The following is a 120359-nucleotide window of genomic DNA, read 5'->3' as shown; positions in this document are numbered from 1 at the left end:
ATGAGGAAGTGGGGATCTTCCTTACATTATTAATGCGAGCGCAGAGCGCGAGCAGAAATTTTTTATATACGTTTTGAGCTGATCGAAAACGTACCTGTTATGGACTGCTTGAACTTAGCCATGAAAGACGTTACATATTTCAACATTCAAATATTGCGAGCGCGAAGCGCGAGCTGAAAATTTTTGAAATTTCTACCTGAATAATGGAAATTTTAAGCACTTTTTGTAATCGTGGAAAGGATAAGACAAAAACTTAACATTACTGATGCAAGAGCGAAGCGCGAGCGGAAAAATTCTGGACACTCTATTCATATTTTGTAAATCATGAAAAGGTTAAGTTATTGGAAATTTTCATACATTAATAATGCGAGCAAAAAGCGCGAGCAGACAATTTTTTTATATTGTGATCTAAAGCTGGATAATTATTTTATTGGAGAACAAGCTGCGTATCTGAATAAACGTGTGCTTCAGATTTCGACCTAGACTTTTATCATGAAAATCAATAAAGCGAGCGCAAAGCGCGAGCTAAAAATATATGATATTCCGATCTGAAAAGGGGTCACGTTAAGCTCTGTATTGCAAGCACTTTGTGGAAAAATTGTGAGGTGAAAAAGGATCACAGTTAAAACAGAGCTGATATTTTTCATTATTGTTACTTTGAGTTTATGACATGTATAGGACCGGGATATTCTATAAGGACATTATGTCATCATAAGAAAATGATGAATATCTTCCTATTTCTCTTCCTAAGCATGACAGCGCGAAATCTATCAGTATTATGGCCTGAAAACTGGACATTTAAAACACTTTTGCAATATGCATAAGATGCATGAGTTTAATATCTATCAATGCGAGCGCAAATCGCGAGCAGAAATTTATGATTAATTGTCGTCAAATGGTGATTTTAAGTAGTTTGCTTTAGAATTAATATTGAGATATACATAACTCACTAATCAAAATGCGAGCGTGCAGCGCTAGCTGATTTTTGAGAACTTTATGAAATACAGGAAAATAATAGGTACCTGACAAATCAAATTTTGCGAGCGCGCAGCGCAAGCAGAAATTGTTAATAATATTCAGACAATAAAACAGAAATTTTTACACTTTTAAAAATCAATTTGTAAATAAAACAGAATAATGAAAGTTCAATTTCCCAGCTGTAATATGTTTTGTATATTGATTTAAAAATTTGATAGTTTAAGGTCCATATTGAGCAAGATATCACCTAAAAGGCAATGCGAGCGCGAAGCGCGAGCGAAAAATTTATATCCCAACATGAAAGATTTTGTTAAAAATTATTTTCAAAGTCTTCCCCTCATCGTATTTTATTCACTCATCTTCCTCCTCTTATGCTTGTCTTCCTTCTTTTCTCCTCTCATTTCCCCGGGCTTTTCCCTTCTTTTCTTTTTTCCTTTCTTTTCCCCTTTTTAATTTTTTTTTTGCTCCGCCAATAGTCTACTCTGGATCCGCCTATAGTCTACTCTATATTGCTAAGCTACATTGTAGCTAGAGCTGTGCTGCTGCGCGCGTGGAATCGCCAGGCCAGCGCCAGCGCCAGCGCGCGCGTCATTTACCGGCGCGGCCCGTACGTTTACTATTTACACAAGATCGCCGAGACCGAGCGAGGGGTTATTTGTTTATATTTAATTGGATGTTTACTCTCAATTTGGAATCATTTACATAAAATTGCAATTTTTTGAAGGAGCAACGATCTTGTGAAGATGAGAGATAAAAAGAAAACCGTCGTTGTCACCGGTATGTATTATTAATGACGTTTTATTTGAGTTACCTTTGTCGTGATTTGCATTGTCATTCATTCAATCATTGATTGTTTTGAGCACATCCCTCACAGAGCGTCCCGCTACGCCTTGGCTCCGGCTAACTCCTCTGACAGCTGCCCGATCCAGGCACTGCCCTAGCCCTGGGGCCGATTGCACGAAAGGGTCTTTGCAAGGACCGTCTTTCGTGTCGCCCATCTTTATGATGCGCCATGTGAAACGCATTTTAAATAAATCATCTGCAAACATATTTCATTCGTCCATTAAAATAAACAAAATATTTGTTTATAAAATGATGTGATATATCATGAAATTGTATAAAAATTTGATTTAAAATAAAAGCAAGCTTACGAATCTTATTCTTTGTCATAAATTTCAGAAACACCCCGCCTATATATAGCGTATCATAAAAGATGGGCGACACGAAAGACGGTCCTTGGAAAGACCGTTTCGTGCAATCGGCCCCTGGCTTCCTAGCCCGGGGCCGATTGCACGAAAGGGTCTTTCCAAGCCAAGGAAAAAGGACCGTCTTTCGTGTCGCCCATCTTGATGCGCTTTATGCGGGATATTTCTTAAATGTATGATAAACAAATATCTGTTAACTAGCATTTAAACCAATTTATTTCATAATTCATGATATATCAGAACATCCTGTGCAAGTTTCAGGTCACATGATCAAGGTCAAAGGTCATTTAGGGTCAATGAACTTTGGCCGAATTGGGGGTATTTGTTGAATTACCATCATAACTTTGAAAGTATGTTGGTCTAGTTCATAAAACTTGGACATAAGAGTAATCAAGTATCACTGAATATCCTGTGCGCATTTTAGGTCACATGACCAAGGTCAAAGGTCAATGAACTTTGGCCATAATCACTCTAGGCGACACCGCAATACTTACCCGTGTTAAGAAACTGAGACTCCACTCACGCGCATTTGGGCAGCCCTAGCTTAGAACTAAGCTTTCTTTCCGTAAAAAATCTTTATTCTTATGATTCAATAAATGTTAATGAATATGTAATTACTCTTAAATCGGTACTCACCGGTTCTTTTCTTGAATTTTCTGCCAAATTCCCACGCTTCTGGCTTCAATTCTGCGATGGATTCTGTTGCCATAGACAGCTACACATGCAACTCTATTTATAAATGGAGCGCCCCTTACGAGAGTTGTTAATGCCGCGGAAAAATTGTTAGGCATTTTGGCCTGTGGTCAAGGCGTTCTTTTGTTCTATTTTTTTTATAGGTATGAGATCGAAATCACAGCGACTATTCACACTGTTCCATAATGATTCCGAAAGGAGGTGCAGCACCCCCCACCCACATGGGCGCAAATCCCAGGGGGACACTTCCCCCTAACCCAAAATAGTAGGGGCACATTATCAAATGTCCCCCTACTATTTTTGTTCTTTTATATATGATGGAAAGAAATAGGCCTACATCATTTAAATCGAAGTAAAACATGTATTTTGGACGAGACGACCTTCTTTTGGGGGTGATAAACCTTCCTTTTTGTTTTTTTTTTGTTAGTTTGTTTTTGTTTTTTTTGCCTGTTTTCCAGCCCCTGGTCCCCTACCTTAGATTTCCACCCTTGCCTCCCACTACTCTTGATATTGTTTGCGAATCTGTTTTGTAAATTAAAGGGGAATTTCACCCTGATAAAAAGATGATGAAAATATGAGAAAAATCATTTCAAAATATCGATGAAGGTGTTATTTGACAAAAAATGGAGTTGATAGAATTTAGAATGCTTGATTTATTGTGACGTCTATAACGAGCAGTTGCTCTATCCTAAATATAAAATGCCCAAATTTCCCATTTTTAATGGTCCGTAACGACCCACTTTTTTCTTTTTGATAACAAGTATGAATTGATATAGGCCTACTAAAATGTACCATAAAAATCATTATCATGTATTTCTTGACATTTCATTTACTTTTTTACCATAATAATAGCTGCTTGCAAAGGCCTACGCCGTCACAAAAAAACCCGGGGGGCCGGGGGGGGGGGCACTTACATTGACGAGTGGATACCATGCGCGACCAAAAAAAACGTAAAAAGGATGTCCTTTTCACGATAGGGCACGTTACCTACGTAACGTGATAAGGGTGTCAAAAACACAAAAATAACGAAAAAAGGGTATCTATTAATTCGCTAGGAAAACCGTCGTGTTTAGGGTCTAATTTGCGGGGATGATAAAACAAAATCAAAATGTTTTATAAAGGATGTCCTTTTTGCTCCAACACTTCGTGTTTAGAGTCCGATTTGCGCGAGGTGTAGAAGGTGGGGTCATACTAAACCAAATAAGGTAAAGCCGACGACCGAAGGACCCGTAACAATAAAACATTCCTGTACTTGTTTAGGGGTTCATTTCAGGGAATATTTGCCAAGAGTATCGTTTTGTTTCCAATACTTGTTAAGGGTAGGGTTTCACACGCCAATACTTGTTAAGGGGTGCATTTTCAGAATATGGAAATTACGTGTTTAGGGTGCTTTTCGAGACCCCATGGTCGTGCATGGTATCCACTCGTGAATGGAAGTGGCCCCCCCCCCCGGGCAAAAAAAAAAATCTTACCTTTGAAAAAGATTGGTGGGGGATGGATTTTCCTCAAACGCATACCAATTTTTTTTCTGCTATTTTCATAATAAACTTTAAATGAATTCAACTTTGCACTACTTAATTTTTTCAAAGACAAAATAACAAAATTACATCTCGTCATCATCATCATCACCACTATCATTAGCATCACCATCATCATCACCACAACCGTCACCACAACCATCATCATCACCAAGATAATTTTCATCATCGTCATTGCCATCATCATCTTTTTTTTTTCTTTATTTTTTCCCCATCCCTTCTTCTTTTTTTTTTCTTCCAATATTCCTCCTTTTTTTAGAGCGGCACACCGTCATGCTCCCTCACTGATTATCCGCCTCTATATGCTTGGTGTTGTATAAATTGGCGGATACCTGAATGAAATACTGAAGAGAAAATAAGGAAAGGGAAAAAGTAAGAAGAAAAAGAAGATGAGGAGAAGAAAAAAAGAAAGCCAAACAAATGAAACAAAACAATGTCAAAATTTCGTAATAAAGTCTTCTACATGTACGTCAGTTTAATAATGATGTTTTCATTGAAATGAGAACAAAAAAAGAATTGAAACCATAGGCGGCGGAAGCGGGGACGTTCCCCCCTAAATTTGTTGTTGACCTTTTTTTTTTTGCTTGTCAATTTATTTTCCTACGTCCCCCCTAAAATGTTTGGGTTGAGAGCCTTTTTTTTTGCTTGTCAAAATTTTTTAGGTTGTCCCCTCCTAAAATTTGGGGCTTCCGCCGCCACTTTGATTGAAACAGGACTACATTATAATATAGTGTAAAGAAATAGAGGGAAGCTCCGAGACATTAAAAAGGTTGAAAAAGAAAAAAATGTGAAAACACAAAGCTCTCACAACATGAGCATAATAACAAATAATAACAAATAAGCGAGGACAAGTAGCTGAGGGACCCCCCCAACTCTCTCTCTCTAGTTATCTATCTATCTATCCGACTCGATTATATAAGAGAAGAATTTACTAATCAAAATATTATGAGCAAAAAGCACGAGCTGATATTTTTTATGAATATTCAAAACTGATAGCGAGACGCAATCGAATTATTCGATTGCGACAAAATTGATGATCTGAGAATTTATTGTTTTTAGGAATTCATTAAAAGCATAAAGTTGATCAGCATTAAAATATGGCAGGCGCAACGCATGAGCTAAAGCTTTATAGGCATACACCGATAAAAAATTTTAAGTATTTTTGGTAATCATGAAAAAAATTGATATTTCATGAAAGAAAGCTCAAATCCCGAGGAGGAATATTCTTATGAATTGACTTAAAAAAAAACTGTGGTAAGCCCCATTTAATATTTGATTATAAGTCGAATAAAACAGTAAAAGCTGACAAACGTTCGCGTGATATTTGGCAACCTCCCCCCCCCCAAAAAAAATAAATAAATAAATAAAAAATAAAAAAAAGTTTTTAACTATAATAATGATCGAAGGTAATTTTGTCTCGCGTAGAACTGGACAAATGAAAAAAAGATTGTCACTAAAAAAATGAAGGTAATTTTGACCCACGTAAAATTTGGCGAGCCCCCCCCCCCAAAAAAAAGGAAAAAAGGTTTTAACAAGCAAAAAAAGGCTAAAAAGGAGAAAGAAGAGACAAGAATAATTATGAACGAAATATCCCCATTACAAATAATGCTGTGATCATCATAAGGGAGGGGTCGCATAACTAGTATGAACAACGTATTTAATTCCAAAATATTTACTACAAATCTCAATAGGGGGATCGGGCAGAAATGCTCACCCCCACCCCCACCCCCCCCCCCCCCCCCCGATCCGCCACTGATTCCAATCAATAATGACATTTATCTGCAATACTGATACTTTGGAATCAAGATACTGAAGATTGATACGCTTTACATAAATTATGAACGTCTGACAAAAAGATAATCTACCGATCAGCTGACCAGTTCGCGTATCACTTCGGAGTTGATCACTCGTCGCAGCTGTGTGGAACGCTCACCGAAAATCAACAAAAAGGGCCTGAAATGTAAGTTTAATGATAATATATTTTAATTTGAACTACTTAATTAATACTTTTAATGTCTCCCCAACAAATGAAAGTCATATCACGTAACTCCAATTTGTATTAAGGCGTACATTTACCAAAGTCTTGGGTTGGAAATCAGGGGTGGTATTCTAAGATCCATTTTATCTCAGATAAAATAAAATATTTTATCTCCGTTAAAATCAGTGAGATAAAATACCCTTAAAATCTCTCCGAATTGGTATTCTGAGAACCATTTTATCTTCATTTTATCTCTATAAGACACACCTATTTTTTAATCAATATCCAATTAGAAACGCGCTTTTATAGCTCTCTCATATCACTCAACCAATTAAAATCCATTCCGCCAGGAGGTGTGGCAAAGGGGTGAGATTGGGTCAATTTATTGACTTTAAATACGCTTGCACTATACGCTTACGCGTCTTTACCGAGATTTCTTTTAACAAAAAGAACAATACTCTCATCTTTTTCGAAGTCTTTATCGCATCTTTTCAAGCATCATTTCAAAGACAATATTAGTCAAGAAAAGTTTTATGAAATACTCTCTGATTGTACAGGAACAACGTTAAGGTGTTATTCTCAATAAATATATAATTTTTCTTCATTTTCATGTCACCATTTGGGGTTAATTCACGTAGAAATAATGATGAAATCAACGTCGCGGAGATAAAATAGCCCCTACCCTCTTTTAAGTTTATTTTATTTTTTCTTCAAAGTAACATGGGCGCAAGCACATCATCCGCGTTGCAATGGCCAGATACGCGATGAGTATGTCTACGCAGGCATTGTTCTGTTGCGTATCATCTGTAGATACGCAAGATAAAATTTATACGCAAGATAAAATCTAAAATTTTATCTGAGAGATAAAATCTCATCTCAGAATACCAATTTCATTTTAAGAGATAAAATAAAATATTTTAAAGATAAAATGACCTCAGAATACCACCCCAGAACAGCATTGTCTAACCCATATTTTTGGGTAATGTCGCCTATGAGGTCCATACATGTTAATGTTTGGACCTCATTGGTACTAGGAGTGGCCATAATGGGGGTATCTGTTGAATTACCATCAGAACTTTGCAAGTTTATTGATCTGACTTTTGAAACTTGGACATAAGAGTAATCAAGTATCAAAGAATATCTTGTGCAAGTTTCAGGTCACATGATCAAGGTCAAAGGTCATGTGAAGTCAATGAACTTTGGCCACATTGGGGGTATTTGTTGAATTACCATCCTATCTCTGTAAGTGTATTGGTCTAGTTCATAAAACGTGGAAATAAGAGTAACCAAATATCACTGAACATCTTGTGCGAGTTATAGTAGTTTTCAAAGTCAACACTGCTGCTATGTTGAATCGCGTGATGCAGGTGAGACGGCCAGAGGCATAGGCGGCGGAAGCAGGGGGGACGGGTCCCCCCCTAAATTTGAGGAGGGGGGGACGGTCCTCCCCTAAAATTATTGTTGATGACCTTTTTTTTTTTTTTTTGCTTGTCAATTTATTTTCCTACGTGTCCCCCCTAAAATTTTTAGGTTGAGAACTTTTTTTTTTTTTGCTTGTCAAATTTTTTTCTTGGGTTGTCCCCTCCTAAAATTTTTGGCTTCCGCCGCCAATGGCCAGAGGCATTCCACTTGTTGAAAGTTACAAGAGTCGTTTTTCAGATTGTGCAAATACAAAGTTGGGCAAAAGTTGTTGTTAGGTGAATTTTATGGTGTTATGCTGTTTTACTATCCATCATTTAGCCACTCCACACACAATTTTGATATCGTATATTCATGGTGAGCACGATGTATTGCAGGGGCCATGGAAGTGGAGGGGGGGGGTAGGGGAGGGGCTTCAGCCCCCCTCCCACTTTTTTCCAAAAGCATGTACAAAAATGTAAAAATGACCGAACGATTGTGATTTTTTGCATGGTCAGCCCCCCGCCACCCACTTTGAAAACCGTTCCGCAGCCCCTGTATTGTGACGTATCATCGTAGGGGTTTATGGTAGCATCCTCTACAACTTGTTAGATCATGTTATAATTTTTAAATGTTGGTGTCTCCCCTGATTATAGGCCCCTCCCCATTTAAAAATTTTTGAGACCAAATTTGTGACGCCCGGGTACGCGGTTACGACATTACGCAACATGATGTAAGTACATCCCAAAATTGCTCATAAACGTGATTTCATGTACAAATCCAATGCAAATTATGTATTTAGCCAAAATTCATATGTATCATTATTTCTACTTTTACTGATTAAACTTAATTAATTTTGCCTTGTTTATCATCAGAAACAAGTCTGGAATGATTTCCATCGAAAAAACAATAAAAAACAAATAGGAGAAAACAAAGAAATACATAAGAAATTTAAGAAAAACAATAAAATACATAAGACATCAGTCTTGGTACCAGAAACTTTTTCATTGAAAATTGTTAGGAATGCTATAAAGAATATTTCACAAAAAATAGCATTCTAGGAGCTTTATTTAGTGAGCAAAAAGTATGATTTCATGAATAAATTAGCATAATTAATTCATATAAAATAAATAAAAAAAAATTAATTCAGTGAAATTTACCAATGCATCTGCATAGATAACGTCATTCTCTACCATCATGCAAATTTTTGTTGTGATCGCGCAATCCTTAAGCCGAGATCTTAAGGGGGAGAGGCCATAATGGCCCCCCCCCCCCCAGGAATGACAAGAATCAATATACATGTACAGTACCCCGGGAGATTTAGGGTTAACATTCTGTATTACATCATAACATGCCCTCCTATAGAAAGAACACATGATCTACTGATAGATGTGATAAAAGAGGCAGTTTACACATGTATTAAGTGAAATATATTGGGAGAAAAGGTAAGTTGTGAAGAAAGGTACAATACTGAGCATTACACTGTATTTCAGTAAAGTTTTGATGAAAAATATGGCATATTTTGTTACTGTAAATTATCTTCTGTAAATTATATTCCCAAAAGTACGCCTTGCATATACATGGAACAGTAGCCTCCAATAAGCAGGTACGCACATGAATGTAGATTTATGAATTTCTTTATAGCCGCCTTCAGTTCTACAAATGAAATGGACTTATGAGTGGACACTTCCCGAGTTATGGAACCAAGTTGAAGCTACTGTATATTTTTTATTGAGAATTAAATAAAAAACACTTAATCTTATTTTTGTGCGAAAATTTGTTTGTGTACACCCCTCAACATTTCACATTAGTTTGCATTTCAGAAAGTTCTCACTGTCACATTTCATAATTTGTTTTCTTTAAAATCTTGATTTTATGCATAAATTAGCATACATGTACATGTAATTAATTAGCAATGAAATTTTTGCAAAATTTGATCTCATAGTTTTGGAGATTATGCCATGGGTAACGCATGTGCCGATTTTGGTCGCGATGACGCAATCGACGGCCGAGATCATAAGGGGGGGGGCTGAATCAGCCCCTCATTCTTTTTTTATAGGTGTCAAAATAGCCCAGTCTATATTAATTCTGCCTGATCTGGTGAATATTTAGTAAATTTTCCTGTTTTAATTGTCAATATTCACTATTTTCAGTTTACATGTAATTTCAAACTAAGGAATGAATTACAGCTGAAAAATTATAAAGGAGTGAATGATATTCATACATGTACATGTATACTGGTACATTGGTATCTCTACCTTCAAGGGTTGCATTGAAATAGAATGTTTTCTCACCCCCTTCCTCCTCAGGATGTCGGTATGAAATAACCCTCTCCCCAGTCTGGTCAATCCCAATAAAAAGTTGATTGGAATGGAATAGAGAAAATTTAAAAAATCAAACAAACTAAAAAGTGGACATCATTTTAAAAAGTTGCTTAATTTCACAATAAGACAGATGGGATGCAAATGATCTTACAATGCTACCAAATCACCGTATCATAAGAATTTCATTGTTATATAAATGCAATTTTTTGGGGGTTCATTTTTGTCTCACCTGCCTACATGTAGCAGAAGCGAGGCAAATGTCCATGTACAGTGAGTAAGCACCACTTATCAGAATGCAATGTCATGTATTATGTTGCTTTGTAAATCGTATCATTCCAAATTTTCATGTCGATACTGGGTGTATGAAAAGATTTTCTCTTGTGAGTGTGGCAGCACTGCATACAGGATTATCTCTAAAGATGTTTACTCATCTTGCACATAAGTAGGAGGCAAGTGATTAGTGATTCATACAGTGTGGCTGCTCTTTGAGTCTCTCACATCTGAGAGAAGGGTACACTGTACATGTAGCTAATAGCAAGTTAGTATGGAATCAAAAAGTCACATTCAGTGACATCTCACTCATTCATGTGTACAATGCAGTGGTGTCAATCCTGACCAAGCAGTGGAAGGATAATATTGACCTGAATATATTCAAAATTTTGTGGGACACTCCTACATTTTCATCAAGGGCTATAATTGGGGTATTGATTAACATTTACAAATATTTTTTGGGAACAGATTTTCACTTGTCTCTTGTCCATGGACTCTGGACATTGGCTGTATTTACAGTAGTAAAGTCTGGTGCTTTAGCATTTCAATAAATACTCATAAATTGTGATGTACATGTACATGGAGTCCGGAGATGTCCACTAAAATGCTACACCTCTACGTACATGTACATAAAACATTTGTGTATAAAAGGCAAAGCCTATGATGGAACTTGCAATTAAATTTGTTCTGTTTTTATTTTCAGGGTTTGGTCCTTTTGGTGAGCATGAGGTGAATGCAAGTTGGGTAGCGGTCCAAGAACTGAAAGAATTGGGTTTGAATGAGGATATAGAGCTTGTAGTCAAGGAGGTACCAGTTGTGTACGACGTCGTCGACATTACAGTGCCGGCTCTGTGGAAGGAATACAATCCTGTAGTAAGTAATTTTGGAGACAAAATGAAAGAAATGCAGATAATTGGAATTTATTATTCCATTGTACATGTAGTATGAAGGATCAAAGGCCACAATCTATCAAAAGCAAAGCGTGAATTATTGTATCAGTAATAAACATTGCATGTGGTCTCCCAGTCACCAGGGAAAAAACAAATACATGTACCCTGTAATATGCAGGACACAATGTACATGTACCTGCATTTGTTTGACAGTATGGAGATTAAATTTTGTCCTGGCCATTGCATGATATCTGTTCACTGTATGCTGATCATTATTCTGTCACATTTTCTGATACCTGAAACCATAAAAGGTATTAGAGCTTGAAATTTGATGCCCTTTTAGGCTACTTTCCATTCAACAGCACAGGGATAATTAGAATTAAAGTCTATAAATATTGTAAGATTGATTACATGTTATCTGTTTTGTGTCATTCAATTTTCTTTTTCATTTTAGTGTCATTTGAATGAAGAACAAATCAAATTTCTCTCTATTCTGCACAATAATACATATAGGCCTTCATGTAGTATGCATGAGCCAGCAAGGCCGTTTCAATTATGTGCAAATATTCCCACAAATTCACTTCGTGCTATGTAGGCTTTATTTTTTTCAATATTCTAGAAAGTCATGATAGTACAAGAACAATAAACACAATGAAGGTCATTGCACTGTTTCCCATTGTTCAATTAAATGTGCATGTCCATGTATGTTTGATACTAGTAGTTGATAAATTATAATGTATTAAGTTCATCATGTGTATTACATATAAGTTATGACCCTACAAAATCATGAGAGATATTTCATTGTTTCTAGCCTTTATTTTTTTTGTTATACATCCAAGGTTCATGAATGAAACCCCTATCATAGTACTTGATCAGATCAGGTATATAACCTACATGTAATTGCATGTACTTTTCTGTGTCCTTTCATCATCAGAGCTACCAAGTCTCACGCATTATGCGTGAGACTCAAGCATTTTTGACTCTTGTTCATCCCCTCAAATCTCTGTCTCATGCAACCATCACAGCCTATCCCCATATACATTGTACACAATGTCTGTGATCTCGCTCAGATTCACAGAAAATCTCACGCATAGCTGGTCTTTGAACTTGGCATCTCTGCATCATTCATGTAAATTGCAATGCACGCATTATTGCTACTGATGTGTGCTTGTTCTATTATGATCAAAATCAATATTTATGTCAGTGCTAGAGAACCTAAAACATGATGAATAAATCATCAAAGGCTTGTGTAACATATTCAAATTGATATATATTTTTTTACGAAGCATATTTATTATTAACCTATGGTAGACATTACAGGTGTCTGAGTAATATATTTCATTTTTTTCTTGTCATTGTGCAACAGTTAATGGTTCATGTTGGAGTTTCTAGTGTTGCCTCAGAACTAACTTTGGAGCAACAAGGTCACAACAAAGGATACAACAAACCAGATGTGACTAGCAAGTGTCCGGAAGCAAAGGTATGTTTTAATGAATACACAATATACATGTACCATGTACTACATGTATACACCATATGTATACTCAGCTAGTTTGATTTTCACCTTGATCCAATTATTTATAATACACACAGAAATGTTTTGAAATTATAAAAGAAAATTGTTCATACCTACATATAAATATAAAAGTATTTTGATGAATATAACCATAAAACTATGATATTTACTTTTATTGAAATAATTTATTGTCTTGTTATGATTCACTGTATACTGTATGTGGCAGATTTTTTTCTCAATATTTTACCCATTTTTGTGATGTAAATTTGCAGGATTTTAACTGCATCATTGGTGGGCCAGACTGTATCTTGAGTCATATCAACATGGCGTTGGTGAGTGATGAAGTGAACAGGAAGGAGAACTGCCCTGTCAAGGCTGTTGTATCATACAACGCTGGAAGGTAATGTATGGGACTGGGATAGAATGATGCAATCAATTGAAATTTAAAATCAATCTTTATTTTATTTCATTTCATTTTATTTTATCTTATTTTTTTAAAATTTTATTTCAGTTTCAATTACAATTTAATTGTAATTTTCAACTTCAATTCCAAGTCAGTCTTATTTGAGATTTAAATCCAAATTCAAGTGTTTTTCCAATTTGAAATTAACTCTCAATTCTAATTTCCAATTACAGTTAGTACTATGGCAGTTTGAATTTCACAATGCTCATTCCAGTTTGTAATGTTGATTTTCAATTTATGCATCTACTTAATAAACCTCAATTTGTCCTGTAATCTTCTCTGGCTAATATTTATATGTAGCAGCAGTGCTGACTTTGAAAACTACTATAACTCGCACAAGATGTTCAGTGATACTTGGTTACTCTTATGTCCACGTTTTATGAACTAGACCAATACACTTACAGAGATATGATGGTAATTCAACAAAAAAAAAACCAACATGGCCAAAGTTCCTTGACCTTACATGACTTTTGACCTTGATCATGTGACCTGAAACTCTCACAGGATGTTCAGTAATACTTGATTACATGTATCTGCACAAATATCAATTCAGGAAGATTGTAATTTTAATGAAATACTCGTAAGTCTTGCATTGTTAATTACAGTTTGCTAATTTTGAACTGAAAAACAATCTCAGTGTCGGGATCGCTGATTCATCTATAAAGCTGCTAGCCGTATTGTAGGTAGCTTGAATCAAGGACTGGACTAGAAACAATTCCAACTCATTCTTAGAATACTAATTGTATATCTTGTCTTTACTTTCTCATGTGATTTAGATACCTGTGTGGTTATTGCTACTACTTATCTTTACACCAATCTTCAGACAGCTCTGTCTTTATACACGTACCCCCACTAAACCAGCCATACTCTGGTATTGACCTAGCCAAGGGTCTACGCACAGCCCTTCTCTGTATGCTGCAACAGATTGAAGAGAAGAATACCAAGTCATGACGCTATCCAAGGGACGAGCAGTCATCTACGTTTTAGTTAGTTAGTTCATTACCGTAGCAAACTTTATCTTGTGTAGGCCCTCTGAAATATCAGCGATGTGATTTCCATGCACAAATTAGATTTATATTGCTGTAATGTTTAGCGGCATTTTGACCCTTTTTTGGTACACAGTTTATAATAACACCAAAATTTATGTTATGGTAAGGCGTTACCATTTTCATGATTTCTAGAAATATGAAGTTTTTAGAATTTTTAAAATGAAACAGGCCATTATGATTCCTGTTTTTCACTTTTTAATGTAAAAGATTTATCATAAGCTGTGTATTTAGAAATCAATTTTTACCGTACACTTAATAAGAAAAAGCATTTTGAGAATGGCATAAGATATTAATTCCTTAAAATTAAGCTCTATGATTTAAGATTTCATACATCAAATTATTTTTCTGTCATTTTTATCAAAAAGTGAAATCAGCTCTAATTGACTGATAACAAGATTTGTATTGAAATTACAAATGCTAAATGTTCAATACTTGCCAAGATTACGAGTCTTTAAAAACTGAGTGGTAACTGTAAGACTGAACTGAAACTCTTCTATGCTGTTTATAACATTATGTCGTCGTATTAATGGTGTTTTTAATTGGCAGTATTTGTACATGTAGGTATAGTAGTAAAAAATCAACTTGTGCAAAAAATGAATTAACATTAGCTAGCTAGAATACTAGCGTAAAGCTGACAATTATTTTTACTCTTCAAAGAGAAAATACTAGCTGCTATGACAACAGATTAAACTTGCTTTTATGAACTGTATTTAATTCTATATGAAATAATGAACAACGAATGCTTGCTTTTTAAAGAACTTCTTGATGCCCATTTCATTAGTTTAATAGTGGATTAAATATTTATCTCTTCTTTTTGCCCTTTTTTCTCTCTCTCTTTCCTTCTCTCTTGTTTACTTGGCCTCTATCTATTTCATCTTGGAAACCTGACTCTTTATCTCTCGTTCACCGTATGCTCATTATAACTATGTGACTATTATATCAATATGTCTTTCTCCTTTGTTTCTTTTACAGTTATTGGTAGAACTCTCATTTTCAATTTCTAGTTCCTCTTTCTTTGTGAATGTGATATCTGCGGCAGAGTTTAATCTTAACGATAAACCTGTGATGTAAAGGTGGACATACACATTTGTAATCTTGAACTTTTTATAATAATTGTGTGTGTGTGTGTGTGTATGTGTGTGGCGTTGTGTAGGTAAAATTTTAGGAGTAATGTAGATTGGTATCAACAGTTTTCCTATCAGCAGGACAAGGCTCTCAAACCTGTTGACTCCTGTATTATTGGTGATGCTAATGCTCAGCACTTTGAATCCACTTTTAGAAATTGTATGTAAATCTGAAAATTCATTAAAGAAAATGAATGCTGTGAAACCCACCTACTTTTTATATTGAGAAATTTACACATGGTTTATGACTACCGGTTTCATGTGCTTGACAACCGTATGATTTCACATTTGGGATGTAATGATTATTGTAAGTGGTAGAAAACACAGTGTACATGTTTATGTATGTACTGTACATGTAGAATATCAAATGGAACTGTGACAGATACTGAGGAATCAACCAAATTGCTATGCTTTTGATCCTTAAATATTGGATACTGAAGCATTAAAAAAAGCGCAAGATAATGTCAAATGACATGGAATTGTATTTTTGTGATATTGGGTTGCGATTCTAGAAATTGTGGGAGTGGGGGAAAATATCAGTGCAATCAGACTCTTCAGACAAAAGGGATTGTGGTTCTGAAAAGTGAGTTAAGGTTTTAGGGTTAGATGTTGACATCTGCATTTAGTGTTTTGCTTGTCTGTGTGTTTGGCTGGATTTGTGTACAATTACCAATATGAGCAGTTTGACTTTATATTTTTTGCTCTTTTAATGGATTAAGGAATTATGAATTTTGGATAAGGGGATCCAAATAAAATGATACACCCCATAAGAGAACTTTACCTCAAATATCATTTTACTTATGACTGGAGATGGTTTTGAGATGATCTTGATGGATTTATAAAATGAGGACCCATTTCAATGCTTTAGTAAAAAGCCCCCAGCCTACCCCCCACTTTTTTCCAAAACGGTGTACAAAAACGTAAAAATGACCATATGATTGTGATTTTTTGCACAGTCAGCCCCCCCCCCACTTTGAAAACTGTTCTGCGGCCCCTGTACATGAAAATGTGCGTAACTTACAAACAGCGAAATGCCACTCTATGGGTAATCAATGCCATCGTTTTTCTGATTATTGGTATATTTTTCTTTGAAGCTCATATCTCTGTTGCATGTCCCTCTCATCAAATGTACTGTGTCATACTATTGGGTCAATGGTCTTGTATTCATTATCATCCATCCAAGTATTCTGTCCATGCTGTTTGCTGCCCAATTTATTTTGATTATATAATGATTCTGTAAGAATGAAAATGTCATTCTCTCATTACATTGCTATATATCTGTGTATTTCTTTCATAGGGAATATGATTTATCACATAGGTACTAATAAATGTAGTCGTAGGTTAGAGCAGAACTAAAAAAAAAAAGGTAGTTTTTTTTTCTTAGATTGTTGGAGATCATCTTTCTATGAATGTGATCATTACCAGAGAGCTTTACTCAATGGCACTATCATAGTTGATATTGAATTTATGTATGACTATGTTTATCTTGCTTAGAACAGTATTTTTTGTATACATGTATAGTGTAAGTGTTACTTGTAATTAAAGATGCAATTAATTTTTAGCTTAACATAGGTCCTGTTTTGCAGACTTTTCTAATATAAAAAAATCTCCTATAGTGAATGTGTAGGATTTTAAGTGCCTTTTGATGGCTTTCGTTTTTGTGTGTATATTTTTGTTTCTTATTAATTTTTATAGTGATATTGATGTCTCATGCTTTCCATTTTTTAACACATACATAGATATTTGTTTATATTTCATTGTAAATTGGTCCCACTTAACTCATTATGTGGAGGGTTGCTGGAAAAATGGTTGAAAGTCCTTTTGCTTTTTTGAAAATAATTCATATCTCATGTGTTTTGTATGGTTAACTTTCATTGTTTTAAAGTCTTATTGTTTTAATTATGTATAGCACTTTTGAGAGGAATATGGTAGCTGAAATTTTACTAATTGAAAGAGATCTAGACTAGATGGACTAACATTTTATTTGGTTATTGACTATTTTACCAATATTGACAGTTCTGCATGAATACTTTGCTGATTGTGTCCACTGATTTCAGTTGAATGAATAATACACTTATGAATATTTAATAAAATTTAGACAGTCAAACTTGTTCTTTAACTAATTGAAACCTTGAATTTAAGTATGTTTTGTTGAAATTGGTTGGCTGAAAGCTTTGATACAACATCACTAGTGAAATACTTGTAAATTTAGTAAATGTAGATTGACTTCGATTTGTATATGACTTGGATTATGATATATTCTGTTGAAAATTTGTGGATTGGAATTATATTTGCATTGACTCGAGATAAACATGTAGACGATATTAATTGAATCAAAGTTATGCTAAAGTGCAGTTACCGTAACCTGTACACATCTGCTTGTAAACTAAGAACTCTTCTAATGAATTGAAATCTGTATTGCAAATAAATGGATGGCTTATGTAGTATATAGTACATATAATTGCTACAACTGTAGGGATTGCAAAACAACTCATGTACATCATAGTTCATTTTCGATCTTCATATTCCCCAAATTGGTTTCCATTTGCAAGGATGATGTACTTGTGCGTGTATAAAAGTGTGTGCCTCCCTGCCTGCCTCTTTGGTTGTAAGTGTATTCCTATTTTGTGGAGCTGTACTGAACAAGTTCTGTGTGATAAATCAATACAACTCAATCATTTGTGGAATATAATTCATTGCTTTTATCAATATTTCCATTCAAAGAGAGAGAAAAAAGAAGAAGTGATTTGTAACTGTATATAATCATGACAGTGCTTGTGTTTTCTTCAAAACAACTTGATGATATGAAATAATCCAGTTTTTGCAAGGAAAGGTGATTGATGCAATAATTCAGATATTTTATTTTAATGCGTGGAAGTATTTATGGATATATTAAGTTATGAAGATCATCTGTAGAAAATAGAGAGTTTTGTCCCTTTTTGTGTATATATACATTCCCTGGATTGAAAAGTATAGAGGTATGATGAAAAAAATGTGTAGAATTTGTTCATGTGGGATTTCCTGAAATTATTTTGACATATGGGGTAGGGGGTTTATTTGAAAGAAAACATGCAATCGATCCATTGTGATGTCATCAAATAACATTTGGATTTGCACATACACATGTATGTGGATAATGGAAAAGTGAAACATAAACTGGAAATTACTTGTAAAAAAACTGATATAGTTAGCATATTTGAAAATTATCACCCTTGATAACCAAAATATCAAATAGAAATACATAATTATGAGCACCCTAAAATGGGACATGGTTGTTTGAAATATGCATGTTTTGGTTTTACTAACCTGCTTCCTTTTAATGAAAACTTACAAGGTTTAATTGGTCAAAATTTAATATTTGGGGGTAAAAACAGAAATTTTGCTTGAAACCATTTAGAAAGACATGATGTCTTTTTTTTTTTTGGGGGGGGGAGGTACTGGGAGATTTATTGAATAGTTGGTTCTCATTAGGCCAGTTAATCTGTTGACAAACAGTAAAGCCAAATTGAAAATACCTCATTTGAGTTTGATGTGAAAATAATTCTTTGAATATACTTATGGGGAGAGAGGTGTATGTATTTTATTCAATTGTATTCTCATTTATCATAATATAGCTTGCATGGGGGGAGCGTTTCATGAAAGGACTTTCACGTATCAGATGTTTGATCCGACAAGTCTTGTTTTATCCGGCAGGTACATGTACCATATGGACTGTGCTTCTGAGCCGATCATAATCAAGGAAGCTGTCAGATCTGACAACTTGTCAGACTAAAATGTTGATGAAACGCTCCCTAGGACACCATTCAGGTTCTTGTAATTTTCCTTATTCTGTGTGGTGTGCCACCTATTGAATGTCCTGTATAGCTCAAAACCTGCAATGCCTCATGGGAATGTAGTTTATACCAATGAACGTAGAGGGCAGCGACACACATACTGCAAAGTGTTGCTGCCCTCTACGTTCGTTGGTTTATACAATGATGCCACATTTAGATTGTCTAGTACTTCACATCCTATCTGTGGCATCTGTTAGATGGCACTCTGTATTTTGAGTATTGAGAATGAATTCAAGATTTGACTTTGTTATTTTCTTTTGATGTTTTATGTTCATATGCAAGGGATGTCTTTGGCTCAGTTTGAAATCAATTAACATGTTGCTTAATGTAGAATAAATCATACGTGTATCTACCCCACAAAATAATTGTCTGAAATTTGTTTCAATCTCTTGCTGTAATTGCATTTTTGCTATCACAAACATGAATGAGATGTAGACTCATGTAAATAAACCTGTTATAAACAGAGCAACAAGCTTGATGTTAGTACCCTCTGATTGTAAGACATTCATTCATTATGGGATTGGACATTTCACAATTGATGTACCTGATTAAAGGACACGTCCACCCCAACAAAAAGTTGATTTGAATACAAAGAGAAAAATCCAACAAGCATAACACTGAAAATTTCATCAAAATCGGATGTAAAATACGAAAGTTATGACATTTTAAAGTTTCGCTTAATTTCACAAAGCAGTTATATGCACATCCTGGCTGGTATGCAAATGAGGAGACTGACGTCATCCACTCACTATTTCTTTTTGTGTTTTATTATATGAAATATTCTAATTTTCTACTCATTGTCAAGTAATACAACAATTAATTCCTCCCTGAACATGTAGAATTAGCATTGTTTAATACTAAAATGGTTCAGTCAAGTTGGTCCTTATTGTCAAATCTATAAAAAATGAAATATTGTATAATTCAAACACTAAAAAACAAAAGAAATATTGAGTGATGGACATCATCGACTGACTCACTTAGTTGTGCATATCACTGTTTTGTGGAAAATCAGCGAAACTTAAAAATATCAAAACTTTCTTATTTTACATCCGATTTTGATGAAATTTTCAGCACTATGCTAGTTTAATTTTTCTCTATTCGAGTCAGCATTTTCCTGGGGTGGACTTGACCTTTAATGGTTCAGTTCACTTGATGACTATAACACAAAACACAGGCAAAATTGGCTTTCTTTCCCATTTTTTTATTATTAAAATCATCTAAATATTCCATCTATAAAATATGATATAACTCACGAAACCTGAATTTTATGCAATTAATTTACACAGTACATGATACTCATAGTACATAACATAGATGAACTAATGTGAAAATATTTTTTTAACATACATTTATATACTATAATACTAGACTCTATTGAGCTTAATGTAATACACAAAATATTAAGACAGTGTGTGATGTTCTCACATTGCTGAATTCTGTAATTCCAATGGGCTGACAGTAAGTCTAGGCTAAATTGATAAGAATATTTTTAGTACACTTTAAATGGAATGCTTGGTTTTGCCTTTCTTCATTGACTGTTCTTGAATGAGATAATGTTCAAAAAATTTATCGACATTGGCCTGTAATCTGATGCCTGGTCAAAACTTGAGCAATGGTGTATTTAAAGTCTATGCTTAACCTATGAGAAGCTGAAAATAAAATGTTTACAAAGTGATGTTTCTTCCGTTCACTGCACTCTTTCTCCGTGCTTTGATGGTCAAGAAGAGTATTTCAGTTATCGTTCCAAAACTTGCATTAATAGTTCAACAAAATATGGGCAATTCAGTGGCTATATTATTTTCTCATTCATTGCAGAACCATTGTTAATAATTCAAAAATTCAGTGAGCATACATGTACCAATCAATATAACTACATATTTGATACATTGTGTACTGTACCCACTTTCACTAAAATACATGTAACATAAATACATGTACCTGCAATCCCCACTCGAGGATTATAAATCAGCTACATTAATAATGAATTCTACCAATCACCAAAGAGAGATTCTTCTCTTTGTTATAGGTTCCATGTTATAATAGATTCAAAACATGGGGTTCAAATATTAATAATTCCAAAATATTTTGATGTTATCATTTTTCAAGACGGGGAAATTAGTTTCACCTACATGTACAGCGCTATTCTTTATTCCCTTTGTGCTCTGGAACTCGACATAGAATGCATAAAAAGTTATTATGACCAATCAGTTCCTTCCAGCATATATGTTTTCAAGTGGCTTGCACATTTTAAGGTCTATGTACATGAGAGGGCAGTTCAGCAATGTTTGTTTTAAAAAAATAGATATTCTCTTTCCAATCATAGCATTGGATTTGCAAATTATCAGATATATTTTAGAGGTTGTTATTACATGATTTACCACATTTTCATAACATAATGAAGTGAATTTTGTTCACAATCCAATAAAAGACACTAGACAATTCATTCCATCTATGAAATATACAAACTTTGCTTATTTTGTTATAGCTCTCACAATGATACATGACTGACTTCAGCTACACACTACTGTGTATGCGACAACATAATTCAAACATACATAGAACATACCATCACATGAATTACAGTACACTTAATAGACATTTCCATATCATACCCAACAAGTGAATATTTACAAACTACACATGGTAAAAAATATGAGAATGTTCATGTTGTACATTATACATGTATTAGTACTAAGACAATGCATCTGGTTGAATAAATAATACAATTTTTTTCAAGTCAAAGTCATATTTTTTGCCAGCATTTTCATAGTATAAGTGAAAGACAAAGCTCACCTTCCACGCACATAATTCACATGTAATGCTGAGTTCTACCCTTTCTTTTAATGAGTGAACAGGCCAGTCATATAGAATGTTGTGATGGATTCAAATCAGCTATGGAAGGCCAGTTGCACCATAAGTTATAATTGAGAAAAGTACTGCATGCACTCGAGTTAAAAAAACGAAAAGAGCACAGTTAAAGAGGGATGCACATGGGTACATCTTCAAGAGCACTTCATATGCGCCGACATACTCAAACAAAAGACGCACAATGGAAACACTGGCTTTCCATAGTTGACACTGAATTAAATCACAAGTCTGTACAGTGAAAACCCAGTTAAACTGAGAGAACACAATCCTATCATGCTCAGAAAGAACCAACAGTCAATTTCAACTGTAAATATTTGTGAATTTTTTTTTCTTCACATTCCTGAACATAGTTCGTCAACTGATGAATAAACATGTTGAAGATGTTATTAGGAACTCCTAAGTACAGCAAGCCTCAATATATGAGGATTCTTGTTAAAATCTTTCACAATTCACTTACTTTACATGTACTTATTCCATATACATTCTAATGAAGACATAGCTTATTAACAAATAGTATGATACAAAATTAAACATCTTTGTTAAAAAAAATCCATATTCAGCAAAAATCACTACATCACAGCCTCTATTTTAACTTACTGGTAAAACATGTTATACATTTAGGTGTGATTTATATATAGCCTCTAATTAATACTTTTTAAAACAAATAAACTACCAATGACCACAGTGCATGGTGCACCTAAATACCGCATCACCATATGCTCTATAATGTACACATCTATGATTCAAATATATATAAAATTCAGCCTAAAAATCCGCTGATGATCTAATTGTATAAAGAATTATTTTGATCAAGGCATCATTTCCTATTATCATATTCAGCGAGAAATCGTACAAGGTTGAGAAATTCTGTGAAAAAAATCTTTGATCGACTTGGTGCAGGAGAAGAGCCCACGAAGGCACAATGAAAATCATACGAATATATAAACACAACAGAAATTTCTTTGAAAATTATACTGGGGATAGGAAAAAAGTAAAACAAAATTCACTACGATGAGGTACAGAAGCCTTTTAGCAAGACTATATATTGTACCCAAACAAAATTCAAGTTTTCACCTTGTGTACAAAAAGAAAAGATAACTCAGCGTAGAATCTTTGTGAAAGATATGTATGCACATGTATTAGAAAGTTTTCTGCAGGCAGTTATGCAGTTTACTAATTGTAGAATTATCCGAGAAGTACATGTATAACAAAGGTGCTTTCAATATGCATAAAGATTTACAGTAGATATCTTGAATTCCTGGTCATAAGAGAATGACTTTAACCTCAATTTAGTGGACAAAAATGGAGGGATTTAAAAGATTTTAAGATTCTTTACATGCTAATCAATCATGTTAGGGGGTGTAAGATTTGGGCAGCATTATATTAACATTAACTAATTTCTCATCTCTTGGAAATAAAATAGTGCCAAGCAAGATCTTACTTACACTTCAAAATGTGAGCATTCTATATGCATACAAATATAAAAGCTTATATTTCATTGTTTCCATATCGGTTGCCGACTAAATGTACATGTACAACCAAAACAGATTTTATGATGTACCACTCTAGATTTAACTGAATCTATAATATTACATTAAAGTTTGGAATTTGACATGTTCCAAATTGATGATGCTTACATACTCTTAATTGTAAGTCAAGCTTGAAGAAACATCACATAATCTAGGATTGCGAAATAACTGATAACCATGTACAGCAAGTTGAATCATGTCTAATAATAGAAAACAATAAGAATAATAGTTCTCCAACCAAGATTTCACTGTACAAATTAATTTGAATATACAATGAAAAATATACCTTCAATATTCAAGGAAAAATAGCAAATTCTTTGACAGCCTCTACTTGTTATAACATAACAAATATGAAATGATTTACATCTTTAAATTACTCTAGCAATCTAATCTCATGATACAAAATTTTAGAAAGAAGTGCCTTACAGTTTAGTCCTGATCGCTTCCAACTTGACAATTTTATTTCATGGAACAGTAGAATATCAAAATTTGATTTGCCATCATGTTTGAACATTTGCATGTAGTATAGGTATGGAGCTTGTCATACATAGCACGGTGCACCCATTCACATAATGTATTTCCGAAAATACCTTGATGAAAATTATTATATGAATACAAGTATTGATTATACCCAAATTCATTTCAATTGTAAATGTGGAAATAAACAAGATATGATGGGCACAAATCAAAAGTTGAGCCACTTCTAAATTTGATAATTCATGTACAGCCAATACCAGGGGAGGTAGATTTCTTATTCTTATGCATCAAATATATATTAAGTTGTTGTCTTATCCTTGTTACAGCAAATACTCCTGGACTGAATTCTCAATTATCAAAGTTGAGTATATTTCATTTCTGGAATGAAAAAGTAAGTACAGGATCATATTTCACTCGACTTCCATTATGTGTGCAGTACCAGTTAGCAGTCATGCTTTGAAAACATTATATATTTGACAGTTTTTGCAGTGAAAGTCCCATGATTTTCAGCATTATCTAAAATTATCATTCAGCGAATCAAATAAATCTGAGTAGTGAAAGATTGAAAGACACAATTGCAGATCTAAAGAAATTTCACAACACTTCTATGAACATAAACCAATAGAACTCCTGACTTGTTACAAAGTTTTTTGTAATTAAGGCTTTTGCAGAATGGCAAATTTAAGCATTCCTACACCAAGCACAAACCATTGGAAATCGTCTTTCATGATTATTCGAAATGTCCCCACATAAAATGAAAAGCATTATTTACTAACTACTTGCATTGAAGGAGACTATGCGAGGACATTGTCAATTTAATCCTAGGTCTTGCTATGTATGTACATTCTTCACTTGAAAGCTATTTGGAACATGCAAACATGCTATTTCTAGAATATGGTGACCTCATTCGGCAGCACTTTTTATTATCAATAGATCTGCAAAATGAAAGATCAGGCATAAAGAATACATTCATTATTAGGGCAACATGATATTCTACTTGTATCAAAATATTATGACCACGAGGCTCAGCTTCTAAATTAACACTACTGTCAGTACACCATGTAACACCTCTCATGGTAATGTAGAGAAATATTGTGTTTAATGAGGCTATGGTATATGGAATATATTGTTAAATTGTGTTGAAAGGATTAATGCAGACATTGTTTGACAATATTGCATACTCACAACACCTGATCAAAGACACAAATGTGTGACACTGCGCAGCCATAATTCAAGAGATATATTGATACATGCAATTATACTGTTTATATTTATCAAGGGGTGGAAAGTGCATAGGGCATACATAAGCAACATGTAGACAGGTTTGGATTATGACTGTAAATTACATGGAGTCGCCTCATCAAAACAAACTCTTTCAAAATCTGCCAACTGTAATGAATGATGATGTTATTTGGTCATGCTTCAGTACTGTTACACTTTCTAAGTAATAGGGCAAATAATTTTAGGATATTAACTGTATCAACACAAACGTCTTTAAAAACTTAGACTGGGTTTTCAATTGACTTTGCAATTAGATGTGGTTTCATCACAATAAAATAGTATTCATTACATTTTTTAATGAAGGATGAGAATGTAATAAAGATACATACCGTCATATAATCTTTTGATTTCATTTTGCGTTGGCATTATAAAGTTACTTCATATGTTTCATAGACATAATTCATTGTCATTCAATTAAAATGTAATTCCTGGTTCTCCAAAATAATGCAGTTACCAAAAAAAAAAATTACAAATAAGATTCCCCCCTCAAAAAAAAATCCTTGAAAATTATTTGATATTGGTAAAATATTTGTGTAAGGTTATAAGAAAACTAGTAACTAGTATTTTGGTTCTCATTGAAATTCAATTAAAATGCTATATGACCCCCCAAAAAAGAAAAGAAAAAAAAAACAGGCAATGGTTTTAAGACCAACAAAGTTCTTTTTTATAATATCACTGGTATCATAGGTTTGAGTGAAGTACTACGTTTTTCAAGGAAATAATTTAATTTTGGAAATTGCCATTTTATAAAAGTCAATACCAACAGCAGGAAAATGTAATAAATAAAATCAACAATAAGTTTGATAAATATTGAATAGTCCAGTCGCAATTGTCTACATTATCATAGAAGGAAATTGAATACAGCTTTCCATTATATCTATACAGATATTAACTTTTGGTCAGTATAACTTTTCCTTCATTTACAAATGCATCTAACAAAATTGAAGATATGATTAATATTTATAACAATCAATGTGTATTCATTAGATTGATATTGAAAGGAACTTTTTTTTATTTCAAACATTTAAATTAACCACAAGCATTGTATCAGTGAAACTTCTGTTATTCGATGAAATTTGCTCTTTACCAATCAAATTGCATTATTTCATAAACTTATAAAAGTAACTTTACATTTGCCAATAACCTTCTTTATGAAACATGTTCCCTGACGTGTGTATACTGACCATTTCATCAAAGTTGAAAATGAAACTGCTTTCAAATAAGACAGAAATATTAAATCTCATGACATAGACTGAATATTGAAATAATTGATGCACTTTGTATCAGCTGGTAGGATACAGTGTTTCAGCTTAAATTTGTTTGGCACATGATTATATTAGGTTCACACTTTGTTTAAAAAAAAAATCCATTTTCCCTGAAATTCACCCAGTGTTTCATCAAGCACAGGGTGACTAAAAATGGGTGTTGGTGTTTAGGTAAACTAGCAACAGATATAACACTGGATGTGAAATGAAGCTGGTGCAAAGTCAGTGTTAAACTAGGTGTAGAACTACAAATAATGTGATCGGCATAATGTCTATAAACCCAAATTTGGTGTTTGCACTCGAATCAACAGCTCTTAACACCAAAATTCCTGACAACAACACCAAATAAACACTAACCAACATTATATCATTGACTGTATATTCTCGTCTTATGGTAGATTTAAGTATATCATTGTGGAGACAAATGTTTCTGTATACGAAAGAAAGAAGGCCTCTTTTGATCTACATGTACTACATGTATCTCCTTTGACGATGTGCTTCCAGAACAATCTAAGTAATATCTGGATAAATCGGAACACACAATTTTTTTTATCTGTACCAACTGTGAAAACTTAAAATAAAAGAATAATGTACCTGACATTGCAAGTTTGGAGGAAAACTACTGGGTCTCGTTTCATAAGGTCTAGTTATGATAAGAACTGCCCAATTTCTATGACAAATATGTTATCAGCCAATCAAATTGAATGATTTCAGTAGCTTGTAACTGTTATTGGAGATTTGTTATTGTAACAAGTTTTATGAAACAGGATCCTGGTTTTTCTCTTACTTTAATCAGTACATGAAAAAATTATAAACCTTTCTGGTCAGTATGATATTTTGGTATCAAAGCAATAAAAGGCAATTGTATCTTGATACTTCATTCATTTTAAGAGCTGTCAACAAATCAACAGCAGTCGTAGGTTGAATAAGAATGTTTACAGCAATCTATCTGGAATTGCTACACTTTAGAAATGAATTGCAATACAATGCAAGGTTTACGAAAATAAATTACTACCTTGTAATTTTCATTAGAATGATTGGTCTTTGAATATACATCTCCATATAATACTTGAAATTATGAAAATCTTAATGTCAATGATTTTTGTGGCAATGTTAATGAAACTATTCATTCTGAGCACTAAAAAAATCAGATGGTCACTTTTATTAGATAAGTGTTCTATTACGAAATTAATTTTAATCATCAATTCATTAAAAGAAGAAGACTATTACAACTTACTAAAGTCTTCACTTTTTGAGGGCGAGGAGAGGCAATGATATATACACTTACAATGTAAGCATGGGATATAAATATAATTGATATAACTTTTCATTTTCATGATATAGCTCATGATAAATAAGATCAAAAAGAATAAAATTACCCAAGATTTTGTCATTTAGGATTAAATAGAAGACATTACTAGTAATTCTTTACACACCATGAATATAAAAAATGTAATCTGTTACAAGGAAGAGGGACATTACATGTACCTGTGTTATGAAATAATAGTCTTTTGGGTCCAAATGACATGTATGATATAATTTGTAGGTACTATGCTAATATCTCATTAATTTCTTCATCTGTTACCGTAGTAACACCATTCTCCTTCTTCTCTTCCACATTCTCCTTGCTCTTTGTTTTCTTGACACCACCGGTTGTTCCGTTCTTTTCTGGTGGATCCTTGATACGCATACTACGCCCCGAAGTGATCATCTCCCCGAAGCCCTCTTGATGGGCGAAGGCGTAACCGGAGCGTACCGATCCAGGTCGTGACTTTCCGCTCCCCATACGAGATCCTGGTCGGGCAGAGCCGATCCTTGAGGGGATTGCACTCTTGTTTCGGATCTTTGTCAGCTCCACGTCTCCCTTTCCCTTCGCCTTCTTGGCCTCCCGTGCCTCCTTCCTTTGGAGCAGTCTCACGCGGTCTGTCAACGTCGGCGCAACATCCATGCCCAGCGATCGTCTTCCAAGAGCGGGAAAGAGGAGGATGACAGGCAATAGAGCTATGGTGAACCAGAATGTCGGCAGACGACACATAACAAATGTGACTCCAACATAGGTAAATGTCGCCCTCAGTAGTTCATATATGGGCTCCGAGTATAGTAGAAGAGCATACAGCCAGTAGAGGGCAATGCTGCCCCAGATACATAGGTGACTGAAGACAGTCCAATAGGAAGTATCTATCGCAATCTGGAATGGAAACAAAACAAATATCAATTGAAAACTATAAAAAGTCAAGATGACAAATACAAATGTAATATGATAAAAGAATAATGAAGATTCTTTTTTTTTAAAATCATTACATTATTCTACACTTTATGGCCTTTTAAATGTAGCTCTTACAGAAGTGTTTTTTTTTTTTGGGGGGGGGGATTTGTTTGTCACTGAATACCATTTAATCAGAGCCACCACATGAGTAGAAGTGGATGTTTCAAGAAAACTTGGAATTACACTTTACATTAAAACATCTCAATACTAAAGCATGCTTAAAGACCTAATCTTATTTCATCCAGGCAATAAAATGCGGGAAACATCAAAAGTAAAAAGAAGAAAGCGTGAACGAATTGTAGATTCTAAAATGAATAGGAAGGCAGTGAACTATCTTCTTCAGGTCCACATAACTCTGGCAGTTCTTATTTTGTTCATCATACCTATATGAACACTTAATCACTTCTGAAATGGCACAGGAAGAAAGGTGAAACTGACCTTTAAGTTGACAACATGAACAAGCATAGTCGCCACAATAGCGCCAAAGAGGAACTGTGTGTGTATAGGCTGACCATCAGGGGACAGATTCTCAGACAAGGCACCTAAAACAAATGAAAAGGGATGAAGTGTGAATATATTCTTCTTCGAATGAAAGCTCCCCCCCCTCAAAACATTTTTTTTAAAGGATGCTGTAATATTGATTTAACAATATTTAAGCAGTTCCCTTTTTACAGAACAAGTCCACCCCAACAAAAAGTTGATTTGAAGAAAAAGAGAAAAATCCAACAAGAATAACACTGAAAATTTCATCAAAATCGGATGTAAAATAAGAAAGTTATGACACTTTAAAGTTTCATTTAATTTCACAGACAGCTATATGCACTTTCTGGTCTGTATGCAAATGAGGGAACTGATGTCACTACCATTGCCATAACCTTTACCTATGTAACCATCACCACTTGATTTCTCAATATCATCATCATCATAATCACCATCACCACCACAACCACCACCACCACCACCATCATCATCATCATCATCATCATCATCATCATCATCATCATCATCATCATCATCATCATCATCATCATCATCATCATCACCATCACCATCATCAGCATCATCATCATCATCACCATCACCATCATCATCATCATCACCATCATCACCATCATCACCATCATCACCATCATCATCATCATCATCATCTTACCATATGGGATGAAGAACAAGGCGAGTGAAGTAATGACTCCTTGGAAAAGACTTTTCAGGAATACAAACCAGTTGAAGAATTTGTTCTTCTGACCTGGTTTATAGAGCGCTGGGAATCGAATGCTCATTTCATCATTCACATCCTGGATAACACATTGGAAAAAACAGAAAGACATCTAATAACATTACAATAGAAAAGACATCTAACAGGGCATTTCCATGAAATAAGTACGTCTGACCCGATCCCTTAATTGCGGGAACTTAATCATGCTGAAATGATTTGTCCATTTTATAGTTCACATGGAAAAGTTGTGATGCATTCAAATTATCATTATTTGAATATGCATGGAAACAAATGGGGTCAACTATAAAAAAGGGTTGATTTTTTTAAAATAACCAAACAGCAATAACAGTAATCATTATAGCAATAATAGCGAAAGAATAATAATACATGTACATCAATATAAGACATAATGTTATCATTATTTTGATCTATGCTAACAAAAAATCTGATTGAAAGTAAGTTTGAACTTTGATGATACAAATTCATTTAATTTTCTATCACTTAATGTTGCAGATTGGTAAAAAAAGTGAGAGACTGATCAACAAACAGACAGATAAACACAGATCTAAGCAAACACAAAACAGGTGCAAGATTCCAGTAATACAGATAAAATGACAGAAAAAGGATGTCATATGTAAGTTCAATCACTGACCTGGTCAAATATTCCAAGTGATATAACAGGTGTAGACGTGAAGATAGTATTGTAAGCTGTGATGAACCACTGGTCATAGCCCGTCTGTAGGAAACAACAATAAACAATTATACTTTTCATACATTATCCTTGACAATGAAGTATTCTACAACACCACAGCACAGTTATGCAGTTCCATGGAATACTTCTACTTCATCCACATTTGCTCACCTGGGTTGAGTGCAGCATAATGTGAAAATATTGTTTTTCCCTGAAGGAAAATGACATCATGGAGTCAGGTTCAAGCCAACGACCAAGTGATTCAAAATTTATCACAACCACTACAAACCAGTGCTTTCAATTCATACTAATACATTAAAAGGTTCATCTATCAAAAAGACGAATTGAATGAAAAAATTTAGTAAAAAAAATAAGAAAAACATAGCACTGGCAATTTCATAAGTATAAGATGCAAGATCAAAAATCTACATGTGCAATTGCAATTTGATATTTGCTATTTATACAGTTATATGCACATCTCGGTCAGTATGCAATGAAGTAAACGATGGTGTCACATGCTCACTACATCTAATGTATTTCATTATGAAACATAAATAATGTCAACATTCATGGATTTGATAAAGATCGTAATAAATTACAATAATGATAATTTTGCATGGGGCCAAGCAAGCAATGTTGATGAGGATGATACATGTACTTACCATAGCAGAGTAACCACAGAAGAATGCAAACCAGAAATGACAGACAGTGAAGGCAAAGTTTTTGTAGAAGAAGTAGGAGAGGAACTTGCACATTCTATAGTAGGACCATCTACCATGGACGAGGAGAAGACGTTCTAGGTAACGGAACTGAGCAAAGGAGAAATCACTGGACAGTACGGCCTGCATTCCTTCTTGACCACTGATACCAACACCAATGTGAGCAGCTGAACAGAGAGAGAGAGAGAAAACATTGTGCTTTGTTAATCATACACAGATGTAAATTTAAATTGCCAAATACAGCAAGAAGCAATTGCATTATGAATAAGCAGATAAATGTAGCAAATGGCCAATTCCATAAAATATGTTCATCCCACCCCCTATATATGGGACCTTCATGAAATTTTCTGTCTCTGATTTCTTGTTCTTTTTTGACAGTCTGTAATGTTCCCAAAGGACCATGACTTGGTCAGTTTAAGAGGTGAAGTAAAACTTGAGAAAAATGGGGGTTAGACATATAAAAAGGTTGATCATTTTATGGAATTGCCCAAATATGAAATGTACATGATATATCATATTTATTTGATGAAATATCAAAGCAAAAAATAAAAAATACAATAAAAAAACCCCCAGAAGATATTGATATGCCAAGAAAAAAAAAGACCAAAACCTCCTTTTGGATAATAATTCAGTTATTTCATCACTAACTGAAACTGTTAAAAAAAAAAAACATGCTTACACTGCATATTACATGAAAGAACCTCTCTAATAAATTCCATCAAGGTTGTACATTCATCTGCCCAGATCGATCCTCCTCCCAGCAGATATCTAAGTCTCGTTTATACTTTTTAAAGTTCAAGTCCACCCCAGATAATTGTTGATTTGAATAGAGAAAACCTAAAGTACCATAATGCTGAACATTTCATCAAAATCGGATGTGAAATAAGAAAGTTATGACATTTTAAAGTTTCGCTTATTTGTCACAAAACAGATATATGCACAACTCAGTGACAAGCAAAAGAGACAGTCGATGATGTCCATCACTCACTATTTCTTTTGTTTTTTATTGTTTGAACTGTGCAATATTTCATTTTTTACAGATTTGACAATAAGGACCAACTTGACTGAACCATACACTATTAAGCAATGCTAACTCGACATGTTCAGAAAGGAATTGATCCTTGTTTCAGTTGACAATGAGGAGAAAATTAGAATATTTCATATTATAAAATACAAAAGAAATAGTGAGTGGATGACATCATCAGTCTCCTCATTTGCATATCGACCAGGATGTTCATATTTAAACTGTTCTGTGAAATTAAGTGAAACTTTAAAATGCCATAACTTTCTTATTTTACATTTGATTTTGATGAAATTCTCATTGGTATCCTTGTTGGATATTTCTCTTTTTATTCAAATCAACTTTTCTTTGGGGTGGACTTGTCCTTTAGTAAAATTTGTTGAGAGTAGACAAGTAAACTTGTAGTTAAGTCAAATGGATCTGGACTGTACTTACTCTTGATCATACTGACATCATTAGCTCCATCACCAATGGCCAGAGTGACAGCATTCCTGTGAGTCTTGACCAGGTCAACTACTTGAGCCTTCTGTAGAGGGGTCACTCTGCAGCAGATGACTGTCTTGCAGTAGCAGGCTGCTTCTAGGAAGTCGAGTTCTACCTCTGGGTCGAGAAGATGGGCCTGGGAGGAAAATGAAATATAGTTTATAAGTTTACAACTATATTTTTCTGAAAAAAATAATGGACTACTGTTTTTAACAATAACTCTAACAAATATGTAGTGATTGTTCTATCGCCTTTTCATTGATCGATTCATCATGAAATTTTGAATTTGACCATATTATCAGGGAATTCTCAATATTTCAAAAATGTTGAAACCCACATTTGAAAAGGCATCTTTCAAAAATATTTCTTATGATACAATGCATCCCTCATCAAATTTGAACCTAAAGCTGTAATCCCCCAAACATCTCCCAATAGACAAGAGTTGTATTGTATGTACATGGCACTAACATTTCAAAGGATGCCAAAAAAATTTCAGTAGAATTAGGTCATATGTAACTTTCTATAAAAAGTCAAGAGGATAATGCTAAAATTCCAAGTCAACCCATTAATTCCAGAAAATACAAAAGTGGCAGCTCTCTCACCAATGCAGCTCCTGTTACAACAATGGCAAAACTGTAGATATCTCCAAGCTCATCAATGTCCTTGCTCTGGTAGGAGACATCATCATCCAGTTGGTCCTTATCCTTGATACCCATCACGTCCTTGATCTTGCACAGCGCCCCCTCTAGTTCCTCACGAGCCTCCACCTTCTCCTTTGCCGAGATGATGAAGATCTCGTTGAGATCTTCTGTCAAGAGGTTGCAGGAGTACCCGATGTTGATGGCAGTCTCTTGCTTGTCACCGGTCAACACCCACAGTTTGATGTTGGCCTGAGGAGGACATGGAGAGATTTATGTAATTGAGATTGAAATTTCTCATCAAAACAAGTGCATATTAGGCTTCATACCCACATGCAATTACGATCTAAATGTGAACAACACAAATTAGTAAGGTAAATAATAAAAAATGCAATATGGCAGCAGGCAAAACTGTAAACAAATATTTAGTGGTATTGTCAACAAAATTAAATATTCTGAAACTTGACAAGTGTATTGGTAATACACCCCGGTACAATCATGGGGTTCAACAGTAAATAGTGACATTGTTTGCACACCGTGCAGGTCAGCACAAGCATCGATTAATTGAAAAAGATTCATAACAAATTCTATAGAAATTGTAAAGCCACATAACCTTTTCCATTTAACTGGAGTTATATTCTTAAATGAAAGATAATTGCTCCATTACAAATTTGCACGAACTAAACATGGGTCGTGTGGTCCAGTGGAAAGAGCATTGGACTCATAATTGCAAGGTTGTGAGTTCGAATCCCTACTCTGCCATTTTCTCTACTTTGATAAAAAGGCCTGAGAGTAAAATGAATATCTGTCGTCTATAAGGTCAGCCAATATGACTGATTAACCTTGACGTAAAATGTTTCCTAGGTAATTGGTTATATACCAGCTTGACTTTTACCAGCAAAATGCTGTCCTGCCGAGTTCCTATGGGAGTTACCATAAACAGAAACCTAATCCCTTCTCTTATCTTTCATATTCTGAAACCCCAGACCATACCACATTCCTAACCCTACATCTCTGCATGTGTAAATACAGGTATGCTCTTCCTGGTTGCAAATGTCAATTCATCAAGGCTCCAGTTTGTATCTAATATCTAACATGAATTTATCCTTTACCTTGTGTAAGTTTTGGATGGTTTGTGGAACTCCATCTTGAAGTTTGTCTTCAATGGCAGTAGCTCCAAGAAGAACCAAGTCTTGTTCAATCTCGTTGTAGACCTCATCTAGCTTGGACTCTCTGTCAACCGTTGCTAAACTGTAAGAAAGATAATTACCCATTTGATCCTTTTTACAATACAATTTCACATTTTGAGGCTTGGTTGAAGGGACATATAATCAATATATCAATATACAGGTTAAAAAGCACATTCATACCCCCTTTGAAGAACCTTTAAATAAATAGTTACAGCAGGGAAGAACATTCCTATATTTGCCAATGAACTGGTTAACTGATTTCTATTAATTCAATTCAATTCAATTCGTTTATTTTCAATTCCAATAAAAAATATATACAGATAAATGCATGTAAGCATAACAGATTGTAAAACAAACAAACAAAAAAAAAACATTATAAAGATATACATGTAAACATGCTTATGTTAAATAAAGTGATACAGAGATATCAAGAAAAGGATGGAATTGAGGAATACTGCAAAAAAACATTAAGTTTTTGTCGAGGCAGTAATCCAACGAGAGAAAGTCATAGAATTGAAGAATCAAAACATGTTTTAGAAAGGAAAATGAGAAGAAAATTGAAATACATTAAGAGACATAAATAAATACATTCAAATACAAATACAATACAAAATACAATGCAAGAAATTTGGTCAAATTATCAATAATTCATATCATGAGATAAAAGATATAATTTGAGTCTTCGTTTGAATACATTTGGAGAAGGGGAAACAAGAATGGATGAGGGAAGGGAGTTCCAGAAAGATGGACCTGAGTACCGTATGGATTGTAACATGAACTCTTTATTGACTTTACCAACATGGAATTTAGAAGAACTTCTTGTATTATAATTATAAATATATTTCCATTTCATTTTCAAATTGATTAATTCACAAATGGATGTTGGGTGTGTATATGCATCTGATGCTGTAGTTGCTAGCACTTTTTATATGGACTGTGGTATGGAGATAAGGCATCCACTTGAATATATTTATTTACAGCTCACATTCCTAATTCTCACTAATCATTTTACACTTATCTTTTAATTATGTTTCTATTGAATATACATGAATGTGTCATAGGCTACAGTGCTATAGGCTACAACCTCTGTGCTAATTGTTTTAATCCATTTTTAATTGAATAATACATTCAAATATGTGTGTAAATACATCTACATGGCAGTGTTGTGTTGTATACGTTGTGACAAAATCATAAAATAACTCTTCTTTGTCCTCTTCCTTTTTTTGCTGTCTTATCAGAAATAATTCATCTTTTTAGTATATCTAAAAATGCATAGTTGAAGCAGATCATTTAAACTAATGAAACATTTGAAAGTGTAAATTTTTTAAGAATGATATGTTTCTTACGATGCTTCTTGGTGTCTCTTTCTCCATTCATAATATGTGTGTTCATCCACCTCCTTCATAGCTAAGCAAAGAGTTCGTAGACCATCGTTAGCAAAGTCCTAGAGGTCAAGGTCAGAAAAAATACAGACGAATTTGGATTGGTGCAATATATAAAGTTTTTTATTATAATTGAGATAACATTAAGAACCTAAATATTGACTTGAACTTTAGTCTGACTTGCAAAGCGCTGCAAATTTCATCAAAATCGGATGTATACTAAGAAAGTTATGACATCTTTAAAATTCGCTTATTTTTCACAAAATATTTATATGCACCACTTAGTGATATGCAAGTCTGTCAACCTTTTGACCTATGTGGGTGTGGGTGTGACATCATACTAATACTGATGTCTGATGGGGAAGTTGGATCAAGCTTGTGAATCCCTGCGATAACCTTTGAGAACTAGTTACAAAATGCCTTCTGACTAGTTTCTGACCCCATAACTAACAAGAATTATAATGGAATAGCTAGTGTCACTCAGTAAAATACAGTTTCCTGTTAAACAGGGGTGGCCAGATTTACCTCATATCCCTCTTACCCCCTTGCTCTACTTTACACTTTTCAATGCATCCTTTGTCCTCGACCAAACAATACTCTCCTCCACTTGAGGTGGGCTTGATACAAGGTCATCCACCGAGCAAGACTGTTAGACCTCAAAACTTAAATTGGGATACTTACATACAGGTCAAATCGTCTGGCATGTTGTGAGCGTAATAATAATGATGATAATAATAATGGCTTATTAACCCAGGGTAGCCACTTCAGTTCCGAAAACTGTTCTCCCAGCGGGCCCTGCTATTATTACCCGACTAAGCTAGGCTGCCGATTCAGGTGCACACAGCTTTTTGAGGAATTATTTCCTACCAGTACCCATTTACCTCAGCTGGGTTGAGTGCAGCACAGTGTGGATAAATATCTTGCTGAAGGAAAACACACCACGGCTAGGATTCAAACCCATGACCCTCTGTTTGAAAGGCAATAGTCAGAACCACTTGACCATGACGCGCCCACAATAGAACTTTCCAATCAACACAGCTAACTATAAAAACTTACATTGAGGTGCTCAGTGGTTACATCCTTCAAGGCATCACTGGATGAACCAAGACGTTCATAGATGACGGTGTCAGCACCCTTGCAGAAGAGCTTGATCTTCTGACCCTGCTTGACAATGACAGACATGCGTTTCCTTACATTGTTGAAATCAAGGATGTGAAGGAGTTCATAGACATCTTCCTGTCCCTGTACAACCAGGGTGATGGTGGTTGGTGTACGAGACTGAAAAAAACACAATACAATAGAGAACAGGAGTTGAAAATGGATGCTACGACGTGCAGCAGTGCATCAAAAGGGCTGATGTAATTATCAATTTAATATCACCAGTTTTAACTTTAATTAATTGAGCAGCATTGTTTATTCAATTCATTTCTATTTTTAAAAATAGAAGAAGTTATGACATATTGATCTACTGGCTAGTTAATTGTGATAGATTTGGGCCATTATGTGAAAAGCGCTATATACAAAATAGCTATCATTATTATTATTATTAGCTCAACAGGAAGAAGAACAACATTCTTTTAATTTCTAGATGAAATAATGGGCAATACCATGAAGTATTGTTAGTTCTTCACCCCTTTATTTGTGTCTTTCCTGCAATGATTGTTTTAATGTTGTAAGTTGTAATACTCTCAAATTATCATGACATGAGAAGTAAAGGGAAAGAATGTTTGATAACTTCATTGAATCTTCCTATTGATTCCTCATTTTAAAACTGACTCCCTTTCTCACCCACACTGTTTACAATCTGCTATGTCCCTACAAGCACAGATCAAGGTTTATTGTAATACTCTTGAACAGGTCACCTACCTTGAAAACAAAGCCAAAATTCCTGGCTGCTCCAACCAACGCTGCCTCATCTGGTGATTGAGCTTGGTATGCAAGATTACCTGACATCAAAAATACAATTGTCATTATCATCTCAACAGGATGAATTTTAAATCATTTTTACATTTCAATCTGACTCTGGAAAATAAATGGTTCAGCGATAATACCGTAGAGGGAGGTTACTGCACAATGTCTTTTTACTACTGATTCTTTCATCTAATCAGTCAGTCTGCAAGCCCCTGTGTTAATGAGCAAATGAGCAAGATTTATCCAAGTCCTCTTGTGGCTGAATTCATGTCCCTGCAAAATCTTGTGAATTGTGAGACTTTGTTCTCAAAGAATTTACCCACTTTCTCCTTGAGTAAAATTGATTATTTTTGTACCATATGAAAGAGTAAACGTTACTCTTTTATACTAATTATTTCTTTTGAATAAAATGTTTTGATAAATAAGTGGATTTTAGACATGAAAAGATGTAATTTAGGCGCAAACATTATTTATATCATCATAAAGCTTAAACTATATATTTTCTTACAATGTCACTCTTGATATGTGGCACCTTTTAGATGGGTCAGCAGCCAGCTTTTTCTACCAAAATGCAAGACAAGATTTCAGAAATTTCGAGTAGCATAGAATCCAGAGTTCTGATTGGTTGAATGGTGTTTTCAAAACAATCAGGGGTAATTTGAAGAGATTACTACATGGTGTGTGACCTTGCAGAAGCCCAGTGTGGGAACATTGAAATTTGCATAGGTGTGTGATCTCTATGACCAATCAGAGCGCAGTATTCTTGTTTTTAAACTGCTAAATGTACTTGGCCATGTAAAGCTGGCTGCTGACCCATCTAAGATACCTCTTCTTATAAAAATCATATAATGTTAAAGCTTAGATCTTCAGCTTTATCATAATCCCAAAATTACTTGGGCCCAACCAGAAATTAAGTGTAAAAACAACAAGTTTTGTTGCATGAAAATAATTGTTTTGTTTCTTGTTTTAGATCAAAAGTTTCACCTATGTTACAAAATCTTTTTAAAAATCCAGACACATGACCTGAAAGAATGATTTTTCTTCTTTATAAAGATACCAAAAACATGAAATTTGGTCAATATTCAGAGCATCAATGGCCAAAATAAAAGAGGTGATTTTGTCCGCACCAAGCTCATTAACAATGCAAAAACCCTCTAGTCATGAATATCACTTGGATAAAGAAGCTACTTTTTGAGGGCTTGCAGATTGACTGTAATGTTATATAATTCTATTGATTTGTTCGCGACACAGGATGTGTTGTTAAAACATAATATTTGTTTTATGGTTAAAAAATGTGGAACAAATTAGGCAACTTGTCAAATGTTTGTGCTGCCTCTCTTAGCAGAAATCCTGTTATAAAGGCACTACACGTATGTGAAAAAGGTGATATCTGTGTTTCTCCTTACCATCAGCATCAGTTTCTGGCATGACAGTATGACAGAGAGATAGAAGACGAAAGAACAACCAACAATGTTTATCACCCCTCTGAACAGAATCAAGTAGGCTGGGATCATAGAACTTGAATCCTGGCTCACACATGGTATTAGATGAGAAATCAACAAGGGGTGTGTCCTGTATAGGGGAGGGGGACAACAAAGTAATAATAATAATAATTGTATTTAAGAAACGCTATTCACGTTTGTACCATAGCGCTTTACAAAAATTCATATTGAATACAATAATACAATATAATCATAAACCATACAAACAAAAATAAATCATGCATTAAAGAAATATGACTGCAGGTGCTTCTTAAACGCAGGGGTATTGGCAATTTCACAAATGCTTTTGGTATGTTATTCCAAATATTGGGTGCTGCTATTCCAAAGCGTTTGCCAACGAGTGTTAAGAGGAATCTTGGTTTCAATAATTGGGTCTTGTCATCTGATGATCTGAGTGTGTGTCTGGGTGTGTAGACTGATAGATTGTTGTTGAAATAAGATGGAGTTTGATTGGTAAAATTTATGTACATATAAATAAATTTTGAAATCAATTCTATGGGCAATAGGCAGCCAGTGTATTTGTCTTAAATAAGAAGAAGTTTGTGCTTGCCGTCCTAACTTAAAAATAAGTCTGGCTGCCTGATTTTGGACACCTTATAAGCGCTTTACATCTTTGGCAGACAAGAGAGAAAACAGACCATTACAATGCAATAAGTAAGCAGGGAAATTTTCAAAAAGCTGTTTGAAAATTATGCATGACATCTCCAAGAATTATGGAAATGTTTAATTCCTATCAGCGTATTTGAATCTGATCTATGTAAATTAAGATTCTTGCTGTTGGAAGCAAATGCAAAGTTTATCATTTGTCCAAAGTTTAGTAGTCTTGCAGGAAATTCACTTCCCATTTCTGAATATACATTTTTCTTTATATTTTTTAACAGACATTTCATTTAAGCATAGTGGTCCACCAGCAGATGCAAATAGGCTTTACTTCTTTCCATCCACATAAGGATATCAAACAAAACACCCTCACTGTTGATGATCCTATGTGACAAAGACTGCTTCAGTCCAAGTAGTATCTCATTCTAGAAGATATCCTTTTAATGTTGTTACCGGTGGTATCCCTCTCTAGCTCTCCCCCTCATTGTTTTCAGGTAAGGGCTTTTTACTTTCTAGCATTTTTAAAAATAAACAATAATATAGGATTTGTATAGTGCACATATCCACCTTGCTATGTGCTCAAGGCAGTCCTATATTACCATGGCTACGCTAGTCTACCGATCTTGGTGCTCACAGCTTTTGGAGGAATTACTCAGAAAAAGTGACCCATCCAAGTCAGCCCAGGCTTTGTAATCATTTGGCCAAGTGACTTGGTTTGTCATATTTTTAAAAAGATAATTATAATAATAATCAATATTTTCATTACCTCTGTTATATCCATGACATCCCCATTGATGTCCTTCACCTCTCCAAACTTTCTTCCTCCAATGGAAGCCTTGTTGAATGTCATCATATTCTGAGTGAGCAAAATTAATTAAACAACAATGATATTGTATATCAACATCAATTACAAATCATTCCCCGCCTTGCCTAAATGAAATAAACCTTACAAATGAAAACAAATAGTTGACAAAATCATAAACTGAATTTGTCGACTGAATATCTCTAAAATGATGTCATTTTCAAAAGGTCACCTAATATCTAAAACCATTGCTTTTTTAATCACATTCCAGCTTTTAGGGTATATGCGCGTTCATGGTGAAACTGGTTTTACGGCTTTTCGGTTTCAAAGGGTTAACAAATCTGTTAAAGGTGTAAGCTTTATATCTTTCTAAGGACTGAAAAATAAATATACATTTTATTTCGTAATTCTCCTGGAGAAATTACAGGAGATCCCGCCCGCGCATGCGCAGTCATTACGTTCGCAGCATTGATTTGGCAGTCATTTTCCGCCATTTGGGGTAAGATAAAAATTGCTTTTTCTTCCCCTTCTTCGAGTTGGTTGCTGGAAATTATGCGCTAGAGCTCTTTTCTATTACAACCTCCTTCTGATATCGACATTGGGTTCGAGTTGGAATACTTCATGACGAAAATACGATTATGAATCGTGATTCTTGAATGTGGGTACCAGCCCGCCGGCGACTCAGTCGCAGCGGAGTTCGGTTTCTCCACCGGGCCAGACGCCGGCGAAGCCGGGCGCAGGGACCCGTTCCACGAGCCAGCAACCAGCGTCGCATCAACAGTCTTCGTATTCGACTTCGTCGAATACAGTTATAGATAACTTCATGATAAAGGAGATATGATTGAATCTCCGTCGGGCTTTTCGGGCATAGGTACCGATATGGCACTATTGAAAGCCAAGCCCAATAAAATTGTCAAAAACATAAAGGAGATATTAAATCTCCGTCGGGCTCTTCGGGCATAGGAACCGATATGACACCAACAAAGCCAAGCCCAAAAAGAATAAACCTTCCCCCTCAACTTCAAACTCTGAGTTTGAGGAGAGACTAAATTAGAATCGCTTTTGACTGAAGCACTGGAGAACCAGGCTTTTCAGAACCAGTCAGGGAGCCAGTTACTCCCCAGGCATACATGTAGGTCAGCCATTATCAAGATAGTATTCTGAGGCTGTCTTTTTACGATGATAATAATGGTTATGATGATCAGAATTCTTAAATACAGTTCCACGCAGGTCAGGTCCATGTGACCAATGTCAATGATGACAATTCACAAGCTCCAGATTTCGAGAGTGGGGAAGGTGAATGTGATGTGGGCCAATTAAGGCCCAGGCATACCGGCATTAGCCGCTAAGTTTGCCCAGCCCCGAGAGATGGGGCACGGCAATTGATAACCTTGGTCGATATGCCAAGAGTTAATGCTCCCATTTGGGACAAACTAAAACAAGTAGGCCTAACTAGACAAAGAAACCTGCAACTACAAAAAATTCAACGTTCACTAACCAGAGGTTTGACAGCATTCATGCAATCTTTAGACCCAGAGAATATTTCTGAAGCTCAACGTGATTGCCTCGCTTTGCTCAGCAATATCAATTTTGAGCTAAATTGCACAAGGAAATGTCTTATCAGACCTGATATGAATATGAAATTTACAACATTGTGCAAATCTTCCCAAGTGGGCAAGTTCTTATTTGGAGATGATCTTGCTAAGCAAGTGAAAGACCTGAGTGTGCAGCTGCAGGGATGATGAGAGGCCAATTGAAGGACAAGCATGTCTCACACATATCACCCATATGCTAGGAATAAAACCAGTACTCGTGAATCTGGATGGGCTCAATCAGCCCAACATGATTTGTGGTCAGGCAACCAGAGGGTCCTTTTTTAGGGCATCCCCAGTGGAAACGACACAAGAACAAGGCCGTCATGACCAGTGGCAGAACCCAGGCTCGCAGAGCAGAATGCCTCTCAACAGCCCCTTTCCCCCAAAGCAGGGTGCATCTTGGAAGAAAACAAAGTAACTACTTCTACTGAAGAGACGAGTTAACTCAATGATTATTCAAAGTTTCCTATTGGTGGCCGAATGAGGCATTTTGTAAACAATTGGAAAATATTACTTCTGATCATGTCATCTTATCAGCTGTTGAAGGGTATAAATTAGAGTTTGAAAAATTATCTATTAAACCATACCGTTCACTACCCCCACACTGTTTTCATATCAGAACAGTTGAAGTAATTCAAATCAAGAAATTATACACTTACTTGAGGAAAAGGTGATTGAACAATGCTCCCATGAGAATGGAGAGTTCGTGTCCAACATTTTTATTCGGCCCAAGAAAAATACTGGGTTAATTAAGAGTTATTCTGGATCTTTCTGACCTGAAAAAGTATGGCTGTCAGCATTTTAAGATGGATAGCATACATACAGCAACACAATGTCAGAAAATCTGTTTTCTTGCCTCAGTGGACCTCCGGGATGCTTACTTTTCGGTCCCAGTTCACCCTTCAGATAGAAAGTACTTAAGATTTATTTGGCAAGACACGCTTGTTCAATTTACATGTTTACCAAATGGTTTGAGTACTGCACCACGGCTCTTTACCAAAATTTTGAAACCAGTGTTTGCCACACTGACACTCACCAAGCAAACCACATCTTAGTGGGTTATCATGACAACACCATCATTATTGGTAACAATAAGGCCCAAGTACAGAAGGCAATTGATGCCACGGTTGGCCTTTTATCAGAGCTTTAGGTTTATTCACCCTGATAAGTCGGTACTCAAACCATTACAGGAAATTACTTTCCTTGGATTGGCCCTTAATTCAGTGAATATGTCCATTACACTCCCTTCTGACAAGGTAAATGAAGTTAAAAAGTGTTGCTTATAGGCCTCCTCCAAACTAACTTGCCTAGTATTAGAGCAGTCTCCAGAACAATTGGGAAAATTGTAGCATCATTCCCTGCTGTCCAATATGGCCCTCTTTTCTATCGGGCTTTGGAATTTGACAAAATTGTAGCACTGAAAATTAACAAAGGTCATTTTGATAGACTCATTCAACTCTCGCAGGCAGCTCGGTACGATCTTGAATGGTGGATAGCAAACCTGCACATTGTATACTCGTCTTTGAGAGTAAAGAACCGGACCTGGAGTTGTACTCCGATGCAAGCGGTTCGGGATGGGAAACTACATGTATAGAGCTAAATTCTAGTAAAGGTGGGCGATGGAATGCCGAGGAGCTTGTCAAAGCTCAGGATAGTGAGATTGATTATCTTGAATTACTGGCAGCCTTTTTCGGACTAAAGTCCTTTTGTACATCTATGAAAATACCATATCCTATACTACGCATAGATCATGTAGTTGTAATGAAATTGCAAATGCAATCTGTAAATGGTGTTTAGAGAGAAATATTTGGCTGTCTATTTCTTATATTCCAGGCAAGCTAAATGTAGTAGCTGACAAGCTGTCTCGTAAATTCAATGATAGGACAGAGTGGACACTGGATAAACAAGCTTTTAACCAATATACTCCTTACTTTGGCTCACCAGATATTGACTTATCTGCATCTCGACTAAATAATCAATTGCCTAGGTATGTCTCTTGGCAACCCGATCCTAGTGCATTCTTGGTTGATACATTTTTTTTTTCTAAACTGGGCCAAGTTGAATTTTTATGTCTTCCCACGTATTTTGTCTCATGCCAAGTTGCTTGCAGAAATTTCTGAATGACAAGGATATACGGGCTTACTAGTTGTCCCATATTGGCCCTCACAATTTCGGTTTTCCTTGCTCCAAATTATAGGGAAACCTGTAGAATTCAAGAGGAAAGGGTTACTAACTTTACCCTTCTCAAATTTCACCCCTTTTGAGATCACATTGATCTATTATGTTTCAGGATCTCCAGAAACGTTTCAAGAGATTGAATAAAAGACCACGGAGATCATAAGGTCTTCACGGAGAGACTCTACTAAAATCAATAATAATAATAATAATGCTCTATTCTTGTAAAGCGCATATAGCATAGCATGTCCCTATGCGCTGCTACATAAGAAAATTGAAAAACTTTATTTAGACAAAGGTTGGAGTTATGTTCAATCAAGACATTGGAGTTCCTTACAAGTTTATGTGAACACGGAGCTGGTTATAGTACCTTGAACACTACAGAAGTACCTTGTCTAAATTTTTAGTTTTAGATGGTCCTTTTACAGTGGGAACTCATTCATTAGTGCACCACTTTATGAAAGGAACCTTTCAACTTCGACCACCCACACCCAGGTACATTAACATATCTGGGACGTTAAATTAGTGTTGAACCATTTAAGGAAGCTAGCACCTGAGAGAACCCTTAGTCTCAGGCTCTTGAGCCTGAAAATTGTCACCCTCTTAGCACTAACCTCAGCGCAGCGGGTGCAGTCGCTTCATCAGTTAAACATTGAGCATATGACTCTTAAAGATACTAGTAGTGGAGCTACGTTTTGCTTTGGTCAACTACTAAACAAGACAGACCAGGGCATATGAAGATATTGACATTGGAAGCTTATCCTCTAGATAAGCGACTGTATGTTCTTGATTATCTAAAACATTATATTCGAAGAACAGAACGTCTGAGTGGATCATCAAAAGTTCCTTTTTATCAGCTATCAGAAGCCTCATGTGAGGATAAGTTAATTTATATCAAACCATTTCCCTTTGGATACGAGTAAATCTAGCTGCAGCTGGGGTAGACACTGATTTCTATAAGGCGCAATCCACGAGGGCTGCGTCGGTGTCAGAAGCTGAGAGGTCAGAAGTTCCCATCGCTGCTATTATCTCAGACAGGCTGGATGGACTAATGAGAAAACTTTTAACAACTCTATCATACGCTTTGGATCAGAAAAGTGACTTCTCAGCCTCCTTGTTAGGCAGTGCCTCATACTCGGTTGTAGAGGTTATGTTGTGTTCACACCAGGGTTGTGACTTGGTGTAATTTTGGTATCAAATATGCCTCCTGAGCTTTGAAATCTCCTGTAATTTCTCCAGGAGAATTACAAAATAAAATAGAAAGATTAAATGAGAACAAAGTTTGAAATTTAATATTTATTTTATGAGTAATTTGGAGGGAGAGATTACAGGCCCCCCACTCCCTCCCATTACTCAAGGGCAAAATTAGCTCTAACTTGTTCTCATCTTAGTTTAATCTTTCTTGCTGTTTTATCAGGAGTCATATTTGATGCTTTGAATGATGACTGCGCATGCGCGGGCGGGATCTCCTGTAATCTCTCCCTCCAAATTACTCATAAAATAAATATTAAATTTCAAACTTTGTTCTCATTTAATCTTTGGAAACCGAAGCTATTCTATTTTATTTGTAAATGATTTTAAGATTCTTATTCATAAGACTTTGACCAGGGAGTAGGCATTATCACTGCTTACACTCATACATATCATGACCCCTGTTGCATGGACATACAATCGATGGCAACTTCCATGGTAACATTGCTCAACAACCAATCAAATCAAGCTATCTAAGAAAAAAAGGCAAAAGTACAATTAAAGGTAGGTTTAATACATGTACATACATCAGGCCTTAGGTTATTTGGTGCCCTTATTCAGAAAAAAGCGTCTGGACCTTAATCCAAGGCTATAGAATTGCAGTTCTAGGTCTTTACCTGAGTAAGAGTCCCGGTCTTGTCTGAGAAGACATACTGTATCTGGCCCAGTTCTTCATTGAGGGTTGTAGACCTGGCCCTGGCTCCAGTCTCCTTTGGATCATAGTACATCTTGACATCCCAGTTGATAAGAAGACTCTGACACAGTCGTATCATCTCCACTCTAAAATAAGATAAGAAAAATGATATATATAATGATAGCTCAGTAATTATAACAGTGGTCTTGTACTCCTGGCAACCTGTGCCGACTGCACAGACACATTGTTAGCCTAACAGAGCGCTAAACAGTATGCTCAGTCACATCTTTCAGATTGTCTAAGTCAAAACATTTATTTCATTGTTAAGCAATGTATTGTTGTAACATTAGGCATCGGCCCCCACATTACCGGTTGTAACTGGGCCTCTGTTAGTGCACTGGTAGCACCAACAACGTTTCTGTGTGGTCAGTACAGGTTGTTTGTAAGGTATTTGCCCACAATACCAAGGCCTGTGGAAAGAACTTACGCTGTCAGTCCTCTGGTTGCTTACTTTCATTCATGATCTTAGTGGTTAGGTGAAAATCATTTTACTACCAATACCAACACAATAAAGAACCACTGCCATCATTATAAGGAACCACTGATGAAGGTAATGGAATGAAAAATTGTTTTAAAAAAACAAATATTTTCAAACCATGACACCAATCAAATGACTTTTCAGCAATAATTTAGCTGATACTATACATCTCACGATCACATAAAAACTGCACAGCTATCAAAATGCTGTGGTTTCCTATTTTACATCTCATTTTCATGAAACTGAAGTTTAATTTTCTTTTAATTTTGCCTTTAATAGCAGCATTAAGAAGGACATAAGAGAAGAAGGTATAAAGTAAAGAGATGATATACTTGATCTTTAATACTCATGTAATATGGTGAGATGGACACAATGGTATTGAGGATTACAAAAGATACATAAGAGAAGGTGAGTGTAGAGATGGTGTACTTTTAATACTCACGTAACATAAAGTGAGATTGGCACAACGGTGTTGAGGAGGATTACATAAGAGAAGAAGGTAAGTGTAGAGATGGTGGCAGCATTCTGGTACTCCCAAGGAAGGTAGGCCTGGAACTCGCTACCGGTTCTCAGCTCCCACACTGAGCACAAGATTGCGCAAATCACGCACATGGTGAACAGGAAGCCAAAGATCTAGAAGGATTGGCAAAAAATGAAAGTTAATAAAAAATGTTATCATTTAAAAGAACATACATCTAAAGACTAGAATGAAAAAGAATCAATTACATCTGAATCACATCTGAAAAAGCATTAATCAGCATGGTGTTGCAGTCAGCCCAAGTGGAGTAAATGGGCACCTGGAAGAAAATTTCCTTCTTTCAAATGCCTGTGCAGCTGGAAGGCCTCTGGGACAGCCACGATGATGGTTGCCCGGCTAAGGCAAGGGTTATAATGAAAACTATTGCACTGAGCACTCTGGAGAGTAGATAGGACTTATCATCACAAATGAATTTGAGGTAGAATTCTAAATTGAATAATTCCTCATGCTGTAAAAAATATCTAAGAAATCATAATGTACAATAAAAAACATTTGCATTTAATTTGGAATGAAGCTCTTTGGAAAATGGTATTACAGATCCAAATGCATCTAAATTCCTTAAGAAATAATAGAAATTGCAGCTGTTTGAAAATTCAATCACATACATGTAGCTTATTGAAGAAACATATTTATACTTACAAAAATGACCATCTTGTTGAGTAGTCTGTCGAGACTGGTTCTCTTGAATTTAGACTTTCCGCTGTTCTGCATCAGCTTTGTGTCCTTACCAGCGAAGATAACAATACCATAACACCATGCGGTGTTTCGTAATCTATACAATCATACAGAAAATAAAAGATAACATTGAACATTCTCAACACGGCATGGTAAAGATTGGTCAGACCTATTGCATAATAAACTGATCAATGCTAGAATATAAATACATGTACATGCATATAAAGAGCATTAAAGGGAACGATTAAAAGGATAGAGCCTCGTCGATCTGGCGCTGCACAGTGGCTGCCGGGCCCACGATCAATTGGACAAAGCAAATTTTTGGAGTATTTCATTTCATGTCTATTTCGAAAAATAAATCATGGATTTTCATTTTTCACTTTCATTATGATAGTGGGAAGGGAAAATGAAAGGGAAAAAAATACAAATAAAATGTTCAATAGCAAGAGCAAGATGGGGGTAGAACACTAAGTAGAACAAGACATGAAAGAATGTAAGGATGAAAAAGACAAAGAGGACAAGTTGAAAGGATAATGACAAGGGAAGAAAGAGAAAAAGGAAGAGGTTGAAAATGATAAGAAAAGAAGTATAAATAAAAAGAGATAATGCCTGAGGAAAGGAAAGAGTGGTATGGGAAGCAAGAGAGAAGAAAAAGAGAAAAAAAGTAAAAAAGAAACCTTACCTGCACCCTCGAAGCATGATCTGATCATTGTTAAGGGAAAACCTATCTCCAGCCCAAGACATTGCTCCGTCAAACTTATCCAAGACATTGTTGGGGGCCTCACATCGAATTTCACCTGAAAATAAAGACATGTAGGAACACAAATACAATTATTAAGAAGGCTATTTAAAACAAGCATGAATTTTATTCTTCATAAGTTTTAGAATCACAATCATAGTACTGATTGCATAGTTTAACACCTTTGAAAATAGTTTGAAGTTCCAATGTAGATGGGGGAGGAAGGGAAGCTGTTGGAAATATTTATTTTTTATTTTTTTTTATTCATGACAATTTAGATACATGTACATATACAAGTTCTTAATGCAGTTTTGAATTGTTTGAAAGTATGTTGATTGTTCTAGGAGTCAAGCACAATATCTTGTTATCTGTTTCACACCTATACTACAAAATCATAGAGTGAAAGCTTGCCAGAGGAATATTGCACTACACTGCAAATAATTAAACATAAATGTAAAAATGCAAAGCAATTCTAGACTTTGAACATTGGAGACTGCTTATGTGTCTCATGATTCTCTCCTTTATTTTTTGAAAATTCATTATAGTGCTGGGTCCCGTTGTAGTAGACCGGCCAAACGTCAAAAAGGGCTCTAGATAAGGATTCGACGGCAAAATTTGTTAATGCTTGGCATCCCAGCTAAAAGTCTTGCTAAAATACCCAGGAATAGTGTACGGCCAGATGCCAAGCGCACTTTTGCGTGAAAGTGTCATTTTAGTGTGAAATGTGAAAGGATATAAAAAAAAAACCGCATACTTATATTTTGACAGAATAGGTTAAAATTTTTGATTACCTTTGATATGCGATCCTATTTATTTGAATTTTCAAATTATAAGTCTGATGAATATACATTTCAAATTTGAATATTACACACACGTATATGGCGCAGTGAAACATAAAACAATGATTTCCTCAAAATAAAAGTTTGTGAAAACTATCAATAGTTTGAAATTTGTTTACACAACTTAAATTCTTCGATTCAAATGCGTTTACCCATTGAATGTATAGTAAATGTGCTAATGTTACAAATATTACAAGAATTTCCAATTATTAGATATCTCATTTTATGTTACCTGAAAGGGGTTAAGGTATATTTTACCAGGTGCGCATCTTTCATTAAAAATTGAACACACAGTACATTATGTACATATTTACATGTATATAGTACATACTAAGAGTTTTTTTTTTATACTTTGGTTGGAAGTTTGAATAGCAAAATTTTGTCATTTCTTGCCATCCCTGCTTAAAGTCTTATGGAAATACTTAGGAATAACGTACGGGCGGATGCGAAGTGCACTATTGTGTGAAAGTATCATTTTTCGCGTAAAATCTGAAAGAATGTCAAGAATCACATATTTTGATATTTTGACGGAATATGTTAAAGTTTTTTATTACATTTCTTATTTTGATATGCGATCATTCTTATTTGGGGTTAATTACAAGTCTAAAAAATGTACATTTAAAATTGGAATATCACACACACATATGACTATATGGAACACAAAATCATGATTTACTCAAAATATAAGTTTGTGAAAACTATCAATAGTATAAAATGTTTGTGTTCCGCATCTCAAATTTGTCAATTTTTATGCATTAATCAAATTAACACAATAATTGTTGTCATGTCTAATATCGCAAAAAATTTGAAATAAGATGTAAGATATGTCATTTGATGTGATCCGAAAGAAAACAATATACATTTACCGGAAGTGCATGTTTTATAAAAACAAACTGCACATAATACATCTATATTGCACATAATCATATACTATTCATACATACAGCATATAGATCAGTGCAATACCCGTTATGACCGTCATGATCTGAGGATTATGTTTACTTTTGTAGAGTTTGAATTTCTTGCTATTTCCGTAAATTAAAGGGTGCTGAACGCAAATCTACCTGTGGCGAAATTCATAAATAGGTCTGATATTTCATTTACCTTACTTTGGTAACATTAATTTTATAAGAATATCTATATCCCAAAACATAGATAATGTATTAAGATGATTGAATTAACATTAGTTTTAAACTATTTAAAGTACATATTACTTCATTTATTGGATTATCAATATCTGTATTGGCCATTTCCATGGCAATACCTAATTTTTGTGTCTTGCCTCTATAGCAGAGTAGGACTATAGGGGCAACTTTTTCCGGCGGAAGAGACGGCAGTGTCGATATAACAGCGTCATCAACCTTGAAATCTTAATCAAGGTTAAGTTCTTGAAATTTCATCATAACTTTGAAGGTATGGGTGAAAACTTCATGACACAGAGTATTCAGGTATCATTGATTGTCTTGCATGAATTTTAGGTCACATGATTAAGATAAAAGGTCATATAAGTCACTGAACTTTGGCCATGCTGGGGGTATTTTATTATTATTTATTTGACCAATATAAAAAGGAAGATATACATTACGTTAGAATAAAATTTTTGAAATGTCATCATAACTTTAAAGTTTGATCTAGTTCATGAAACTTGGACAAAAATGTATAAAGTATCATTGACCATTTTCCACAAGTTTCAAGTCACATGATCAAGGTCGTACATGTATGTCATTTAGGGTTGATGAGCTTAGTATTTCATTATGAAATGAATGGCACTTTTGTGAGTAATTATTAGTTTTAGTTGTTTCTAAAGTTATGCTGCTATGTTTATTGAAGAAATAACAACTTTATGTGAAAATATGAATAAGTATAATCATAAATATTTCTTGGTCTCTTGCATTGTAAATGAAGATTTTTACTCCGTTCATTTGACTTGATTACAACAAATTTATGTTTACCTTCAATTTTCGCATTTGCTGTTATCATGGGTCAATGCTTTTATATATCGTAGTCTAAGACAGAAAATACTGTACGTGCACAGGGAAAATTATACATTCAGTCTATATATCTGTGCTGGACTCTGGTCATTAGCCTTTACATTCGTTTGTCATGATCGTCATAGGACTGCATTTCCCAACTGAAAATGCATGTGATGAAATGAGATTTAAAAAAAAATTAAAATGTGAACTCTAAGAGCCTACTCTATTGGTATTTCAAACATCTTTCTCCACATATGAAACCTTTAGCTCGTTCAAATGGTAAAAGACCGATCTATTTATCATTTATGGTCTAATGAACTCACTCTAAAAAAATATTGGGTAAAAGTGCCCAATGAGGGTAATTTGTGTCCAACCAACATTGGGCATTTCTTTGCAGCATTTTTATTTATCCAGTGTGATGAAAATTTTGCCACTGTAAAGTTAATTGTAATATTCCCGCATTGGGTAAAATACTGCCCCAAATTGGTTGGACACATAATTATCCTCGTGGTGGTTAAAATTTTACCCAATATTTTTTAGTGCTGTTCAATTAATTGTATGAAACAATGCCTTCTAGATTCTAAAATCAAGAAATTGGGCTATGGACACTGACATAAGCCTTTTGATAAAGATGCATGAAGTGAGGGGGAGGGGGGAAACTTGCCCCAAAAAGTTTCAAAAAAAGGTATCGAAAAACAGAAGGAAAAGAATGGAGAGCGTGTTGGGGAGGGGATCAGTGGATTGTCTCGCTTGTTGATTTGTTTCTCCAGCCCTCTGTTGTTTATCTCGCCTAATGTCGATGGCTCACTCATTTTCTAAAATTTTCTATTAGACCTTTCCTTGATTGCTTCAAATGAGGGTCTTGCCCATATAACTCTACAAACTAGATAGAAATATGTATTTTTTGTTTGCTAATGGCCCTGGGAAGTAGGAGTGCTGAAGCACCCCCAAGATTTGACTGGGGGTGCTGTGTGTATTATTCTTCATTTACAGCACCCCCTGGGATTCTAGTATAAATTAATAAATGTAACACAAAAGTGCCCCCTTTTCTCGGGACCAAAATGACCTTCTTTTTTAGTGAAATTTTTTTTTGCTTGTCAAATTTACATCAGCACCCCAAGATAAAATATCGTTCCTAGGGCCCTGCCCAACCCCCGTGTATTTCTTTATCTTGTTCTCTAATCCTATATAGGACTCTGAGGACACCATCAGCTCAATGAAAGATTCTTAGCTCAAGAAGCAGTGACTTAATAGATATTTCTTTATTCGGATTGAATATTTTCACTGAATGTTCTCAATTGCATAATGCTAGTCCTTGGGCATGTTGCAGAAAGAGTTGCCTTTAAAAACAACTAAAAATCTATCGCAAGTCACTAACCGTGCATCCCATTAGTTTAAAGTCAATTTAATGTTCGATTAATCACGTTTGATTAAAGATGTCATGCCAATCTTTTTAAACCTCCATTTTCCTTCTAAATTTAAGTATCGGCCCGCAAGTTGTGGGCCGAAATTCTAAGAAAAGGAAACAGACAAATGGAGAATGAAGACGTGATTGGGGGCATACTTTATTCAACGCAATAACGAACTAGGATTGAGAGGTTTTGAAAGAAGGCTCATCTCTCTTTGTTTAATGAATAATATTGCATGTATGAAAAATGCTAATCTATGACTACATAAATTGTATATAATAGGATTTAGTAATTTCACATTATACTCAGCTAAAGTGCCATTAACATGTTTGTGGGACACGCTGTAGAGTACAATGCTTGGTAAGATCATGGAGCTACATGTACGGTACTCCATGTAATGATAAATCCTTGTTAAAACTGGTGGTGTAGTTTTAACATTACTGTTTTTTTTTCAAACAGCACACAAATAATTCTTGTCCTTGCCGTATGCTCACGATTGACAACACTCAAAATCTGAAGGACAGAAAGTGGTTGTAAACAAAGTCCTAGATAATTGTGAAAACCAATTCAATTAAATCCACTTTTTATAATATTAACAGTACAATACACCCAAAATTCAAAAGTTCATAGCGAAACATTATATCATCATTGGTGTCTTAGCTTACAATCAGAGCAAAGAGTCCTGCAATTGTTCAGTTTTCCCCTAAATTGAGAATTGTAATAAGTAATTGCAGTACACACGGTAGAGCAAGGCTGTTTTCAGCCCGGTGTATGATCGGTGTCAAGTGTTTACAGCATTCAGCATTTCAAAAGAGAGAGAGATATATATATATACTGTAACCTCTGCTTGTCATATTTACATGAGCACCCCCATTTAAGAAATCGACCCCAGTTGCCGGGGGGGGGGGGGGGGGCAGGGACAGTTGTGGCCAGAAATTTTGTTACTCATTTTAAGTACGTACTTATACATGTAATTGGTTTATAATGTACAGTGTATTTAATGTTACCTTCAAAATGCCCACCCGATAAACTATGCATGTCCCCTATACATAATAATAATAATGATAATACATAAGATTTATATAGCGCACTTTCCATCTTGATTAGATGCTCAAGGCGCTTCAGAGCAGAACAACAAAGACTATTTACATATACATGTAATACATGTCTGAACAATAAGTCAATGTCTATAAAAAAAAAACGCTTTTATACAGGTAAGTTTTCAGGTTGCCCTTGAAGGTGGTCGCTGAAGTCTGGGTTTTCAAACTCTGTGGGACAGAATTCCACAGGCTAGGTCCTGCATGAGCAAAGGCCCGCTCCCCGCATGATTTCTTAGCAACTGAAATTTGTAAGAGATTAGATGATGAGCATGATATATCTTCCATCTTACTTGAAAATTCTTTAAGATTTGTGACATTAGGACGATTGATATATAATCAATAGATAAATGCATTTAAATCAAAGAATTGAAGTTGTAAAATAAATTTGAATTATTGATAGTTTTCACAAACTTTTATTTTGAGTATCAAAATGACGATTTTATGTTTCATAGTGCCATTATGTGTGTTTAATATTCCAATTTGAAATGTATATTTATTAGTCTTATAATTTGAAACTCCAGATAAGAATGATGGCATATCAAAGGTAGTCAAACTTAAAGATATTCAGTCAAAATATCCAAATGCATGATTTATGACTTTCTTTCAGATTTTACACTAAAAATGACATTTTCACACAAAAGTGCGCTTGGCATCCAGCTGTACACCACTTTGGGGGTATTTTTGCAAGACTTTTAGCTGGGATGCCAAGCACTAGCAAGCATTAAAAAAATTTGCCGTCCAAAGTATAAAAAATCGTTTTGGCCAACCTACTATTGCAGTTGGTAACCTTGCTATCCACTGGCAACGACCAAAGTCAGGCAGCCAATCAAATCAAAGATTCCATGCAAATTTACTATTGCATAGCAAAGTTTCCATAATGGTAACTTTCAAGCAACAGGGCCCTGGCCTTACTTTCAATTAAAAAAAAATGCATATCTGTAGCCTGCATTAGCATCATTCATTTTTACATTCCTTTGGAATTTACCCTTGCCAAGTATTACAAAGAAATATACTAATGTTTTAGGGGGTGTTATACAAAAATATTTGTGACTAAAAATCACATTAACATTGAAAGTGGGATGTAAGGTATTCAGGTGTACTAATCAAATAGATGTGTTTACTATGTGCACGTTGTTACTTGAGCACAAATTCCACTCACACTTTATCACATTCTTTGTAACTGCCCCCCCCCCCCCCCGGATATAAAAAAAAAGATGGCAAACCTTGGAAACCACTCAGTCTCTCTAGATCCTCTCCTAATTTTGAAGTTTCAGGAAGAGCTTGTCTTACTTTCAGATTCGTTTCCCTGGGAAATAAAAACAAAATTAACAACAAATCAAAAGAAGAAAATCATCTTTTATGGCCTATTGTATGAGAGTTACCTTTGCAAATAAACTGTGTAAAAACAATTGGGTACGTCAAAATATACATAGTAGACAGTCGAGCAGGTATAGTCTGGCTTTAATAATCTACTGAAGGTTTTAAGCAGGAGATTGAGTGTAAAATTACTACAAGATTTAGAAATAATTCTTGTGTCAAGTAATTCAAAAATTCTCACACTTTGTGAAGCACACCTAAAAGTGCCTTTTTTTGTTGAATTTCTTTTTAAAGCATTAAATCATTTGGTCATTCCAATTAATCATTCACATGTGAGAATGAGCTCGAGTGAGGTGCATTGTGCATGAAATGGATACAACATCAGCTTGAGAATAAGGCAAGTTCATTTTGGGCTTCATTGCCACATTTCAAACATATGAAAACTAGTGACTTTCGAAGGCCTCTGCCCTTTCACACATATTACACTTTCAGTGGGTATTCCACTGTATGTCTGTATTTGAGCAATATGCATGCAAGATATGCAAAGGTGTGACTTGACATGACGTCTCTCTCTTACCCATCCAACTCTGCCGTCTCTACATACACCAGACTGTGAGGCTCGCTGGATGATAAGAGTAAGATGTCAGCTGCGATAAAGTCATTATTCTTCATTCGAATGATGTCCCCCACCTGAACATGCTGCCATTTTACAGTTGTAAGCCTAATCAAAGTAACAGAGCAAAAAGAAAATAGTTGAAATGAAATTGTAGAAGTAATTGTTACGCCAAAACAGGTCCATGGGGATTCAAAGCCACAGCCCCTTATGAAAGGGAGATTAAAACTTAGTTGAATTAAAAAAACACATTCATCTATCAACAATGAAGGACCACTAACATAATCTAACAACAGCTACTGAAATGATCACTTAATCAAATTGAATGTGATTGTTTGTAATAATTTATTAATCAGTCTATAATACCCATTGACGAGAATGAATAACTGTTATATCCCTATTTCTCATCATTTGACTGGGGTGTGAAGTAGGTAACTTCTACACTATAAAGGCAGCCCTGCCTGTGATAGAAACAGTATAGTTGGTTCTTCTTTACATTGCAGGGAAAGATACCAGCCAGCTACATATATACATGTTCTCACCGCATTTCATCATATTTTCATAAGTCTATACTTGGAAAACCAATAAATCATATTTTATTATACAAAAATGCAATTTCTACATTAAAAATTCATTAAATGGTACCAAGGGAGGTCAATGTATGTATACACATAATATGTGTGTGAGATAAAAACTACTTACTCTCCATTGACAAGGATGAAAGATTCTCTGTTGTTGACTTGGTTGTCACTTTTATGTCTCCTCTGTGATGAACAAAAAGGGAAAGATGAAAAAATATAATTTATTCAATACAAACAAGAACAAATCAAAAGATATACATGTAATGCAATGTAGTGGTCCAGCAGTGGTTTTTGGACCCAGTGAGCCAGGTTCGACACTCGAGTCAATTCACTCCATTCAGAATCAGCTTTGGACATACATGTAAGACCAGATGGGCAAAAACAAACATAGAAATATTTTTGTTGTTTCTATGAAAATGCTTGAATGTATGTGGAAAAGAGTAAAAGCAGTTTGGTAGAATTACAGACCAAATGAGAAGATAATGAGTCTATCTAAATTATTCATGGCCTAGTCAGCAGTTGGTTGAAATTGCAATTATGTGACTAAAAGCTTTACCTTTCTATGACAATATAGAGCGACTTTAAATAGTTCATGTAATTTCATTTCACTTTATGACAAATTATATACTTTTCAAATTTCAATAAGAATCACTGAGCTCTCATTTCAGATAAAAATATTAGTCTAAGAAATGATTTAGGATATATTTTGCTTGCCATATTTCAATAAAACTAATGAAATAGCTAGAAGTTTATTCAATCCAAATTATGGTAGGTGTTTCTCACATGTAGGAATAATTTATCAATTGATGAAAGCATTCATAGTTTGAACTTAAAAAAAAACAAGATGAAGCTTTTGACTTTCAGTTTACTTGGTTTCATTAGGTGGTTTCAGACCGCCTCGAAGTTCGCCAGTTCCAGGTATTCTCTGATCGGGAAATTTACCCCGATCAGAAAATACCAGGTATTTTGGTAATGTGAAAGCAAACTACGCGTAATCTCCCCGAAAGAAAATACCCGCTAAATAGTAGGTACTTGGCGAAATTACGAGAACTTTCGTGGGGATTTTTCCAAGGTCGCAGGTATTTTGGCGATGTGAAAGCAAATTACGGGAACTTTTATCCCAGCGTGTCGTTGGGCGCGGCGGCGTGGGTGGCTGCTGGGCTAGAGATTTTGAATCTCCCGCCTTGCCTGCTTATCAGACCACACTGCGCATGCTCGTAACTTCGGGAACTTATCCCGAAGGATGTGTTTCGGGGCGGTGTGAATGCAGGAATAATTAACAGGTATTTTTTAGCCTTAAAAAGTTCTCGTAATTTAACGGGGATTCTTGTGATCGAGGCGGTTTGAAACCGCCTATTTTGAACGATACAATACAGCTCAGATATTTCAAAGTTGTCTAATGTTTTTTTTGTCAAGTGGTGTTTTGAGATAGTACTTACAAAGTCATCTACTGCATCTTTGATAGCTGTTAATCCAAGCACAACAACCAATGGAAGCGCAGTGGTGACAGGGCTTAGAGATGAGATAGGACCAATCAACTAGAAAAATAGGAAAGAAAAGGAATCCAATATTCAATACATGAATTCACAAATACAATACATAGTAAAAAAAAAAGGTCAATGGTCGTGAAGAGAGTAGGTGATAGTACACGTATATAGAGTACATGCAGTACGTGTATATGTACTTCAGAATCCAAATTTCTATTATTAGAGAAAATGCACAAGTCAAAAATAAAATTAGAGGAGAGAGTTTTGTGAGTTGGATCACAATTTCAAATCAGCAGCTTCTTTTTGCCAGAATCAGAAATGTAATGAAAATGCAATGGTGTGGTGTCTCTTTATACTCATGTTTGTCTCTTCAATTTCATCGGGCATTTTCTAATTTGAATCCCACTTGATTTTCTTCTGCAAATTATTCATCCCAAGTGTGCTGTGCTTTTAAGCAGTTATAGGGACATGGGCCCTGTTGCATAACTTTGCCATCCAGTGGTAACTTGCATGGAATCCTTGATTTTGATTGGCTGCTGATCATTGTTACCATGGTAGTTACCATGGTATGGCAAAGATACTATAATCGTATAGTTTCATGCAACAGGGCCCAGGAATGAATTTAAGTGTAAAGCACTTGAACTAGACTGCTGTTTTTGTTACTTTTTTTTATAAGGGTCTATTCAATGCAATGCAAATCGATCAGAATGCTTGATTGTAGAGCGCTTTGATTATTATAAATTCTGATGTACATGTAAATGTTAATATGTGTTTGTAATCAGTAGAAATAAATCCTTCTCTCCCAAATATGTCATGTGTGGATTTGTTACATGTATGCAGTCATTTCAAAATCATTATTCTGGTAAAAACACATTTATAAGGTTGTATATAGAATTTCCTCAAAACCAGGATTTATTTATTTGTTATGATTTATTTGTTATGTCACAAATGTTCATTGTAAACATGCCATGAACATTTGTCATTGGATTGTGGTATAAATGACTCTGCAAAGCTAATCATGCATAGGTCTGCCTATAAAACTATAAACTAAACATCTGTTTGTCTGCTGAATATATCTCTATGGAACAACCCACAAATATCCCTGAACCATGAATCATCTAACACAGGGCGTGCACTTTACACAGCAAATTTATTGAACATCATAAACATTCATTGTATACATTTCTATGGACACAAGAACAGATCAATGCATAATATTGACGTCGTCAAGAGCAATTTTGCATTCATGGCCAATCCAATTATCGAAGCAAATCTTGAGGGTTGTGATCTTCTCAGTATGTATCTGCTTCAGTTGATCTCTTAAATATATTTTTCTCTCACATATTCCTCTTTCACTTGATAGATAAATATGTCTGTCTGATCTACATTTACTTTTTTTATGTCAGCATACAAGAGTCAGATAAGCTGTGCTAGACTAATTCTACCTTCATTTTATCTAAAATTTCTGCCATCCTTACACTTTATTTTAACAGTGCCATAATAGCAAATTCCATAGAATCCTTGTTTAATTGACTGTTGGGTATCATTACCACAGCAATGCCATAGAATGCAATATGGCCCAGATCTGGTTCTTTCAACATGACCCTGTTAACAAAAAAGTACGAAATATTATTTTCATCGTCCTGTAAAGTCTTTGAATAACCATCATTACACATTACACATTCTACTACTACTGCTGCTGCTGCTGCTGCTACTACTATTACTACTACTACTACTAAATACTACTACTACTTCTACTGCTACCACTATGACAACACCTCTCTCACTACTTTGTTGTAAACATATTCAAATGAAAACTTACTTGAAGGATGAAGAGTACAAGAAAATAAAAGTTGGCTATCCTCAAAAACTGCTCAAATAGGTTGATGGGAAGGAAGGTGAAGATGTTGTACTTGGACGTCTTGATGTAATTATTCTATAAAAGAAAGAGAAGAGACAGAAAACAAATCAATTAAATGCTTTTTAAAGTTCACATCCATTTATGACTCAATCTACTGTTTTACGAAACTTGTCATCAATGATGAAATTGATGTTCTACTTTATGTGCATGTAACTGACAAATCTTATTCTTCATCAAATAATATGTCAAAATGATTGTAAGTACAGTGTACATATGTAACTTCACTTTATAGATAAAGCATTCTCACGCATGATACAGGGTTTATGTAAGTGATAAAACACAGATGGATTAGCTCATCATGGTGTGAATGAACCTAATGTCATTATTCATAAACTTTTAATTAAATTTATTTATTTAGCCTGAATACGGTTCATCAAGACTGTTCAAACAAAACAGTAGGCCCTACTCTGAAGTCGAGACAACAGTATAATATTGTGCATCAATATAAATCAATGCACTATCATTACCCATCTCTCAGAAGAATGTACACATTAAAGGGAAAGTTCACCCTGACAAAAAGTTTATTGTAAAAATAGAAGAAAAAATAGTAAAAGATATTGCTGAAGGTTTGAGAAAAATTCATCAAATAATCAAAAAGTTATTAGAATTTCAAATATTTGATTTGTGACGTAATATGCGAGCAGCATTCCTACATAGTGAATGGTAAAAAATCAATGAAAAGTCGTTTTCTCATAAAATTAAAAATGTTTTTCACTGTACCTTTTGTATATCAATGGATAAAATCATTTCACACCCGATCATGAATAGAAAACAAAATTAAGTCATCAGGAACCATAAGAATTTTGAAATTCATGCATTATATATTACATAACACATGGGGCAGCTGCTCGTTTATGACGTCACAAATCCAAAACTTTGAACTCTAATAACTTTCTTACTCTTTAACAGATTTTCCTCAAACCTTCACCACTATTTTTTCTGCTATTTTCACAACAAAGTTTTCTTCAGGGTGAACTTCCCCTTTAATACGGATTTTCCTCAACCAGGCCTGTCCTCAACTCTAGAGAGTGACATAATCGGTATAAATACAAATGGATACTTCATTATTTGAAATTAATTCAGTTTTCATTTCAAATATCAGGCATTTGGATGTGTACAGTGGTGTTTCAATCGTATATCAAATGAAATTCCTTTTCATGGGAGTTTTTTTTTTTGGTTTGTTATAAAGCCAAATATTTGCTTTTCTTTTGGTCCAAAAATGAAGTTCAACAGTTATTGAGGAAGTATATTATTTTCAAATTCATTTTTTTCTCATTCACACTATGTCAACATGTTGCAATGGCTATAAAATAGATTAATGTTTATGTACTCACATATTTCTATACCTTACCACCCACGACAGGCAGAGGATATTCATCTCAAAGATAAAAAAGTGGTTTCCAATTTAGACAGACAGTTCAATAACTACATGTACTTTACATGCAGTACATTGCAGTTTACAACATTGTTTCAGAAATCTTTTGCGGGGGGGGGGGGGGTGGCTTTATTGAAAAAAAAATTAAATTGAGGGAAAGAGCAATTGAGCATTGAGCTTGTCATTGGGGGACACTTTTGCATTTTGTGGAGTGAAATTGAAGTATTTGATGCATAGGTAATTTTTGTCAATTTTCAGTAAAAAAAAGTCAGTTTTCAAAATTTCTGTCATGAAATACTCTGTCAATGTTTAATACCAGCTCTTATTTTGATGATATGGGTTCCCAAACATGAAGGGGTGTAGGTCATAAATGAGCACAAATCAATTTCATCTCCCATGCTACAATCAATCAAAGATATGTACTGCAAATTATTTCTATTGTTTGAAGAAAAGTGCAATGTACGCAGCTGCCCCTGAACACAATGACCTGCCAATGTGCGTCAACAGACGGCACAATGAATCGTAATACATTGGGTATTACATTCAATTTTCTATCATATCCCAGTAATTCGAAGAGCTTTACATTTTAGACATATCAGTATTGCCAAGGAAACCATTTTTTCAATAATATCCCTCTATATTATTGGCATCTGTAAAGGATATCTGAATAGCCAGCAGTTACACATACTGTATTTCCTCCTCATTGATTTATTGACAAAGCTAAAATTAGGCCGGAGTCATTTTGACGACAATGAGGCAGTCATCGACGAAAAAAGTTCAATGTGACGTGATATTTACCAGTGGAGGCCTGCTAATTGCCAGAACGAGCGTGAAAGAGAGAAATAAAGTATGTTTGCATAATGAAAATAATGCATTCAAACCAGATAAAGTGGTTCAAAAATATCATGTATCATGGTCAAGTATTCATTGTAACATTTCAGGACTACAGAGTAAAGACCAACATATAATCAAAGATGTGACTGTAAATATATAATACTATCATTTTTCCTATAAAAAAAAATCCCCTTTCGACTTGCAAGCAGGCTGTTTCCATTTTCCACAAATCGCATGTACAGAATATATATATATATATATATTTTAATACAGATTTGACAATACATACCCTCTTGATAGAAGGCAAGTCCACATGTTCAGAGAGAAATCATACATTTGAGTTTGTTTCAAATAATGATGAGAGATCATTAGAAAAAATTGAAATATTTAAGAAAATATGAAAGAAATATTGGTAGCGAAATTACTCTCATGCATACACCATAAATGTATCTACCATCCATGTTGTTAATGACTATTGTAAAAATAAGCTATATACAACTTTGAAATACTATTTCTTACTATATGATTTTGATGAAACTTTCCGAATTATACTTTTTTTTCGAATCAACTCTTTGTTGGGGTGGACTTCCTCTTTACATGTACATGGGTACATGTACATGAACGTGAATTTTCATATTATTGCAATATTTTCTCCTCAACAATTTTAATATTCCAATAGGAGGAAGAGTGACTAACCTACAATTACAATACAGAGATAAATTTTATGAAAAAGTGAGTCTGAAATATGAAAACAATCTAAGTTGAGCATGAATTGAGATATTAATTGGTATTAGCTATTCATGATCAAATCCCAAGTTTGTCTCATCAAAATATTTGTGAATGCCACAAGCAAAGGAAAGACAGAGAGAAAGGGGTGTGTTAAAAAATGTGATATTTTCTAATTTCAATTGTGAACTTTTTTTAAACTTTTAATAAGCAATTTAATATTCACATGATTTTTGCAATGTGCACTGTACATGGATATGTAGATATATTTTCATTACAAATATCAAATCACTTTTTTTAGGTAGGAATGCGGAAAACTTGAAAAGTTGAAATGTATCCTTCCCTTGGCATACGATCAAGTCATCATAGTGTGATGAGAATCAAAACAAAATATATAATTTACTTTAATAACAAATAAAGGGAACCTGAAGAAATGCAATCGAAAATAGATAAGATAGAAATAAGATAATAGAAATAAGGAAGCACTTAAAGTTTGAATTAATACACTTCCGACCACACCTCTTTCACAGTACCAGTACTGTATTTCTTGAATGTGCAGTACACGTTCTTTAATTTGATGGGGTGGGGTATCCAAATACTTTCCTTCTAAACAAGGCAAAAGCGATTTTGTGTCTCGCCACTTATGAAAATAACCAGAAATATCGTGTTTTGCGAGGGCACGCAACAGAATTGTATCGAAACTTCATTGTGAAATGACTTGGATGGAACACTTGTCATAAAAGCCTTGAACGTAAACTTTAATGTTGACCCGGAGATGACCTTTGACCTTACCATGTGACCTCTGACTGCAGCATTTCATGCAGGTCGCCTAAATACATCTGCTATCCAAGTTTTGTTGAAAAGTAACTTCCAGTTGCGGAGTCAGGTGTCATAAGAGAGTCTTGCATGTAAACTTTAACGTTGACTTGAAAATGACCTTTGATCTTACCATGTGACCTCCGACTGCAGCACAAGATGCATGTCCCCCAAGTCCATCTACCATCCAAGTTTAGTTGAAAAGTGACTTACGGTTGCGCAGTTAGGTGTCATAAGAGAGTCTTGCATGTAAACTTTAACGTTGACCTGAAAATGACCTTTGACCTTACCATGTGACCCCCGACTGCAGCATAAGATGCATGTCCCCCAAGTCCATCTACCATCCAAGTTTGGTTGAAAAGTGACTTACGGTTGCGGAGTTAGGTGTCAAAAGAGAGTCTTGCATGTAAACTTTAGCATTGACCTGAAAATGACCTTTGACCTTACCATGTGACCTCTGACTGCAGCATAAGATGCAGGTCCCCTAAGTCCATCTACCATCCAAGTTTGGTTGAAAAGCATCATACGGTTGTGGAGTTATGTGTCATTAGATTTGTGACGGACGGACAACATTTGGATCCCTAAGTCTTGCCTTCACCTCCGGTGGGCAAGACAAAAAAGACACATCATTTGGCTATGTACATGTAGGTCCTCTTCTGTGATAAATTCTTATTTTGTTTTATACTGCATTGATTCTGGCAGTCATTTACTAAGCACATGCTCAGCTGATTCAAGAAATGCATTAATAATAGGTATACATTTTAGGAAGTACTCTTTCTGGTGTAGCCTTATTAAGAGCAATCCCCATTCAGAAATATGGTCAAAATTTTACAAACAGAAAATGAGTCCTGAAGTCTTGTGAAATCCATAAAAGAATACCAGTCATAATTCTAAAAGCTCTGGTATTATGATATCACATGTTTACTTTCCTGTAGTACAGCTTTGTGTTATAAATCCTAAAAAATTGCAAGCATTTTAATGTTCATACATGTACATTATGCAAGCAAGCAATAAATTCAAATAAAGAACTGTTGATATTTGTTGTTGAAGTACATTGTAAAAAAATGAATTTGTGGAAATAAATAAATCACCCTTTAAATGGTTTTTAGTTTGAGTGTAGACATTTAATCTATTTTAAAGGATTAAAAAATATCACTGTTCAGGGTATTTGTGCATGTAATGTGCTTCTGTTTTTTAATTCCCCAAGACTACTGCAGAAGACTATAACTTTGCTTTTAACTAAAACAATTAATTTTGAACAGGAAAGGGATATCCTGTATAGTTTTTCACTGATAATTTTGTAGATCATAACAGTTTAGATAATCTTTATTTCTTGTATTACATGCATTTTTCTGATCATTCTTTTTCTATTTGGAACTCAAGAAGAAAAAGTAGGCTTTTTTATTATCATGATTATCATGATTAATTTTATTATTATTATCATCATTATTCTTTTATTTGGCATTTCAATACATAGAGAATACAGAGTTACAGATCAGTAAATGAGAAAAACAATTACTTGATAGGTACAGATTTTCAAAAATTATTTGTTGCTAATCATGCAAACGTACTACATTTTTTGAAGCTCTATGAAATATACAAACGTTGAGCTTAAATGCTTCAATGTTTCAAAACTTTTTCGCTGCAAACAAAATATGAACAAGACAAGCATCTTTTTAAATCATTAACTTGATTCTAACATTCAAACTTTCTAAAATGGCCTTTTATCAGTCCTCTGAGGTAATCATTAATAGAGGAAAGGTGATTTACTTTCACTGAAGTGGAAATTCCAACATAACAACAGGATTAATGATGACATTCCTGAAATTATGCATTACATTCCAACATGCCTTCTTTTCTAATATCTGTTCCAAGTTATTTGTACTTTGCAGAAAGAAAACTATTGAGCGAGACCACATGAAATCTACTGAAATAATATCTTCAGAGATGCATTGCCATCACGCCATGCGAAAAAAAAAGCAATGCATGACAATTCAAGTGCAGGGACCAAAAAACTAACGAGAAAAATAAAATTTGATGAAAATTGATTGAAAGACAACACAAATTTTATGAATTTTAAAAAAATGTTTTAAATTTTACATCATAAGCAAATTGCTTGTCCAGTAACGAATGAGAGTGGAGGTATTGAGGCAAGAAAATAGACCCTCCATCAGAGACCTTTTGCATTGAACTTTGAAGTGCGTGGGTAGCCCTACACGCCAAATCTTGTAGAACATATTATCCAATTTTGTTCAATTAATTATAGTGCCCTTTTGCCTTGATCAAAAATGCCTTTAGCTCCAAATTTTAAGGAAGTATTTTTAAAGTTCATACTTTGTTCGGAAATGAGGAGGAACTAATCTCTTTATTGCACAGGGGTCTGTTTCATAAAGACTTTATAACAGGCCCAGTGGTAACTTGTATCTTTGCCAAACATTGTACAGTATTAATGGTAGCTCTGACTGCATTTTACCAAACTCTTTATGAAATGGGCCCCTCATCTAAAAGATGAAAACAGTCTTATAGACCTTTGTCAAAATAATCCTGCATCAGAGGTGGTCATGTAATTTCATTGCTAGAAAATATACCCTATAGGAATCTCAGGATTGGTTTTTAAAATTGCCAATAACTTCAAATTGCTAATTTTTGATAATTTTCATCCTCTTTTCTGCTACTCTCGGTTCAAGTTGCTGTGCCTAGAGAGATAATGGCAAATAGTGTACATTTGACACCTCCATCTGATAGTAGTTCTTCTAGGTAAGATTGATCCATGATCTTGGATTCTCTCATTAAATACACACTGGAGCCAGATTGGATGAAAGCGAGGAGTAATATGTCTTGGCTGGTCTGATTGCAAGCAGCGCATTCCCATTAGCCCCCCTCCCCCCTTAAAAAAATAAGAGCTTCAGATATCGGCTGGGGAATAAAAGCGCTTCACAGAAAGTTACATGTGGTCCAACAAATGAAGTAATCATTATGGTTTAATGTCAATATGCACAGGACGATAAACAGGCAATAATATCACATATAAAGCATGACATGTGATATTCTTCACCAACAGACTTGCTCTCAGCGAATCAAATACAAGAATTTTGGTATCTTGTAACATTCCACCATCATATACGATATCAAACCATTTTCATGTTTAGAGGTTTCCAAGGATATTGTATTTTGTATTCCTTTTGTCAAATAATATATTAAAACATCCATATTTGTCACTGATATCACAAATGCTTCATAAAAAGCTCAGGGATAAAAACAAAAAAAATATAAAATAAAAATAGAAAAAAGTGCACAAATGTACAAGGTTGAAGTCACACGAATGGGACAGCAGCCAGACTGATGTTTTGATCAAGTACAGAATTATCTCACATTAATATGATACTAAACCACAAAACAGCCTATCAAAGTGCCAGAGATTATTTCATGTGGAGTCAATAGTATGTTTCACAGGATCTGGTTGGGTGTTTCATGTAAAAGCTGTTTGTATGTAAGTTAAGAAGAGCGATTTTAAAGACTGGTGATCCTTTCCTGGTAAATGGTTTACTGTACACCAAAATGTTCATTGGCGATGGTTAAGCATGATGTATGAAAGGTTCACCAGTTCTTAACTTTATAACTTTATGACCCCCTGTTGCACCCACAAATGTAATAACGCCCACAAATGTAATAACACTTTACCCACAAATGTAATAACGCCCACAAATGTAATAACACTTTACCCACAAATGTAATAATTTTTGATCGCCCACAAATGTAATAATGACTTTACCCACAAATGTAATAAATTTGAAGGGATTTTTGGCGAATCCGTTCTAAACTAAAATCCTATAGTAATGCGTTCATATAGCACAAAAGTGCAAAGTCTTTTTTTCAGACCGGGTTAATAAAACATCAAAGTACAAGTCCAAAGTCTTTCTTCCAGACCCGGTTGTTTCAAAAATTATAATATAAATCCAAAGTCTTTTTTCCAGACCCGGTTGTTTAAAAAAATATGATAAAAGTCCAAAGTCTTTTTTTCCAGACCCGGTTGTTTAGAAAATTGTGATATAAATCCAAAGTCTTTTTTCCAGACCCGGTTGTTTCAAAAATTGAAACAGCCGGGTCTGGTAAAAAGACTTTGGATGTATATTATAATTTTGAATAACCGGGTCTGGAAAGAGACTTGGACTTGTACTGTAATATTTCATTAACCAGGTCTGGAAAAAAAAGACTTTGAAATTTTGTGCTATATGAACGCATTACTATAGGATATTAGTTTAGAACGAATTCGCCAAAAATCACTTCAAATTTATTACATTTGTAGGTAAAGTCATTATTACATTTGAGGGTAAAGTGCATTATTACATTTGTGGGTAAAGTGTTATTACATTTGTGGGCGTTATTACATTTGTGGGCGATCAAAAATTATTACATTTGTGGGTAAAGTGTTATTACATTTGTGGGCGTTATTACATTTGTGGGCGATTATTACATTTGTGGGTGTAACACCCCCCCCTGGATTGGTGGACTTTCACGGAGGCCTATATTGCAAGACAGTAGAACTAGACGATATGGGGATAATGGAAACTGATCTACATGTAATTAGTCTCTCAAGTCTGCCGACAAGCCAAAGGGGGAACAAATGGAATTAATGCAGAGATCCTCAGGGCCTAAAGGGGTTGATGAGATGGATGGCGAATGACACTGCATGTACTTGGACAGATCAAAAGAGATTCACTCAATAATGTGCGTTCAGACAATGTACCATGGAGCTACTTTATAAATCTATGCATGAGCGTGCAGTACATTGTATGAATAGCAAGCGATCTGTTTACATTGTCTTGTTCAATCTTTTTTTTAGTCTGCAATATCATATTTCTCTCTCTGTCTTTTTTATATTTCTTTGAAATTTTATGCAAACATATAAATTTGTTTGAACATACATGTACTATAAACCATGTAGGCTTAAAAAACTATAAGGGGTGTGAACCACGTAGTTCCAGCATTTTTACTGTGCTTTTATACAAACAGTATTCATGTACAACTTGTACACTGTACACACAGATTGTGCAATCATGACCTAGACAAATGAACCTGTATGAAGGTCACAAAGTACATGTAGTTCCTTACAGTTACAAGCAATCTTAATTTTAACTTTGTCAATGCTTCTTGTGATGGTAGGCAAATTTTGTACATTTTTTTTTCTAAAAGGGCAACATCAAGACTTTAATATGACATTTTGTGCATTTTTGTTGTTTTTATAAAATCAACTTGATGCATACATGTACAGGGTGTATAACACAAAAATAATTTAAACTAGAATTTAATTCGTCATGCGGACGAATTAGGTGGTCTGTCTTTGTTCTCGGCATCATGATCACTATTACCATGTTCATGCATATCAATATGACCTTCATGATGACAACGGAATGCTCATTATGGATGGAATACTTGTGAAAGACGGTAGATGATAAAGCACTGTGAAAAGGGTCCGGAAAATGGTCTCTTTGATGTATGACTATATATGCATGTGATATGAAAAAAGAGATTATAATCTGTTTTATCTTGCTAAATTTTAACTTTTATACCATAAAATCATCATAAAGGATCATGTACGAGGTGGTAAAAAAAAAAAAATGGAAAAAAAAATCATCTTGTCTACCCCAGGACTCGAACCCCTGCCTGCATAATTGAATGAGATGCAAGTCTGACGCCTAACCGATTGAGCTAGCATATTTCCCATAGACTTTACACGTAAGCAAATTTGAGAATTACAATTCCAATTTTGCAAGCGAAATACGGGCATGATCCCGGCATCTGATCAAAAAATGGAGGGCACACTTCCGAAAGCTTAGAATCTCAGCTACAACATACTACAGGCTCAGGGAAACCCGACAAGAAAAAATGGAGATATGGCTCACGAAATAGAGGAATGTCGAATCTAGTTTTGAGAAAAAGTCATGTCCCATAGAGATTACACGCAAAATGAGGACAAATGACATGCCTCTTTTCATCGCTGTTTTACGCAATGATGCGTTTCTCAAAACGAAAAGTTATGTTAACTGAGGAGAAAGAGTACATTCTAAACTACAACATATCAAAATCTGGGCGAAAACCAATGTATATTCGAGAAGTTACAACCAAATTTGCATAAATTTGATGACGTCATTTTTGAATAAATGAAATTTTTAGTTTAGGCGCCATTTTGATGACGTCACGAGATAATTTAGGGACGATGGTTACATGAAATCAAATCTACAACTCATAATCTATCGATATATGAAAAAAAAGTTGGGGGTCAACGGACTATTTAAAGAGCTACAGTGAATTTACAATAGGCATGTTTTTGCCCATATATGGCCTATAGTGAGAGCTCGCGCGCACACGTGCTGCAAAGTTTAACGGGTGTTAATTTCATTATTAATGGTTGTAGAAGGTTGATCAAGGTATCAAATTGCTCAGAATTTTATTAGCAATGCAATGATATTAAAGAAATGGTTTTTATGCTTAAAATGCCCTGAAACGTACCCAAAAAAATTTATAGGTCATTTGGACGATTTTTTTACCTTTGACGCGCGCGTACGCGCGCGTCATGACCTCTACATGACCTTTGATGACATTGACATTTGACCCTTGACATGAAGTTAATGTCATGTAAATATTGTTAATTTTTGACAATTGATAATGAAGATATGATCAAATGAAGAATTTTACAAAATGGCGCGTAGATGACGTCATCATGACCATATGACCTTGAAAAGCTTATTTTGCCGTCTCTATGATAGATTCTATATATGACGAAAAAATCAGCAAAATTGATTCAGCCAATTTCGAGAAAAGTTGGCGACAAAAAATAGGTACAATGAATAAAGAAAGGAAGAAAGAAATAAAGAAAATTCTGACGAAATCAATAGGTGATCTGTCGTAGACAGACCACCTAATGACAAGTCTGAAAAATTGATAAAGGATCTGCTTTTCTGAAACATTAAGACAGAATTTGATTTCATATCAGCCAGCTAATTTTCATTTAAAACAGAAACCAATGACTTTCATAGTTTACCAAGCATCACTGATGTTGCAGCCTTTTGAATAATTCCTGTCAAGAATATCCTGATCATTATTCATTAGTATGCGAAATGACAAACATGAATCTGCATTATCATCCCCTCTCCACAAATCAGTAAAAACAAGGGTGGAAATTTGATCGAAACCACATCCCCTGGAGAAAGTCATTATGGTTGACATTTTCATGATTACACCAGATGAAACCAATTCTACATGATAATAACTGGTACTCCATCACTGTCATGAATCAAAATTTTTGATTATCTGCCAACACCTATCCCTATATTTCATCAATTACCACCCTGTATATTAGGTGCATTCCACACGATATGATAATCACTATGAATATGACATATCAAACTTATATGGTGCTAATCAAGCATCAATAAATTTGTATTTTATCATAAAACAAGACTATGTCATGGCTGCATGTACATCTCTCAAAGTACCGTAAGTAACGGTGTATTAACCGCACCTTTTTCTCGGCGGGGTAGAAGCAAAAGTCGGGGGTGCGGTTTATACACGGTGACGGGTCTGAGCCAGCCTGCCGTAACCCCTCCCGTACATGTACGATGTCTGCCAGTTCACAACACATCGAGTGGCCGGGCGTAGCCGCCCAGGCAATGTCGTTTAGAGGGGTATGAGCCGCGGGTAATGGGAAGCGATTATTGCAATATTACTTAAATGTTGTCCATAACAAACGCACTCACCTTCATGACACTAATTTTGACTTTATTCTCGATTCAAAGTAGTGAAGTTCCCTGACTAATTTAAAAGAGACGCCAAGCATACTCGGTAATATTTTGTCACCGCTGAGCGAGAGTTGAGTGAGCTTAGAGATTGCGTTGTAATGTGGTTATAGTGCGACTTAAGCTGGCGCTATTCAAAGTCCCGTTTCGCGCCAGCTTGTTTTTTTCTTTCCTGTTTGCTTTTCATAAGATACCATGTAAACCACGCACGAGAGAGACGGCACGAAGCCGTAAAAAACAACTGGAAAAAATGTCAATTTCTTTGTTTCTTGAACCTTCCTATAATCCCGTATCCAAAATTCATGCTAAGACATCAAATTTCTGAAAGTGATTGTGAGATTGTGATGCAAGAAATGTGAATGTTTCTTCCTCCTACGCTGGGAAAGACACAGATCATAATTTGATAAGATGTACTGGCATGACTTGTACTGTATCGTAGTTTGCAATGTAATGGCAGTGCTGTGTGTGTACACTGTGACTGTGAGGTGAGCGAGTGTGTAAGTTGCCAATATTGGCGGGACCGTTCTTTCTTTCTAACATATGTAGATGAATTGATCAAGAACAGCATATTTCTGCATACCGGTAATCTCTTTGGATACTTTGAAATCTTAAAAGCTTAGATTTTGTTTCTCCGTACCTCAAATATGCATGTAAATGTGAGAAGATTTTTTTTTTTTTTTTTTAGTCCAAAGTTGGGGGTGCGGTTAATACACGGGTGCGGTTAATACACCGTTACTTACGGTAACAGAATTAGATTCTGAAATGGCACTTTAATAAAAGTCACCCAAGTCACTCCTGGGTGATTCTAGGGTAAAATATCATCCTAGAATCATAATGGGCCACTTTTGACCACACCAGGACACCAGGGTTACCCCTGGGAGACTGTGGAATGGTACCTAGGGCGACTGACTCACTGGGTAATAGTATAGTAGTATCCTAGAATCATCCTGGGGTCACTCTCATACCGTTTAGACCGAACAACAAACAAGAGGTGACCTAGGAGGCTAAGGCAGGTCATCCTTTGTACACTGTAGATCTACATGTAAACAATCTCAGTACAAAGCATGAATCTGAGGTAATCCCAAGGTGAATATTAGGCCTATCCAAGACAATCTAGCACAATCGCGATGTCACACGGTGTGATACTCTGTTGGACTGTAGATTTAAACTGTCTCGGAATAGAAAATGAAAGTCCTAATCTGAGAGATCGTTGTACTGCATGTTTCCCCCTTGATCGATATTGCACCGGTTGCCATGACAATGCAATTCACTTGTCCAAAGGGAGACGATGTACCTCATGATTATCGATGTACCTCATGATTATCGCAGATGATCTAGATGGTCCCAATGTGCACCTCCTGTTTTGACAAGGAATATCATGCCATGTTCGCTCCAGATGATTGTCTAGTGTGACACCAGAGAGATACATGCATGTAGATCTAAAAACGGGTTATCATTTGCTATAGGGTGACTCCCTGATCTTGTAACATCATCCAAAACACATGTGCTTGTGTGCTATTGATTCAAAAAAGTTATCCACTGTTGAAAAGCCAAGTGAGGGACGTCTCTGAATAGCTCAGATGGCACTTTGAAGAGGTCTACATGTAGTTTCCCCCCAGAGCAAATGTTGATGATCATCAAGGAGGGAGGGGCCTTGAACTTGCCCATTACCTGTAATTGTGTACATGTAGGGCTTTGGAAAAGGCGGATTCCCTCTACAAGGGGGCAAACCTGACCGGGACAAGCACTGCTATTTTAAGGGGAATATACATGTATTATACTTGTAGGAAGGCTTTCAAAATACCTACAGGTGTACAAAGAAGAAATATTTTATTCAAAAAATGAATGAGAGAAAGACACTATATAATGAAGGAAAGAGAGATGGAGGGATAGTCTGAGCATGCATGTATGAATAAAGAGAAGACAGGCAGAAGTACTTACCGCATATTTGAATCTGGAATTAGCGATTCTATCATTGGCCTTCACAATCCGTTCTGTTTCTGTATAAAAAATGGATTTATAAAGACATTTTCTATTAAAAGCAAAGAATTTGCAGAGTAAGCAAAATGTTCTTCGAAAAATAAAGATGCAAATCCATCCCCCCCACAAAAAAAAAGTACAGGCTTGTGACATTTTCAGCTTCGTAAATTCATTTGAAAGAAAAAAAGCTGCTTTACATGTACCTATTAAACAATACTGTAGTGCAAACTAAATTCTGTAATTTTTTACATTTACCTTGTATCAAATTTTGATGAAATTTTCAATGCTGATGAATTTGATTTTTCTCTTTTTATCAATTCATCTCAGGGTTATTATACTCCTTAGTTTAAACTTTTTAAATTAACAGATGTGGTGCTTTAATAGTGTTTTGTATATAGTTTCAGATTCACTTAACTCTGACAATAATATAAACAGAGTCACATGAACATCCCAAAGTAATTGTTCACGAATCTCAAAGTGTTGACAATAGTAGTTGCAGTTGCAGTCTTTGGACTAAGTCATTATGAATATGTTCACCCCCCCTTTTTTCGTTAAAGATGACATTTTTGTAAAAAAAGATGATATTTTAAAAGCAGCTTTGTAATCTTACAGGGTTTATATCTTATATCCATCTCACTCTATGAGTATTAAAAATTTTCATTATTTTTCTTTCTCATTAAAATTCTCTTGTACATTGCATATGAATTCAAAACATGAGATATGCTTTGCTGGTAAACATAAATGGTGATAAGTCTGATACGTACAGTGTAGATGTGGAAAGAGATTCCTTTGTCCCTCTAGGGTTTCAAATAATATTGATTAGTTCATCCTCCCTCCCCCTCCCTTGTGAGAGGGCAAGACAATGAGAATGCAATATGCACACAGATACAACTGTAGGTCTCTACAACACTCATCCATAAACACTGTATGGTATCTTTTATTGACTTTTGTTCAATTGTAGTATGAGGGTATGACCACTGTGTTAAAGAATAAAATAAAACACAATGTATAGCAACAGTATCATAAAAGGGCAAGGTTTCAAATCAAATTTGATTTTTATACTACCCCATGTACCAGGACCCCAATGTACGTTACTGCACAGTAATGCAATCATTGAGTTAAAATAAATTCCTGAAAGGGCTTTGATGAGCTTTACTAACGACTCAGGGAAAGGTGTGCACATGGTGCTCAATTTCTTTTGTTTAAACTCAATTTTGTCTCCCATTCTTTATTTCATTTTAATCTGAATAAATCTCTAAAGCTTCTTTCAAAGAGATAAATATCTATTAAAATATACAGCAATGAACAATATGATGTAGCCTATATAGTCTAGATATAATCAGGGACCACTCACATCCCTGATATAATTTTTAAAAATGAGTAAAACTATACAAAGATTAAAGCTGGAAATGCCTGAAAGAGGTGCGCTCTTTTTGAATGAAATAGTTTTAAAAAAAGATAAACTACAAGTAGTATCAGACCGAAAGTCCAATCAATTATGAATACATAGGCCTACATGTATGAGTTTACATTTTTAATGGCCCACTTCATCAGCAAATTGGGTGAGCCTATTAAACTATTCATGTATCTATCAAAAAGTGCCATCACTACATATAGGAAACTTTGACTCTAGCTGATAAATGAAACATTATTCAGAGTATAATTTCTTCCAAACAAAAACAATTTCATGACCGTACCAACTTCTGTACATGTAATCAATTGAATTTAGAATGAACTTACCCTCATCTGCACCCATGGCTGTGCTTGCTACTGTAGATTCTTCTCAGTTCATCAAAGCATTGTTAATTCAGCATCTGTAATATACAATAAAGATACTCTACAATATCAATCATATCAACTAATGTACATGGCAAATTGGGGAAATATTTTCAACTTTCAGTTTCAAGTTGGGTGATAACATAAGTACTTCAAAATTTCAGGAACTACAAACTGCAAAGTATTTCCTGAAAAAATCTCTCTAAATAATGCATTTTTTGCCATGTTTTCAAGTATTTCCCTGAAAATTATTGATCTTTGTGACTTCTTGGGTTTAGCTTTCATAAAATATGGAATTCTAAACTTGAAAATTGAAATAGCAAATATGTATTGCATGAACACATGTACATGTATGTACAAATGATCGGAGGGGGGGGGAGGGGGTGATGGCACACTTTAAAGACATGCCAGTACTTTACAATTACTACTTTACATGTACAGGAGAAATAAACAGCAGTATGCAGCAATTACAACGACAATCTCCTTGAAAAATTCTAGGATGCATCTTAAAAAATAAAGTGGTACTCCTGGTTAAAATACTACATTTCCAGGAGCAAAACACTAAAAATCTGAATTTATCAAAATCTAAAAAATGATTGAATATTGCTATGATACGTAAAAAACAGCAATATGAAAACAGTAAAACTGCAACAACTTCTGGGCTGATGGAGTCATATTCCCAATTTCTCCTTTCTTATTCAATACATAAAATCACATACTGCTACAAGATAAGTTTCAGCTCTGATGATTATCATAATGTGATATTACATGTATGTGCTATACAAGAACTGTTTATCATTAACATCATCATCATCTTCATCATCATCATCATCATCATCATCATTACCATCATCATCATCATCATCTTCATCATCATCATCATAAAACATATATTTTCATATATAATGAAATAAAAAAGATTACATGTTGAAGTGGGTAGATGCCATGTTATCAGATAATAATTAGTGTTTCACTGAAAGAGTTTGTTAGATAAAAATATTCTAGTCTGATTTAATGAAATTGCAAGTGTTTTGATAGTTTGTGTGATTATCTCCATTCATACAAACCATAAACTCTTTTTTGTGTACATGTGCAACCTTTTAAAAAAAATCACATCAGATTACAAAATTGAAAACTCATTTTTCTGGAAAGAGACATAGAAATACAGTACAGTGTGAGTTTTATTGGAAAATCATAAAACTCCCTACTGTAATGATCAATCTATATGTACAGTACCAACCAGGTCAGTAGAAATGAAATACTCATTTCACACATGATCACAATAAGAAACCTAGGAATTACCTAGCCATTGCAGAATTAAATTTTGATGACATCTGCTATTACAGAAATGTACAGTACAACACACAATAATTAAGTAAAAAATGCAAAGTAATTGGAAAAGCAATTGGCAACCATTTCTCACATTGCAAAATTCAGCCAGGGACTCATCTACATACACACATTGGATGCCACCTCCTATCCTGTTCCATAATAATTGCAGTATTATTAAACCTAAAACATTCATGATTCAAAATTTAGAATTCAGTGATGATATTGCCCATGTACGAGTGTCTTAATATGCATTGATTAAATTCATTATTCAGCTTTCATTTCAGCTCTTATAATCCAGTGGAGATTTACTGTTTTCTATTAAAGTCTCAAATGAACAAAGCATGCACTATTATAAAAATTGTCAATTTGCATTTGTAATATTTACTTGTAGGTGATAAACTGCCAATTCCAAAATAAGGATTCAATATTTTGCTTTATTTTTCACCAAACAGTTTTTCTCCTTTAGGATATTAAATGCGAAACTGCAAGGTGTGTCCTTATTAAAGGAGATTTTAGTTCTGGGTTATGCCTATAGGCTATCCATAAAATTCAACATGTACATGTACATGTATATATATGTAAACTAGATAGTAGATCAAATCTAGATAGTATTATCAAAGAGATGAACTTGTGCTGATGGTGATATTTGTTAATATTCACTCTTGATACAAAACCATTTTTAGGCAGTGAATTATATGTAACCCCTTTAAAGGACATGTCTACCCCAACAAATAGTTTATTTGAATGAAAAGAGAAATACATTGTATCCAACAAGCAAAATTGGATGACATTTTAAATTTTCGTTAAATTTCACAAAACAGTTCCATGTACATGTTTTTATGCACATCCCAGGTGGTCATTATGCTACATGTAATGAGGATACTGATGATGTCATCCACTCACTATTTCTTTTGTATTTTATTACATGAAATATGGAATATTCTAATTTTCTCCTCACTCTCAGTCTCAAGTGAAACAATAATTAATTCCTCCCTGAACATGTGGAATTACATGTAACATTGTTCGATACTATACATGTATATGGTTCAGTAAAGTTGGTCCTTACTCCTTATTGTAAAATCTGTAAAAAATGAAATATTGTATAATTATTAATAATAAAAACAAAATAAATAGCGAGTGGGGGACATCATCAACTGTCTCACTTGGACGTCACTGAGTCGTGCATATCACTTGTTTAAAGTGAAACTTTAAAATGCCATAACTTTCTTTAATATTTCACATCCGATTTTGATGAAATTTTCAGCGTTATGCTAGTTTGATTTTTTCTCTATTTAATCGAACCAACATTTTTGGGGGGTGGACTTGACCTTTAAAAGTAAATATGAATTGCTACTAGGAAATGTTGGTAGCATTGATAATCTAGGCTTTCGTGGAAAAAAAAACCACAGGAAGAGGATCTTGATCAAATGTGGTGGAGGATGTACTGTAATTTAAGGTCAAGTCTACACAATTGAAAAGTGATAAAGAGAAAAAAAATCAAACAAGCAAACATGAACATGTACAATGTAGCACAGAAAATTTCATTAAAATCGGATGTCAAAGAATGTTATGATTTTTTTAAAGTTTCACTTATTTTTCACAAAATAGTTATATGTAGTTACATCACAGTGTCTGTGATACAATGTACATGTATGCAAATGAGAGAGTTGATGATGCCTCACTATTTCTTTGTATTTCATTGTTTAAATTTATATAATATTTATTGTTTTGTACTTCATTGACAATATTAAAGGAATTACTTCATTGGGTGATTTCAAGTTCAGTGTTGATGACCTTTTGGTGTTGGTGTTTGACCAATTTTTACACAAACACCAAACATAAAATGACGATGGTCTCAAAAAACCACTCACTAGTTGTTGAGATGTTAATAATCTGATCTGGATCAGTTTTACAAACTCTGAATTAGTTCTGGAGCTACATTGTACATGTACATGTAGGGGAAGTAATCCAAATTTCAACATCAACACCAAGGCCAACACCGGACTTGAAATCACCCATTGAATCATAATAGGATGTAATCATCGGTGATCCTTTGTATGTTCACAGAGGAATCAAACCAATTTCTCATGATATTTACAGGAAAAAAAAGATATTTCAGAATTATAATATGTCCATTTTATAGCACAGTTTTTATGTGCACATACATACATGTAATATTTACTCAAATACGCTTTGATACTTGGTATCATATTATTACCTCGGCTGTTACCGAGCCGCCATATTAATAGGCACTAAAGCGTTCAAGGAAGTACCCATTCACCTCACCTGGGTTGAGTGCAGCACAATGTGGATAAATTTCTTGCCGAAGGAAATTACGCCATGGCTGGGATTTGAACCCACGACCCTCTGTTTCAAAGTCCAAGAATAATCCACTGGGCCACAACGCTCCACATGAATTATAATGAAATAGGGAGTGGATGACATCATCAGTTCCCTCTTTGCATACAGAGTTATTACTGACCAATTGCAAATGTCATAATCTGATTTGGATGAAATATCCAGCATTGTGTTTACATATTTAATTTTTCTCCTTTCATCATAGTAAACTTTTGGTTGGGGAGGACAAATAAAATGGCTCTTGATTTTTTTTAAGTGTGGGGAATAGTTTTCCCCATCAACCACAAGGCATTTCTTTTGCGTATTTTTATAATGCTCTTTTAATACAGGCCTATAATGTAGCAGTGCATAACGCACTCTCAACTCCCTGCTGAAACATACCGTCGGTATGTTCACTCATCATGTACGTGTATTTAATACAGAAACTTATGTGCTGATTCTCCATACTTGCACCATGGACTTTTAACAACTAAACAAAGCCTTGGTCCCCATGGTCTGAAAGATAAATGTATAAGGTTGTCTTGTCACACCATGGACCTCTCTAGTACATGTACACGTACTGTAGGTCCATGGTCACACCAAACAGCAATGCAGTATAAAAGATAGATGAGGGCAACTGGACATTACAGGGAAGTGATCCACCATCTGTGGGTGGGGAAAGGAATGTCAAATTGAGCCATCACTAAATTATACCGTGTTTACACATTGACTCGGTTCGCGTGTTGAATCCACGAGCCGGGTTGAACACTGCGAAGAAGGGATCAGAGATCACGTTCATACGTACATATAAAAAGGCGAGTTCAACACGGCTCGCGGATCTCGAACGGAAGAAGGATTATGACGTCGCAAATTAAACGCGGGAAATTAACCGCCGGAATCGAATCTTGTCCGTGCGAACAACAACAATGCCAAAAGTGAAAGCGCACGCAGTGACCTAGGTCAAGAGAGTTCGACACGGCTTTCTGTTTACACACGAAAAAATTGCCGAGTCTGACTCGGGTCGCGGGTTGAAACCTTCGATTTTGTAGGATCGATAAATCCGTGTTGGACACGGCTCGCGGATCACTCTGATCGCGTTTACACAGCATAAAATTGCCGTGTTGAGCACGGCTCTCGTGTTTAACCCCCGAGCCGAGTCAATGTGTAAACACGGTATTAGAGTAGGGCCTACATCTATATGTAGGCCTATATCTTTGTCCATTTATCCATGCTTCTATGAGCCAGACTTTGTCCACAATCTCGACAATCAACAAACATAAAGTTATACTTGAACTGTAATGTTAAGAAATGATCACACATTCCCAGTTTTGAGTTAATTTGTGGTCATTTACTAGCACTTGTCTAAAAAGTGACATTGGCCTTGAATCCTCAGAAACAAAGCCTTGGGTCAGAACCAAAATCTGATGAGAATCACCAAAGCCTACAGTTTAGATGGAGGTTCACCGTTTGGGTGCAATATTATACCCCTTTCATAAACCCATCCTCCAATTATCCGCCTAAGAGTAATGCGGATTTTAATTCAATAAAAATTGCATTCACAAACTCCGAAAATAATCCACACTATTTTTTTACGAGCGCCCGACCTGAAAAAGGCGGATAATTGTCATGGCAAGTTGGCAACTGCACACGCCCCCTCTGATGGGGTTGCGTTGCAAAAGGGTGACCTTGTGACCGCACCATGGCAATCATCCGCATTACTTTGGAAATGCGTTCATAAAGTCAAAATGATACGTGAATGATCGCCTCTTAAAGGTCAAGTCCACCTGAGAAATATGATGATTTGAATCAATGCAAAAAAATCAAACAAGTACAGGTATAACACTGAAAATTTCATCAAAATTGGATGTAAAAAAAAAAAACTATGAGTGAGTAAAAACAGTTTGAAGAAAGGATAGCAAAAGGTCATTTGGCAGGGGTATACAATTTTTTTTTAAAGTTCAATATCTGCTCTTTAATTTGATAGCTGGGTCATTCCATGCCAATTCACCCAATGAAAGTGCAATTTTGCACCCGATCCTCTCAGAATTCGTTGTAAATTGGTACACATAAAATTCACTATGGCCCACGCACAAAACAAAAAAATTAGTCAAATCGGTCCGTCGGTTCTCGCGCTATGGCCCGCCCTTTTCTCCTTGTTTTGACAAAAATGGGCGTGACCTTCAACTTTCAATGGCAATTGCGTCGTAACGTGTTGACCAATTTGCACGAAACTGGTACCGATCAAAAGGAAATTCAGAGAGGAATCCAAAACATGCATCAAATAATGTATTGGAGCGATTTATAAGGTCGTGACCCTTGACCTTTACTTTGACCTTGAATTTGACCCCTGGACAAATAATTTTTTAACTTGATTTTCGTGTATGTTAATTATTTGTATGATATTGACAAAATATGTTAAAATCAATGATGATATTTTATTTCTTCACCTTTTAAAAACTCTTCCAAAGATACCATGAAATTTCACTCTAGTCCCACATACTGATATTCATGTTAGTATAAAAGTGTTCACAAGTTACATGATTTCCTCCAATCTTAGAGTATGCAAACACATGATACATAAATTAAGCTCATCAGTTCACAAATGAAACATTAAACATTTATGCTCATGAATAGGTATCTGTTTAGGCATTTTGATGTTCAGCAATATATATATATTATGCTAGCCTTAAATATGCATATACTCAACAATTTCATGATAAAAGTAAAAAAATACTAACAAGAATATATATACATATATAAAAGTTGAAGGTCACGTCCATTTTTGTCAAAACAAGGAGAAAAGGGCGGGCCGTAGCGGGGCCTGTTTCAAAATTGGTAACCATCATGCTTATTTTTGAAAATTGTTTTTAAACGATGTTTTCTCATTTTTTATTGATGATTCATATCTCCTCTTTCATGAAGTATAAGTATCCATTCAATTTTTACAACTTTTCTTGAATTTTTCGCAAATTTTATAACGTGATGCAAATTTGAAAGCATGTCGGACGGAATTCTTTCTCTGAAATTAAATGGTCCTAGGTAACACTTAATATCTTTGTTTTGAAACTGCATGTTTATAAATATTAACATATATATCAATCATCCTTTTTATACATTAACTGGAATCATATATGTAGAAATGAATCATTCCTGCAATTTTAGAAAAGGTAACTCAAAATTTTCTGTCCGACATGCAAAAAATTTCCAAGAAGTTTTCCCTCAGAAAAACCATTGACAATTTTATAGATTTTTCCCAGCCAAGTATCAATGAATTGATTGTAGTCTTAGAATGAATGATGATTTTTAAAATTTACCTGCACCTAAGTAGGAAAAAATAAGGATAACTTTTTTTTTCCATCCGACATGAAAGTGGCATGTCGGACGGAATCTATTGAGATAGCACAGATTACACTTCTGTTCTGCAGCTTTCAATGTACAATAACCTCATATATTACAGTTCAGATTCTGGACACACACAATACACAAACTTACACACAATTAAACAGTACTTAGGTATGGTCTTTTCCTGCAATCTGATTGGTCAGAAGTGATGTACACTTTCAATATGTAAAGCACATGGCTTGGGACCTTCCTCTTGCTTTCACCTTTCCAGTATGGTAGTGGATCGTATTACCGAACACTTTTCATGAATTTGATCATATCAAACACATTATTCCAATAAAATTCACCAAACTTTCACCATAAATACACAAATACCTACAAAATATAAACATGCAGAAATTTTGCCGAAATTGTTTTTCATTTTTACGACATCAGCTTCCAATCGGACCCCTCTTCGCAAGTGAAATATTTTGGTCACTTGAAAAGGTATCGTATTACCGAACGTGTGTTTTCTATGGGAAAAGTTGGGAAAACAACAAAGTCACTGATGAGCTATTTTGACCATATTTTATTGTTTTGAGGATATAAAGACTTCGAAATTGTGTTTTTCATCATTTTTCTATTTAAGTTCCCTTTGAAAGGAAGTTGCAAAGGTTTGAGCGTATTTGATTATTTTCTGAAGCATATGATGCGCGCGTTCGGTAATACAAGGCCGGTTGGTAATACAATCACTCACTATACTTGTGTTTTACTGGCCAAGGTAGTGTCCTGTTTTACTGTAGAAAACTAACATTATGTATTGCTTTAAGCATTTTCTAAATGAATAGTAAGAAGTTTAAAACTCAGAGATGCATGTGGGATACAAAATTTGCCCAAAATATAGCTGAAGAAAATGATAATCTACTTCATAAGATGCTCATGTTTTTGGATTGGGGAAGGGAGGACTCTGTGCACTTTAGCAACTCAGTGCATGGGCTATAGCCTATGCACAAATCTATCAAGTGTCTTGTGGAAAGTTAAAATAATACTTGACTGCAATATTGTCTGCTTGTTTTACAATTCAATATGAGAGTGCACTGTTTTACATCTGAATTTGTGAATGATAATAATAATAATAATAGGGTAAATAATAATGATAAAAATGATAAAAATAATTTTTCATGATACCTGAAATCAATTTTTGTTTCTCAATTTTTATGAAACTGTATCCCACGATCTGTTATAACATCCTAAAAATAAACAGTGAAAAAAAGAAAAAAAAATTCTGGATGTGTTCAAAGAACTTAAAACTTATTTAATTTACCATCCTGATGAATTTATTTCGCGAAAAAGCTATCGTGTTTTGGTTGTGATTTTCAGTGTCCTTGAAGTTGCAAGAATGTCGGAGCGTTCAAAAAATGCAATTAGATGCAAAAATTGGCATGACTCCCTTGATGCTCAAGATCGAAAAGAAAAAGACAGAAATAGAAAACATCAAGAAAGACAAAAACTTAAACAAAACAAGGAAAAATATGAGTCTGCTCTTCTGAAAGACAAGTGTCGTAAGAGAATGAAAGCAAGAAATGCTTCCTTGTCTTCTATCTCAACTATTCATCAGTCTGCAACTTCTGATCCCACTTCTAACTCGTCTGCTTCCACTGCCATCCATGCTCCTAATACAGCTAATACATCCTCTACATTCTCTGCTTCTACTCCTGAGCCAGCATGCACCACCAAACCATCTACCCCACCATCTAAATCCAGTCCATTCAGCACGAAGCACTCAGCACTAATTTCTGATATTAAAGCTGTCAAACTTGTGTGAAAGTTTGCACCACTTTCTGTGAGGTCTTATGCAATCATTTTCTTTTGAATTGCATTGTTATTCAACTTTGACGGGAAGACTGTTTATTGTTCATTGTTCACCAAAAATACTATTGCGATTTGAAAGTCTCATAATTCATGAAATTAGAAAAAAATTGGGGTGATACGATATGCTGTAATTCTGGTAATTTCATTACTGAGAAATAATGAATCGTACAAAAATTGTACTGAACAGCTAAGTGCATTTTGACTGTGTGCTATTAATCATGTCGGACGGAATTTCATCAATGTTCCTATGGTAACAAAGTTATAAATAGATGTCAGATCTTTTTAACTATGAAAAACATTAGTACCCATGATGACCTTTCTACAAAAGGCAAGGAATTAATGATTTGGGCAAATTGCTAAAAAAGTAACATTTTCATTCCGTCCGACATGATTAGTTCCGTCTGACATGATGTGTTTTTGAATAGTTCCTGTTGCCATGACAACAATCCTTGAATAAAGATTTTTTTGAGAATTTAATGTTTGGTTGTTCTTCTGTTTATTTGACTGTGAATTGCTCACTTATCACTTAAACTTTCGATAGAATAATAACTTGAATAAGAAAAGTCAAGGGTCCTCATTTCTATCGATTCCGTCCGACATGGTCAGTTTTTGCCCTTTTACAGACAAATTTTGAAAAGATACTTGGGAAGTTACTTATACATGATGAAAGTCATGTAAGCTCTCCATGTCCCTGTACAGAAGTCTAAAGAAAACTACCTCTAACAAAAATGACAGCTTCTTTTGCTATCAAATTCCGTCCGACATGATTACGACAATTTTGAAACAGGCCCAGCTGCGCGAGAACCGACGGACCGATTGGACTAATTTTTTTTGTTTTGTGCGTGGGCCACGGTGAATTTTATGTGTACCAATGTACAACAAATTCTGAGACGGTCAGGTGCAACCACTGGGTGAATCCAGATGGAATGACCCAGCTACGATGTACATGTAAATCACAGAAAACGGTCAAGAAATAAGTTTTGTTTCTTCGAAACAATGCTTGTATTTCCATAATTTCATAAAATAACAAGATTTCACCGGTTTCCCACCAAAGCTATCACACAGGATGCATAAAGTGTTTTAACAACTTAATTCCACATGTTCAGGGAGTAATTATACTTGGTTTCACAAGACAACTAGGAGAAAATTGAATATTTCAGATTTCGTACTTTAGATAATAAAATACAAAACAAATAGTGACTGAGTGACATCAAACGTCCCCTCATTTGCATACAGACCAGGTAATGTTTTGTGAAATGAAAGCGAAACTTAAAAATGCCATACATGTACATGTAACTTTCTTATTCTACATCCAATTTTGATTAAATTTACAGTTTTATGCTTGTTGGATTTTTCTCTTTTTATTCAAATCAAGTTTTTGTTGTGGTGGACTTGTCCTTGTCCAGCAAAACCAGAAAAAAATACTTGGGCCTGGTCCGGTACATGTACATGTATATTAACCTTTCTTAAAATAACAAATTGAAATTCTAAAAAGTTCATGTGAATCAAGAATAATGCACCCTGTAATAAGTTTCTTAATATGAAACGGCCCAGGGCCAGAGACAACGCTGTACACATGATGTATGTTCAATAATCTTTATATACATGTAAACATGTACCCTGGTACCCTGCTCATTTCAATAGGGCTACAAATAATCATGGAGATTTAACCTCCATGATTTTATCAAACGAGCTACATGTAAATTAGCAAATTCCCAGAACAAACAACAATGCATAAAATCCTTTATTTTCAAGGTCTTATTGACTTTGAATGTGCAGAGTGAGTGAAAAAATCCTTAATAGTTTTTTCCATGCTTGGGTTGATAAGAAAAAATTGTCTTCATTCCCTCCAATACACAATGATAAAAAGAAGAGCGTTAATACCCAAGTATGAAGTAACTGAATACATGTGTACACAACAGCCTACATCAAGTATTGTTGACCTGTACTTTCTACATGTACACGTATACAAAACGCTTCATCATGAACATCAAGCTTTTCTGTTCTCGTCTGACATGTTTAAATTGCATGGTACTTCTACATGTACATGTAGAAACCTGTTTTTTATGATCCAGCTTTGATACTCAGTGCCTTTAATAATAAAGACCCCAGTCTCAGTATACTAGTACTTTCTAACTAGTGAACCCGCTTGGATGATCGCATTTGATCACCCAAAAATGATTTTCAGAACCACCTTGTAAAGCTGTCTTCTTGCTACAGGAACGCTCTAAAGTGGAGAAACATCATGTTTCATGCAAAATTTGAAACTGCAGCATGGACATTCTACACACAGTGTGTGGATAAGCGCACCAAACCATGTACCTGTTGTTATAGGACCACGACTGAACATAACGAAGATCGTTTCCTGAATCTGAATGGTTGCGTCCTCGCAAAGTGGTTTTCCTAACTGGTTTGGCAGATCACTTTTAAGACCACTTTGAGAGTTCCCATTATGTTACAATATTTTCCATTAAACTGGATTCCACTGTGTAGTTTTAGGACTGTCATGAGAAAGGGGTCATTGGCACTTGGTTCCTGAAACCATCCAGTCTAGAAGCACACAACACATTTTCCTAAAATATTTGCAGGCCTACATGTATATACATAATGTACTGTCTTGTAGTACATGTAGCTGTCTACTTGGGGTGTGTTTATGCTTCCAATCAGACTAGAATCAACGTTTCCATATTTTAAAAAAAATGTACATGTACATGTATTTCTTTTCAAAACACCGTTGCACCCTTTAATAAATGCTGATCATAACATTACAAAAAGGTGCATTTCAGAACATAATTTCTCCAGAATCATGGTTTCTGGGGAAGTACAGTATCTCAAAACCATGATCGCAAACACGTTTTGAGTGATGTCATCTGGTACGTACATGTACATGCTTCCAGATGGTAAGATGAAAATCCACCTACATGTACGAATACTTTGCACGGTTCTTAATAGAGAGTTACCTCAAAACTCCCTGGCTGGTCAACATTTTGCATATAATGTGTGATTATAAAACTCCTCTAATTTGTTATCACAATGAATGTATTAAAGTGATCAAAATAATAAAATAAAATAAGGAGACATCGCTGAGTCAGTAACACAAACAAAAACCATAACTTTATTACCTCACCATGGTTGAAATTCTGTGGCTACATGTATGCCAAGTAGCTCTTTGCAATTATGTACAGGGTACAACATCAGAAGATGTTTTAGTTAAAATACAATAGTCGGGTTTACATGTACTGTACTTGACACCTTGACGGTAACAACACTCTGAAAAAATAAACTTTTGAAAAAGGGCTGCCCAATTTGACTCTGCTTTAATACTGGTCGATGAAGAATATAGCTGCTGGGCCCTGTTCCATAAAAGTTTAAACTTTGCTATCCAATGTAAAACTTGCATGGAATCCTTGATTTTGATTGGCTGTTGATCAGCATTTTATGGTGGTTACTAGTTATTTACTTATTATTTACAGTATTATTTATTCGGCACTTCAAACATAATTTAATTTAATTAACATTTGTCACTAAAAAAATAATTCATACTTTTAGGTAAGCCTACTCATAATGTAAAGAAGGTCTGAAAATCCAATGATATTTCATGATATTTATTTGCAAATTATGCAAGTATTTCATGATTCATGATATTTAACCAGGCAATGGAAGTATTTTTTTTAAATTAGCACTGCTCATGATATTGTCGCCCTCTCTTACATGCATCTGGTGGTTAGGCTATGATAACAAAGACGGCAAGATGGCGACAAAAATATCTGTATCTGCTCACCTTCTTGTTGATTTTTGTTATCTTTTATCTTTTTAATATGATTTTTTGTGTAAAAAGAAGTTCAATACATGTAGTTCCTAATGGGGGAAATGAAGCTGTTTTCCATTAATAAATTTTGTGATATGGTCATTTTCAAACAAAAGTGGACATGGGGGTGAAAATTAAAACTTGCTAGAAATCATTAGGCATCAATGTTTTTTTAAACTAGACATCTTAAAGTATATTTTTCCATTTCATTTACATAAAAGTATTAATTATGTCTTGAGATACAGTGAATTTTATGCAAGGGAAATTAAATGTTACAAAATGTTGATTTTTGCATTAAAATTCACATATTGCCTATCACAATATAAAATTTGTATTAGAAGCACATTTGTTGGCAAGATACAAGCTGTGTATTGTATCTAACTCCTAAATAGCAAAAAAAAATTCTGTGAAGTGTTTTTCTGAAAAAAATTGGGTTTCGAAGTTTTCAAAACTGGTTGTCGTGTCACTCACGTTTTACATGCAAAAAGTTTTCTAGAGCTGTGTATTCTGAAAATTAATTTATCCCAGTACTGGAGCAAATACAGTTTATCTGTACCTTATTGTATATAAAGTAACTTGGTCCAATGTGTTAAGGTAAAGCTAAAATTATCTGTTAAAGTTGTGTCGTGTCACTCACAATGTCGTGTCACTCACAAAATGTCGTGTCACTCACGGTATTATATTGTGTATAAAAAAGGACATCCAGTAAGTTTTGAAGCGTTTTACCAGGTATACAGTCAAAATGTTGTTCCTGCCATCATTTAGGCCTATTTTAGGCTAATAATTTCCTCCATCTTCCTAATTTTACTCCTTTTTATGAAAATATTGAATTTGACATTGAGTTCATCTATTTTCTCTCCTCTCCGTGGTTGCCTTGGTTTAAAAAATCCTGACAATTTTCCATTGGTTTGAAGACTCGGATCCTAATTCATATTTTGGTGAATGTACTGTGATTAAGAATATAACAACATAATCAACACAAAATTATGAATGTATCAAGAGAAAAACCACTATACTTTAGCAATGGACATATTTACAATGCATAAAGGGTTGGTGATGGTGATGTTTCAAGTCATACCTAGCTATTACTAGAACATTCACTGTCTCCATTTACAGAAATGAGCAGAAAGTTCACCTTTCTTTTGAGCAATGTTTTTTCTTTACTCATAGAGCTTTAGAAAAGTCAGGGATCCTTTTTTGAAATTTGCAGAAATTTAGTGGTAAAGTAGTGTACATGAGATATAAGAGATCACCATGAACACCAAACATTTTTTCAAATTCAGAAAAGAAAATATTTTTCTTTTCCTTCTGATTGATTAAATCAACCTTTTCATTTGCCATAAAACTTGTATTCCAGGACATGAAATAAACAAATTTGCAAGAAAACAAACATTTCAGGTGAGAATGTACTGAGATTTGATAGAACATTTTGGATATTGCTTGAAGCAGCTACATGCCAAGTTCAAAATCGTTATTTGTTCGGCCACCATTCATACCGCTAGTGATTAACTACATGTAGTGTCTGAACAGCAAACTACCATAAGTGGGCCGATGTGTGTTCAGAGCAGATTTGCAGTTACACATATTCATTACAACAAAATGATGCATGTTCCCAACAAGTCCCAACCGAGACCGCATTTTGATTTGAGCAACTTTGGATGGGTTGCCATGTACCAGCAGATCAATTTTTTTTTTTTGGGGGGGGTACCCTGATAAGAACAGAGCTGGACCTCGAGGGGGAAAAGCTATTGAGGTATAAAGGGACCATGCCAGATGATGTTAGCGACTATTGAGAATACCTTTCTTACAAGGAAAAATTATTCCATCCGTTGTGGATGCTGAATTGTAGGAACCTGTAAACTTTCATATACAGATAGGGAGAAAGAGTTAAAGTTTTGAATGATATCAGGCCACAAAAAGAATGTTTGAGTTGATGTCAATGCCAAGACCTCATAACACCTCCTTCAAGTGCCCCCTCCTCCTCTAAAGAGGAGAGTGGTAGAAGCCCTAGTGTGACAGTGTGGTATGGTATAGGGAATGTGAGTTGATGGGCAAATATGACCATAAACCAAGAATAAAACATCAGGATGACATATTATGAACTTTAAAGAAAGCAGTTATTATGTAATTAAGCTTGTTTTTTGATTAATGGTATTTTACTTTTCTAGATCATGCAAAAAATACTTTCAATGTTGAGATAAATGTTGTATTTTTGCACTTGTCGTGTCACTCACGTTTTGCATGTCGTGTCACTCACGGTATATAGGAGGGTACCATTTTCCATAGAGAAGGTTTGATTGATTTTGACTATATGTGTTAGATAGGTACACTATCTATGTCCATTTACTGGTACTCACAGTACTCCATGACAATTACTTGGGCACGAATCCAACCATATGTGTTAGTGGTCAGAAACCCATGTCCAAAATTTGTCGTGTCACTCACGCACCGTTTTTTAATCATATCTACTAAACAAATTGTTGAATTCAAATCAAACTCGCAGTGGCCCATGCCAGTCCTACATTGTATATAATATAGTAGTCATGATTGATTCATAACCTTTAAGTTTGAAGATATGAGCCCTTAAACCTCTCCGATTGTCGTGTCACTCACGTTTGAAAATGACCATATTTAAAAAAAGTTAAAGAAATCGAGTATTTTGGAGTAACATTGTTGTCTCCATAATACTTGGTGTGTGTGGGCCTGTGCCATCCCATCCCAGGCTTCATGGAGAGTAAGCATACGTGCTACGTTAACTACTTTTACTCTCCAGAAGCCTCCAGGCTAATCTGGACTCCAGATCCAGGAATCTCCAAAGAAGTTGAAGGATCAGCTCACTCAAGGGTTCATTACCATCCTGCCTGTGGGGAATCTACAGGTAGGACTATGGTATGCCAATGCTGTATACAGCACACACTTAAAAAAAAATTAAAATATCAATTTTGTAATAAAAAATACTAATTTCCATACAGTTGAAATCTATATTTCATAACTTGGGAGTAATTTTTGTATTCACCAAAGCACTTGAAAACTTGAATTTTTGGCATACAGGTGTCTACGCCTTCTAAGGGGGAAAGTAATATGGCAAGACAATTTGTCATTTTTCAATTTCTATTTTTAATTAAGAAAAAATAATTTAAAGAACCAAATTTACTATTGGCTATCAGGGGCGGATCCAGCTTTCGCCAATAGTGGGAGGGGGTTGAAAAAAATTCATCACAATATTTCTCGATTGTCCACTATTGTACGTATAATCTGATTTTTTGTTGGTTTTCAGGGGGGTAGTCCTAACTAAAAACTAAAGTTTAAAGTATAGTTTTTATTGTTATAAACAAGATAAGGTATCTCATGTGGTCTTTATATATAATGCAAGCACGAAGCTCGAGCTTAATTTCTTTGATATTTTATGTCCTTATACCTGAAGATTCTGAGCAGTTTTTATAATCATGAACAAAGATAAGTATCCAACTAAACAATGCGAGCGCGAAGTCGAAATTTTCATATAGTAACGTAAAAAGGGACTCAATTTATTAGGACTGTTTTAAGTATTAATGTGGAGGATACATGTATCACCAATTAAATAATGAGAGTGCGAAGCGTGAGCTAAAATTGTTTGATATTCCATCCTGAAAACTGGACAGTAAAGCGTGTTTTTATTTAAATAAAGAACAAGCTGCGTGTCTCAAACAACTTAACGATGCGCAAAGAACGAGCTTCATAAATTTTTGATATACTGACATAATAAAGGGGCATTTTGAGAAATTTTGGTAAGAATTTCCAAAGAGGATAGGCATCTCACTAATCAATCAATGCCAATGCGCAGCGCGAGCTGAAAATTTTGATATATATCAACAATTTTTGTATATATATCAAACAAAATAATGAAAGCTTGAAATGCAAGCTAAAATACATGCAAATTGATTTCAGAACTGGATATAATTGAGTGCAATTTAATCCTCTTGAATGCAATTCATTAACTTTACACATGCGAAGCGCGACAAATATTTTTTTATATTAAGTATATTTTCAAATTCTTCCCCTCACCTTTCTCTTGTTTCCTTTCGGGGTCGGGCCGGTCCTTACAAGGCTGTAAATTACACATCATGGGTATAATACCCTTCCTTACTTTTATTTATGTTTTTCATCGTTTCTATCAAGTCGAAGATTAAGAGTAGACTACACTGTAATCTGCAGGTTGCCAAAATATAGGGGGGGGGGGAAGCCGGCTCTGCCCCCTCTTGGATCCACGCCTGGCTACCGTACTAGAACTTAATGCTAGATTTAGAAGAACTGAGATTGCAGTCTTTGTTTTTAATTCAAATTTTAAAAATTGGATTGAGAAAATTAAATTTGGTGGAATTCAATGACTCAGAATCAGATCAGACACTCAGAGATTGCTCCTGATGCACTTTCAAATTCAAGCTTGAATTAGCCATAGAAAGATAGTAGCAACCAAACTCGACGTTAAGAACGGATATCTACAGAGTACAGGACTCTAGTATCAGGAGAAATTTATTCATCCGCAACCTGATGACAATTTGATGAAAAAAAACCAACACAAATAATTACCAACGGGACTACACCATACCATACGCGTGTACACAAAATTACAATCACAGATGCAAACGCAAATACACGAAAATATGTTTTCTATCCCTTACCTCTGGATAATTTGCAATTAGCTTACTTAGTACTTCAGAATTCACACAGCAAAATCCATGAAATAAATATAAATCCTTTTATAATCATCCAAAGTTTTCGACTGTTAAAATGAGATCTCGCCAGAATCAAAGTTTCGTTTCACTCCGCACACCCATAATCAATCATAATAATCAATTTGTGAATATTCATGAGCTACACAGGTACGTCACTAAACACTGATCGTACTTTATTGTTGCCGAGTGACTTGATCAACCTCCGATATTTTGTTCGTCAATATTATTGATTTGTTCTTTAAGAATGTCTTGTAAACGCCCCGAAAAAGAATCAATATATGTCCAAGGCATATGCCATACTTCATGTTTGTAACTAAAGAATGCAAGAGCTAGAGATCGGATTTGAAACTTCTTATAGATGAAATAGCCCGAGATCTTAGTCCCGGATCTTAGTACGGTATATGAATATTGAGAATTCGGAATTCATATTTCCCCAAAATATTTGTTACCACAACATTGAGTCGATCATTGGTTTCATGGGGTTTCATGATGGATATCAGATTTTAAAAGACAATTTTCAGGAAATATGCAGATGAGGCCCGGACCCTAGTTGATGATATGCTATGATATAGCTCATCTCTCATTTGTAGGGGCAGGGGGCGGGGAACTCGCGCAGAACCATCATCAAAATCGGACGGATGTAAAATAGGAAAGTTATGGCATTTTAGATTTTCACTTTTTTCACAAAATAGTTATATGCACAATTTAGTCACACTTATGCAAATGAGAGATTCGATGATGTCACTCACTCATCACTCACTATTTCTTTTGTTTGAATTATACAATATTTTTATTTTTACAGATTTGACAATAAGGACCAACTAGACTGAACCAAATAATAGCAATTCCACAAGTTCAGGGAGAAAAAAAAACTTTGTTCCACAGGACAATGAGGAGAAAATTAGAATATTTCATAAAATAAAATACAAAAGAAATAGTGAGTGAGTAAGTGATGTCATCAGTTCCCTCATTTGCATATATACCGACCGGGATGTGCAAATAACTGTTTTGTGAAAAGTAAGCGAAAATTAAAATCCGATTTTGATGAAATTTTCTGAATGTTGTTTTTTGGATTATTCTCTTTTCAGGCATTCAAATAATCTTTTTTGTCGGGGTGGATTTGTCCTCAAGGGTAAGGTTTCACACGCTAATACTTGTTACAGGGATGGTCCGGGGTAAAAATATTTATATCTTAACTACATAGAGGAGAATTCACTGAGCAAGGTGCTGAAAATTTCATCAAAATCGGATAACAAATGATGTCACATCCCCACTTTCCGTTTTCTTATGTTACTAGAATTACATAAAATCATAATTTTTGCTTGTGTGAATAATATGCCTGTCTCGTTCATAATGAAATAGGTTGCAGCAATAAATATCTAATGCACTAAATCATAAATTGTCAGTCCAGTTTTTATAGTTCTTGGAGGAAAAAAATTGAATTAATAAACCTAATTTCATATAATAAAATACAAAAGAACAAGAGGGGATGTGACATCATCAGCCCACCTAATGGATATGCATGACGACTGTTTTCACAAAATATTGCTAAACTTAAAAATTCAATAACTTTATTTGTTATCCGCGATTTTGATGAAATTTTCGGCATTTTGTTTAGTGAATTTTACTCTTTTTTTTGCACTCCCTTTAAGGGGTACATTTTTAGAACATGGAAAATACTTGTTTAGGGTGATTTTTTGAAACCCCACAGTCACGCATGGTATCCACTCGTCAATGGAAGTGCCCTCCCCCTCCCGGGATTCTAAATTATGAAGACTTACATGACTTACGAGTCAATTATAATCTTGATGTATGAGGGCGCTAGACCTCATCTGTTCTCAGGGCTAATCATTGATCTATGGCGCTGAATCGCCTGGAGAGTTACTTGAAGGGATTTTTCGATGTTGTGTCATGTTTTTACTGCCGATAAAGTATGTTTTACCCATCAGGTACCATAGGAACTACAAAGGAACTTTGCTTCAAGGCCAATCAAAAGTAAGGAAAGAAGTCAGATCTGACAACTCTTCAGATGGAAAATGTTGGTGAAATGCCCCCCCACTAAAGTGATCACAAGGCAGCATAATTATCATAATTAGTTTCACAGGTCAGGAGATAATTGAACCTCTTTGTTAAATGGACTTTTTAAAGCACTATTCGTCATAAACATACATATATCTCTTGAGGGATAATTTCAAATGTAATTTTATATTTACAAGTCTTAAGAACAGCATGCTTATAGAACAGACTTTTTTAAAAATAAAAAAGATAATTTTTGATAAGCACTAATGGCAACTCCTACAATTTAAAAAAAAATTTTTTTTGATAATTATGATACAAGCTGAACAAGATAGAAGTTGTGAGGAAGAAAAAGAAAAAGAGAGGGGAGGGGGAGTGAAAGAGAAAGGATGAGAGTAGATGGTCATTTGAAGGGATAAGGGGAAAGCAATAGCTAAACTATTCATCTAAAAACAACAAAAAAGAACTTTTGAAATGGACACCGAATATATGCAGAAATGTTTAGACGTATTAAAAGCTCATAGACTAAATTTTTCAAATGACACAAGGAAATCGTCAATAAATTCATGTAAGTGAGCACTACTCACTTTTGTAAAGGGTATGAAAAATACACACACTCACTTTCCTATACACACATATCCACAGGCAGTCATACATGCTTAAGGCATCAATTATGGACAGTAAGCCCCCCCAAACACAAAAAAAAGCTATCATAAATGCAGAAAAGTTGGGACCCACACTCATGTGTCTGTAATAAATTGCCAGTAACCGAGGACATAAGGGGTTCATATGAATTTTCATTGAAGTATGATTTTAGCAGCATTACCTTTGTTCAAATTGCAGCAATTTGAGAGTCTCAAAACAAGGACCATCCCTGATTTAATAGTGTTCTGTCATACTTGTGTCCATGGTTGTTGGCAATTACCGACACACATACACAAAAAGCCAACAAACAGATTTTTCCTGTAGGTTCAAAACTAGCTATTCACTAAAAAAACCCCACTACATATGCCAAGGAAATTGCACTTCTAAGGAATCGACATTGACTTTTAAGTATCATATGTATTAAGAGCTAACAATAATACACGCTCACAACTCATTAGTCAAAAATTAAAAAGGCACTTACTGATATATTTAGCTATGTGTTTTTTATTGAAACAGTTACCACCGATTCATAGGAACTGTAACATAACATTTTATCCAAAGCAGATACAAATACTTTGAATATATATTTGTATATTTATATTTAATTTATATACATTGTACAAACACATCGGCTTGAATTCACAAAACTCTACCTTGGGTTTTTGCACACACACTGAATGTGATTCAACCTCTTATTTTCTTTAGGTTCCCGCAAGAATTTATGTCTATTTGCTCTCACTTAGACATATATCATAAAACCTAGTTGGAGGTTTGAACTACTTTTTCATGGATTCATGCTGTTTGATGGTATCCTCAAACTGATCAAGTTCTCACTTTTATGGAATACTGGATTTGATATTTGTTTTCCAGGAGTTAATTAAATTTAATTCCATACTAGCATTCCTTCTCATTACATTGAAAAATTAACCTTATCACCACAAGAAAAAAAAACAATAAGTACAGTTGGTACATGTAAATGGTACAGCAACAGGTACTTCATAGCAGTGTGGTTCAAGTTAACCCAACGTTGACAAGATAAACACTACATGATAATACCGACAAGTGAATACAACTTGCCATTCACACAAGGTGGTTTTGTTTTAATAAAACACTTTATATACACTCTGCATACGGACGGATATAGTATTCTACAGAACCTGCACAAACAAAAGATAAAATTCTCATTGATTCAATAATATACCTTCTCCCTGTAAATAACAGAAAAATAAGAGCAATATCTGAAGAATTGGAGACACATGGAAAAATCTTCAATTTCAATCCTATACATATCTACAGATTATGAGATGACTGTCCAATTCCTATTTGATGAATTCAAATCCAACAAAACGTGCTATTCCTGTAGGATGGATGCCACAGAAGTAGTCAACTTAGGATTCATTAAAATATTGTTGAATAGAAATCTGTCTTTGCCAATTTTCTTTTTTGCAAAGTAATCAAAATGTACCAGTGAGTTAATACAAATAAGTAACAATCATTGGCATCATGAGACTTCTAATTTAAATGAATAATAATTGGCTAAAAGTTCATATCATCCTAATAAAGGTCAATGCATATTGGTTATCCAAAATTTTACAATAAAATTAAAACATATCTACATGTAGCTAACATGTTGTACAACACACTTTCCTTGGACGGAAAAACTAAATCATAGTTATACTTGATTTGGCTTTATAGGGCTACCATCATAATACAATTTGTAAAAAAAATTGATTAGCCTTCAGTATATCAACACATGAACCTTTTTTTGTGTGTGATTTCATTCTTTTAAAGTGTCTTTCAAATGTATGTTAGGAATTCATCAGATTAATCATTCTTACTGACCTGTATGTCTTACTGACATATATGAACAAAATATTTTACACACAATAAATAAATGATAGTCCATAAGATAATGTCAGGATTAATAGAGGCAACAAAATACATATATAGAGTGAACAAGTAGTGCTTTGTACCATTATGCAAGGCCATGATGAATTTGAGTGAATTATCAAAATGATAATGAAATGCATGAAATTTAACGACAAGAATCATTTATTCTTCACGACAGATTCTATGTGTTCTGAGACAAGGATCCTATCTAACTCATGTAAACCACATTACACATTATAAGCATGCAACCATACAATGCTTTATGAGGATCTAGTTTAAGTCCCATGATGGCAAAAATGTAAAATCCATGTTCTAAAATAGATTTGGTACATGTCTGTTTACTTAGAAAATTGGAATGACAATGTTTTCAAGGCAAATATCATCTAAAGGAACACATTCTGTTGATGGAATGACTCATTCGCAAAAACCATCAATTACTTTATGCTATCTGAGGAGATTTGCCTGCCGACATATGCATCCTACGGACTGGGTGGGCCTTGTCAATAATCGGCCTAGCGAGGGCCTCCTTCAACTTAGCCTGGTATTCGGCCTCTGTCTCCAATCCTTGGAGGTATTCCCTGTACTCTTCATCTTTAGCCCTCTCTGTCTGTCTGTGGGTATAGTCCATCTGGCCCAGGAGGTCCTGTTCATAATTCTTGTTGGCGAGTAGAATTGAGGCTTGTTTCTCATCTTCAAGTCTCTTGTGTTCTTCCATAGCTGCCTGCATGGCTTCTCTTTCCTTGGCTAGCTCTGCCTGTGCATTGGCATTGGCTGCCACTGTTAAAATAGAGGGGAAAATATTAATTTAAAAATATTCACAAGAGAATCAACAAAATTAATGTGAGGCTCTTTTGGTACAATATTTAGAATTATTTGAAAGAACAAAGATGATTTTTTTTTTTGGGGGGGGGTGGTGCATTTAATTAGTACAAAATGTATCAAAGACTGCTCAAGGAAAGAGGTTGGACTGTTTATGACAGAAACCACATACTTTATTGCTCAGAAGAAAGAAAGAAAGTTGATTTACTTAGATGTAAGTTCAATAGGTAAATGAATTTGGAAATTGAAATCTAAAATTTTAATATGAAACATGTATTCATCCCAATAATGGAATCAATGTTTACAAGTTCTGCTACTTGTTTCTTATGTTCTTCCCTTTATCCTCCCTCTGGATTCATTATTCTTGACAAACATTACCATCACACTTTATAACTGTCACCATTTCCAACATCATCTCATCTACCAAAACCTAAGACTATCAATAAAGATAAGTGTTGCTTACATCTCTCCTCCACCTGCTGTCTCCTTATTGCAAGTACCTCTTCCATGAGCTTCTTACGTGCATTGCGTTCCTTGGCCCATTGAGTGAGTCTCTTCTGCCATTGTCTCTCAACCTCTGCTGATATCATGCGGTCAATCTCTGCTTCCCTCTCTTGCTCAAGCCTCATCTGCTCCTGGAGGTACCTGCGGTAACGTTGATCTTCCTCCCGCAGTTCTTTCTGTATTGACAGAAGCAGCAGAGGTTTGATGAAAGCATATTCATCAATCATCCAAAATAGAAAAGCTGGTATTGTACACTTATATGGGCTTTGGGTTTATATGGGTTTGGCTACTCACCACATGGACTACTTTCATTTAGTCTAATGCCATTCCATCAATAGCCAGTTGGTCGAATAGCCATTCAGTCCATATACCATTTGGTCTAATTAAACAAAAGTGTTAATTGAGCAAAATGAATGAAAAGAAGTTGGGTATTAGACCAATGGGATATTAGACGAAATGGTAATAGACCAAATGGTGACGAGATGAAGTAATGATTGCACCAAAAATGATTACTGGACGAAATGGTTGTTAGACACAATGTTGATGGATGGAATGGCATTAGACTAAATGAAGGTAGACCATGCGGTGAGTGGACGAATTGGCAGATTACCCTTATATAATGTTAAGTTAAAAAAAATGAAGTTAATCAAAATACTTGCACCTCAAGGGTAAAAAGAATGCCTTAGGGCCCATTTCATAAAGGATTTACATTTATTTGTAATTATGGTACCATGGTGGCAAAGTTACCAAATTTATAAATGAAGGGACAAGGAGGTGAAAAGTAGGCTGCCAAGAATAGGACAAATGTTCACATTTTCATGGTACATGTACTATCTAAAAAAAAAATGAATTGAAATCAATGTTAATATTATTGAAACTGTTGAAAATGGTTATGAATGTGCATTGTACCTTTAAGCTTCTGCCCCATCTCCATCAAAATTGTGCACCCAAGTAATCATCACAATTTCTTACTGGTAATATTAAGTAAGATTTATAGGGCTCTGCATACAATCAATTGGACCCAACTGTAAAACATGGGAGTTTTTAACGAAATGGTAGTCACAATTGCTGACCTTTCTCTGTGCAATCTCCATGGCTTCATTCCTAGAGTCCTCAAGGAGTTTCTCCAAGATCTTCATGTCAAGAGCTAATTCTTCCTGGACTTCCTTGGCCATTCGCTTGGCTTTGAGCTTGACATTCTGATCCAGACCAGCTCGCATCTCCTGTTGGAGGGCCCTCTTTTCAGCCAAAGCACGTTGCTCTTCCAGTTTCCTCAGTGCTGCCTCCTCTTTCTGAAGGGAAAATGAATGATCAATCAAATAAGTTCTTCATTTTATGGAAGCAACAAAAACCAGAGTTATGGTTCATCAAATTATTACCAATAACAAATGCAAATTATGGTAAAATTTTTACGAGCATATAATCACTCATATTCCACTGTTTCATTAACCTTCAGAATATGTCATCTGTAAGTTTAATAGTATAACAAGTTTCATGAAATGAAACATTGTATAACAATCTGCTGCTACATTACTTTATGAATATCAGTAGCAATGGACATAATCATAGAATCTACTTATTTGTTCTTAAAAATAGGCAGTGTACAGATGAATACATCAGGGCTCGACATAACCAGTGGTTCGGGGCAACCAAAAATGAGAGTTGGGCCATCAAATTCTGTTTTAGTGGCCCAGTCGGGCTACCAAATTTTTGATAAATTGTAATGTTTTCTTTTGTTTTAGGGCCACCGAATTTGCTTTTCAGGCCACCAAGAATATGAAATTGATCACTTTGGTGGACCAATTGGGCCACCAAGAAAAAAGTTAGCATGGAGCCTTGAATAAACAGATGATTATTGACTTTAAATAACATACCAGGAAATCATCTCTCCTTAGTTGTAAAAGGCTGATTTACATCAACTCATGACAAACTCTGTTATAAGGAAATATACAACTAGATTTAAAGGAAACCAAAACCCAAGAAGAGAAGCAATCTTATTTTAAAGAGTACAATGAGAGGAACATTTAAAAAAAAATCATCAAAATTGGTTATGAAATAAGCAAATCATGGAAGTTTGAAAACTCTTGTTGTACTTTCTATGGGGATCCTCAAATTGGCAAACGTGCTCCAAAATGGCTGATTTTGTGGACAACTCTCCATTTGATTTCTATACAAATTTTCAGATTTTCCTCATCTTTCAAATTGCATTTTGCCTTCTTCTGAGCACAACATATGTCATGGGAAAATATAATTCACACTATATATGTCAAGGTCAGGAGATAATGTAAATATGTAAAATAAAGGGGAAAATCTGAAAATTTGTGAAGAAAACAAATGGAGAGTTGTCCACAAAATCAGCCATGTTTGCCAATTTGAGGATCCCCATAGAAAGTACAACAAAACTTTTTAAAGATCCATAACTCACTTATTTCATAACCGATTTTGATGAAACCTTTTAGAAAATTGTTCCTCTAATTTTACTCTTTCCAATAGGATTGCTTCTCTTCTTGGGTTTTGGTTTCCTTTATCAATTTCAAAAAAGTGAGCAAATTACCTTCTATTCTACAACAGTGTTTGCAAAAATTTTATAAAACGCATCAAAGTGTACATATTTGCATCAAACATGCAGTCCCTATCCTTTTATTATACGCTTCGGTGACAATCCTTACCCTAAGTCTGCCACCGTCGATCCTGAGCTGTTTTTCTTCCTGGCGCTTGGCCTCGATGGCAGCCATCTGCTTCTGCAAGACGCTCAACATCTCCATGTTTCTTGCGTGTTGATCCTGCGCAATCTTCTCCTCCTTGGCCTCCTTGGCTAGCCTGTCCTTCTCCCACAGGTCCGCATACATGCGCTCCACCTCCTTCTCATGTGCATCCATGCGAGCCTTTGTCTCCAGCTGATGGCTACGGTCCATGCATACTTCATCCATATGTCGCCGGGTGAGGGTAGCCCTAAGCTCCTCACATTCCTCCCTGCCGAACGGAAGGTAAAGAACAATTTCATGCTCTGATTCATTGCATAAATAAGGAAGTAAAAACTCAGGGAATATTTCACAAAGGTATTCCAAAGTTACAATGCCTGTAAAAGTCCAACACGGTGTCAATTTGATTTTATTAAAAAGCAGAAAAATAATATATTGCAAAGGTTTCAGTTCAAAGCATTCTGCTAATTTGGCAAACATTCATGCCTACATAATGTCTGAACTTATCATCATACTCATCTTCATTTCCATATAAACAGTGTTATGGCATTCCATTCTTGACATTAATTGAATCAATTACAACTCTGAGAAGGAGTAAAGTCTATAACTTGGAATCACCTGAAAAATGGAAAATCTTGAAAACCTAACCAATACATAAAGAAAGGAGTTATTTATGATGCTGGGACAAAGACATACCTCCATCTCTGATCAAGTTTTTCTGCAACGATCTGTAGTCTTTCTTTCTCCCTCTTCTCCTTCAGAAATTTTGCCCGTTCCCTCATCTTTGCTTGTCGCTCCAAAAGTGTTTCTTGACTTGCTTCCATCTCGACCAGGTATTGATCATTTTCCTCTGCTAGCAATTCTCGTAATCTGAGACAGAATGAAAAGTACACATATTATATCACAAAGAAATCATATGTTTGTGCCTTCATACTACACGTTTCCCCTTTTCACAGTATCAAAATAGTTGATGATGGGACAGGGGAGGAGGTAATTAGTACACATATTTTGACCTGTCATTGTGATTCTTGAAAAAAAATCTATTAATGTTCATTTATTATATGTATATTGACTGCATATTAAAGGTTTAAGAGCACCCCAGTTATCAAGAGGTATTTTCCTCCTCCTTATCATCATCTCTGTGGCTTCTTGTGATCAGAGCTAATTTCTGTCAGAATCAGCAGTGGGTTCTCCAAATCCATAACTGATGGTGGAACTTATATGTAGGAATGCATCCCCTTTCTCATTCTGGTAGGATCATTTTTTAGCACCCATCATGGAGTTTGCACATGCAAACAGCAGAAAACTGTGACAAGTTACATACGCTTAACTTGTTCTACCAGGCTTTAAATGTTTTTAGGGCAAGGTCACTTTTTTTTATATGTGGCACCTTCCATTTTACAGTACAAAAAACAAACAAGTGGAATGCCTCTGGCCGTCTCAACTGCATCACGCGTTTCAATATAGCAGCAGTGCTGACTTTGAATACTACTCTAACTCGCACAAGATGTTCAGTGATACATGGTTACTCTTATGTCCACTTTTTATGAACTAGACCAATAAACTTACAGAGATATGATGGTTATTCAACAAAAAACCCCAACATGGCCAAAGTTCATTGACCTTGATCATGTGAAACTCGAACAGGATGTTCAGTGATACTTGATTACTCTTATGTACAAGTTTCATGAATCAGATCCATAAACTTTCAAAGTTATGATGGTAATTCAACAGATACACACAATTCGGCCAAAGTTCATTGACCTTTGACCTTGGTCATGTGACCTGAAACGTGCACAGGATGTTCAGTGATACTTGATTACTCTAATGTCCAAGTTTAATGAACTAGACCAATAAACTTTCAAAGTTATGATGGTAATTCAACAGATACCCCCGATTCGGCCAAAGTTCATTGACCCTAAATGACCTTTGATCTTAATCATGAGACCTGAAACTTGCACAAAATTTTCAGTGATGCTTGATTACTATTATGTCCAAGTTTCATGAATCAGATCCATAAACTTTCAAAGTTATGATGGGAATTCAACAGATATCCCCAATTCGGCCAAAGTTCATTGACCCTAAATGACCTTTGACCTTGGTCATGTGATGTGAAACTAATGCAGGATGTTCAGTGATACTTGATTAACCTTATGTCCAAGTTTCATGAACTAGGTCCATATATTTTCTAAGTTATGATGACATTTCAAAAACTTAACCTCAGGTTAAGATTTCGATGTTGATTCCTCCAACATGGTCTAAGTTCATTGACCCTAAATGACCTTTGACCTTGGTCATGTGACATGAAACTCTAATAGGATGTTCAGTAATACTTGATTAACCTTATGGCCAAGTTTTATTAACTAGGTCCATATACTTTTTAAGTTATGACGTCATTTCAAAAACTTAACCTCAGGTTAAGGATTTGATGTTGACGCCGACGCCGCCGCCGTCGGAAAAGCGGCGCCTATAGTCTCACTTTGCTTCGCAGGTGAGACAAAAAAAGAAACCAAAATATCCAAGACTAGTGGAAGTAGCATGTATGACGATGGCACATGAATTTACACAAAATACAAATTCTGGGGGCCGTGTCATAAAGCTGTTCGTAAGATGAGAGTGACTTTACGAACGACTGGTGATCCTTTCTTACGCGCAAAAACATCGCTAACGAATATACCATTTGCCATAAGAAAGTATCACCAGTCGTTCTTAAAGTCACTCTTAACTTACGAACAGCTTTATGAAACACCCACCTGGAGATATTTTGTCAAGCCTACTAACCTCTGTCTTCTGTCTTCAAGTGTGAATTCTTCTTGTTGCATCAAGCTTCGGACCCGTCTCTTGACTGTGTTTGACTGGATTCTCCGGTCTGTGATCTTCTCCCAGTCATTCTTTAGGTCACACAGTGCATTATACTTTGTGACAGCTTCTGCTTCTTCCCGCTGGTCATCTCGTTTTCTTCTCTCCAGGATGAGGTGGTCTGGAGGAAGTTTGCTTGGCATCTTAGCTCTCTGTATAAAATAAAAACACTCTGGTTGACCTGGATACAATTTTTTTGCTTTTAATAGAGACATGATAGGATGCTTTTAATAGAAACATGATATGATGATGAAAATACACATGTATATATATATATTACAAAATAAGATAGTTCCAATTTCATTCCTCTATATACCTGTGCCATGGCTAAGGATTCTCTTAAGTATGAAATAAATGTTTTTGGATTAGTTTTTTCCTTCCATAAACAAACAGTAGGTCATGCTACATACGGAGATGTTGATTTCGTAACTGGGGTCCCGGGGGGGCACTCAGTATATAATGCATAGTGGGTATGTGCCGCGGAGGGGACCCCCATTTTTACACCCAAATTTCCGTTCCAAGGCATAGCATTTTTGTCTTATTGAGAAAAAAACAAAGAAAGCCGCTCCAAGGCATAGCATTTTGTTCTTATCGAGAAAAAAAGAAGAAATCCGCTCCAAAGCTTCGCATATTTTTCGTTACGCCGTTCCGGTCGCATTGATCTGCTGCAATTTTGGTGAAAAGCGGCCGCCGAGCGCTGTCCAACCATCGTCTCTGGGCGAGCGCACCCGGCGGAGGCCGCGCTAGCTGCATCATGCACGCATACCCGTTCCATAGGGGTGCATACGCACGTACTCACACGCTGGCGATCCGTTCCAAGGACCCCCGTTTTCACAAAATTGTAGTTCAGAAGCCCGTTCTGAGGACCCTCCTTTTTACAATAAGCCCGCTCCAAGGCCCCCGTTTTTTGTCTCGCCCGCGGCACACCCCTACCACCTTTTTGGTCGAGTGCCCCCCCCCCCCCCCCTCGGGTGTTGCGAGCGGGATGGGTGGCTTCTGAACTGAAATTTTGTCATTCGGAGTACTGGTATCTAGAGAACTGAAAATTAGGTCTGAAAAAGGTGGTCATCAAAGCGGCACATCCCCGTACCACCAAAATATATGTGAGTGCCCTCCCCCCCCCGGCCTAACTCCTAATTTCATTTGTCTCCTTGCACTTGCAGTCTTTCCCTCATTTCATAGTCATATATGGTGAGACTACCACATATCGACCACCTCTTTTGAAACCGACCACCTTGCGCGCGTTAAAATTATTGCGTATTACAAACGATACGCGCGGGTGTGTAGGATAGGCACAGTGTCCATAGAATCGGGAAGAATTGATTTTACAAGAAAAAAAGAAGCAACAAAAAGTAAGAAAATTCAGTAGAATTCATCAAAATTGTATTGACCAGCCCCAAACTCGTTGAAAAACCAAGAAATCCCATAGGAAACGGCTTTAGAACAAATATTCGTCATCAATCATCAAATCATGTGCCGGAGCTCGCAGTGGAAGTAGTGAAACGATCATTTACAATGTAGCATGTTGACATCAGAGAACTGATTTGGAAGAGTCAAAATATTTCTATATATTTGAGGAAACTCTCAAAACGGGTTGAATACTAGTGCCATTCAGTGCAAAAGGCCATCGCCGCATAATTCATTCCTCCGTGCATACAGTTGACAAATTGATAAAGAAAATACCGACAACAGATTACCCTGGAAAAAACAAAGGTATGAAATAAAGATAAATTCCCAATTTCTAAATATTTTCGGGAATATGTCAAAATCTTTGAATTAAGCCCGGATGAATACTATCTAGTGCCCATACGGTATACCCAGTTGTAGTGTATCCTGACGAGTTGTGTGTCCGGACGATCAGTTTTAGAATGTCATTTGGAAAAAAATTACCAGCGAAGTTCCATCAATTTTTAGTACAAAATGTTAGGAAATATTATAAAGAACAAAATAGAAAATAATTACAAGTAATGAATTCATATTTTTAGTGTAATCCACAGACAAAAAAAGAAGGCTTCAAAAAGATAAAGTGTCCGGACACCCGACCCCCCATCCTACCTAAGTCTATGAGGAAGTAACTCGGGCAGAAGCTTCTCTCGAAGGAACCCAACTGCAAGTCACATCCTCGCAGCTGAACATCGCAATTGCCCAGCTAAAGTCCGGCAAAGCAGGAGGAATAGACCAGGTCTCCCCTGAGCATGTAAAGTATTCCAGACCAATCACTCGTCTTCTACTGGTGCAGATTTATAACTCAATCCTATTCCACTGTCACATACCGTCCAACTTCAAGACTAGCTTAATACTTCCAATTCACAAAGGAAAGGGGAAATCTCCCACTGATCCTTCGAACTACAGGGGTATATCTCTCACTACTGTGTTCTGCAAGATCTTAGAACTTCTCATTAAACCAGAATTAGAAGAGACTCTTCATAAGTCAAACATACCTCATGAGCTTCAAAGTGGATTTCAGGAAGGACACTCATGCCTATTGGTAGCGGCTACATTGAATCTCATCATCGAAAGCTGTAAGAAGCAAACATTCATTGCTTATTTGGACGCTGCCAAAGCTTTCGATACAGTTTGGCACAATGGTCTTCTCCTCAAGCTATACAAGGCTGGTGTTCGGGGTAATCTCTGGCTTATTATAAAGAGATTATATGAAGATCTTAGCTCTGTTGTGTGGTGGAAAGGCAGAATAAGTGAAAGCTTTCCTGTGAGGCAAGGTGTAAGACAAGGAGGAATCCTTTCCCCCCTACTCTATTTGGCCTTCATCGATGGTTTGATCAACAGCCTCCAGTCGTCAGGCCTTGGAGCTTTCACTCAATCCATATACACAGGCATTCTTGTACTCGCTGATGACGTTGCACTAGTGGCTACCTCAGCAAAAGAATTGAACAGTATGCTTCAACTTGTCTTTGACTACTCCTGCAGGTGGCGCTATACCATCAATCCGTCTAAGAGTGCTGTCATCATCACTGGATCTGGTCCCCAGACTTCAGAAGTATGGCAATTTGGTTCTAGTACCATACCTCTCGTAGACAAGCACCCTCATCTGGGTATTACCCGTTCCTCACACAAACTTGATGCTACTTCCAAGATGATATCTACCGGCAACAAGACTCTATGCTCTTACAGGTGTGGGAGCATTCCGTATGGGACTCACCCCCGCAGTCATGGCATCCCTCTGGGAGAGATATTGCATACCTAGGATGCTGTATGGTTCAGAGGTCATCCACTTGACAAAGGCAGCCCTAGATCGCCTAGATAGGGCCCAAATAACCCTATTTAAAACCCTACTAAGTCTTCCTCGTTCCACTGCCAACGAATCAGTTCACATCCTCACTGGCCTCCCTGCTGTATCTGATATCGTAGCCATCCAACGCCTCAGACTTCTGGGGAAGCTGGTGAACCTCGACCCTTGCAGGCTAGAGTATCGTCTCCTTCTACACGTTATGTGCCAGCACCCCAGCTCCAAGACTATCCAAATGTTCCAGTCCCTCCTCAACAAGTACGACCTACAGTACATGTACCTTCTTTCAATGAACTTCTCAACTCCCCTATACTAGCGATGCCACATCATTTTAAAATATCTACTGTATACATATGTTGTGACCATTCATTTTGAAGCTTGTGACCTGCTCTTCACAATAAGACTACGTTTTTTTCTTAATATATGCAAATTAGGCAAATATCTAATTAAATATGCACGCATATCATTAAAAATGTCTGCCGCTCATGCGGAATGTGTATTTGCCTTTGTAGTTTCACCCATGCTAGTGATTTTGAGACAATTAACCACCAAAATATGTCAATTGGCCCATTCTTTGATTAAACCAATATATAATATTAAAAAGAGAGTGTTTCATATAATTAAATATGCAAATTTAAAATACCATAAATCTTTATGTAAATGAGGTTATGATGCAAAGCCAATGATACGCATATTGTAAACATGTATGTTAAAAATATTTCTATTCAAACTACATGTATGAGGAAATTAACCACCAACAATATGTCAAGTGGCCTATTCCTTGATTAAACTATTATGATATATTAATATTCAAACAGAATACATGTATTAAAATATGCAAATGCATATGCAAATGAGATTATGATGCAATATAGTACAATATTGTATATGTTACAATGATGTTTGTTCTTGTGTATGGCATTTCATTACAAATAAATTGGATAATAGTATCATCATCAGTGATATGATGTTCAATTGCACAAGAACAAATTCATAGAATATTATCTTCTACATGTACAAAAAGTGGTAAATATGCAAATGAGACGAATATGTAATGAACAATTCAAGTGCAGAAGTACTTGTCCAGCTGCATTCATTACCAAATTTATGCTTCTTCATGCTTTGTATACATGTATATTTGTATAATACAACTTGATATTATTTTTTATTAAGTACTAAAATGCAGTTTACATTTTCTTTTGTTTATATGTAAAAGCTCTGTACAATTCAGTTTATGCTTCTAACATTCTTGAAATGAAATACCATTATATTGATTATTATCATTATGCAAGAAACTTGCCTGATCCCTGATCAATGAATTGGTCAATGGTAAAGTATACCACACACGTATCATCTGCATTTCAAAGACGATCGAATGTTCACTTGTGAAAAGATGTATTCTGTTATACTATTTTTCCCCCAAACAAGTATATTCAACATCGAGAATATTACAAGATCGCCTTTCTGGCCTTCCAAAGTGATTTGGTAAGGCTGGACAAGTTAGAGAAGGCTAAAAAAAAAAAATTGGGTCAGGGGCCACGGGCCGGGATGGGGGAGGGGGACCAGGGGCCGGTAAGGTTGGACAAGTTAAAGCTATAAAAAAATTTTTTTTTTAAATTGGGTCAGGGGCCATGGACCGGTATGGGGGCCAGGGACCAGTAAGGTTGGACAAGATAAAGAAAGCTAAAAAAAAAAAATCGGATCAGGGGCCACGGGCCGCGATGGCGAAGGGGGGCCAGGGACCGGTAAGGTTGGACAAGTTAAAGAAAAATAAATTTAAAAAATTGGGTCAGGGGCCACGGGCCGTGATGGGGGGAGGGGGACCAGGGGCCGGTAAGGTTGGACAAGTTAAAGAAAGCTAAAAAAAAAAAGAAAATGGGTCAGGGGCCATGGGCCGGGATGGGGGCCAGGGACCAGTAAGGTTGGACAAATTAAAGAAAACTAAAAAAAAAAAAAATTGGGTCGGGGCCACGGGCTGGGATGGGGGAGGGGGGCCAGGGGCCGGTAAGGTTGGACAAGTTAAAGAAAGCTATAAAAAAATTTTTTTTTTAAATTGGGTCAGGGGCCATGGACCGGTATGGGGGCCAGGGACCAGTACGGTTGGACAAGTTAAAGAAAGCTAAAAAAAAAAAAAAAAAAATTGGATCAGGGGCCACGGGCCGCGATGGCGAAGGGGGGCCAGGGACCGGTAAGGTTGGACAAGTTAAAGAAAAATAAATTAAAAAAAAATTGGGTCAGGGGCCACGGGCCGTGATGGGGGGAGGGGGACCAGGGGCCGGTAAGGTTGGACAAGTTAAAGAAAGCTAAAAAAAAAGAAAATGGGTCAGGGGCCATGGGCCGGGATGGGGGCCAGGGACCAGTAAGGTTGGACAAATTAAAGAAAACTAAAAAAAAAAAAAAATTGGGTCGGGGCCCAGGGGCCGGGATGGGGTGCCAGGGGCCGGTAAGGTTGGACAAGTTAAAGAAAGCTAAAAAATAAAAAATGGGTCAGGGGCACGGGTCGTGATGGGGGGAGGGGGCCAGGGGCCGGTAAGGTTGGACAAATTAAAGAAAGCTAAAAATAAAAAATAAAAAAATTGGGTCGGGGCCCAGGATGGGGTGCCAGGGGCCGGCAAGGTTGGACAAGTTAAAGAAAGCTAAAAAAAAAATTGGGCTGGTGGGGGGGGCAGGGGCCGGGATGGGGGCAGGAGCCAGTAACGTTTGACGGCTTAAAGGTAGCTAAAAAAAATGGGTCGGGATAGGTAGGGGCCGCCGGGCCAGTGACGTTGGACAAGTACCGATAATGGGTAGCCCCCCCCCCAAAAAAAAAAAATGGGGTCAGGGGGCAATAAAGTTTGGGGTCCGTGTTACAGGCACCCCCCCCAAAAAAAAAGAAATAGGGTTGGGACAAGTAATTATGGCAATTATGGGTGAGGGGCGGGTTGCAAACAAAGGCCACGCAGGGGCCTGGGGCAAATTATGGAAGGGGTAAACATAGATCTAGACATAATATATCAGGCAAGAAAAAAAAGATGGGGCCTTGGACCATAATCAGGGTTTAAAAGGGCAAGAAAGGTACATCACCATCTGTTATAGTCCAGGATAGGCCCCATAGAAAATTGACCAAACCTTGTTTTTTTATATATACAATATTTTTTCATGGTTTCTTGTCAATTCGAGGGTGCTGATTACGAATCTGGATGATGCCACTCGTGTAACCTTGAGCATTTTCCGCAAATTGGCAAAATCCAATATGGCCGCCAAAATATGCAAATTACCCATGAAACTCATAAAATTGTCCACACATTGGCTGTGAAATGCATGAAATTATATGGCAAGAGTGAAATACAATCTTAAAAAATAATTTTTGACAAATATTTATTTTCCTGACATTCAAAAAGGCTGCCATAGGCCATTGTATACACTATCATGTACAATATGAATAGGGAGAACTAATTTTCACAAAAATGAGCACTAAACTGCAAAAATCGCGATGTATGAACGAAGTAATACATGCAAATCATCATTACTAATGAGATATATTATTTATTATGTCAAATATGGGAACATTTCTGTATTTCGATATGTAAAATAGCCGTCACTGGCCCAAAGAATATTATGTACAATGGCAATGGCCGGGGCCCAAAAAATGACAAGATTGAGCATTAAAATGCATATTATTAAGATAAACGAGTGGAATACTGACTAAAAACATAATTGCTAATATGCCATTTATGTGATAAATGCTGTATTTTGAAATTCAAAATGGCCGCCATAGCCCCTATATTCATCATGTACAATGCGAATGGAGAAACTAATTTTCACACGAGTAAGAAACATAAAATGCATGTAGTTGTGATGTATGAGTAAAATATTGTCTGACAACATGTTTTATAGCAAGACATATCATTTCTTTTGTCATGCATGAGATAAATACTGTATTATGAAATTCAAAATGGCCCCTATAGGCCCTAACAGTATTATCTACAATGTGAATTGGGACGTATAATTTTGTAAGAATTTGGATTTGCTTGACTATGACATCCATATAATCCTGTTGTATGAGTAAAACGTTATTTGAAAACATTTTTTTTAATCATCGCATTTCTTCTTCCATATAGGTAATACTGTATTTTGACATTCAAAATAACCTCTACAAGCCCTAACTAAATTATGTAACATGCGAACAGGGAAACTAATTTTCACAAGAGTGAGAATCATAAAATGCATATAACTGTGATGTACGAGTAAAGATATTGTCTGAAACATTATTTCTAACTAAATACATCACATATGGGTCGTGGACATGGTGGAGGTAATAAATGCTGTACTGTGAAATCCAAAATGGCTGCCATAGGTCCTAAAAGTATTATGTACATTGTAACATGGGACATATAATTTTGACAGAATTTGGCTTTGCTTGACTCTAAATATTGCATATAATTGTGAATTATTGTCTAAAACCATGGTTTCTAACGAGATATATCATAATGTTGTGTAATTAAGGTGATAAATGCTGCATTCTTAAATTGAAAATGGCCACCATAGCCACTTATCGTATAATATACAATTTGGGTGGATACAAATAATGTTCCCAAAAAGGGCATATGACAGCCATTTTGAATGTTGAAATACAGTATTTATCATCTAAATTACATAAGATATGATATATTTTGTTATAAATCATGTTTTTAGACAACATTCCACTCATACATCACCATTTGACCAAGCAAAGCCAAATTCTGTTGAAATAATTTGTTCCCATTCACATTGTGCATAATACCGTAAGGGCCTGTAGCGGCCATTTTGACTTTCCAGTAACAGTATTTATCACCTAACTGGCAGAATAAATGATACATCTTAATAGAAATTATGCTTTCAGACAATATTTTACTCATAGATCACTATTACGTGCATTTATGGTGCTCACTCCTGTGAATATTGGTTTCCCACTTTGCATTGTACATAATACGGTTAATGTCTATGGCGGCCATTTTGAAAGTCGAAATACAGTATTTAACACAAACTTGAAACCTGAATGATATATTTCGTTAGAATATATGTTTTTAGACAGCATCCCATTAATTTATCACATATATAATGCATTTTAGCGCTCACTCTTGTGATTTATTTGCTCCTCTTTCTCATTGTGCATAATACTTTTAGGGCCTTTGGCAGCCATTTTGAATATCAAAATACAACATTCATCACACACATGGCATATTAATAATATATTTCGTTAATAATTATGTTTATAGTCAGTATTCCACTTGTTTAATCTTAATAATATGCATTTTTTTTTTTAGTGATCACTCTTGTGAATTTTTTTGGCCCCCATTGCCATTGTACGCAATACTGTTTGGGCCAGTGGCGGCTATTTCGGATATCAAAATACAGCAATTTTCCCATATATGACATTACAAATGATATATCTCGTTAGTAAGGATGATTTGCGTATATTACTTCGTTCATACATCGCGATTTTTTGCAGTTTAGTGCTCACTTTGGGAAAATTAGTTTTCCCTATTCATATTGTACATAGTGTATATAAGGGCCTTTGGCGGCCATTTTGAATATCAGGAAAATCAATATTTTGTAAGAAGTTATTTTTTCAGAGAGTATTTCACTCCTGCCACACAATGTCATGCATTTCATAGCCAATGTGTGGACAATTGTATGATTTTCATGGGTAATTTGCATATTTTGGCGGCCATATTGGATTTTGCCAATTTGCGGAAAATGCTCAAGGTTACACGAGTGGCATCATTCAGATTCGTAATCAGCACCCTCGAATTGACAAGAAACCCTAAAAAAATATTGTATATATAAAAAAAAGGTTATGCCTCTTCTATCCTGGACTATTACATAATCACCAAAAACCAAACAACCCTACTCAACAGACTATACAGTCTCTGTATTGACCCTGAATTTTCCAGATTGGGGACAGTGCAAGCCCTTATCTTTCCCGCTGGCGGTATTTCGCGGTTTGCTAATTGGTAACAAGTTTGGTATCATTACAAAGCTTAGAATTCAAAGAATCTCATGATGCTGGGAGTTTTTTTTTTTTATGTGTACGATAAAGGGGTCAAAACATTTATGTCATCAAATCACCATATCAACAGAATCTCAACAAATCATGATATCAAAATGCAAAAAAAATCAGATTTTTTAGACATAATTTCAGAGCAAAAGTACTAAACTAACAATTCAAATTGCCACAAACACTGGTGGAAGTCAAAATCTTGTGTGTCACATGATTATGACATGAGCAGTACTTTCCACTTTTGGCTTCTGAGATTCAAAATGGCCGCGCGCATCGTACGATCAGGCAGGTTTCAAGACACATTTCAAGTGCAAAATATCTGGCGATTCTAACCTCAAATCAGAATGTAAAGTGAAAATTTCCTATTTTAATTTAATAATCTGCGGATTTTTGTGGGTCAGAGTGTTACTGAATTAATATTTAAAGACTGGAAAAGAGTTTTCTGAGACCATGTTTTACACAGGGGCAGAGCATACCGATGCGAACGTGCGGCTGGTTTGGCATCGCTACCTATACAGTACAAACAATGGAAAAGACTCATCTACATGTATACAGCCGTTCTTGACTACAGGGAGGAAGAAACCCAAGCCGCTCTAGCAGCCAAATCCTCACTTCAGCTGCTTAGTCACCTAGACCGCACCCAGAGGACAACTCTACTCCCATCCACTCATTCAATGAACAAGGTTATAATATAACCTTGTTCTCAGTTATATCTCCATGTGTGACAAAATAAGGGTGGCAATGTTTGGCTTATTTTCTCTTTTTCTTTGGGGCAAATGCTTCATTTTTTTACACTTACAGTTTCCATTAGAACTGTTAGTTCATACTACTTGGCTCTTATTTAAATTTGATTCTTTATATCATTTTTTCTTAATTAAAAATAGAGATCAAAAAATGAAAATTTTCTTGCCATATTACTTTCCACCAATAGAGGGCGTACACAAAAATATGCCCAAAATTCAAGTTTTTGAGCGCTCTGGTGAATACAAAAATTATTCCCACATGACTAATGATAATTAAATTAAAACTGTTTGAAAATTAGTAATTTTGGTCACAAAAGTGATATTTTAATGATTTTTTAGAGTGTGTGCTCAATACAGCATTGGCATACCATAGTCCTACCTGTAGATTCTCCACAGGCCAGATGGTAGCAGTGAACAAGTGCTCCCATCAAGACTAAACCCTTATAGTCATCGCCAAGCCTTATCCCTGAAGAGTCAACTTCTTTGTGGTGTCTATGCTACCAACTCACGTCTCACCAAAATTGGGAGGCGTCACGATAGTACCTGCTATTGCAATGTCAAGGATGAGAGTGTAATTCACCTTATAGGAGAATGTACCCTCTACGCAGATGAAAGGAAAAGGTTCCTTGCCAACCTTCCTCCGTATCTCCAACATGATCGTGCCATGACCCCTGCATCACAAGTTGCAGCTGATATTACTAATGTTGTACTTCTTGGATTGGACACTAAAGCAACTAAAGTAGTATACCTGTTGCTTCAGCTCCCCAACTTCATTACTACTCCCTTCATTTCTTGCATGAGCTTCATGTCAAACGTTCTCTGTTACTAGTGAACAACAACTAGACAGCCTTGTGATACACTTTACTCCAACTTCGTTCTGAGCCATTCTCTTTTGTCTCTAAACATATTTATCAAACCACTTTTTTTCTGCGTATCCACTGGATCTCGCAGTTCTCCAGGACTGGAGGAAATCAACAGAAGAAGATCGTAAAAAAGAAAAATCTATTTTGGCAAATTTTTCACATAGGCCTAGGCCTATTTTTTTTTTGTAGGCCTAGGTGTTTGTCTATTTATGTTATGGTGACAGTTTGGTCGATTTTATGAGAATATTGCTATGCTAGAATATTGTATTTCTTAAAATTGAATTCATGAAAAATGTTCGATGATACAATCCACTTCAATACTCACTATCGCTACAGAGTGGGGAGTCGGACCGGTGAACTCCCGGGTTCGGCGGGGTTTCTGCGCAGCCAGCATCTCGAAGGAGAAGAAGCTTCGGTTTCGTCAGCCCAAAAATAAACGATGATCTCACACTTCTTGGGCGACAAAGCTGTCACTTTGGTTACTTTTTCCTATTTTCAGTATTTTGTCGAATGGTCTGGTTAAATTTCAAATTGAAAATCACTATGATTATTTAATAAAAGAGTTGGCCAAAATAAGTAAGTTGTCCCAATTCGTCGTCTCAAATTCGCTGCAATATCTCCGCACAATTAATACACACACAAATTGGATTTGCGTGTATCGTATACGTAAACCACATCACACACACCTAGCTTGCCTAACGTGCGCTAGCTAGCTCGCTGCGATGCTGTTGTATGAGTGACGTCAGTTACTATAGCTACAACAGCGAACTCGGAGGGGATCGAAGACACTCACTGTCCTTGAATAGGCAAATCATAGGCTACTTAATTATTATGTACATGGGCGGAAATCTGTCCCGAAAGGTAGGGGGGGGGGGGACCACAGGGATGGATCCAGCCTTCGCCAATAGGGGGGCCGGGGCGAATTTTTTTTCAGCCATACGTCAATCCCAGATCGGCCGCTCAAAGATGATTTTTGTTTGTTTCATTGACGGGGTAGTCTGTCACTTCTTAGCTTTATTCTTATAAATCAACATAAATATGATATCATAATTCTTATTTATATAATGCGAGCGCGAAGCGCGAGCCAAAAAAATTGGTGGAAATTTTATTTATTTTTTCCTAAAATTTGAACATTCTGGGCAATATTTGTTATCCTGAAAAAAAAATGTGTGTGCAATTAAATAATTACTACGAACGCGAAGTGCGAGCAGAAATGAACTGATGGAAAACAGGAAAAGGTACCTGTTAAAGACTGCTTGCAGTTAGCCATGAAGACGTTACTTATTTCAACAATTAATAATGCGAGCGCGAAGCGCGAGGAGAATTTTTTCGAAATTTTTACTTAAAGAATGGAAATTCTAAGCCCGGTTATTGTAACTTAAACATAATAGGTATATAACTAAACATTGATGCGAACGCGAAGCGTGAGCGGAAAATTGTGAGATTTAGACTTAAGAACGAGACACTGTCTCTGTTCATGTTTCGTAAATCATGAAAAGGATTAGTAATTGGAGGTCTTCTTTACATTAATAATGTGAGTGCAAAGTGCAGCCAGAAAATATTTATATACGTTTAATTTGAACTGATCGTAAACTACTTGTTATTGGGACTGCATGCACTTAGCCATGAAGACGTTACATATTTGAACAATCAAATAACGATATCGCGAGCTGAAAAATTTTGACATTTCTACAAAAAAAGAATCGAAAACTTTTTTGTAATCGTAAACAGGGTAGCTATAGAACTAAACAATTGATGTAAGCGAAGCGCGAGCAGAAAATTTCGAGATTTAGACCTAAAAACGGGTCACTCTATTCATGGTTTGTAAATCATGAAAAGGATGAATAACAGGGAATCTTTCTACATTAATAATGCGAGCAGAACTGCGGTCTGAAACTGGATAATGATTTAAATAGAGAACAGAGTTGAATATCTGAATAAACATGTGCGTGTTTCAGATTTAAACCTAGAATCTAGGCATTCTACACATCTTTTATCATGAATGAATAACCAAAGCTTACACTATTTGATATTCCGATCTGAAAAGAGTCAATTTCACTTTGTAGGTAAATTGTGAGGTGGATATGGATCGCACTTATTAATGAGCTGATATTTTTCATTATTATTTGAGTTTTGACATAGGACCGGGACAGCCTTAGGACATGTCATATGAAAATGATGACTATCTTCCTATTCCTCTTGCTAAGCGCGAGATGAAACAAAAGGGACAATTTAATCATTAAATTAATATATTATTAATGCCTAATGAGGGCGAGAAATCTGATAATATTATGGCCTGAAAACTGGGCATTTCAAGCACTTTAATGTTTCAAACCATTAATGCGAGCGGAAATTGCGAGCCAAAGTCTTTATGAAAATCAATATTAAGACACACATAACTCGCCAATCAAAATGCGAGCGAGTAGCGCTATCTGATACGTTTTGACAATCAGACTTGAAAAGGGATATTTGTCACTAAATGGAATACAAGAAAATAATAGGTACTTAATAAATCGAAATTTGCGAGCGCTAAGCGCGAGCAGAAAATATCAACATTCAGACCATAAAGCAGTCATTTTTACAGAGCACCTGTTAAAAATTAGTTTGTAAATACACAAATTTCTAGAAAATTTGATTTCCGAGATGAGATATGTTATCAATTCAATTCAATTTCAAATTCAATTTTTTATTGATAATGATAAAAAAACCCATCAAATTGTACATTCGTATAAAGAAATATCATTGCAAGAAAAGGAGGACAACAAAAAGTTTACACATGAAAATAAGAGGCCTCCAAAGAATACAATAATCAATATATGTACACATCAGATGAAGAGGGGGGGGGGGGGCGAAATATGCTCATTCACACACAGACACACACACCCACCGAGGAACATCGTCATCATAACACACAAAAGCACACCCGAAACATCCATTATGATCGTGGTTCAGTCAATGTATATTGACTTCCAAACTTGATACTTAAGCTCCATATTGAACAATCACCTAACAAGCAATGCGAGCGCGAAGCGCGAGCAAAAATTTTATATAGTCACATTCAGATTCTCTTTATGTTCCAAGTCTTCCCCTCATCTTATTTTATTCACTCTGGAAAATTTGACAACAAAAAAAAAGAAAGAAAAAAAAATGGTTTTCACCCAAAATATAAGGCCATTTAGTCCAAATACATGTATTATTTCGAATGTGAATGATGTATTTTTCTCCATCATAAAAGGCCCAAAATAGTAGGGGGGCATTTGATATTGTGTCCCCCTACTATTTTTGGTAGTGAGGACACGTCCCCCCCCCTGTCCCCCTGGGATTTTCGCCCATGCATATGTACAGTACTGGGCATGAATTATATATGCATGGAAATAAAACGGAATATATAGGTCTAATTTCAAAACTAGAATCACAGATTCGTAAGTTGAATTGATCAAGTAGGCCTTCTGCTGCAATCTAGGACTAAGGTATCGTTTGCATGAAGATAAAATGGATAAACATATGATTAATTTGAATATATAGGGGCACTTTTCTATATAGTTTCTTGTCAAAATTAAAAAAATTCAAATGCCACAACAGAAGCTAAAAGGGAAATCGCAAATTGAAACGCTCTGTTAAGCTCAGCCATTCAAGTGTTATCGAGAAATGTGTAGGCCTTGCTTGCCGAATACCCCCGAATACAGAACTCAGGGGCCCGAAGGTTTTCAAGGGGGGGGGGGGCTAACCATGCAAAAACACCGCTTTACAAGAAAAAGGGTGGTTTTGTCATTTACGGGGTCAATCGTACTTAGGGTATTTTTCCACAGCTTTTTTTAAAGGCTAGACAAATGTGTTTAGGGTATATTTTTCCCCAAGCTTTTTTCCCGGGGATCATATTCTAGCGACAACTTCTTTAGGGGCCAAAATGTGTAAATATATAAAGCATATAAAGCCCACAAAAAATTGTTTAGTGGGTTATATTGCACACAGAGAAAAAACTCGTTTAGGGGTGTTTGGAAATATTTTGGTTACGCATAGCAATACATTTGACTGCCCCCCATCCCAAGGGATCCAGCTCTCATATAGGGGCGGAATTTTTTTTACTTCACACATTTTCCAGATCGGCATTTCCATTCTTTATCATTATTTCCCTTTTTCTTCTTTTTTGGAGAAAGTATCTGGAAAAGCGGGCAGTTTTGCATGTTTTGTGGAAATTGAACCAAAAAATGTGCGTAAAGAGTAAATTCCTGGGTTTGTCATATTGCATTAAGTTGCCCCCATACTACAAAAAATGTCCTTGGTGGTTATTAGCTGTAGTAGCCTTTTTTTATTTCCGATAAACTTGTATTCAAACACTAGAAGCATGTAAACTTACTTTGATATAGGGTAAATTTAACCAACAGTTTATATTATAGTGGTTCCCGGGAGGACGTGGGGCATTAGCGTACCTACGGGGGGTGGGGGCGGGGGGCAGAATGCCCCCTGACGAGTCACAACCCATGCAAGGGACGTATCCCTGACCCCCTGACGAGTCACAATTGATCACTGACGAGCTACAAGTGGCCCGCTCCTTTGAACTTGAAAACCCCCTTTTTTTTGCTTGTCAAATTTTTTGGCGGACGAATTTGCCCCTCCCCCCTTTGGAAAATCCTAGGTACGCCACTGACGTGGGGATAGATAGTACATGGCAAAAAGGGGAATATCCCCGTTACCGCACGAACAAACAATATGCCAAACAATGTCATAATTTCATTTAAAAAGAAAAGACTCCCTGACAATCAGTAGTATTTTTTGTAAACACTTGCTCTTATCATGTTCTATCCAAAGTCCAGTGTAAGAAATTTTGCTTCCAAGTAACGCATGGAGAATGAGAATGGGGCACTCAAAAGGCTTG

At 35.6% G+C, this 120359-nt stretch overlaps 3 protein-coding genes across 3 annotated transcripts; 1 reads left to right on the top strand and 2 right to left on the bottom strand.

The window, feature by feature from the left end:
* The first annotated feature begins 1600 nt into the window (after positions 1-1600).
* LOC121416187 (pyroglutamyl-peptidase 1-like) lies at positions 1601-15432 on the top strand. The gene is made up of 5 exons (XM_041609672.1): positions 1601-1755; positions 11088-11257; positions 12641-12754; positions 13063-13190; positions 14030-15432. The coding sequence occupies exons 1-5, from the start codon at positions 1722-1724 to the stop codon at positions 14202-14204; spliced, it is 621 nt and encodes a 206-aa protein (XP_041465606.1). The 5' UTR covers positions 1601-1721; the 3' UTR covers positions 14205-15432.
* Positions 15433-25084: 9652 nt separating this feature from the next.
* Positions 25085-93313, bottom strand: LOC121416186 (probable phospholipid-transporting ATPase IM). Its single transcript, XM_041609670.1, has 25 exons — positions 93120-93313; positions 75753-75826; positions 73974-74032; positions 60387-60500; positions 58517-58615; positions 57199-57260; positions 56461-56604; positions 55790-55872; positions 49189-49303; positions 48471-48603; positions 47736-47926; positions 46739-46901; positions 41065-41154; positions 39603-39768; positions 38152-38231; positions 37342-37563; positions 36250-36347; positions 34826-34964; positions 33678-33965; positions 33028-33211; positions 31515-31738; positions 30814-30897; positions 30099-30240; positions 29384-29487; positions 25085-28867 (listed from the first exon to the last, which is right to left on the bottom strand). The coding sequence occupies exons 2-25, from the start codon at positions 75766-75768 to the stop codon at positions 28229-28231; spliced, it is 3639 nt and encodes a 1212-aa protein (XP_041465604.1). The 5' UTR covers positions 75769-75826; positions 93120-93313; the 3' UTR covers positions 25085-28228.
* Positions 93314-96318: 3005 nt separating this feature from the next.
* Positions 96319-116200, bottom strand: LOC121416185 (cilia- and flagella-associated protein 53-like). The gene is made up of 7 exons (XM_041609669.1): positions 115809-116200; positions 104531-104760; positions 102446-102619; positions 101717-102020; positions 100121-100339; positions 99007-99223; positions 96319-98501 (listed from the first exon to the last, which is right to left on the bottom strand). The coding sequence occupies exons 1-7, from the start codon at positions 115875-115877 to the stop codon at positions 98164-98166; spliced, it is 1551 nt and encodes a 516-aa protein (XP_041465603.1). The 5' UTR covers positions 115878-116200; the 3' UTR covers positions 96319-98163.
* Positions 116201-120359: the final 4159 nt, after the last annotated feature.

This window comes from Lytechinus variegatus, chromosome 5 (assembly GCF_018143015.1).
Source record: "Lytechinus variegatus isolate NC3 chromosome 5, Lvar_3.0, whole genome shotgun sequence".
NCBI classification, from domain to species: domain Eukaryota; kingdom Metazoa; phylum Echinodermata; class Echinoidea; order Temnopleuroida; family Toxopneustidae; genus Lytechinus; species Lytechinus variegatus.
Note: the sequence above shows the minus strand (reverse complement) of the source record. Positions and strands in the feature narration are given on the sequence as shown.

Coding starts and splice junctions, on each gene's coding strand:
- LOC121416187 (XM_041609672.1), top strand. CDS start 1,722: ATGAGAGATAAAAAGAAAACCGTCGTTGTCACCG. Junction 12,755..13,062: donor GCAAGTGTCCGGAAGCAAAG/GTATGTTTTAAT, acceptor GTAAATTTGCAG/GATTTTAACTGCATCATTGG. Junction 13,191..14,029: donor GTATCATACAACGCTGGAAG/GTAATGTATGGG, acceptor CATGTGATTTAG/ATACCTGTGTGGTTATTGCT.
- LOC121416186 (XM_041609670.1), bottom strand. Junction 37,564..38,151: donor ATTTTGGCTTTGTTTTCAAG/GTAGGTGACCTG, acceptor TGTTTTTTTCAG/TCTCGTACACCAACCACCAT. Junction 29,488..30,098: donor CTTGTTCTTCATCCCATATG/GTAAGATGATGA, acceptor CATTTGTTTTAG/GTGCCTTGTCTGAGAATCTG.
- LOC121416185 (XM_041609669.1), bottom strand. CDS start 115,877: ATGCTGGCTGCGCAGAAACCCCGCCGAACCCGGGAGTTCACCGGTCCG. Junction 99,224..100,120: donor TGGAGATTGCACAGAGAAAG/GTCAGCAATTGT, acceptor CTGTCAATACAG/AAAGAACTGCGGGAGGAAGA. Junction 98,502..99,006: donor ACAGCAGGTGGAGGAGAGAT/GTAAGCAACACT, acceptor CTATTTTAACAG/TGGCAGCCAATGCCAATGCA.